At 56.1% G+C, this 115,725-nt stretch overlaps 8 protein-coding genes across 10 annotated transcripts; 4 read left to right on the forward strand and 4 right to left on the reverse strand.

Annotated features, from left to right (window-relative positions):
* Positions 1-5,131: 5,131 nt before the first annotated feature.
* Positions 5,132-24,200, forward strand: HELZ2 (helicase with zinc finger 2). Its single transcript, XM_062589387.1, has 19 exons — positions 5,132-5,460; positions 5,627-5,810; positions 6,196-6,303; positions 7,023-7,546; positions 7,923-8,555; positions 9,364-10,147; positions 10,640-10,715; positions 12,235-15,745; positions 16,571-16,656; positions 17,097-17,228; positions 17,523-17,690; positions 17,975-18,116; positions 18,808-18,924; positions 19,623-19,815; positions 20,587-20,721; positions 20,972-21,190; positions 21,624-21,780; positions 22,200-22,367; positions 22,855-24,200. Exons 1-19 carry the CDS (start codon positions 5,189-5,191, stop codon positions 22,977-22,979), a joined length of 7,734 nt encoding a protein of 2,577 aa, XP_062445371.1. The 5' UTR covers positions 5,132-5,188; the 3' UTR covers positions 22,980-24,200.
* Positions 24,201-26,934: 2,734 nt separating this feature from the next.
* FNDC11 (fibronectin type III domain containing 11) lies at positions 26,935-43,273 on the reverse strand. Its single transcript, XM_062589555.1, has 3 exons — positions 43,218-43,273; positions 43,054-43,127; positions 26,935-27,887 (listed from the first exon to the last, which is right to left on the reverse strand). The coding sequence occupies exons 1-3, from the start codon at positions 43,271-43,273 to the stop codon at positions 26,935-26,937; spliced, it is 1,083 nt and encodes a 360-aa protein (XP_062445539.1).
* Positions 42,670-57,987, reverse strand: STK35 (serine/threonine kinase 35). 2 transcript variants are annotated; one of them, XM_062589201.1, is made up of 3 exons: positions 57,537-57,987; positions 50,308-51,055; positions 42,670-43,127 (listed from the first exon to the last, which is right to left on the reverse strand). In XM_062589201.1, exons 1-2 carry the CDS (start codon positions 57,970-57,972, stop codon positions 50,343-50,345), a joined length of 1,149 nt encoding a protein of 382 aa, XP_062445185.1. In that variant the 5' UTR covers positions 57,973-57,987; the 3' UTR covers positions 42,670-43,127; positions 50,308-50,342. The 2 variants fall into 2 exon arrangements, with proteins under 2 accessions (XP_062445185.1, XP_062445184.1); XM_062589200.1 differs by lacking the exon at positions 42,670-43,127 and adding an exon at positions 46,705-46,788 and having other exon boundaries at positions 57,537-57,972.
* Positions 57,988-64,805: 6,818 nt separating this feature from the next.
* On the forward strand, positions 64,806-65,717 carry PDYN (prodynorphin). Its single transcript, XM_062589304.1, has 2 exons — positions 64,806-64,925; positions 65,082-65,717. The coding sequence occupies exons 1-2, from the start codon at positions 64,806-64,808 to the stop codon at positions 65,631-65,633; spliced, it is 672 nt and encodes a 223-aa protein (XP_062445288.1). The 3' UTR covers positions 65,634-65,717.
* A 2,116-nt stretch (positions 65,718-67,833) lies between these two features.
* Positions 67,834-82,624, reverse strand: LOC134147865 (tyrosine-protein phosphatase non-receptor type substrate 1-like). Of its 2 annotated transcripts, none has more exons than XM_062589393.1 (9): positions 82,220-82,624; positions 81,856-81,949; positions 74,881-75,216; positions 74,065-74,373; positions 73,562-73,915; positions 72,573-72,674; positions 71,516-71,537; positions 70,748-70,787; positions 67,834-69,929 (listed from the first exon to the last, which is right to left on the reverse strand). In XM_062589393.1, the coding sequence occupies exons 2-9, from the start codon at positions 81,935-81,937 to the stop codon at positions 69,675-69,677; spliced, it is 1,500 nt and encodes a 499-aa protein (XP_062445377.1). In that variant the 5' UTR covers positions 81,938-81,949; positions 82,220-82,624; the 3' UTR covers positions 67,834-69,674. The 2 variants fall into 2 exon arrangements, with proteins under 2 accessions (XP_062445377.1, XP_062445378.1); XM_062589394.1 differs by lacking the exon at positions 82,220-82,624 and adding an exon at positions 82,037-82,170.
* A 10,922-nt stretch (positions 82,625-93,546) lies between these two features.
* LOC134147957 (tyrosine-protein phosphatase non-receptor type substrate 1-like) lies at positions 93,547-95,466 on the reverse strand. The gene is made up of 6 exons (XM_062589556.1): positions 95,394-95,466; positions 94,517-94,861; positions 94,336-94,437; positions 94,232-94,253; positions 93,894-93,936; positions 93,547-93,757 (listed from the first exon to the last, which is right to left on the reverse strand). Exons 1-6 carry the CDS (start codon positions 95,464-95,466, stop codon positions 93,635-93,637), a joined length of 708 nt encoding a protein of 235 aa, XP_062445540.1. The 3' UTR covers positions 93,547-93,634.
* A 2,182-nt stretch (positions 95,467-97,648) lies between these two features.
* On the forward strand, positions 97,649-99,187 carry LOC134147959 (signal-regulatory protein delta-like). The gene is made up of 3 exons (XM_062589557.1): positions 97,649-97,685; positions 97,894-98,229; positions 99,084-99,187. Exons 1-3 carry the CDS (start codon positions 97,649-97,651, stop codon positions 99,185-99,187), a joined length of 477 nt encoding a protein of 158 aa, XP_062445541.1.
* Positions 99,188-100,053: 866 nt separating this feature from the next.
* NSFL1C (NSFL1 cofactor) lies at positions 100,054-107,571 on the forward strand. The gene is made up of 9 exons (XM_062589353.1): positions 100,054-100,187; positions 100,953-101,050; positions 102,325-102,399; positions 103,629-103,794; positions 104,123-104,215; positions 104,909-105,018; positions 105,495-105,632; positions 106,158-106,322; positions 107,188-107,571. The coding sequence occupies exons 1-9, from the start codon at positions 100,086-100,088 to the stop codon at positions 107,348-107,350; spliced, it is 1,110 nt and encodes a 369-aa protein (XP_062445337.1). The 5' UTR covers positions 100,054-100,085; the 3' UTR covers positions 107,351-107,571.
* Positions 107,572-115,725: the final 8,154 nt, after the last annotated feature.

Raw genomic sequence — 115,725 nt, forward strand, 5'->3', positions numbered from 1 at the left:
AGCGCAGGGCTCTACCTTCCCTAAGCAGGATTTTGCTGGAGTGCTGCCCGTGCTTGAAGGAAGTGTTTGCGTGCATCCCTCCCTCTGCAGGTGGTAGCGCCGCTCCGATAAACCTGCGCGCGGGGCCCTGGCCGAAGGGCAGCCCCTCTGCGGGGAGGGAGCTCGCCGCCGCGTCTGTGCCGCGCTTGCGAGGGGCTCTCCGCTCGGTGCAGGCTCCAGAGGTGCAGAGCATGTCCCGCACGCCTGGGCCATGTGGGTGTTGTAAAATTGCCAGGGCACGAGGTGGTCTTGAGAGTCAGCCCTGGAGCAGCTAATTTTTTGGCAGAGTAGATTTCTGGGTGATAAAAGAAAAGCCTAATTGAAGGCAGCGGTGTTTACTGCGTATTGACCTGCAGAGCAGCTCGGTGATGGCACCGTAAACCTTCTTCCACGCTGACCCCGTGCGAGCTGTTCCCAGCACCCGCGGGATGGGGTGCGCGGGAAACGTCCCTGCAGGCAGAGCTGCCCCGGCTGGTGCCGAGTGCTGTTAGGGCAGTGCTCTGGTCTGGACGCGTGGGGCAAAGGTGGTGGCCCCGACTCTCGTAACCAAGCCATTTCAGACTGAGAAGCTGCTTTGGCCTCCAGCTCCAAGTAACGTGGATGTGCCCCAAGGGAGACCGCAGCCGCGTTGCTAAGATGTCTTCTCTCACGCCACGCGATGGTGTGGTTTTCCCTTTCTCCTGGGGCAGGCTCTTAGTGATTCCTCACTGCCTGAACAAAACAAAGGCAGTAACACCAGCTCCAAAGGTTGCCCTTCGAGCAGCAGTGAGCGGCCTGCCCTTGCTGCAGCAGCTGGAATATTTGTCCCACTGAAAGGTCAAGTCGCCTTCCTTTCCCCAGCCCACCTTGGTGGTCCCAAGAAGCCACGCTCGGGTGCAGACCGTTTCTCTCGGAACAGCTGCGTTAGTTCCCTAAGGACAGGGAGTTTACCCCTCTTTAGAAGCGCGTGCGGGATGCCCTGTGGATGCCTGACGAGTGTGTGCAGCCCTGCAAAGCTCTTCAGGGATGGAGCTGTGGGATGCGGCGTGCAGCTGAGCAGCCCTGGCTGGAGAGAGCCCTGCTGTGCTGTACCGCGTACACCTTCCACTGCCAACGCTTGTGGAGATGAAGCGATTTGTTAAACAAAATAGTAGTTGGACATTGTGCGACCAGAGCCTTTGGCTGCAGATAAAATATGGAAAAAGAGCTAGCTTGCAGCTGATGCCAGAAAAGCAATAGCCTTGACGCACGTTTTGAAGACGCTGATAATTCTGTTGTGGTTTGGAGAGAGCAGCCCTCGGGTTCAGGGTCTCTGGCCCGCAGCAGTGTTGCGTTGCCTTTGCTTTGGGATCAGTGGAACATCCCACTGTGCCCTTAGATCATGCTTTTGGCTGTCTCCCTTGGCCTGGTGGTCTTCTGTATTCTTACTGTTTTCCAGCTTATTTCATGCCAGTATGAAACGCTTTCTGCATGTCGGTTGGCAAGCAGGTAGCACCAGAACCTCTGCCGTGTCCTTACCCCTCTAGCAGGTCACAGAGGCAGTGGTAAAGTTTGGTTAGTGTGAGGCTTGAAGGACATTTCAGCTTCTCCAGCCTAGACAGAAATCTCCACGCTTGGAGCACCAGTGAAATGGCCCAAACCTGCCACGATTACTGTTTCCCAAGGGCATCTCCTCCTGGTGGACTTGGGTGATGGGAGGCTGCTGTCACTGCAGAGCAGTTCAGAAGTGTGGGAACGAGTTTGCCAAAGGCCATGGGGGAAAAGTGGGGCTGGACCTGGCAACAGAGCATTTGTTACTGAAACTCTCTGATTCCTTGTCCAATCTGTGCCTGGGAGCCCCAGAGTAAATCCTAGTCCTCTCCCTACCCTGTGTGGGATGGTCTGAAGCATGAGCGCTCGCTCACCGTGGTTGGCCTCTGTCCTTGGCTACTGTGGTCCACCTGCGTCACCTCCATCTGCCTGGTGGCACCCCCAACTTCCCAGGGTGGGAACCCGGCAGTGCTGGTGGCAGTGTGGTCCCCATCTCAAAGCGCCTCTGTGATGCCCGGTTGGCTCCTCTGCATCCCTTTACTCCTTGGTACCCGTAGCAAGTCTCCTTGCTGAGCCTGGGCGAGGTGCTCGGTTATCTGCTGTGCCGGGCTGCTGCCCCTGCCTTGGGGAGCCCTCGCTGACTTGCTAGTCCGAGGTGGCTGGTCTGGCCCTGGCCTCCGGCATCTGGCAGGCTCTGTGGGTTTTGCAACAGCTGCTTGAGCATGTTGCGGAAGAATATGTCAAAATTGGCCAATATCTGCTTTTTGCCTGTTTGCAGCCGTGGGACAGGAAAGTTGCTTCTGGAGGAGACTTCCTCGGCTGAGGCTGCAGCGGGCTGCCTCTGGCCTGAGCAGATCCCTTCGGCTGCGGTGCTCCTCTCCGTGTCACAGCGTGGGAGACGCGCGCTCGTTTGCCAGAGGGGCTCTAAAGCTGTTTGCCAGCGGCTGGGAGCGCTCGGGGGGCCGGCGCTGTGGGAGAGGAGGGTCCCAGCCAAAGGTGCCTCTTCCCTGCAGCATCCAGCGGGGAGGATGGGGAGGGGGTTGCCGCAGCTGGAGGCCGTGCTGGGCTGGAGCGATTTGCTCTGGCCCATTTGGGGTGTTTGTGGCAGAACCGGAAGGCAAAGAAAGAGCCCTTGAATTCCGTGCAGTTGCTGGTTGCACAGATGCTCTTTTTTTTGAGGTCGGTGACTTAAGCAGCCCCTGCCAGTGGCCAGCCCAGGGGCTGCCGTCTTCCTTAGCGCTTGCACCTTGGTGGCCAACCGCTCGGTAGGAGCTTAGGCCCGGAGCTTAGGTACTTGCGTGACACGGTGCACGGGGTGATGCTGCATACGCAGGACCAAGACGGTCCCTGCTAGGTTCAGTAGGTTTGAACAACTTAGAGACCCAAGGCAAGAGGCCGGACAGGCCCAGCCGGCGCGTGCTCCCGGAGCAAGGGCTGCTGTTCCTGCTAACAGCCTCATGCAGCTCTTCCAAGCGAGGCCCCGCCGCCTGCATGCAAAATCTGCTGCGCTTTAAATGCGAGTCTGGAAATAAACAGGCAGGGATGAGTCAGGGGTGAGTTAGCTCTTGCTACAAAGACCTGAAGGCATGACACAGTGAACTGGATCTTCGGAGAGGAAAAACTAATGCTGCTGTGTGACTCTGCCGTGCAGCTTAGTGGCTTGCTGAAACGGAAAGCAGCAATGTTGCACAGAGCCAGGGTTCCTCCCAGACTTGAAATTAAGCATCTCCCCCGAGTGCGTGTTCAGCCTAAGGTGCTGCAGAGAGATGGGATTTGGTGCCTCCTCCCTTGCCCCGCTGCCTTGGCAGCAAGCGGGGGCTGTGGCGCGGGGATGGGACGCGAGTAGGTCATGACGTGCACCCTGGCCCAGCTGGTGGGTGCGAGGTGGGTGCTCGCCGCGTTGGCGGACCCCCCCCGTCATCGGGCGCCCCTCGCCCTGGGTCCGCGCCCGCGGCTTGGGCCGTGCAGAGCTGCCGGGCAGCGACTCCGGAGCCCCGAGCAGCTCTGCCGGGGGTGCTCCCCGGCCGCCGCTCGCGCGGGAAGCCGCTCGCAAGGCGCTCCTGACCCGTTGCGCCGTGCGCGCCGCAGCCGACCGCGCCGGCTGTTTGCCGAGCTGTCGCCGGCGCGAGGCGGGGGCCCGGCGGCTGGTCTCGCGTGCCCGGCCCCCGCTTTTAGCCGCCGCGCGCGGGGCTCTCGCGTTGTTAACCCCCGCGGGTCTCGCCCGGCGCGGGGCTGCAGCGGCGTTACGCCTGGGTTTCTCCTCCGCGCAGCGTGGGGCAGGGCCCAGGCGGGGAAGAGGAAGGGCTGGGAGGCGGGAGAGCAGGAAAAAGAAAGAGAAATTTGGCAGGAGCGAAAAGAGAAGGGGGGAGGCACCTGGAAGGGGAAGAGCAAATCGGGTTGTCAGGGCAGGGGCTGGGAGGAGGCTGCTGGCGCTCGGGTCGGGGACGTGCCCGGAGCCGCCGGGGCGGGCGACTCCGCGTTCGGCGATAAGCGCTCCGGGCCGAAGGTCTGCAGCCTGCGGCGCTCCGGGGACCGAGCCGAGCCGTCCCGCGTGCTCTCCTGGCTCGGCAGCCCGGCGCGGCTCCCGTGGTCCCGTGCAGCACGTCTTGCAGGACGCGCTCCCCGGCTGGTAGGCGGACGGAGGTGGCTGAGTAGCGGCAGACCCCAGATGGAGGTTCCTGGGTACTTGGAGGAAGCTGGGTTATTTTAATGTCTCGGAGCGCGTGCTAATTTTTCCTGCTAACTTGCTTGTTCGTTGTTTCTTCATCAGGCTTTGCGGACTCGCATCGACGGCCGGCAGGTACCTCGCGAGCTGGGACACGGCCTGCTCTGCGGCGCCTCCTGAGCCCGGGATCTACTTTTAGAAACTTTTCCACGTGAATTCCCTTTTGCCTGGCCACCACTGACAATGCCTATAGCGAACGGGCTCTCCGTGCCGCTGGACAGTCTCCAGCGGCAGCTGGAGCTGTGCCTGGTGTGCTCCAAATGCAGCGTGAAAGAAAATGAGATTACCTACCGGTTGAAAGAAGTGGAGCACAAATGCATGTATGAGATCCTCCTTGCCAGGTGCAGGAAAAAGAGGAACACAGCCTGGAGGAAGGTCTCCAGGCGGCCGGGCTTCCCCAACCCAGCCCGTTACGCAGTCTGCCGATACTATGTCATGGGCTTGGGCTGCAGCAAGCACAAGAACCTATGCACCTTTGCCTGGAGCCCGGAGGAGGCGATGGTGTGGAACTTCGAGCGGGAGCACGAGCTGGAGAGGCGCGTACTGAAAGCTGAGGTCCTGCGGACCCAACTGGCCGACTGCCCCAACGGCCTCCCCACACCAGACCTGACCAGTGCCACGGAGGACATCATAAATGAATTTGGGGGGCATTTCCAGGAGATCTGCAAACGCTGTTTTTATGGAAGCCCTCAGCAGATCTCCACAGGTGGCCAGGCGCGGCTCTGCGAGTACCACCGGACGTGGGACCCACTGTTAGTGCACGTGGTGTCTGACAGTCAGAGGAAGAAGCAGTACATTGCCATCCGGCTGTGCCCCGAGTCCATCCCAACCTTGAACTACTGCAGGTACGTCTCCAAGGGCGAGCCGTGCAGGCACAGCGCTCAGTGGTGCCGCTACGCGCACAGCGAAGTGGAGATGGCCGTGTGGCAGGCGGAGAGGAACCATGGCTTGGCTCGCTCCGACCTGCTCTCATCCTCAGAGACGTGCAGCGAGAGCAGCGAGCAGGTGACGCCTCCTCCGATTCACTTCTACTGTCGAGTCTGCCTGGTGACCTTCAGCTCTCAGGAAAGCTTTGAGAACCACTGCTCCTCCACGGAGCACATGCAGATGATCTCGGCTGACGCTACCGTCCAGTGGGTTCACCGCGCGCCGCCTTTCGGACTGACAAAATTCTCCCTGTGCAGCAGGTAAGATGTCAGCCTCGTGCAGCGAGTGAGCAGCCAAGCTCTGACAGCTCTCTGGTTGCTCCCTGCCCGTGGGTCCTGCAGCCTCAGGGTGCGTGGAGCTGGGGAGGAGGCGGTAGGCTGCTTCCTTCGGGCCTGGCTCAGACCCACAAGGCTTCTTTCCTTGCAGAGCGGAGGTGTGCGAACTCGGCAATAGCTGCACCAAGGCCCATTCCACCGAGGAGCTGCAGGAGTGGATTCAGAGGGTGAAGGCTGCTGTAAAGAAAAAGAAACAGGCCATGAAGGATGGGCTCTTATCCTACCAGGATCGGCTCATTGCTGAGTACCAGAAGTGCTCGAATGAGGTGTTCATTGTAAGTCCTGGGCGGAGGGTGGGAAGCCAGTTAGTTCTCTGGAGCAGAGTTTTTCTGCCGATGGTGTGAAGTCTCTTGTGTGAGAACTTGGGCATGAAACCGGGAGTTCACGTTTCTAATGATTTAATTGCCAGAGATGGACGAGATGCGTAAAGCTCTGGAAGGGCATGTTGCCATCGCTGTGACTTGCCGTTGCTGCTCTTTGGAAAAACTGAGCACCAGTGTTTGTTCCATTTGTCTGCTCTGAGCTGTGAGAATTTGCTGCCGGTCCTACCTGGGAAGGAGATAGCATAAAAGCGAAGGATGAAGATAGGCAGGTGGAAGGCTCTGTGGTTTGTCCTTGGAATACTGCCTTCAGCCCCCTCCTCTTGTGCCTCTCCTGTAGATGGCTGAGCACGTCGACGGTGTTACGGTTAGGTGTGAGCAGCCTCTGCATGTGCAGTCGGAGGACAGGAGGATGAAATACAGGTGGAAGTTCAGAGTTCACTCGCAGGTAAGCTTAATTCTGCATAAAGGGAGGTTAAGACCATGCTGGCTCTTGCTGAGAGCACCTGCTGCTGCGCACGGTCCCTGGTTTGGTTTCATCTGCTTGTTTTTTCTGTCTGTGAGGGGTCTTAGCACAAGTATAGGGATTTGGGGGATGTCCAAATGAGGACGTCAGGTATTCTGGAGTCTGCTGAGCAGAAGGTACTTTGCAGCCCTGAGCATGAGCTGTCATGGCCTGTGTTTGTGCTTGAGCTGTGGCCCTTCAGGGACACTGTGTGGGGTATGCAGTCATCTGTGTCTCTTGTCTCTTCTCATGTAGTGGGTCCCCAGTGTGCACTTAGCCGCTCTGAACGTGTCCTGGACATGATCAGAAAGAGCATGATTCAGGCACCTTCCTGCCCAGAATATTTTGGGTGTTGAGGGGCAAGAGGCTGAGTCTAACTGTTTTCTGCCAGCTTATGAGATTTACCATGGAAGACTATCTTAGCTGTTATACAGCTGAAACTTGAGGTTTTTAAAAGCTTAACATAATTGCTATGGGATTATGCGAGAAGTAAGTTCCTTTCTGGAGATTTTCAAGAACTCTGTGTAGCTTAAGTGTGGTGCTCTGGTCCTGCAACAGCTTTTTGTAGACAATGCTACTGGGAAGATCTCAGGTGCCATTGGGTCCATAGGGCTCTCCTTAAGGAAGTGGCCACAATGTTTTCTTGTCTCCTCAACTGGCAGGTGCCTCTGAAGCATGTGGCACTACTGAAGAGGGAACCTGGAGTCACCTTCTACCTCTCGGGGGATGGATTTTCACGAGGACTCCACTACATTAGAGGGGAGCGCTTGAACACTCTGCCCTCCTCCCCAAACACGTTCCTGGTGGAGGTTTGCATGGAGTGCTGTACACTGGGAGTCTTCGAGCAGTGGGTGGTGTTTGACTTCGGCAGTCGCCCTGTCCTCATCCAGAAAATCCAGGCCAGGATAGGCCGGCGGGAGCTTCCTTGTCAGATCCCAACCAACAGAGAGAGTAGCCGTCCTGTGAACTTTGCGCGATGGCACAGTGGTAACCGGGTCATCATTCCCAGCGTGCTAAGGACCAGTGATGAGGTGGATCTGCTGGCCAGATACAAACCACCTGCTCTTTCTCTGGACTTTCGGCACGGGGGCGGTGCAAATGTTCCCATCACCCGTCTCACCTACAAGGACAGGATGCATGACTTCCTGTTCCGGGAAGAAGAAGCCGAACAGGCTCTCATTGCCAAGTAAGTACGTGTTGTGTATCCAAATGGGTCCTCCTAGCTGTGGATCATAGACCCTGTTCTTGGGGCTGTGCAACTGTTGAAGATCTAGTCTCCATCTCTTCTGGGCTGGGTCCTTAGGCACCTGTTGGAGCTTCACAGAACAAATGGAAAGCTGCCAAGAAAGGTGTCTCCCTGGTTAGTGATAGGTGGGGAAGGACTGTGTCTTGCATTGTGGATGTGGTTTAGGTAGAAGCATGGTCCCTGTCTCCGTACTCAGATAGCCAGCAGGCACTCTCTGGGCGTAAGTGACAGTCACCCCTCTACAGTGGAGAGGGCAATTACTGATGAACTCATCAGCTAGTTCTCTGCTGTTAATTTGGATGTTTCTGCCTTTCAGACTCAACCTCCGGGTCTCCATCTTGCTGACTCCGATGCTGCAAAGCCTTTCTATGGGGATGAAGTTTGCCCTGCCTGGTGAGCTGTTTGCTGAAGTGCCTACTCCTTATAACCTCTCACCAGACACAGATGAGGGGTATCTGCTGAACAGATCTGTGCCCATTGCTTTCCTGGCACTTGACCCACCGACAGACAATCGGGTTTATGAGGTCCATGTGGAAAATAAAGCCACGACGGAGAAAACCATCTGGCTACAAATACCAAAGAGATGTTGCTCTGAGTTGAACTTCAAGCCAAACACCTTCCACAATGTGGAGATCCAGTTCCAAATTGACCGGCTGCTGTTCCGGCAGTGGCATCATGCTGTTGACCGCCTGTTGGATGAGAAGCTGGTCGTACCTGATGTTGCCAATTGTTCTATCCCATATTCTCCCGAGCTACCACAGAAAGGGAACAGCAAGCAGAAACTAGCCATCTCCTTCATCATGGGCAAAGCAATCAGCAGCCGGCAGGTCCCACCTCTTCTGATCTACGGGCCTTTTGGCACAGGGAAGACATTCACCTTGGCCATGGCCACCATGGAGATCCTCAGGCAGCCCAACACGCGAGTGCTGATCTGCACTCACACTAACAGGTTAGCAAGGAGGAAGTGAAGAGGTAACCAAAGTCAGAGGCCTGGTTCCTGTGTTGGGTCAGTGCATGTGTGAAGGGATAAAGAGGAGCTAGCGTGGAGCTCCACGAGATGGAGCTAAGCTGGCCTTTTCTTAATATATATTTCAATTAATAAATGAAAATGAACTATTTATTTAAATAAATTGTTCTAGCAATGTAGATCTGGTTTGACTGCTGTTGAATCTGCCTTGAGAGAATCCAGGCCAAGACTGTTAAAATTAGAACAATTATGCTCAGAAGAGTGTCCATATCCATTCCTGCAGGCTGTTACTGCCTTACTTTTTAATGTATAATAAATGGTAACTTCTAATCTTAGCCTATTCCAGGCTCTCTGATTGCGCTGAAGCTTGTTCTGTGCAGATCTTGCACTATCCACCTGGGTTGAGGATGCTGGGAAGGTGAGCTGTCAGAACAGGGGTGCACTGGACCACATTTGTATAGCTTGATCCTGCAGAGATGCAGGCCTAGATGTTTTGCTAGGCACACTGCGTTTTGAGTGTCATCTCCCTGTGAGCACTGAGGTGCCTTAGTCTCCAGTATCAATACATTTTTTAAACCATATTCTCAAAATATGCTTGGAATTGGTGGTTGTGTAAATGCAGGCAACTTTGCACATATGTGAATAGCTCTTTTGAAGAGGGTTGTCAGCTAAAGCTGGGGGTGATTTTGGCACCTTGTTGATGAATGATTAAAGAGTACATTGAGGTGAAGGTCCTGTATAAGAACAGCTCTTAAATTCCTTGATGGTTTCCCCTCTTCTTCTCATGCAGTGCTGCTGACATCTACATCCGGGAGTATTTCCATAGCTATGTAACCAAAGGGCGACCATGGGCCGTTCCCTTGAGGATTATATCTACTGACCGTCCCATCAACCTGACAGATGCCATCACTCAGATGTACTGCTGTCTCTCTGCAGATCAGCGCTCCTTCAGGCACCCCACACGGGAGGAGATTGACAGGCACCGCGTAATTATTACCACTTCTATGTTATCTAAGAACTTGAAGGTGGCTCCAGGTTACTTCACCCACATCATGATCGATGAAGCTGCTCAGATGCTGGAATGCGAAGCTTTGGTTCCACTCTCATATGCCACTTTTGAGACTCGGATTGTCCTAGCTGGGGACCACATGCAGATAACCCCGAAACTGTTCTGTGTTGGAGATGGACAATCCGCTGATCATACTCTGTTAAACCGACTCTTCCAGTTTTACCAGAAGGAGAAGCATGAAGTGGCCAAGAAGAGCAGGATCATCTTCAATGAGAATTATCGTTCTGCTGCAGCCATAATTGAATTTGTCTCCAAGCACTTCTACGTTGGCAAAGGCAATGCTATTGAAGCCAGTGGGAACATCCCACCCCACCCAGAAATCTATCCGCTCATGTTCTGCCATGTGCCTGGCGTGGCTGAAAGGGATATATCCATGATTTCCTGGCACAACACCTCAGAGATAATGCAAGTGATTGAGAAAGTGCAGGAGATATTTGAGAAGTGGCCAGATGAGTGGGGTGTCCAAAATCTGAAGAGGATCTGTGTGGTCTCCCATGGGACACAGGTGTGTAGGAGAACCACATGTTCCTTAGCTGAAGGGGATATGCATGCACCTCTCTGAACACACTCTAAACGCTCCCTAGTAGATGCTGGACTCTGTTTGTGGTAAACCTGTCTCTTTCATGCTAGCCAGCTAGGGAATTTGAGAGTCTTGCATGCCAACAGTGTGTTTTTCTAGGTACGGTCCTAGGTAGCCTGGAATGGGCAGTCAGAGCCGAGATGCCTCATAGTGGGATGGTTTAATTAAAGATTTCTTTTAGCATCCTCTGAGTAGGTTAACTGTAGCTCAGACTGGGAAAGCAGGCTGAAATCAGCACAAGACATGAAATTTGTTGTCAGGTAACTTTCTTGTGGAACCTATAGTTGGAAAGGACATGTCTGTAGTGCTGAGGGTGCAGAGAGCTTGGATTTGGGGGCGGGGGGGAGAGAGGTTGGGCTTGGGGTTGGGCTTGTGGCTGGAAACCGCCCTCAGATTTGTGACTCTCTTTCTTACTAGGTTTCTGCAACAAGGCAAGAGCTGAGGAAGAGGCACCTACAAGATGTGGTGGTAGAAAACTATGAAAACTTGCCAGGTGTGTGTTCTGTGCAGTGGTTATTAATGCCTGGAGGCATTTTGAGGTCTCTTGTGCTCTAGGGAGAGCTTTAAACCACCGTGCAAAGGGCAGAGGGAACATATACAGGGTCATTAGCCAAGGTCCTTCTGGCACCTTAATCATTGTCAGCTCTCCCTTCAACATTTTAGCAAGGATGATGGAGCAAATGGGTCCTGATATGCACTTCCTCGTGGCTAGCATGGTGGTTTCTTCTGGCTGCTTTCTTCACTGTGCCTGCTGTCCAGCTGCTGGCCATGTGCGTTTGTGCACAATTCTTATACTGGATACCTCAGCTTTTTAAAGCTCATCTAGCATGTATCCATACATGCATTTCCATGCAAAATATTCCCGTTGATCTCATGGCAAAATACCTCTTTGGAACAGTGTGTGTCATTCTGTTAGCAAAGCATCCCAATCCTTCCCCATTGCTCTCCCACTGCTCCAGATGCTGGCAGCAAGTGGCCATGTCCCACTTCATGTTGATTAGAAGTGAGTGTGTGGATCTCCTCTGGCTGATTTCCATCCTTATCTATTTGGTACCAGTAATTCTTTGATTTCATCCTTTTCTTAGTGAACAAGATTTCACACTGAATTAAATCTGTACCCAACTGTCAGCTTGTTAAAATTTATGGATGTTACTTTGTAGGAGGGTGAAAACCCTGCAAGTGGGAACTGATCAGTTTTAACCTTGGCTTCTGCTCACACCAGCAGCAAAGCACTGGCTTAAAGCATCCCAGAGACTTCAGCATGTGTGAATCATGTGAAGCTCCCAGTGTCAGTGGGGGAGGCTAGTAATAAAAATGAATTGAAACCAAGGTGGCCTGTGGGTACCAACTGCAGCATGTACTGCAGAACAGCTTAAAGGAGTCCACTGCACTTGATGATGAGAGGGGGATGGGATTGTTTTTGTCTTCAGTGACTTAGTTTATGACTCATCCATGTTTTTATTATTACTATTTTTTATTGTACAGCTGGGACTTCTCATGGTGAGAATAACTGACCCTTGGGGTGTGATTCTAATCTCCACACCCTTTCTTTACAGTCTCTTTTCAGCTCTGAAATCACTAGGGTGCTCTTGCTGTTTGTTAATTGTAATGTGATCAGCCAGCAGAGCTGTCCTTGAAGGGATGAGGGAGACTTGTGAATGGTCACTGTTCTTGTTCCTGCAAAATCCTCAGTTCCCCCAGGAATTGATTCAGAGAAGACTCCGCCCTTGCTTGTGAAGAGTGGATAGTGGGGGATGCTGGTGGCACTGTGAACTCGGTGCTGGTCCATGAGTGCTTAGTGCTGCACTAGTCCGCTGTCCTACCTCTTTCTGCACGCTTCCCTCCCCTCCCTGGTGTTTGCGCAGTGGTGCCCTCATGGTGTCTGTCCTGGCTTACACGTGAAAGCCCTCATGTAATGCAGTGTAGGTGTGTAGAGATACATACAGCAGCCAGACAAGGTCTTTCCCCTTGGGTTCCCAAGACTGACTTCTTGCTTGTCCCCTCCTGTGCAGGCCGAGAGTTCCGAGTCATCATCATCAGCACAGTCCACACCAGCGAGAGTCTGCGCAGCTCTGCCTCCCACCACTTGGAGTTCTTCAATGAAGCCAGAGTGCTCAACACCATCATGACCAGGGCTCAGTCATTGGTGGTTGTGGTGGGGGATGCTGTGGCCTTGTGTTCCCATGGCCAGTGCAGCAAGGTATGGAAACGCTTCATCCAGGAGTGCATTGAGAAGGGAAGCGTGACTCCGGAGAACCTGACAATGGCGCAGATCAAACAGGCTGCATGCGACAAGGATAGCTGGAGGAGAAGGAGCCCGGAGGGGGATGAGGAGGACAGCGACACGGATTCCTGGAGCTCTGAGGCTGATAGTATAAATCCTGATGATCCAATTCTCCAGGAACTCTTAGATGAGAGCAAGAATGTTTTGGTGACAGTGTCTGAAGAAGGGCTGCTGAATGTGAAGCATGAGGCTTCAAACCATTGGGAAAACAGACAGGAATATGTCAGCTTCTCCTCTCAGATGATGCAGGAGTATCTGCACATGCACCCCAAAATGTACAAGAGGTGCGAGTTGATCAAAGAGGGATTTGACAGAGCTTCTGCCTTCACCATCAATGACTTCCCAGGTATGACCATTCAGATCAAAGGCAGAGTTCACTGTGGGACGGCCTTCACAGGGGATGAAGTGCTTGTGGAAATCCTGCAGAGCAGCACGGCTGACAGTGGCTGCCTCCGCCCTCAAGGAAGGGTGGTGGGCATATTAAAACGTGCAGAGAGAGAACGGACTTTTATCTGCATGATGGATGAGTTCGATCCCCGGGTGATGATACCCATTGATCGCACTGTCACCAAAATATTTGTCCCAGGGCTGAAAGAAAAACCAAATGTCATTCCCATCCGAAGGCTTGTCAATGGGAAGTACAGAGTGGTCAGCTGCGAGAAGATCAGCCAGGAGACAAGGAGATGCCAGCTCTTCTGTGTTCAGATTATCTCCTGGCGGGAAGGGTTTTACTACCCTTTGGGGATAATAACTGAGATTCTGCATGTTGCGTTAACATTGGAAGAAGGCCTAAAGATCCTTGACATGGAGTATGGTTTGGAAAATAAATATCCAGCTGTCGTTAACAGGGAATTAGCCAAATACACCTCCAGCAAACCAAATTTCATCAAGGAAAACCTGAAGGATTGTCGGAGTTACCTGACCTTCACTGTTGACCCCGAAGGTGCTAAGGATTTAGATGATGCTGTTAGTGTTAGGGATCTTGGAGGCCATTATGAGATTGGGATCCACATTGCAGATGTGGCTGGCATCATTCCCAAAGGCAGTGCCTTGGACATGGAAGCAAAGAAACGGGGTGCCACATACTATGCTCCTGACCGGGAGCCACTCAGCATGTTCCCACCCCAAATTAGCCAGGGAATCTGTAGCCTCCTGCCGCAGGAAGATCGTCGTGTGATCTCATTGTTTGTCACTGTAGAAAAGACGACTGATGTGGTGATAGAGGGAATCTTCACCATGTCTGTGATCCGCTCAGACAGGCAGCTGTCCTATGAAGAAGCAGAGCTCTTCATTAAGAACCACTACAGGGGAGAGGCAGATGCCCTTCGCTTTAATACGCTGGAGGACTGCATAGCTGTGGCTTATCACTTCTCCAGGATCCACCGGAAGTTTCGGCTTCAGGAGGACTGTTTCTATGACCGAATGGATGAAGAAAGCTCTCCGGGTAACAGAAGTTCCCATCAGATGATAGAAGAGTTCATGATCATGTTCAACAGTTTTGTGGCTGAATTCCTAACCAACCAGGAGGACACCAGAAGCATCACTCCTCTCCGGTGTCAGAGTGAGCCAAACCCTCAACAAATATCACTCATGAAAAGCAAATACAGCCACATCATTCCTTTGTCCATCCATCTCTCACATCATCTGGGAGATGTGCTTCCCAGTCAAGTTTCACCAAAAGATGTGGAGTTCAGCCTCCTGGCCCCGCTTTGGGAGCACCTACAGTCAGCTGCTAATGTCTACGATTTCCACAAGATGCTAGACCTTATTGTCACTGATGACATCCACCCAAAGCTGGCCCCTGTGGCACTAGAGTTCAGGAGAATGCTCAGCCGCTCTTATTTCAGTCGCTCCAACTCCACTGCCCAGTCAAAAGCAGGCCATTACTCCTTGCATGTTGACTCGTACACCTGGGCTTCCTCTCCCATCCGCCGATACGTGGATGTAGTAGTCCAGCGGCACCTTCATTCTGTGCTCCGCAAGAAGCCGGTTGCCTATTCTTTGGAGGACATTGAGTTTCTCTGTCATGACTTCAACAGAAAGAATTCCAGGGCCATGATGTACAAGAAGAGGGCCCACTGCCTGCAGATGGCCACTCAGCTGAAATCGCAAGTCCTGCAGAAGTTTGCCTTTGTAGTGGATATCGAAGGGATGAACAAGTACTTTAAAGCCTTGTTTCCACTGAACAAAGAGACTCTTCCTGATCCTCAGTCAATTAACTACAGGGCTCTTCAGCTAATAGAGCAGCCCACGTTCAACAAGGAGCGGAACAGCATGAGGCTAATGTGGAAGAAGAGAGTGTATTCTGTGGTAACGAATAAGGAGCACAGCCTGAAGGAGGGGCCTCTCTATGACCGCAGTGTCACCCTCTTCAGAGCCCAAGTTTGGCAAAACGTGCTCTCAGCCATCAAAAGTGAGAAGTTTGAGAATGTGGCCCCTCTCCTTCAGAAGGGTGAGGATCACCGCAAGCGGCAAGTGGGGTGGATAAGTAAAAGCCCATGCTTGCACTATGTGGAGCTGTCTCTGGAGCTGAGCACTGGCGATGCTCTGCAGTTCCAGCTCACTACAGACGTGTACCGGGGATTCCTGGTGCCCTTTGTGCAGCTGTGGTGCGTAACGCCGGGTTTTGACATCTGTCTGCAGCACACAGAAAAGCCCATCGATTGCTTCTCTGCATATGCTACTCAGTCATCCAAAGACAAGTACAAAAACGCAGTGGAGTATAACAAAGTGTGGATGGCAATGAGCGCCATGGAATCTGCTTCATGTGCAGTGGCCGAAAATGACTCCATTGTCCTCCAAGATGTCAAAATTACCTGGGCAAAGCAAAGGACAAGCAAAGGGCAGCTGCAAGGGACCTTCTCTGTAACCAAAAGCTTTTTGGAAGAGTGTTCCGTTGAAGTGGACTTCAACCACTGTTACCTGTGCATTCGCTTAAGTGGGCTGGACCTTGGGAGCTTCAAAAGCGATGAGGATTGCCTTAGCTGCGGCCTCCAGGAGCTGACTTTGTTTAACAAGGGCAGATCAGAAAGCAAACTTGTGGTTGATCCAAATACGTACACGTGGGTGGCTCATGGGCTCACTGAAGAATTTGGTGACGATGAGAAGTCAGACAGGAATAGTCAGCAGACATTGAATTTTTACATCCACTCTATGTCTATGGAGAATATTCCCGTGGAAATCTCGCAGGACTCTGCCAGGTTCACAGTGGAGCTCATTCCAAAGATGTTGCCAGATGTGTAAGTGTGCCTAGCATTCATTCTCTAATTAACCTGTCAGTTCAAACAGAGTAACAGCTTCCCGTGAGACTCCTCTGCTAAACCAGATGAGTTTTGCTCGTTGGTATGGCTGAAAATTTGTCTTTATTTAGCGTCAACTGGCCGTTGACTTTCTGTGGGGGTTGCAGCATTTCTCCAGATGTTTTCATGCTCTCCAGATTGACCTTGAGAACGGGGTTGAGGAGATAGGGGAAGGTATCATACTAAAGTTGCCCTGGATGTCTGTTTCTTATGTTAGTGATTGCTTCAATATGCGTCAGAAAAGGCGGTGTGAAACACTGGCTCAGGATTTGTTTAGCAGACAGGTACTCCCTGATTTGCCATTCATTTTCCTTTGTTGTTGCTGTGAAGCATGATCTGCTAGTATTAGAGAAGAGCTGATGCCTATTTTGCCCTTCTTTGTACTCAGTATGGACTGATAATTGCACCTGAGTTACTGTAGCTTTCCTCAGGGCAGAATGTGTTTCCCTTTATGTCTTGAATTTTAGGAAAAAAATGGAAGTTAATCCAATAAAATGGATTGAAGACATAATAAAATGGAGGTGGGCTGTACTCCTTGCTCTCAACATCTTTGCCAGCTCAGTTCTTCAGACAGTTGAGAAATAGTCACGGCTACAAAATAGCAGAATAAGACTCATACACAAATTGTTTTAAGCCCTTTGTGGAAGGATTTAATGCAAGACTGAAGCAAAGAGAGAATAAATAAAACAATTGTACAAAGCTGTGTTATATTCTTCAATATTTTATGTCACACTTCATTCATTCTTGGTTTTTTTTGTCCATCAGACGGAAAGAAAATGCAATTTGGAAGCTAAAGTATGCCTCCAACCTTGCTAGAAGCATCGCACTAAACCATGAACCTCCTACGAAAGGTAGGTACTTTAATATTCATCTTTTTTAGGCTATGACTACTTGCTTTTGGCCAGGTAGGTGTCCTGGCAGTTTCTGTGGGTCATTGCCATAGGAATCACGCTTGCAGACCATCAAGCCTGCACAGCACACACCTCTCTTCTCTTTAGCTGGGAAGCTCCCCTGCCAAGGGCAGGAAAGGAGTTGTAACACTGCTAGAGTAAAAGTAATGTAGGTGCAGGCTGCCATAATGGAGAGTGATGCAGGTGATGTTTTAATCCCCTGGACTCACAGAGAAGGTTCATGGGCAGAATTTATTGGCATGAGACTAAGATTGTGTTTGGGAAGTCTTGTAACTGGGGCACGGTTGCTTGGTACCTGCTGTGTCCTTCCATTGAACTGCCTGTGTACTCCCTTCAGTAACTTGTTCTAAACTTGTTTACTTGTTGTCTTACCCTAACAGTGATAACATCCAAACTCCTGCTGCAAAAAACCTTTGATCTCCCTGGGAGTCAAAGGAAGCTCAACCAGAGTCAGAACCAGGCAATTCTAAATGCTCTAAAAAAATCCTTCACACTCATCCAAGGCCCACCAGGTAAGGGTGAGGGGACGTGCATGTATATGTCCTTTGCTGTTAAAGGCAGGTTAGAACTAGCCTGTTCTGGTCTGTTGCTTTGTGTTTTTTTTTTTTTTTTTTTTTTTGGGGGGGGGTGTGTAGTATTGATTTCCATAGGACCCTTGGTGAGACAAGGGAAGGTAGAGTGGGTTGGCATCACACACAATTGTTTAAGGCAATCCCCTGGTTCTAGTCTCAAGATTGATCATTTGGATGCCAAACTAGAGCAAGGGTGTAGTTATTAAAGTGTTCTCAACCTTCTTGCTTTTTTAGGCACAGGGAAAACCGTTGTTGGAACTCACATCGTCTACTGGTTCCATAAGCTGAACCAGGAGATCATTGAGAAGGAGCAACTAGAATCCTTGGATGAAGAAGAGGACAAAGCGAACAAGTGCATCTTGTACTGTGGCCCATCCAACAAGTCTGTTGACGTTGTTGCTGGTAATTATTTGTTCTAAGCCCCTAAAGGAGCTTATACTAGTGGGAGGGAGAACACGTGCCTGTGATTAGGAAGCTGGGAGACAGGAGTGGCAGAAAGCTTAGTCTGCTCCTTAGAGCAGACCCTTCGCGGAAGGGTGAGGACAAGTAACGTTGGGTTTGATGAGCAAAGGATGAGGAGGAAGGGCTAGTGTGTGGTGAATGCGGGACATCTAGAGCAAAGTGTGGGGTTTTTCATCAGCACCTGTGCCTGGCATCATCTGACCAGAGCTGTTCTCCTTCCCCAGAGATGCTACTGAAAATGAAGGACCTGAGACCTTTGAGGGTTTATGGTGAGGCAATTGAGACGATGGAATACCCGTACCCAGGGAGCAACCGGCACCTCTCCCGAAAAGCCTTGCGGGACGCAAAACCAAAGCATGAACTCAGGTAGGAGTATGGGGCACCACAGGCTCTGAAAGCTGTGGGCAGTGGTGTTTACTGCAGCTGGAAAGCTGAGCAAGCCAGAGCAAGCACGATTTCTGCTCTGCTGCTGCAGAGCAGCACTGGTGTCTCTCTGGGAGACTGTGGGAGGGAGGCTGCCAAAGTCCTCGTCCGGATGGTGGTGCCAGGCAGGAGTTGGCATGGGGAGCCCGAGGCTGTTGAAGGTTTATAGTGGCGTTGTCCCTGTGACCTCTGTAAGGAAGCAGCAGGCCTGTGGTTCAAAATATAAACTAGCTCTTCTGGTGGCACTCCCATTATTAGACTGTTTTGTACTTATTTTTTTTCATAAGAAAGTGTATAGTCTAATGTAGCACTTGATCACAACACCCAGATTGTTGAAAACTTCCTAGATCTTTTCATCTTTCTTTTAAACAGCTCTAAAAATCTCTTGACTTTGTTACAGCTTGTAACTGTTTTAAGAAAAAAAACATGTTACGTATTGTAACCTCAAGGATGAACTAAGTGTAAGGTCTATAAAAATGGAAATGTCGGGCTGTGACTTTTTTAGCTAAGCTAGTTTCTCCACGTAGACAAGTGTTGTATGCCTCAATGTAGAGGAGATCACTTGGGCCTGTGTGTGGAAAGTATGGAAAGTATTTCTGCAAAGTAAAAAGAAAAAAATTGACTCTTTATTTAGTGAAATAATCCTGCATCATCGAATCCGACGGCCATCCAACCCTTTTTGGCAGAAGATCTGTGAATTTGATGAACGAGTGAGGAGAAGAGAACAGATATCAGAAGAAGAGATAAAGAAGTGAGTAAAAAGAGACCCTGGTGAGAGATGGCTCTTTCTGGCCGTCTGCCGCTACTAAAGAAGTGCTGCCTAAAATAGCACAGTCCAACAGTCTTCCTCACCTGATAAGTAGTCTGGGCTATAGTTTCTAGGCCTCGGCTGCTAGAAGCTGGTAGAGCTCCATGAAAGTCATGTGATTTGTTCCGGTTCATTCAAGCCCAGGGAGCAGATGAAAACATGAAAACAGCAGGAAGCTGTGTATTTCCCTTAGGAGATTTAGAATGGCGATAAAAAGTGATCCTGTTTGAACGCAGCATAGCCCATGCTGCGCAGGTACTGTTAGCCTGGAGCCTCCTGGTACCTGGAAGTACCGTTAGCCACTTTCCCTTGTGAAGGGAGCACAGTGGCGCTTTGCTGAGGGCTTGTGCTACAGTACGGAGCCTCCAGAATCCTGTTTGGGTGCTGTTCTCTGTCTGGACCAAAAGTTACGTTACGAACGTGGCGCTTGCATCCCCATGAGTCGCTGGCCTGCTGGCTTCAGAACAAAGCATTCTCCTACTGGGTGTACCGAAAGCCTTTTACTGGGAACACTAGCTCACCCTGGGGAAGGAGGGGAGCCATAATCGTTTGAGAAAGTATAGCCTCTACCTGGTTCCTGTACTAGAAACCTGGAGGTGCTTCCCCTGTGCATAACCTGGTGTCTCTGCATTGGCTCTCAGGTACAAAAATCTGCTGACAGCTGCACGTGCCCGTGAACTAGCATGCCATGATGTGATCCTGTGCACGTGCTCTGCCGCATCTGCCCCCTGCCTGGAGAAGCTGAATGTTAAGCAGATCCTTATTGACGAGTGCGCCATGTCCACGGAGCCCGAGACTCTCATCCCCTTGGTCAGCCATAAGTACGCTGAAAAGGTGAGCACCTTGCAAAGATGCATCTCTAGGGCAGTTGCTCAGAGCTGTTGAGTCTACACACACGTTCCACCCCTTACCATCCTGCTCTTGCAAGTTTAGACTATGTTTTAAGGTTGTTCTGATAGTACCCATGATGATGTATCAGCGTTTGGTCTTCAGGCAGTCATTTTCTCAGAGGTATAACTCCATTAACTGTAAAGTCTTGAGGCACACACAGTACATAAGTAATCTTACTGGAAGCATGAGCTATACATTATCTGTCCTTATCATATAAAGCAGAGTCCTAAGACCTGCTGTAGACCTGAAAACTACAGCAGAGAACTATTGCCTTACTTGCCTCTTTGCTATGTGTCAGCTCAGCTCCCTGCCTCCTAGTTACACCCATACTGTCTCCCCTAAATTTGTACTTGGCTTTCTGTAGGAAAAAAATGGTGGCATGGATGTAGTTTTGGTCATCTTTGCAGGGTGAGCATCTCAGCCACCAGAAAATGTGCCGACCCAGGTACAAATTATCAACATAGCAAGAAGTATAGAGGAGATCTTGGTAAACTCTTACCACATGACAGCTCTCTCCTATCAGATGAGAGTTAGCTTCCGAGTCATCTGGGTCAGGTTCTTCTTTGTTTGTATAATGCCCAGAATGCTCCCAGATTGAGGTTGCAGGTTGATAATATAAGGAGCAATGAATACCTGAGTGTGAACAGCGAAAGAGCTGCTTACCTTCGCCTGTGCCACCACTCCCAGAGCTGAGGAGTCTACTCTCTATTTCAGGTTGTTTTGCTTGGAGATCATAAACAGCTGCGGCCTGTAGTCAACAATGACTTCTGCAAGAGTCTTGGCATGGAGATATCTCTTTTTGAGCGCTACCGGAACCAGGCTTGGATGCTGGACACACAGTACCGCATGGTGAGGCTTTTCTTGTGTAGATTGTCTTCTTTCCATCACAGTAAATGCTGCTATCAGGGCTTGCCTCAAGCCACTGAGAAATGTATTCTCCATTAGTGCTTTCGCTTCCTGGGGTAATGAATAATGCACGTGCGCGGTGCCAGGTATAGCACAGTGGCGTTGCAGGTGAAACCTGCCCAAAAAGCAGCTGAGAGTGGACGAGTTCCTTGGTTTTTTTGTTCATCTCAATTTCTCCCCTTTTCTCTGCCAGCACAAAGATATTTGCAAGTTCCCGTCCCAGGAGTTTTATGAAAGGCGGCTGAACACGTGCTCTCAGCTTTTTCGCAAACCCAGCGTCCTCTACCACAAGGACAACAAGTGCTGCCCAATCATCTTTGGGCACATAGAGGGGAAGGAGCAGAGCCTCATGATTTCTACTGAAGAGGGAAATGAGAACTCCAAAGCTAACCCAGAAGAAGTGGAACAGGCAGTAAGCAGAGGCTGGGAGAAGGATCTTGGGGTATCACTGGAGATGCAAAATTGAGGCTGGGAGAAGGATCTTGGGGTACCACTGGAGATGCAAAATTGAGGGTGTTATCCTAGGGTAATTTGCAGATCATAGAGGGAAGATGGGATTGTTATGGTGAGCAGGCATGTGGGATAAAGATCAGTGGGGAAACGGGCTCCTTGCATGCAGAACCTGCCTGGTGTTTTTCTGAGTCTGGAATATGCCGTGCCATGCTCCTCCCTGCCAGAGGCAGTTGCAGGGAAGCGTCACCCACAGCAGAAGGAATACTGTGGCTAGGCGCTATTGCCTCTTCTTGGGTATGGCTTTGGAGGGACCCATGTCTTTCGGCCCTCCAGTGGGGTGTCCTGGGTATAGGCTGCTGTTCCCCAGTCAGCAGGACCTTGCGTCTCTCCAGGTGAGGACAGCAAAGCAGCTGACGCTAGATGGCACCATCCGGCCGGAGAGCATCGCCATCCTGAGCCCCTACAACGCCCAGGTGTCCGAGATCAGCAAGCACCTCTTGAGGGAGGGCATCCGCGGAGTGACGGTGTGCACTATCATGAAAAGTCAAGGTGAGGCCCGCAGGAGAGGGAAGGGTTATTCCTCTTCCCTCCTGCCTTCCTCAGGATTAGAGCAACTTCTCACAAAGGGAAGAAAATCATTTCAGCCATGCAGGAGGCATCTCTGGGCCAGATTTCCAGGTGATTTCTGATTGTAAATGAATTCCTTGGAAGCCTTTGGAGTGCCCAGGCAGGGAGAAACTGGTGAAAATGGGAAGGTAGTTTTAATATGAAGGACATCTAAAGGAGGTATTAAAGAACTGCCATTGCAATGTATAGAGCAATGACCTGGAGACAAACAGCCTCCAAAGCTGGAGAAACCTGAATGGTGGCTTGCAGTTTTGTGGATGCTTGCAGTGGAGAAATTGAGTGTCTTGTGATGCAGTCAGACACTTTGTTCTGAAAAATCTTGTTCAATTCCTTCTTTGTAGGAAGTGAGTGGAGATACGTGATCCTGTCAACTGTACGCTCCTGTCCCCGATCAGAGATTGATAAGAAGCCCACAAAAAGCTGGCAGAAGAAGTACCTGGGGTTTGTTACTGACCCAAACCAGGTTAATGTCGGCATCACACGAGCTCAGGAAGGACTCTGCATTATAGGTGGGTAACGTGGGAGCATGCACAGGCCTGCAGGGGAAGAGGAAGCTTTCAGTAAGGCAGTGGAGATCCAGACTAGTAGAACCCATGGTCTTGCTTCACCCTTCTGTGCTTTAGGCTGTCTATGATTTTGAAATTGAGCTATTTGGGAAATCCACCCAAAGCTGAGATCAGGCGTGCGGCTCATGCGTGTCGCTGGCATATGTGCAGCATGTATAATTTCTCTCGCCCTCTGGTTCAGACTGTGTTGTTTCCATCATGTGCATGCCTGAGTTCTCTTTTAACCACATTTGACTTCTTATTTTCCTACTAATCGTGCAGGCAGAGGCTGTGATGTGTAGGGAAGCAGCTAGCAAGTGGCAGCACTAAAAAGGGAGTGTGCAAATTATCCAGCACCATTAGGCTTGAATTGCTAGCTGACCCATCTCTGAAGGAATCTTATCAGCCTTTTCTGGCCGTTAACCCTTGTCTCCCTTCCCTGTATCACCAGGAAACCGTTACCTCCTGGAGTGCAACCCTCTGTGGAAGAGACTGCTTCAGCATTACATGCAGCACAACTGCTATACCACAGCCCAAGGTATTTTTGTCAGGAAGACCTCAGCCCTCCGCCGATAAGGATGGATTATACCTCGATGAGCTCGTCTCTGCCTGAACCGTGCTATGTGTGCCTTGGGGAATGATGCGCTCTTTCCATTATTCAAACATTAAGCACTGAGCAAAATGCACTAAGAGAGCCTAGACCTTGGCTTGCACATTGAGAGCTCAAGCTTCAGTGTGTGCTTTGGGTTTCTGGGTTTTTTGTCAGTGCAACTTTGGACAGGAACTTTCAGCTCTAGCAAACCAAAAAGCAATGGAAATAGGTGGATGAACCTGTGACTTTATTGGTGATGATTTTATTTTTTTTTTAACTAGAAGATGCTCAGCAGAGCTGCCATCCTGTCTCTGTGTGCAGCTGTGCTTTGGGAACCAAATCCACATCCCATTCATCAAAAGCTGGATGACTGCACGCAACAGATCTGCAAGGCAAACTGTGATTTGCCATACAGGACTACAGGACCAAAGCTTCTGAGTTTTACCGCTCATTTTAAAACCTAGGCCATGGCATTTTAAAGGCTGCTTATTTCTCAAAGCGGAAAAGCTTTTTTTTTTCTTTTTAAGTGAAGGAAGAAAGCAAGAAGAGACCCTTGCAACATTCTTCATCTAGCCAAAATGTTGTTCTTGTAAATATCACGAGCCAAGGCCAAGTTGATTTTGTAAATAGATTTGCTTATTCTTTTTACAAAGGAGGTTATCCTCACCATATAAAGTTAATGAAAACTGAGAACCACTCTTACCAGGAAACTTTGAAAATTTTAAGTGTATTTTAAGCTGTTCCGGGTTTTATTTGAAATGTTCTCTTCCTCTAAGAAACCCTTTTCCTACCCCTTATTTTTTTAAAAAGCTGCTTCTAATTTATTAACTTTTAACTCTATGAACTTTGTCTCACAGTTGATGGCCTAAGCTTTTAAGAGCAGTGTTGGAAACTTGATAAATGTATCACGACATATGTGTGTATAATGTACTTTTTTTATTTTAAGTAACCAAACTGCTGTGAACTGGAAATTGTGATTCACTAGAGAAGGCTGCATTTGCCCATAAGCTGATACGGATGTGTAGTGGTGAAGTGGTGTTCCCTCCTGAATCACGAAGTTGCTTTTTGCAGCATGGTAGTTTCGGGGGAGTGCCTTTTATCTCGTTCCAGTTCTGAATGTATGAAGTGCCTGCTTCAGCTCTCCCCAAGACCAAATGTGCGACTGTCTCTGGATGTTCACATGGGATTGAGCCAAAATGCAATCACAGCGCTTTTTTTTTTTTTTTTTTTTTTTTTTTTTTTTTTTTTTTTTCACCAAATGTATATTGTGCTGGGGCAAGAATCATCCCTGGCATAAATGATGGGTCCCCATGACTTCACAGTGTAATGGCAGGGATGAATTTGGTCCTGTATTTGCACTAAAAATGCAGCAGGGCTCTTTTCCCAATGTGAAGGAATGTGCAATAAGAAAGCACTGTGTCTGGGAAAAACCCATTTGTAATGCTGTGTTCTTTCATGCTCTGATTCTGTGTTAAACTTGACTCAAGAACCTATGGAGAAAATTTGTTCCACTCTTCCTTATTTCAGACTGCCTTCCTGCATCTCTACGTTTGGTGGATTTGATCTGTTCACTAGAGGCTACCTAGGCTTGCTCCTATATTACTGAAGCATAGTAACTAGCGTATGGCTTGAAATTCCACGTAGGACAAAAGCTGCAGGCAGTAACTCCACTGGTTCTAAAGATGCTCGATAAAAGCTAGTAAGATATAAAGTCAGATGTTCATTGTTCCTCCCTGAAGCCATTGCACCCTGAATCTTAAGAATTTCACACTGGCCTTATTTCACAAATATTTTTGCAATTCCAAAATAAGCTTTTGTGGGAATCATTTTGTGGATTACTGAAGTGCAGTCATCTCAAAGGCTGTGTGGAGGATTGCAGAAGGTGCAGACATCCTTAGGTTAAATACTTCAGCCATTAGCAGGTAGTTTAGCAAACTCATCCCGCTCCCTTTAGAACCAGTGGGACCCATTTTCATCAACTGATGTAAATAAAGAGTCCCTCCCTTGTTTTTTCTGCTGGTTGTTTCATCACATCTAATACAAATGAGGAGACTCGCCTCGAGGTTAGTGGCTTAGTCCAATACTTGTGGGGGGGATTTGGCCATGTGTTTGTATTAGACCAAGAAACAGATCTCCCCAAAAGCCCTCCTGGAGAAAAAATTGTTTACTGCTGTTCCTTGGACGGTAAAGCCTAGAATGAAATGCTTTGTTCAGTCATTTTTGCATTGCAAGACAATACATTGATTTTTGTCTCTGAAGATGCATTTTATAATTTATGTTTAGAAAATGCTTCCCTAAACCCCACAAGAAGCAGTGACAGCCACTGATCTGGGTTGTTTGTGCTGTGTGCAGGTAATTGCAGAGAGTTGGTCATGTACCTGCAATAGTCAGGGCTAGCAGAAAGTGCAATTAATTGAACATTTTATAGACTGTTAATGATGACTGAATATTGTGTTATGGATATTGTGTTTCTGTCTTTATCATAGAATCATAGAAGTTAATACAGGAAAAAAGCTCAAAGTAGTCTGGTTTCATTTGCACACAGAGCTTTGAATTTACTTTTGAAAAGAATTTTATGTGAAAGCAAATATTCTTAAAATACTAAAACAAAACAAACCCCGCCAAAACAATAAAAAGATTTTTGTTGTAATTCCAGTAGGAGATCACTGGCAACACGGTTCACAGGCTTGTGTGATCATAGGCTCTACGCTTTTTGCAGTTCTGGGGACACACACGTGCATTCATCCAGCAAAATGACTTAAATTCCTCTGCGTTAGCTAGAGCTCGACCTTGAGTTAAGCAGGGACCTGCACACAGAGCAAACAGTGCTGCAGGCTCTGTCTGTGCTGCGACCAGTCTGTGATCGCAGAAATCGCCCTGCAACCTGCTCTGATTTGCAGTGAAATTACAGACGTACAGAACTAGGAAAAGTCTTTGGCTTCAGCTGGCAAAGGAAAAGCCCAAGGAATGGTTTTGGAGGATTTGGACAGATCTGTGTAAGATGATCAATTTATTGCAATAAACTGTTTTTTAAATAGAAATGAAATGTTAAGTGTCATGAAGTGTAATTTAAGGAACTTTAAATGTGGCAGGTTTTTATCTTTTGTATGTCTGTGACTTGCAGCAGACCTCAAACTGCATTTTGGATACAAATATTTTTACCTGCTTCTAGTGTTTGTAAGAATGAACCTCAACATTCCTTTTTGATATTTAAGCCATAATTGTAAAAATGATTTGAATTTATTTAAATAATAAAATTTATTACTAAAAGGTCTGCTTCTGTGACAGTGACTATTGTCTATGTGGGCACAACTGTGTTTGGACTGAACTAAATGGTAAAAGAGAAAATGAGCATTAACTGCAGTATGTGACGGAAAACATTGTCTTCCAGATATTGGTTTTGTGGACATATTGATAATTATAAAGCTTGTAGAGTGTACAGGGTGAGAGGAACCAGAGATGGAGTTAAGGTGGAGTGGCTGATTTCAGGAGCTTGGGATTCAGGTGATGTCCTCTGGAGGAAGGAGGTGGGCGAAATGACTTGGGGGGGGTATAAACAATCATTGCAAGAAGTCAGCATGGACCATCTTCTGGTGGTTGGGATGCACTGGATGACAGGGATGCTTTTTTTGCATCTGAGATGTTCTGATCGAGAAAACACGAACTGCCTGTTTGCTTCCAGCTGCTCCTGCCTGTGAGGGCTGGGCAGTGGGAAATGAGGGTCAAGTCCTGGTTGCTGCATAAGGATTGTTTTTTCCTACAAAACTTTGCAATAGGTTACTGTTAACCCAGAAAGGTTTGTGACAGGCACTTATAAAATTGCTGTTGAAAACAGAACAAGCTCAGTGTTATGCAAAATGCTTAAAAATAAGGTTTTCCTTTAATTTTTCTCATTCAACTTTTTCAAATGGCTAAAATGAGAAAACCTTGTCTGTCACCTCACCCTTCTGGTTCACAAAGGCTGCTGTCCATGTCTTGGTCAGGGTTAGTTTCTGTTTTCAATGTGATGCTGTCATGCCATTGTTCATAGACAAGCGAGTAAGTCTCTGCTCGTCTAATTGTGAATTTGTATGCTCTGTCAGAGAGGAGGTTCTGGATTTCGCACGTGTTAGAGGTGACTGTCAGAATCCCAGAGTGACCCCTCTCCTTCTGATTCCCATGATCCAGTAACCTAAAACACAATTCATACTGTTCATGCTGTGACTGCTGACTTGTACTAAACCACTTAAGAGTGGCCCAGTCCTTGTACGCGACCGATTCTTTTCGATCAAACACCACTGGCATCTTTGTACTGAGAACAAGCCTAATGTGGGGAAGTTTAGTAGCTCTAACATCTGGCACCAAACGGTGCTTGATGTAGAGCTTTCCCGGCACTAGTGTTGCAAGGAAACTGTCCATCAGCTCGGAGAGGTTTGACAGTCTCTGCTTAATCAAGTTCCACCTAGAGAGGAAAGCTATCATGTTGCAGGTCTCTAGGTAATAAACCAGCTCCTCCCGACCTCGTTCCAGCTGTTCTAACAGATCAGATAAAAGTAATAACTGGATTTTAGTCTGGGTGGTTCCCACCTTCTTCATCCTCTGGTATCTCCAGGGGTCAATTAGTTGGAACATGGTTGTGGGAAGCATCAGGTGGTTCTGGTCTCCTAGGGCCAAGTGCTTGGGCAGAATCTCAATGTAAAAGGAACTCTTCTTCAGAAGCTCGATTCTCTTCCGGTGGCGTTTGAGGAGGTGGAGGCTCAGGTTGGTGCGCAGGAATGCCAGAACGATGCTTCTCCTTTCCAGGTACATCTTCCAGGCAGCATCATTGTGTCTCTCCTGGCTGCACACAGCACTCTCCAAACTGGTTTCAAATCCATTCAAATATACATCCATGATTTCAAAACTCACTGTTGCTGCACAAAAAAAAAAAAAAAAAAAAAAAAAGCAACAGTCATAAGTTTAAGAACCAAAGGAAGAGCAGCTGTGAAGGAGTATAATCGTGGCTATGCCTCTCTTCTCCTCTTAATTAGAACTTCACTTATAAATTTAAAGATGGAAAAGGACTGTCAGACTAGAAGTAGCCCTGGTTAATATAGGGATGTTCCTTTATAACTGCCTGAGTTTTAATCTTTTGTACAGTCTAGTTTTATATATTCCAAGCAGCTGGGCTCCTGCTACCTCCCTTGAGAGATTATACCCGTGTAATAGATTCAACCTCCGTTTAATAGATTCACTGTCGTGAATTGGTCTCTGATGTACGCTGCCAAAATTTCCCCCTATCTTATTGCCCTCACTTTCGTTATAATTAGATGCCTTTGTACTCCCGCAAGCAATTTCTCTCCACTCATCTACATCTCTGGAGATGTCTATTTTTCTCTCTTTGTAACCTGCCAGGCTGTTGAGGTTTGAGGCTCAGCTTCCAAGCCAGTTCCTACAGCTGCATGCTCACCTTGGTGGTTCGGCTTAGCCCTCTGCCCCCCCGGCGAGCTGGCACGCGGCAAGCGGCGCCCTGCGACGCGCTGACTGCAGCCTCATCCCAGCTTTCCGGACGAGCGCCGGCGTTTTTCCTTGCACCTCGGCTTTCAACAGCGGGTTGACAGTTGCAGCCTGGCAACGTTTTCTGTGATGCACTGCTTTCCCTTTCTTTGGTTTCAGTATATGTCATCACCTTGGGCCGGGATATCTGCTTGCTTTCTCGTGTCTGAGCTGCAGTGTCTGTGGCGCGTGCATCCTGCGCGGAAATCAGCTTAAATTCCTGTGACCTTGTTGCCAGCGATACCGTCTTAACGAGACCTCAGCGCAGCTTCGTGAGCCCAGTTTTCAAAAAAACTGCAGCTACTTGGTTTGAAAAGTGAAGAAATCCGCAATTCTGCAAGCGAACGTGCGCGATCCCGGGCGCGCCGCAACGGTGCGACCTAGCCGCCACGCTCGGCCGCTTGCGTGCCTTGGGTGCTGCTAGCTAGCTGGCAATTTTTCTTAGCCTCGTTTTCTCCCAAGTGGCTGATGGAACTAATAATGCCTCCCCACGGCAGCCTCGGGAGTTTGCGAATCCTTCGGGTGTTTGGCCTACAGGAGCATTGCAGTTTACACCAATTCACTCACAGCAAATTTGTTTTTTTCCCCCCGACAAGCAAGTTATTGACTTAAAAACAGCACGCATTTCCTTTCCACCCTCTTCCCGCAAATGTAGTGCAGAAAGCAAACAAAACACCCCAAAACGGGGGTCGCCACATGGCATTGGCCAAGGAAGGCGGCTGCGAGGGGCTGTGTGCTGCTTGCGGGGGGATGCGGCGTGCTCGCAGGCGGGCGCGGGAGGCCGCTGTGCTGCTTTTCCTTTATTTTCACGCCTGTCCCCCCCCCCTTTTATTTTTGTCTGTGCCAGAACGGGCTGCTTTGCCCTGACACCGCCAGGCCTGCAGCCTCGCGGGGCTGCTGCGGGGATGGAGGGGTGGAGGGAGGGTTGCGGGCTCTCCGTGCCTGGCGCTGAGACCCTCCACCCTCGGTGCCGTCCCCGGGCCGAGGCCGGTCGTGGGGCCCGCGGGAGGCCGCGCAGGCTGCGGGAGGCTCCGGGAGGCCGTGCAGGCCGTGCCGGTTGCCATGGCGACGCGGTGCGCGGTGCGGGCCTGGCTGCGGCCTGCGCGCGCGCGCGGCTCCGGCTCCCGCCTCCCCTCTGCCGAGGGTCCCTCCGGCGGCCCGGGGCAGCGCGCACGCCCTCCTTCGCCGCCCGAACGCGGGCCCTCGCTCTCTGCGCCATGGGGGTCCATGGCTGTCGGGACACCGAGCACAGGAATACCAGGGCGCCGGGGCCCCGCGCGGGCCGCTCCGACGCGCCTCACCCGCCCGGCGCAGAGCGAGGCGGCGCCTTCCGCACTGCCCAGCTCCGCGTCCCGAGAGGCGAATCGAGCCGCCTCCCCCGCGGGCTCGGCTAAAGCTTCGTGCTCGCTGCAGCGCCCGGTCCTCGACGGCGACCTGCAGGGACGCGGCCTCGAGCCGGGGACCTCTGCGCCCGCGGCAGAAACGGCCGGTTGTTGGCCGCGTCCGCACCGCGCGCTAGGACATGGCCCACCAGCACCTCACTGCTGCTCTGCTCGGGACCCGCTCTGAGCCCGGAGCGGGGAAGAGCTGGGGTAGCCACTGGCAGGCTTGACGCTTGCTCTTTGCCACTTTCCAGGTGGTGGCGTTTCCCCCAGGAAAGCAGAGGTGATTCTGGAGTAGGAACAGGATCTACTGGGCTTTATGGCAAGCGGTGAGGTGGCCGAGCTATTCCCTTTTCAAGGGCAAAGCTTTGTGTTTCAGAGCTGAGGCCAGAAATACTCCAGTGCCTTATCTCTGCAGTGACACTGAGGCTGTGTCACAAGGTGTCTAGGAGTTTGTTAACTTAAACACATAATCCTTATTAAAGAGATGTGCTGCAATGGGATATAAACTGTTCCATTAAGTGAAGCAAATACCCTTTTGGATAGGAAGGGATTTGCTCGTCTTGCTCTGCTGAGGGCCCTGACTGGCCGGTCAGCTCTGTTTTATTGCGGAGGGGAGACGGGCTCGTCTGGCTCACGGCAGCGTGCAGAATTCAATGGCCTGTGCTTTCATCAGCAAACTGGACAGGTGTCCCGCATCTGAGGATGCTCTCATATGCTCTACGATTAAATCTTTGGGTCAGGGCTTAGCCTTAATGCTGTCTTCTCTGCTTAGCTGGTGCGTCTCTGCTAAGCTTTTTTAATTGAATGATAGTCAAGATCCACACCACCAGCCCTCTGCTTAAACATCAAGGGAGTAGGCAATCTGTCATTTTAAGAAATCAATGCATCTTCTCAAGGCAGCCGGAGCTTACCATTTCATTTCACAGCTGCCAAGAGATTAACTATACAGTTGTCAGGTATGATTCTGTAACAGACGTGGAAGATAACGTACGAGTGAAGGGAAGCTGATATCCTTGCCTGGGGAAGGGTCAGGGGAGAGCTCTATTCAGTAATAAGCACGCCAAGTTTCTGCAGGGGATGAATGTGCTGAGACACTCGTGTCAAAGATCCCAATCCTGGGATTTGGGCTGTGTTTGCTGGGAGTCAGACCTGGCCTTTCCTCCCAGGCTTGGTGGTCTGAGGACTTCAGGACCTAAGAAGAGCTGCATGGGGGTCCATCTAACCTTGCCCCCTGTTCCAGCTGTGGCCTGCACCAGATGCCCTGGGAAGAGCATAAAATGAGGCTGGCAGTTTGCAGTCATTTCCTTTGGCACCCTCCCATCCCACAGTGATTTCTGAACATGTGATGGTATCTTTGTATTTAACAGCTCTTGATGCATAGCATGTTTGTCTTTGAGCTGGAGAGGGCTGGGCTAGCTGGGGTGTTGCCGTGTCCTGGAACGGAGCTGGGAAAGACGAAGGTGTCAGGTGAAAGTATTGCACATCTGAGCTGAACCCAGTGGCTGACCTTTTTCCTGGCAAGCGTGAAGTCCTGGGCTTGTTAGGTTTCCCTCTTCGTTTTGGTGGGATGGGGATGTCACCTGCACCTGTCTACAAGCACAACACAGTGCAAATCTGAAATCTGCTGGAGTTGTGCAGAGACTTCTGTGCCAAGGTAAAAATCACAAATACTATACTTCACCCAGATTTAATATGGAAAAATGGAACCCCTTCAGCTAACCCTATCCTAAATAGTTGGCCAAACTTCTGCCTGGCTTTTAGGAATATAAGCATAAACCTACCTCTGGTTTGCAGCTGTGATTTTACTGTTTTCAGTAGCCTTGCATCAGACACCAATTTAACCATAGGATTTTATAGTACTCTGCAAATGTCTTTGAATTAATACAAATACAAATGTGTTCAAAGTAATCAAATACTATGTATTCCCCCCCCCACCAGCTAAGATACCTCTGTAGAGAGGCTGGCAGCTGCTGTCTGCTGCATTTGTCATTCTGCCCTGTCGTCTTGCCCACAGCAGCAAAATAAAGAACTTGTTAGTCCTGTCTTTGTGATCAAGATATAAGCAGCCAATTGATTTTTCTCCTTCTTCTCATTAGTGAGCTCTGACACTTAATAAAACATATATTTCCACTCTCAGAGTAAGCAAAATACTCAGATAGTGCCTGTCAGAGAGACCTGGGAGTTAGGATTCATCTTTATGGAAAATCGATAGCTGAAACAGAAAAATTGGCAGAACCCAGATTAAAAGTCACTGGCAATTTCTGTCTTCATATTTCATGTCTACTGCATTTATGAAATAGTAATTTGCTGCATAGGGAGAATGACAGACTTCATGATTTGTCTTCTACTCTTCATATGTGGGGTAACTAGGACTTCTTGGTGGATGTCAGGGAAGTGTCCTTCCTCTTGTCACACTTCCTCAGAAATAATTTTTAAGGGTGCTGGTGAGGAAACTGCTCTTCTGGGATGCACAAAGCCCCAGTTGGACCAGGGCAGGAAGGAGTTAATCGTGCATCCCAGAGACAGCAATTACCCCCAGCTTGTTACAGCTGCTGCTGGGATGGAGCCCTGCAACCCTGCGAAGGGGCAATGGGCTGTGCTGAAGTTTGGGGTGGTTGTTTACCTACAGCAAATTTTTGCACCTGGTAAAGATTGTGAACAAAAAAATCTCCCCTGGTCTGGACCAGTTGTGACTTGGGGCTCAGTTGTGGTATCTTCTTTGTGTGGGGCTGGTTGCTTGGGATTCCTTCAGGTAAGGGAAGCCTTGACCTATTTGCTTGTGTTTCCTGCAGTACTGAGCATTGGGTGGCTGGACAGGCTGAGTGGTTCTCTGACACTGAAGGCCATCCTGGGGAAGACCGGCCCTCCTTTCTCCAGCAGTGATGTTGACCTGGGTGCTTGGGCACTTGTGCTGGGTGGAAGAGATGAGAGCTGGCCAAAACTGCAGGCTGCGGCAAAGGTTGGTTTACAGCTGATCCAGCTTTGGAAGATGAAGCAGGGTCATAGAAGCTGAATTATCTTGCTGGAAGCCCATCAAAAGTCTGTTCTGATATCCTCATGCTGGCTGCAGTTTGCAAGACAGATGTCCTTGAGCATAAGTTCAAGGCAGGCTCTATCATGTCACCAGATCCCAAGAAATGGCTGTAAAAGTCTCAGAAGGCTTTGGGCTTGCTTAGGTGTAAGCCAAAGAGCGAAGTCTGGAAGTGGGAAACAGCCTGTGCGCTGCAGAGCGTGTGGGCATGCAGTGTCCTTGCAGGTCTGCGTCTCCTTGTCCCTGGTGGAAGGTGCCTGCTCTTTCCAAAGCACGAGGCACAAAAGCAGCTCTGAGGTTTGAGCATTCATCCCGCTGGGAACGAGATGACCAGGACGCTAATACCACTGGGCAGCGCTGGAGCCTGCTTTGAGTAATTTATCGCCGGCTGGGCTTGCTTGTTCTCTCTTCCATCTCCCGAGGCTGGCACGTTAATCTGCAGCGCCAACGTGCTGTATAAATCTGCCCAAAGCGTTCATTCCCACAGAGGCCTCCAAGCGACGGCAGAGCACTGCAAAGCCCCCAGGTCACCAGCCGTGCAGCAAGGGGGGGGGTGTATTTATGTGCTGTTCATTGAAGGTCCTGGCAATTTTTGGAACATTTGTCTGTTCCTTCTGAGGGCCCTCATCCGTATCAGGGCATTTCGGTGTTACAAGAAGGACCTGAAGCCCCCAGTAACATAACCACTGCTTGAGTTAGAAGAAGAGCGTAGAGCTGAACTGGGCTTTCAGCTTGGTGCCTCTCTGATTTCTGGAAGACTTCTGGGGCCCCAGAGCTGCGGCTGCCACGTGCAGTTGGGGTGCCTGGGGCTGGCGGGGGGCCGTGGGGCTGTGGCATGTGGGGCCTCAGGCCCCGTGGCCAGGCTGGGGAGGAGAAGTTGTGCCTGTGTTGCAGGCTGCTCCTGGGGGAAGCGCAGGTCTTGGCAGCGCTAAGTGGGGTTGGAGGTGGATGGGTTCTGGAGAACAAGATTCCCTTGCAAAACCTTTTTATTAAAAAAAAAAAAAAAAAAAAAAAAAAAAAAAAAAAAAAGTTAAACAAGCTTTTCATCCAAGAACTTTAAAGATCTCATCTCTGGCAGAGGAAATAAGGTCTTAATTTCCTCCCTTGCTGCTTGCCTCCCAGTGTGTCTCTTCACAAGTGCTCAATCCCCAGAGGAGAGCAGGCCATTAATTCTGCCAGGGAACGAACTGGAGACGAGAAGCATCTTTTGTTCACGGGGCTGAGATCGACCTGCCACGGGCTCGTGTGAAGTCAGTGCCTGTGAGAGCTGCAGCTGAGGGTGCTGGGCAGCGGCTGGCAGAGCATCGCTCGGGCACCCCCACCCCTTCGCAGACCTCCCTCTGCGCCTGACAGCACGCAAAAAACACGTTTATTTTTCTTGCTTGGCCGTGTTTCCCTTCTGAAGCCTTGCTTTGAACCAGAAAGCGCTTTGAGTGATGTTTCTCTCCCCTCTCCATCCCTGCTGGTGGCCCTGGGGCCGCTTTGCGGGCTGGATGCCGGGTGGCCATGGCCATCCCTGCTGCTTTAGGGCTGCACCGCTCCAGGCGAGATGCTAGCGGCTGGAGGAAGGGCAGTGGGTCTGGGGGGGTGTTTAACAAGCTTGATGCCGCATCCTCGGTGCCGCCGGCGCGCTGCCCCGTCTCCCTCGCGGTGGGGCGCGTGGCCCCCGCCCGCGAGCGTGCACGGGCTCGTGCCCGCGCGTTTCCCTGTCGCCTGCTCCAGCACAAAGAGCCTGGGCTGAGTCATCTCCCGGCTAAATGGGAGCGCGTGGGCTTGCCGCAGCTTTCGCCTGTTCATCCTCTGCCTTCCTGGAGCGTGGCGCTGGGTAAAATAGAGTTATTCATCAACGTGGAGAGGAGTGGAGATGAGTGTCCTGTACATGAAACGGGCCTTGCTCTCCTCCTACCTGCTGGATCAGCTCGTGCCTGGGGCCAGCGTGATGCAGCGAGGACGGCTTCAGCGGTTGCTGCTTGGGGAGCTCGAGGGAGAGAAAAGCTTAACGAAATACAGCCGTGCGCTTTGCGCGGAATGACTTAGTGCTCTAGCTGCAAAAAGCAACGTCGGAGCCTCTGCGAAGAGGGGGCTCTCGAAAACACTTGCGCTGGTCCAAGGCCGGGGGGAGTGAAGCCAGCGGCAGCATCTCACCACTGCTCCCCGGTGCCAAATCCTGCCGCGGGGGGAGGCTGGCGCCTGCGGCGCCGGCCCCGGGGACGATGCCTCGGCCCGTGTCCTGGGCAGCTCCCGCGGGGTTTGCTGCCGGCACCGGTCCCGCCAGCGCCCTGCTGGGCTCTGCCTGCCTGGGCTGTCCCCGGCGCCCGTGTCCTCTCACGGTCCCCAAGCGGCACGCGGTGGGCAAGGCGGCTGCTGGCGGCCCCGCTCCCGAAGCCGAGGGGGAAGCCGGGGTGTTTTTGTCAGCTATCAAGTCGTTGAAGTGCCGCTGTGCAGTTTAGCAGCCCTCTTTGTGCACAGAACTGGAGGTCTCCAGAGAGCAAACGCGGGGTGAAACGTTTCTCCCAGCAACTGGCTGACACCAAACTCGCTCTGCTAATGATCTTAAAAGCTTCGCAGTTCTCCATGTGCTCCGCGGTCACCTGCGCTTACCGGCTTCTTGCAGGCGAGCAACCCCGCAGCGTGGCAGCACGCGGGGGAGCTGGCCCGCGCTCCCGTCCCCGGCGCCGCCGGCTTCGTCTCGGCCGCGTCTGCAGGGAGCCGCCGGCAGTGGCCCGCGTTTGGGGAGGGCGAGCGGGATGCATCCCCGAGCCATGGTGTTACGCAGCATCGCTGCAAGCAAAGGCCAGAGCTACGTCCGTGGCAAAGCCTTCGCTGACCGGTCCCTGGCGGGATGCGAGAAACCTGCGGCCAGGCCGGGCAGCGCGGCCTTTTCGAGCGACCATTCTTGGAAGGAAAACAGCACCAAGCGCGAGTGCCCGTGAAGGCGGCAGGGAGGATGGGATGGGTTCACCAAGCTCAACTCTTCCCTCCACTTCTGCCCCCCAAAAATGCTGAATGGAGGCGGGGGAAAGGCACGGTTCGCGTTTGGAGCCTGAGTTATGGCTCCAAGCGATAGTCTCTCAGGCATATTTATTTCCGTGGCATTTCTGGGGAGAAGTGAGGCAAGACGTTACCCCCAAGGACTGTCCGGAGCAGAGCCTGAGGAACCCTGAAACTGCCTGATCAGACAGAAGAGACGCCCTCGGGTGGGCTTTGAGACGAAGCTGGGCTTTGGGTGCAAGAGTGCCGAGCCCTGCAAGTTATTCTCCAGAGATTACTGCTGTTTTGAGCTAAAATCTGCCAAAAACAATGCTTCAGAAGCAAATGTTTGTGCCAAAACGATGGAGGTGAGAATAAGGCTCCGTCCTGGGCGCGGGTGGTCTGCAGGGCACCCCGGGCTGGGGGCTGGCGCTGCGCCCTGCGTCCTCGCGGGGCTGGGAAGCTGCCTGCAGGGACGACTCGAGCAGCCGCGTCTGCCCGTGTGCAGGCGGCAGGATCAGCGAGCACGGGAGCTGCCGGCAGAGCTGGAAATAAAAAGTTGCCGACTCCCTGTGCGCAAACGTACGTCTTAATTTGCAAACGCGGGTTGGTAACCGAGGCGCAGGCGGTGAGAACGCGGCAGCGGGCGGCTCTCGGGGCGCCTGGCGCGCGGCAGAACGAAGGGCAGGGAGGGGCAGGGCCGGGCGCGCGGGCAGGAGGGTGCGATCGCCCTCTGCAAATATTTGGCAGAATGCGGGGCGACGGTGAGGACGGGCCGTGCCGGAGGGCGAGAGCAGGGCGAGGACGAGAGCGGGGTGGGGATGGCTCAGGCTCTCCCTGCTGCTCCGGTGCCCGCTGGCCTCGACCCCGGCCCCTTCCCTGCTGCGGCGAGAGGTGCGGTGGAGCGGGCGGCCGCCACACCAGGGGCTCGGGACGCCCCTCGCCCGGCAGCCGCGGGCACCGCACGTGGATGGTGCCCTCGGCCCCGGGGTAGGCAGGGGAGCACCGGCCCCTTGCACGGAGGCGCCGCGGGGCCGGATGGATCTGTTCGAGGTCCCTGTCGGGAACAATTAGGGAGCACAAAGGAGACGGGCGCCGTGGGGGGAGCGGGCGGGAGGACTCGCCGCCCGGCACGTCCGAGCCGGGGCCGTTACGCAAGGGCTGGCGCGCGGCGGCTGAGCCGCGTTGCCGCGGGCCCGCAGCGCCGGAGCCGGCCCCGGCTGCGGCTCTGCACCCCCCCGGGGAGCCCGGCGCTGGGCTGCCGCCTCTCCCTGCTCGCCCGACCCGCGGCAGGGTGGGAGAAAACGCTCGTGACCGTGAAGGCGGCTTCGCCAGCCGCCACCGCTGCCAGGACCTCGCACCGGCTGGGCGAGAGGCGGCTCGTCCCCTCTGCCCCCCCCCCTCGCCCCCGGGCTGCGGGAAAGGGGCGGCGGAGCAGCCCGGCAGCGTTTCGGGGGAGCAGTGTGCGCCGAGGGGGGGGGGGGGGGCCGTGGCTGCCTGGCCTCAGCTCCCCGCGACCCGGCCTGCTGGGGCTTTGCAGCCGGAGCGGAGCTTACCCTAATCCGGGCGAGGATCAGCAGCGGCGTGCTGGGGGGGGGGGCATGTTCCCGCTGCCGGCGGCTCCGGGGCTGCGGATAGCCAGGGCGGCAGAGGAGGTGCCCCGAGGCACGGTGGCATCCGGGGACGTCCGTTGGCCCCGGCTCCTTGCCGGTGCAGCCCAGCCAGCCGGGCTTTTGGGGCTGGAGCTGGTGACGCTTTAGGGCCGCTGCAGGGCCAAAGGTGCAGCCGTGCCTGGGGCTCAGGCTGGGCAGAGCGACCGCAGCGTCAAGGGGGACGCGCGAAGGTGGCTGGGACGGTGCAAGCGTTTTCCCGTCCTTCCTGGAAAAATCCAACATCTGCCCCCCCCGGCTGGGCTGTGCCGTCCCTCCCCAGGCTTTATTTAAGATCAAGCTGAGAAACATGTTTTGCGTTAATCCTGCCCTAGGAAAGCAAGAGGAGGATTACATTTTAGCCACTTTGCATTGCCTTTTCCTGCGGTAGCTAAACTGGCCCGGTTCGGGCGTCCGGGGAGCGCGGGGCCGCCGCTGGATTAGCTCCGCTGAGCCTCGAGCAGCCACTTTCTGCCGCGCGGCACAGAGCCGGCTGCCCCGGCAGGCGCAGCGCCGGCGCCCAGAGCTGCTCTCAGCGATGCCCCGCTTAGGCAGTGACTAGTCCCCGGCGTCCCCGCAGCTGCCCGACGGGGGATGATTAGGGCGAGAGGCACCCGCTCGCCCGAGCAGCCACAGCGGCGCTGCCGAGGGGCATTCGGGCTCCTGCGAGCCCCGGCTCAAAGCCTGCACCAAGAGGCTCTGGTTAAAGGGATGCAGGACGGAGCTGCGGGCCAGGGCCCGGCCGGCGGCAGGGCTGGGCGCCGCTGCGCCGCGCTTCGCTTCCCGCTGCTCCGCTGTCCCTGCCCCGGGAGCGCAGGAAAGGGGCGGCCGGGCCCCGGACCCGCGCGCGCCTTCGGCAGGCCGTGCAGCCCGAGAACAAACGCGCAAAACTCGTCTTTCAAATGGTGTGTGGCTTTTCAACCCCATCTCAAACAGCTTTATTCACACAAACGTCTCTTAATTTACAAAGCCTCTGCCACTCATACGCATCAGGGTATCCACAGTGTTCAAAGAACTTAAATAGAACGTCTCATACCAACCCGAGTAAACCAAGTACAAAAAATATTTATATAAAGTTGTTCACACATAGGTCCTAGATTACCAGCTTTGTGCAAAAAAAAAAAAAGGAAAGAAAAAAAAGAAAAATACAGATTTATTTACTAATATCATTACCTTTAGTTCAGAGTCTGGGTTTAAGCCTTCTGCTCTTGCTAGCGCAGCACGGGGGCTGCAGGGAGGCCGGGGAGCAGAGGCGGGGGCGCGCGGGGGCCGCAGGTGGCCCTGCTCCGCCGCGCCGCGAGCCCGAACGGCCCAGCAGAGCCGCTGCAGCGCCGGCGTGCGGGAGCCGGGGGCCGCGGCGGCCCGGGCGGCTGCTGGGGAGGGGGCAGGTGCCGGCGCGGGGAGGCCGAGCAGCGAGCGGTTACAGCACCTCTGCTGCGACGTCACCCTGGGCGATGAAAGCGCTGGGACGCAGCGCAGCGAAACGGGATTTGCCACATTGCCACGGGAAGCGACCAGTTGAGCGTGTTTTCCCTGCGGTGGAGACCCACAGGCTCTGGCTTCCGGGCGCTTCTGCTCTACCAACTCTTAAACCTGTATCGTGCGAGCAAAAGCCTGGGCGTTTGCAAGGAGCCTGCGTGCAGTGATGCCAGCTGCAGCCTGGGGCGAGCGTGGCAGGAGGCTCCTGCCTCAGAGCCTCCCTCCCCTCCGCTGCCAGCGCCCCGCGGCCTCCCTGCAGCAGCGGCTTGGAGAAGGGCTCAGAGCAAAGGGGGCAGCGGGGGTCCGCGGGCCCGGGCGCCCCACTCGCCTGCGGGAGCTGTAGTGTCTGGGGGAAACATGACAAAGCAGCAGTGCATTTCCCTGCGCTCGGGCCCCGCGGACAGGAACAGTGAATCGTGTCCCGGTTTGGGCCCTGAAGCAGTTGCCCCATGGCGCTGACCAGGCTTAAACCCAGACTCGGTACTGCATACGGCGGAGACATACGACGCACACGACGGAGGAATTCCACAACGATGGTAACGCTCGGTTTTAAGTCTTATTGCTCCAGAAAGGCTCCAAGAGCCTCTGATATGTGAAGGAGCCGGGTCCTGAGGAGTAAAGGAAGACCACGGGGGTAACTCCTATCTGTCACTAGCACCGCTGAACCTCAAACACAGCAGCAAGGGGCCAAAGGGGAGCTAGCCTAACCCCGCTAGGCGACAGCCATCTCTGCTCTCTCCTCCGTGCAGACCAAAGCTGGCTGGGAGATCCCCGCGACACCTGCGAGCTGCTGGAGCTGTTGGACTCGCTGCAGGCTGGTGCAGATAACCTTTCCCAACCCTCCTGAGGCTTGGCTTGTCCCCCCCCACCCCCCCACCCCCACTTCCCTCTTGTAAACAGCATAGTCAGAAGTAAACAGTTTCACACAATCACTCCTACGGCGCGGCAGACCGGGGTGCCGGCTGCAGCACAACCTCGGGCTTCACGCCAGCCTCGAGGGCGGCAGGGTGTTCTCCTCTCACCACGGCCCCTTTGGCATCTGGATGTTCAGCATCGGTGCTGCAGACAGACAGTCCGGCACAGGGCTGCGCAGCAAGCTGCAGGCTGGAGGCTGCTTTCCTTTAGCTTGAATTTTCCCAGCTGCACATCCGAATGCCAAAAACTTCTACTGCCAGGGGTGGGGAGAAGTTTAACCTGCAGGATCTGGGTGGAAGATGCTTGATAGACCCAGCCCAGAAGAGATGTCTAAACACCTCTCGCATAACATCACATGCAGGTTTGAGTTGTTCCCCATTGCCACCTTGTTCTAAAGGGAACGCTGGGCCAAAATAACTGGAAGAGAGACATTAGGAGCTTGTAAACACTAAGCAGCTTCCTTAATAGTCCGAGGAGCCGAGCACAAACAGCAGCAAAGTCATCAGGGAGAAATGCTTTCAAAAGGACAAACTAAACAGGGGAACATCCACATTGGCCAAAGGCTAGCAGCCCTAGGACTCTTCCTTGGAAGTGTTTGCTAAATCCTAAGTAAGGCACTACGGTCTAGTTCACTAACATCAAGCTGCTTTAAAAACACAAATGCAACGCAAAAGCTGAGGTGGAGCCGTGTGGTTTGAAGATGGCTTGAAACCATGATGGGCTAAGAGGGCGACCGACCCTCGTGAGGCTGGAGTCCCGGTGAGGGGCCCATTCATCTTCCACCTGCATGTCCTGCACTTCAGGCTTGGTTTCTACATATACAGGCACGGAGAGATACTCAGTGCCCAGGAACAAATGCGAGGACTGGCTGCAAGCTCTGTGTATCACAGGCCAGAGCAAGCACGCTTCACAGGCAGTTCTGCAAGGCATCTCCTCCATCCAGGACAGCTCTCCTGCCAGGAAGCTCCCTTCTCCAAGGGCATAATGCCCAGGGAAGGGCCCTTCTGGCACAGAAAGCCTGTGTGAACAGCTTCAGGCGTGTAAAGCCCTCTTACTCCACCAGTTCAAGCCAGGGTAAGGTTTTAACAGTCAGTAGCAAAGGCTCTAGTAGGTGGGAGAATGATGGTTTGGTGATTTGGGCACTAATGCTGGAGTTGCAAAACACAGGGTTCAGTCCTCGCTTCACTGCAGCCCTCCTGGGGATGCTGGGCCAGGCGCAGGGGCTCCGCAAGCCGTCACGGGAGCAGGGAGGGCAGCCCGCCCTTGATTCCCAGGAGGGGCCTCGGCATGGCTGCTGCAGGGATCTGCTGCTAGCTGGAGAGAAAGCAGACCAGCCAAACCGCACTTCAAAGGCCCCCGAGAGAGCTCTGTGGCCAAGGCTGAGCGCACAGCCCGCTAACCAACCCTGAACTGCCTAACTCCCAGTAACTGTCCGGGAAGGAGTTCTTACAGCTCTCGTCTGGCTGTGGCTGGCCACAACCCACAGAGGCACCCCTAGGAACAAACACAAGAACCGAGTGGGAACAGTGGGAACAGCCGCACAATTTGTGCTGGCCAAACAATCACAAAAGACCCACGGCCTCGAGCCTCACGGCGTCATCTTCCCGAGGAGGACCCGGCCCTCCCGCAGCGACAGCCTTAGCCTTGCGTCCTGGAACAGACGGAGAGAGGAGGAAAAACCCAACTCCTTCCCTCCCCGCCTCCCAACTTTAGCTCTGCCTTAGCCCACATAAATTTACTGCATTTCCATACATTCCCATGAGGTCAGTAAAGTAAACTAGAGTAGATAGAAGGAGCTGCTGTCAGTTTAGGAGCCTTTTGGTGATGATAAATGGAAAACCAGAGCCTGAATACAGGCCGGGGACAGTTCCTACTGCCAGAAACAGGGAAAGCAGGGGGACCCTGTTCTGCCTGTGAACTTGGCCAGCTCCTGGTAAGCACTGAACACCTGGTTGCTTGCAAGTAATGCTTGATCAGAACAGCCTATTCCCCAACTGGTGCCAGTTGACTTAACCTGGTGGGAAGTGTTTCAGCTGCTTCAGAATCTGCAGGACAGAGAAGAGGTGGTGCTTTACACTGCATTTACAGTGAGCTAAGTCTAAAGACATCACATGGGGTAAGCCCCAGAGTATCAGTGTTGCTCTAAATATAGGTAAGGAAATGGCGTATTAACTGCTCAGCCTGAGGTTCCAATCTCCTTACTTGAGCGTCCTGCTGAACTGTAACCAAGTAAGCAAACCTAAACAGCAGCATTGCCTTTTGCTTCCTGGAGAGAGCTATCTAGCAAGGAAAAGTGTTTTGCAGGAGGCAAGAAGCCAGCCTGTGAGCCATTTAGGCCAAACCTCCTCCCCTCCCTAGTGCTGTTCCTAACAGCTGCAGTTTGGCATAAGTGAGCTCAGATTAGTGGATGGCGATCTGCTTTTCTTGTATGTAGACAACATGTGTCTGAAAACGTACCTACTTGGCCCTCACTGCCCTCTGTATTGCAAGACTGTCCATAACAAATTTCACTAATGAAAACAAGGAAGAATAAAGGTCTGTCAATCCCAGAGGCAGACCTGCCTTGCAGAATGGCTTTCCAGCTTGTTTGCACTACTCTAACCTAACATCAACTGCTTATAACCTGAGCAGCATTTGCCTAGACAGAAGTTACCTGGCTATGAAATCATTAACATGCAGTCTCCAAGACTCACTTCTACTAAAGCCTTGCACTCCGAATGCAAACCCAGCAACCACTTCATCCCCTTTCCCCTGGGGGAAGAAATAGCTTTAACCCTAAAGTTGTGCCCAGCTGGACTCAGACATGGGGCCTGGCAGCATATCATGCTACCAGAAGCTATCCTGCTTCCCACCTGTTTATGGGCTCAGATCTTCTCTAGAAATATTCACGGAGTCAAACAGCAGCACCAGGGGAGGCAGGGATGGCTGGGAAGTGGCAGCTCTTCTATCTGGATCTTAGTCAAGGATAGCTTCATGAGCATGAAAGCTGCTTGGCTTGTGCTCTTCTGTAGGCCCATGAAGCCCCCATCCCATAACCCCAAAACATCTCTTCCCAACAAAACAACACCCAAAGATTTCACACTGCAAAATCCTGCAGGCCAGGCATCTTCTGTACCATCTTCTTCCCTTGTCTTCAAGATCCCTAGTTGCACGTAAGTAATGGAGATTATGGGTCCCTGGTAAATAAACCTGCAAAAAGAATCAAAAAAAGAAATAGGTATCAATCATATCCGTAGGTTTGTTCCAGTCACTAAGTCATGACCGAGGAGAACGTAGTACCCCATCAAACCCTCCTGTCCCACCTCAGACTGCGGGCAGGTAGAGTTGAAGCGCATGTAGACTGTATTTGCTGTGTCTCCATTTTTCATTTCAACTCTTAATTAAAGCAGTACTTGAGAGACTAGGAGAACTTGAGATGAATGCATACTTTCTTATTACATGGTTAAAGTCAATGACCTTTAAATAATGCCTGTGAACAACTGCACTAAGTAGAAGGTGAAAGGAAGCATCGCTGGAGTCATTTATCCGCCTCGATAGAAGTTCTGCAGGAGACTGCTGTGGAGAAGGTGTCCTTGCCCAAGGCTTTCCTGCCAGTCCCAGTACGTCTGAGGGGAGCTTTGCACAGCTCCTTACTTAGCAGTGCTCTTGTTACTGGGCCAGGCCTGTCTGTTATGGGGCTGGACTCCCTTTAGAGTTATTGCTTATGAGAAAGTGCTTCAGACAGTTTTGTACAAAGAGCATGTAGCTGCGTAAATACATATCCAGCCATCTCAGCACATACGTCTGGATTAGTCTCACAGCTAAACACAGCATTGCCTTTCCACAACACAGCGCCATCCTACAGGATATGCGGTGTTAGCCCAGTTGAAACTAGGGTGAACACCCTCTTGTCCTTTTAGCTCAGTGTCACAGAAATACCTACCTAACTGCCCTGCACATGAGTCACCTATGTTTTTGTCCTGGTTTGTAACTGGACAAATTCTCTGTCAGTACTGAACACTAAGTCTGGTTCCAAACAAACCAGTAGCAATGTGTGTGCATGCAACATCTCTTCTCTTGGGAATCATTATATGCATTTAACTGTGTATAGACAAACCTCAAACACAGCATGAAGGGGATGCTCGTGGTCTTAATTATGCCTGGTCTACGGAAGCGTAAACTGTGTGCCCTTCCAATGGCTGTTATTTCTATATAGAAAACGCATCATTCAGGATGTCAAAGTCTTCACAAGGAAGGCTTAGCAGAGCTGCAATCAGGGCCAGGCATGTCTGTCGATGGAGGTCCCCTTCTCACCAATATTTGCTCTGCCTGGTGGCACCTCAAAGACTTCCTATGGTGCTGGACCTGGCTAGGCATAGTCCTGGAAGTCACTTCAGCCCCGGGGGTAAAACCCTGCTTTGCTTCGGAACTCCTCCTATTACAGACTTATGGTAATTTTATAGCAGTTAATAGCAATTTAATTTTTCCCCTAAACTTCAGCTCTGAGCTCAGAGACAGTTGCATGGAAAAATGGAGGGGGACAGGAAGAGGAAGCTTCTGCTTTATCAGGGGCAGATCAGCTCTGGGGGGGCTCTGCCAGCCCCTCTCCCACCTGGATTGAGCAAGCGGCTCTTCAGATAAACCAACTGATACTGCCTGAACAGTGGGAAAGATCTGCTGAAGAAAAACTGCTCCTGTCCAGCAAATTATTCAAATCCCTTAGCCCTAGGAAACTCATTAAAGAAATATATGCCAAAAGAATACATTTCTTAAAGAAAGCAGCTCAGCTGCTCAGAGTAGAAACCAGGACCACATGCGCACTGCTTCACAGGGGAGTTGGACTGGGAAACACTGCCTTTGTAGGCTGCAGATCAGAAAAGCACCTTTCCGCTTTACAAGGGAGACTTGTGAGAGGCTGCCAGGTCGGGGGGACTGATGCAACGAATTTTCTGGAACATTTCTCCTGTGCTGCAGCTTCATTAGCAAGTAGGACAGTGTTTCTGTTCACGTCTCCCTGGAGTAGGAGCATCTTCAGGAAAGATGCCTTGTTTGAGCAATTTCAAGCTCTCACCTCTGAGACAGGAGAGCTCGCTACACTGACGCATGTTGTTTCAGGGGCTTGTTCAAGAGCTTTTAATCCCTCCACTGATGCCACTTATAGTTTTAATCAGCTCAAATGTTCATTTGGCATCAGCAGGATATGAGCCAGCAGCCTATGAAGTCCTCATCCAGCACCTAATACAGGTAACACCAATGCTAAGGTCACAGGGAGCTAGTCGGAGGTGGCAACACAGTACTTGTAATAGATGGCCCTAACACAGGGGAGGCAGATAACCTAGCACCTTTCCCTGTTAACCATATCATCCGCCCTGCACAGGAACACAGGATGCAGGGGCAGGGTTGAGAGCATCCTTTATTTCCCAGCTTCGTCATGCTCTTTACATATGTACGTGTGCGAAACACTCCTTTGAGAGCTCCCTAAAATCCAACTGCAGTGCCTTCCCCCAGGGTAGGAAGAGTGGGGGAGACAGTGAGCAAACAAGAATACATCTGGTCAGATGTGGTGGGATCCAGGTCATCTGGAGGGCTCCACTGCTCTCCAGGTAGGAGCTACATTGCCCAGGAATGTGTCACTACTCAGCGCAGAGGCCCTGGGGATGCTGCTAGCTGCATCTGCTGCTGCTGCCAAGAAGTGGAAGTGATCTTGTTTTTATACTATTCCAGGGCTTGTTTTGTCCATGCCAAGATTCACAAATCACACTGAAAACAGTCTGAAGTCAAAATCAACACTGATTCAGAAACGAAACTACTATACTTTTCTTCAGCTTTCTCACATGTTCCTGTCCAGCAGCGTCAGGGCCTCTTTACTACAGAGGAACTGAGGGGTGCTACTGGACCAGACCTAGTACCATGCAAGAGCCTTGCTCCCTGACAGCTTGTAGTCAGAGACATGTCTTATATGTGTCTGATTCCTGCCCTCCAGATCTAAAGAGCTGTACAGCAGCAATTTATTACCTGTGCTCAGCAGCAGCCCAGCAACGCTGGCTGCTCTTCGGCAGAGCACTGGAGCATTCCTGCAGATGTGCTAATTGAGGAGAAATGCCATCATGCAGGGTGGGTGAGCAGATGAGTTTTTCCAGCATCAGCTCAGTTGCATTTTGAAAACACAAACAGGAGAACAAAGCAAATGTAAACAGTTACTTTCAGCTGCAACTGAAATGATCAAAACCCACAGCAGGAAGAAAAGTACCGGAGCAAACAAGAGGCAGCTCCAGCTGTCAGCCATTTCCCTGCCGAAGGCAGTACCTGAGAGACCGCACGTCTGAATCGACGCTGCGCCCACTCCTGCCGTTCAGTGTCCACTCCAAACCAGACCAGCTATTTTATCAACAGTGATCAACTGTCATGGAATATGATCTACCAGAACAAGCTGCCCCCCGCACTGAGCAAAACCATTGCTGTTTGATGTCCTACAGGAATTACAGCTAGGAATTTTTGTAAATATTCAATCATTCAGATACTTGACCAAACTTAAAAACAAGGCAGTTGCATCTGCACCGTGTGCTAACAAAGCACTGGTAGGCGTGATGGTAATGGGATCACTAACTTTCCTGTGACTTCACCTTACGCTGGCTGCAAAGCGTGCACTGAAATGGTGGACGACGCTGCCACTTGCTCCTCTCGTGATCCGCCCGTCTTTGTGGCGACGATCACAGTCAGCCATTTGCTTTCACTGCACCTCGCTCCTTAGCGAGGATAAAAGTGGACAATCCACGCTGCACAAATCCGTAACGTCAGACACTCTCCCACTGACAGTGCGGTACACAAGGGGAGGGAACACGTGTCCCTTGGGGAGCTCAAAGTACAACGACTGGAAAGATAAGAGAAGGAAGACAGATGTTCACATAGTGATGGGGGGGGGGGAGATGTGAGCAGCCCCAGCACTGTGAAACCAACCCCAGGACTGTGACTGGGTGCAAAAATCCTCCACTGCCGTGGAGATCAGGAAGACACTGATAGGAAAGGCAGCTCGCAGCTCCTCCGAGAACAAGGCACATGGCTGGAGGTTTGGAAGTCTTCCTGCATCACTAAGTAGGGGTGAAATAGCCCTTAGTGCAAACTGCAGTCACAGTACTGGGCTATCACACAGCAATCAAGAGATTAACAGCAGGTACCCAACACAGCCCAACCACTTGCTAATTGTACCAGAATGGCTTTTGTCCTCTGTGCCTAGAAGGCATGCTTGTGGTAATCAGGCCTTACATAATCCTGTGCTCCAGAAGATGTGGGAGCTCACTGTTCAGAAAAGAAAGAGGAGACCCTCATTTCCCCCAGGGAGTGCACAGCTTGCTGCCCGCCTGCACAGAACCCAAAGCCCTGGGAGGACAAGAGTGTGGCAGATGCCAAGCCAAAAACACTTTCCTGGCTGAGAACCGATATTTAACGTCTGCATTTTGGAGGGATGAAGTCTGCTGACGGGCAGGTTCTTGCAGCAGGACTGCCAGGACATGAAGCAAAATCAGAACAGGTCAATGACGAACCAAGGAATAAGTGAAAATCTGATTGCCATGATCAGGGAGGGTTAGTTTTACAGGTTCTGCCATGAACTAAGCCCACCTAGGGTCTGAAACTGTTCAGGAAAAGAGTAACTCATTGTGCTGCCTGACACCTATATAAGCTACACACAAGTGCTGCAACTATGTTGGAGAGGTTACTTGAGTTTCATGGTCAACCTAAACTACCTGAGAGTTCGGGAGCTGCTCTCAAGCCCATTTTAAGCTTCCTTCTCAAGCATGCATCCCGTTTAAGATTTACATTCAGTAACAGCCCAGCAATAGCGAGCAGCAGGCCGATTCAAACGCACAAGCATACAATTCATAAAAGCCCCCGTAGGGAAGCGTAGCAATCGCATCCTGCTGCCCCTGCAAACAAAACACAGCAACACTTCCCCCCTACGCAGCATAATGCACAGCGTCTGCAGTGACCATATGGCTGGTGCTCCGCTCCTATCTGGGCCACGCAGAGCCCAGCCACGGCACGCTGGCCGGATTGTGTTATATAAGTGCAGCCATCTCCCCTGCAGCTGTGTCGCTAGCGGGAACGATTGGTGCAGACTCACGGCTGGCTCCATCCATGGATGGAGGGGAGTTCAAAAGGCAGCTGGGTTTTAAGCAAACAGCCGCGGGGTAGGACTGTCCCCTCGCTGTTTGTTATCCCTGCGTGTGCTGTTCGGCGGTTATGCGCAGGATGAATCTTCCCCAGAGGGCACAGGCCTGTTGCATAACTCAGCAGCATCATGTTAGCACAGCACGAGTGATCACAGATGGCAACAGCGGAGGCAAACCCTGACCCTCCGCCACACAGCACTTGAAAACCCCAGCTCCCAGCCCCACAAGATGAGAAATGTCTCCTTCCCCATTGCTGCGCCCTGGAGCACAAGGCAGGGTGTCCTGTTCTTGCCCTAGGGCTTCATCACACCCACGTGAAGAGCCCTGCAGATTCAGTCCACCTCCCCGAGCCCCAGCCCCCACCTGCACCGAGACCAGTACCAAGCCCCAGCCTCAGGCAGAAGCAGTCACATCAATTACTTGCACTGAAGATCTTAAGGGCGTTAAAATATTTTGTGCCTTGTGATGCAGAGGAAATGGTTTGTGGACCCTTCCGAGCAGACCAGCAGTGGCAGGACTAGACCCACCCAAAGGGCCTTTCCATGACTATATTCCTATTCCTCTGGGCTTCTCTTCTGGGGACACACCAGACACTTTCTATTCACACCTTGCTCCGCACACACGTAGAAGGCTAGGCAACACCCCCCAGGAATTCTTGTCTCTTGAGGTTAAATCTTAAGAGTTTGGCTTTTGGAGCACTGCTGTCTCAGGTAGGACAGGCAGCTGCCAAGGGTGCTGAGAACAGCACAAAGCTTATCTGGGCACATTCCGGCGGTTTGTCCGGACAGGGCACGGAGAGCAGATCCGTCTTACGTAAGCCCAGGAGTGCTTGGCTTAATTGAGCAGTGAGGAGGTTTAAGCCCTACCTGCCAAACTGCCTTTACGCTCCCCATCGTACTCTGCACGTTACTGCAGAAGGCTCTCCATCGGGAGCAGGGTGGGTGCAGAGCGACCGACTGCAAAGCCCCAGGCTTGCTGTTTGCTGGCTCCAGCAGCCCCGTCAGCTCTCTCCACTTTGTGTCTGTGATTTGCTTTGATCCAGTAGGATCTTTTTGATTTGTGGATCTGGAAAGGACTGGGAGGTCCAAGCTGCAAATCTAACATTTGTTATTTGCAGACTTCTCAAAGGTCTTCTATAATCAGCAACATGAAAGGTAGCTCTGCCATTGCTTGTGAAAGAGTGGGGCTCAGAACGCAGCCTGGCCTCTTGTAATCTGTAATTTTTCAATTTCATTGAAGTATTTGTCTGCCAGAGGAATCCCTAGTAACAGCTCTTGTTTATAGACATCTATGCCATGAAGGCAACACCTCTCATTCCTATGGTGTCACTGGTTACTCACACCGCCAGCTACCCCCACCTCCCTCGGGCAGTCCTTCCAGACCATATGTGACCCCCAAGGCCTCAGGCCTCAGGATTCAGCAGAGACTGAGCTTTGAACTATTTAGGAACTGAGCTGGGGGGGGGGGGGTGGTACAAACTCTGCCTAAACTGAACTGAGAGCAATCTGAGTGCAACTGTTTTGTAAGCTTCCTTCCTGCACAGACTTCTGTCTCTGAACTCAGATGCTGAGCACCAAAGCATCTTACTGGGGCTTATGCAACTGCAGTTCACACCAAAAGGATGAAAACAAAGCGAGACACATCACAGCCTTTCCAGGTGAGAGCAAGGGAAATGCCTTATCTGTGCCGAGAGCCCACCTGCTGCTCTGCTCAGCGCAGCCCCAGCAAGCCAGCCTAGCGCAGAGCTGTAGAGTCTGGGCACGCGTCGGGAGGAAGGACTGTGCAAGGCAATGAGGTGCTCTCGGCGCTGACTACTGAAATTAGACGAGGGAGCAGGGGAGACAGAACTGGCAGCTCCCTCCCTGCCTCTTGGAGGGACAGTCATACCCAGGGCTGATGTCAAAGGTTGCTCCCGGGTTTCTCCGCTGCACACCAGCCTCTTTGTCAGCTAGCGGCCAGGACTGCTGCGGAGCAGGGCTGCTGTTCAGCCCTCTCGCCTGCACTCAGGCTTTGGGCAGCAGTGTGAAGTGCGGCTGCTAATACTGTTTTCCACCTCTATTTTATTTTTGCAGTAGAATAGGTGGATAAAATCTCAGAAACAGTGCTCTGATGAGTCACTATAGAAATTGCTCTGGGAGCATAAAAGACTCCATTGTATCATTAGAGTGCATAAGCGGGCTGGTAAAGAAGACAGTATTATATAAAAACTGCAGATCACTTACCCAGCTGCAAAGCACAGCAGTGCTCTGCCCTGAATTTAAGCAGCACATGTAACCTGGTCCATTCTAGTTTCAAGCTCAAAGGCATCAGGTCGATCCTGTGGGTTAGCAGCCAACATATCTTTCAATAGTTGCTTGATCCCCTCAGACATGGAAGTCCTGCGTTTCTGAGGGATGTGCAGCTCCATCTTTGGGTTTTCTAGCAGCGCTTCCCCAACGGGCACAATCTCTGTCCCCTGCTTGATGTAGGTCCCCAGCAGCTCTTTCTTGGTCTCTGCATCGATGAAAGTTATCCTCTCAATCATGGCCCAGATGATGATGCCAAGGGCAAAAATGTCAGCCTTGGCTGTGTAGTGTCCCTCCCAGACCTCAGGGGCCATGTAGAAGTCAGAGCCACAAGCTGAAGACAGCCAGTACTTGTTCACATTCACATTTTTGTTATTGTTCCCACCCTCCTTGCCCCGAGCAGTCAGGCCAGCACAGACCTTGCTGAGTCCAAAGTCAGCCACCTTGAGAACTGGGGTGCCAGATTTCTCAGTTATCAAGATGTTGTCTGGTTTCAAGTCCCGATGAACAATATGGTTCTTGTGCAGGAAGGCAATGGCGCTGGTCAGCTGTAGCATGAAGCTCTTGTTTGTTGCCGGGTCTGGTCTTCGTGAAAGCACGTACTGGTTGAGATCTCCCCCTTCGCAGAACTCCATGACAAACCAGAGATAGCACGGCTCCTCCGCGTAGCCCAGGATCCTCTCACCTTACCAAGAGACAAAAGCAAGAGTGTTTTTCAAACATGGTAAAAAAGCATCCACACTATAACTCAGCAGGGATAAGGAACAGGCCTGTTTCATGGATATATCGAATGCCTCAGGGGTTTAACTAGGACCTATCGCACCACAAGGTATCAGTAATCACTGTTATTAAATGTGATTCATGTGCCCTGCAGATGATACACACTGCCTGGCTGATGCTTTCATTGCTGTGGCTTCAAATGCTTTAGGCTTCTGTCAAATGAGATGCACCAGTACCATGTTTATATAAGCTTATTGCCTGGGAATGAGCTCAGGGAAGTGTTTACACCAAAATGCAGGTGTGAGTGGCACTGAGCAAGCATAGATGATTTCAGGTACTTGGAGGGAACTTGGAAATCAAAGGTATTTTCCTGAGCTACCATCAGGTGATTCTCACTGGGATCTGAAAGCCAAGTGAGATCTTCAGCCTAAGATGAAGAGCACATAATTAGCAGTGAATCTACAGGAAAGTCCACTCCACACAAATCCCAGCTCTCCCATCTGAACGAGCTGTGCTGCAGAAACTGCAGTCAAAGGCTGGTTTATACCTTAAGCTTTACTAGCATAATTGCTGGGGAGAGGAAAGTAAATCACACCGCTAATATTGTGCCAATAAAGCTTTACTGAAAGCACTTACACCAGTGTCAGAGCCTTACAGCACGCTGGCTGGTCTTAAACTGAAATAGATTGGTGCAGTTTAAGTGTTGTATTTGTGCTAGGGCAGCTTTGCCACTTCATACAGCCTTAGTTAAGTATCAACAAGTTTTTAAACAGAGAAAACTGGAGGCCCAAGTAACAAGAAATGTTTGATTCCTGCCATGCTTATGAATGCTACTCATGCTAGTGTTACTGCCTAGTATGAGCAGAATATTGTGCTCCAAACGGCTTCTTCCTTTACCAGACGCCTCATTTAGCTCTCCAAGCTACTTTGTCCCTCAGCTCAAAGCACCTCAGGTCCAATCTACTGTACATAGATCTCACCTCACATCCAGCTCCACAAACCTCCTGCCCCTCTGCCTGTAAACCAGATACAGAGAAGCGCAAGAGTAACATACCACGTGTCTGCTGCTGCTCAGCAAAGCAAAGGCAGGAGTAGCCCTGGGACTTTGGGATGCAAACCTTGCCTCCACCCCAGGTCACCCACTCGGAGCATCCAGGTGACAGGCAGACTCTACAAGCACATCCAGGGAACTGTTTTGCTCTAGGAATTAGTCTTTGCTCAAACACCACAAGGGAAAAAGCTGGAAGACGCCACTCACCTCTGCCATAGTTTACAAACCACGCAGATAAATCTGAGCCTTCTGAAATCAGCTAACGACTACCAGGGACACCAAGCCCTGGGCTCCTTGGCATCAGTGCCTATAGTGGTCATCAATGGGTGTGGGTGGGAATATTGGTTATTTGCATAAACAGTCTGTAACCATGGCTACTGCAATGGAAATTAAAGTCTGTACAACAGAAAGATTTGGCTGCACCTCCTCGCCCTCAGCAAAAGATGAGGGGCAGGTCTGGGGGATGGGAGGAACCACAGACAGACTGGAGACACAGGGCATGGGAGTGTTTTAAGGGGCCAAATGAGACCCCAGAAGGGCGGGGAGGGGAACCCAGCACCTGAGCCTGCATGGCTGAGGGCTGGCTCTGGAGACCAAAACACCAACCAGGAAAAAAGCAGCTTCTCCGGTGTGAGCCACTCGTTGGTGAGAAAGTGAGAAAAAGGCATGACAGAATGGAAAACTGAAGTGAGACGGCCACTTGTCTGGGGAACAGCGACTTCTGCACAGCCAGAAGAGCCCCAGCCAGGTCCAGCTCACACTGCTACCGATTCGGATTTGCTGAAACCCAGCAACACCTCCGTAGGGCCCAAAGGCTTTGGTGTTGTCCTGCCCCCAGTGCCCACTAAGGAGCTGCAGGGGAAAGCTCTTCCCAGGCAGGAGCCACTCCAAGACGGGAGCGTGGTCGTTCCCACCACGCTTGGGGGCAGCAGCTGTGCAGAGGCCACGATGGCCGCGCCACGCTCCCTGCATACGTCAGGACACGACACGCTGGTGGGAAGGAGACAGCGTTTACACAGATCCTTCCTGGAGGGAAGCGGCTCAAACGCTGGCTCGCCAGCAGCAGGAGCCTGCTGGCTCTGAGAAGCTGAGGTTTGTTTTTAGCATAATGCAAGTGCCAATTTAAAACCTAGCCGCTGAACCTGTGCAAGTGCAGGGAGGACACAGCTGACCCCCCAGTAGCTGCAAGTACCATGCACTTCACGTTGGGTGGAGTGCTGCTAGGAGAGGTTTAAGCCAAGAGCAATATTTCCTCATTTTCTTTCTATAATCTGAAAGTGTTTTAGTTGTTAAATCATCTTCCTGCCTTCAAAACAAACAGTTTTAAACATAAAGAGCTGGCAGACAACTTGTGAAAGATGGGGTTTTTAGCAAACTGATGTCAAGCAGCCAAGAACTGAAGAGATGCAGACAACAGGCCAGACCTACCCTTACAAAGTCCTTCCCAGAGCAGGCAGCCCTTCGCGTTTCCTGCCCAGGCACAGGACCCGTGCGTTAACCTCTCCACCCCTGCCGCAGCCCTCCCACAACCTATCCTGGGATCTCATTAGCAACTTGCTAATTTGCTTGCAGTCACTGGGAAAAATTTAACGACAACAGAACCGACATCCCACTCCCCACTGCCGCATGTAACCTTTAACTCCCTCTGTGCAAAGAGGCCGCGCTGGGGCGAGAAGGGACCCGGCGTGGCCAAGGCCGGGCACCTGCTCCGAGGGGCGACGCGCGCAGGCGATGCCTGGGCAGCCGGGGAGCGCAGCCGAGCGCCGGTGACCTGCGAGCAACACCCTATACATGTTCACTTTATCTCTAATAAGCCAGCTTTGTATATCGACACTATGGGCTGGGAACAGCACACGGGGCACGTGGCTGAGCACAAGCCCTGAATGCATGCCTGCACCAAGGGGACCGAGCACGTTGCTCAGCTACGTGCCTCTCCCGACGGCCCCTCGCTGCAGGCTCAGTGCGAGGCTTTCAGCTTCCTCCTTGCACTCTGCCCTTAAGATGTGCATTTTAAAAACTATGAACACGCAGGCTCTGCTACGTAGCTGAACCCCTGCATTGCCTTACACCCCAAGGGTTGTGCTCCCAGTTCAGAAAGAGTCTCCGATTAATCCCCCCGCCGTGTTCTGAACCTTGGCATGTCGGCACAGCATCTGTGCATGCCTGTAAACAGCCCAGCTGCGGTCGTGCAGAATGGCACGGCAGCAAGGCTACGTGCCGCGCACCTCGGCGGGAGCGACGCGAAGCACAGCAGCTGCTGAGAGCGGAGCACCAAGCGCTGCAGGCAGGGAGGGACAGTAAGCAAACACTGGAGGTTCTCCTAGTTGCAGCATTAATTTTAAAATTTGTTTATTGATACTGTATCAGACCCAAAGCTCAGGAAGGCAGCAAGCACTGCCTCTGCCAGAGCCTGTGGCTGGCAGATAACACAGGCTGGACAGTAGTCAGGAGGAAAACTGATGGAGTAGAGAAAGTGCTCCTGTCTGTGGAGCAAAATGGTGTCCTGCACTGAAGACTCCAACTATCAGGCATAGCCTCAGCTACTGCAGGTGCAGCAGCAAGAAGAACCCTCTCTCAAAGTCAGCCCTTACCACACCCCAGGGCACAACAGGGAAGCTCGCCTGGGAGCAGAGGGACAAGCAGGGCTTCTGACAAGAGCCTGCTAAGCAAGAGCCATCTCGGGGCTTCCCCCAGGGATGCTGCAGGGCCTCTCACGCATGGCCCCTGCAGGGGCTCAGGACAGGTCAGGCTGGAAACACCTTTCAGCAATGTCTCCTTGAGCAGAGGCCACGGCTCCTGTGGCTGCCTGGCCCCGCTTCCTTCTTCAGAGGAGACAAAGCTCTCCCCACAGCAGGGAAGTGGCCCTGTGAGAGGAGCACAGGGAGCCTTCTCCTGTCTAAGGAATGGGGCACCTGTGGTTACCCAAGAACCTTCCTGTGGGCCATGCTGCTTCATCTCAGGCTGCACAGCCTGGCGGAGGGTTGCAGCGAATGGCTCTACCTGCCAGGAAGGGCTTTACTAGCTATAGCTGGACACACGCTCCAGCAAAGGGAAAAGCCAGCTCTGCTCCCCAGAGTCACCATCAGTCCTGTGAGGATACATAAGGGGTTCTCCCAAGCTTACAGAAAATCAGACACTGCCCTTTTGGGGGACATCTCCACCAGCTCAAGTTACTGCTTGCTTGGATGGTTGTGCACGGTGTGTAAAGGGAGATCAGGATCAGGGCTGTGCTGGGGAAAGCCAGGCAGGCCCAGGAGCATGGAGGGGAGAGCCGTGGCAACTGGGAAGTTTTGAGAGCCACAGGCTCACTCTGAGGACGGATGTTGCAGCTCCCCATGAAGTCTTTGCATGATACAGGTTTGGAGACTGCTGACATGGGGTGTCCATGGCACAGGCTCAGCTGGGTGGGGGCACAGCTAATACTGAGCTCTCCAAGGAGCACAAGGAGCCTCCAGCAGAAGTTTCTAGGAAGGAGCGTAAGTTGGCCCTGGCTGAGGCAGGCTGGGGGTGGGGTGCAGGGGCATCAAGGATACAGAGCTCTGGTATTTTTCCAGGTCTCCACTGCACATCAGCAGAGCTAGGTCTGACAAGCAGCCAAGGGAGCAGGGGGGTGGCCTATTTTAGAGATGTCACCAACTGTGTCAGGAAAAAGTGACCCCAGACAGCCTAGGATGTTGCTGAGGGACCCCAAGGGGAGATGAGGGTTATAGGGAATCACACAGCTCAGGTACAGGCACCGGTACTTCCAGAACCGTCCCCATGGAGCCAGCTGGTATTGTACTAGGGAAAACGGGGACAGGAGAGCACAAGGAACAGTCCCCAAGCTGTAAGAGCTCAAGAGAGCACTCCAGACACCATAGCTGACTAGAGGGGAATAGCAGCCTCAGGGCACTCAGAAGAGATGGGATCGCATGTAGGGACAGAGGGGGAGACCAGGCAAGGTCCCCAAGGGGTGCGCACAAGCTGCATAGCAAAGAGCAGGGTAACAAAAGGGTTCTCCGAGGACCGAGCCCAGGAAGGGAGGAAGAGAAGGTACTGGAACAGGAACCCCGGTAGGAGGGCAGGCGGAGGACCTGAAGGCAGCGCGCAGAGCAGGGATGTCCCCCAGAGCATCCAGCGGGGACAGTAATGGGGTCACTTCAGAACAGGGCACAGGGCTGAGATACTGCAGCAGGGCAGAGACTCTACAAGCAGTGCACAGGGCTGCAGAGGTGCTGGAAACAGTTGCAGCAAAGGGGCACTGAGGCAGGACCCAGGGTGGGGGGCACGCAGGGAGCAAGGCAAAGCCCAAGGGCACAGGACAGGACCTGGGGGAAGGTGACACTAAGCAGGGCCTGCATGGGGAGAGGTGCCAGGGCTGGGGCCAGGCATAGGGAGGGTGATGCTGGGGTCCCAGAGAGGTGCTCAGAGTGGGTGATAGTGAAGAGGGTGCTGGTGGCAGGCGAACAATGTAGGTGGGTGATGGGAGCAGTGCTGGGGATGGCTGGGGCAGGTCATGCTGGGGTGCAGAGGGACCCCAGGGCGAGCAGGGGTGATGCTAGAGATGAGACTCAGGGCACCAGGGGTGCAGCAGAGGGTCCAAGGGTGCTTACACTGGAAGAGGGGTGCTAAGCAACAGCAAGGGGAGGTGATGACAAGGGTGGGGGGCATAGGGGGTCCCCCAAGAGGATACCAAGGAGGAGGACAAGCAAGGGGCAATGCTGGGTGAAGCCAGCTTGGCAGTGCATGGGGGTGGGCAATGCCAGGAAAGGGGGGATGAGGGAGCCCTGGAAGAAGGGGGGACAACATCCAGGAGTTCTGCACATGTATCCCAGAGATTACCTGGGGCTGTCCCCACGGGATGTGAGGGAGATGGCAGTGCCAGGGGGGTGGACAGCCTGGGGGAGGAGGGCGGTGGTGTACCAGGGAGGGCGCAGGGTGCTCCAGAGTGGACGGCAGAGTGCCCCGAGATGGGTATCTGGGGAAAGTGATGTCGGAGAGGGGACCAAGGTGCCCACGGGAGAGGAACCTGGGGTTCCCCGGGGGAAGAGGAGCACCCCAGGTAGTGCCAGAGGGCTGGGGTGGGGGGAAGGCTAGTGTGGGGTGACAGCAGGGCACTGGGGGGAGGGAGTGAAGGGGAGGTCCAGAGTGCCATGGGGGGGGGGGGGAATCTCTGGGGCGAGAGTAGTGCTGGGGAGGAGGAAAAGGGAGGGGGGGCGAGGTGAGGGCAGCCCGGCGGGGCCGTGGGAGGGCGGTGCGCCTTGGGGAGCGGGGCGCTAGCAAGGACCCTCCCGGGGGGCCCCGGGGGGGGGGGGCAGATCACCCCCTCGGGGGGGGGAGGAGGGGGATGTTTGAGGGGGCCACCCCGCCGGGGGATCCCTTGGGGGGGGGGGGTGGGGTCCCCCCCCCCGGGTACCTTTGAGCGAGGTCTCCACGAGGCGCAGGTAGAGCTGGCTGCGCTTGTTGCCGTGGCTCATGCGCTGGCCCAGGCCGTGCCGCTGCAGGACGCACTCCTCGAAGCGCACCACGTTGGGGTGCTGCCGCCGCAGGCTCGTCAGCGCCCAGAACTCGGCCAGCGCCAGCTCCACGTTCTCGGGCGCGTCGCAGCGGATCCGCTTCACGGCGAGGCGCGCGCCGCTGCGCCCGGACACCGCCTCGTACACCACGCCGTAGGCGCCGCGGCCGATCTCCGCCAGCAGGCTGTACCGCGGCGGCGCCCCGCCGCCACCGCCGCCGCCGCCGCCGCGGGGGCCGCCCGCCGCCGCCGCCGCCGCCATGGGGGCCCGCCGCGCCGCCCGCCGCCGCCGCTCCGCCCTTTGTGTCCCGCGGCGGCCGCCGTCCGCCGTCTCCATGGCGCCGCGGGCGCGGGGGGGCCGCGCGCCTGCCGCTGCCGCCGCGCCCTGCGCATGCCCCCGCGCCCGCGCCGGCCGGGGAGCCCGCGCCGCCGCGTCGGAGGGCGGAAAAGCGCGCCCTGCCTGCCCCTTTAAGCGCTCGGCCAATGGCGGCGCGGCGGGCGCGACCACGCCGCGCGCGGGGGGGGGAGGGTGGGGGGCGGCGCTCGCGGCGGCGGCGCTCGCGGGGGCGGCGGCGGCCCCCGGCGGGGGAGGGCGGCGGGGGGCGGGGGAGAGTCTCGGCCTTCGCCGCAGCCGCCGCCGCGGGGCCTGCGGGCCGCGGGGAGCCGGGCGGGCCGCCGGCCCCGCGCGCCGCTACCCCCCCCCCCCCACTCCGCGCGGTGGTGCGGCCCGCCGGGGCGGGGCGGGGACAGGCCGCCGCCGCGCCCCCCCGCCGCGCCGCGCCCCCCCCCCCCCCCCCCGCCGCCCCCGGTCACCTGCGCGGGGCGCTGCGGCGTGGAGCGGGCGGCGGCGGCGATGAGCGGGGCCCGCGCGCCCTGACGTAACCCCTTATGTAACGGCGGCGGGGAGGGGGGGCGGCCGCGCGTGGGCGGGGCGCCGCGGCCGCGGGGGGCAAAGGGGGGGGGGGGGGCACCGGGACCGTGCGGTGCGGTGCGGGGGAGGGGGGCACCGGGACTGCAGTGCAAAGGAAGGGGTGCATTGGGGCTGCACAGTGCAAAGGGGGGGCACCGGGACGGTGCGGTGCAAAGGGGGGGGTGCATTGGGGGCTGCGCAGTGCAAAGGGGGGTACCGGGACGGTGCGGTGCAAAGGGGGGGGGTGCATTGGGGGCTGCGCAGTGCAAAGGGGGGGCACCGGGACGGTGCGGTGCAAAGGGGGGGGTGCATTGGGGGCTGCGCAGTGCAAAGGGGGGGCACCGGGACGGTGCGGTGCAAAGGGGGGGGGTGCATTGGGGGCTGCACAGTGCAAAGGGGGGGGCACTGGTGCTGTGCAATGCAAAGGGGGGGTGCATTAGGGCTATGTGGTGCAAAGGGGGGTGCATTGGGGCCGTGCAGTGCAAAGGGGGGTACCGGGACGTGCGGTGCCAAGGGGGGGCGCACTGGAGTCATGCAGTGCAAAGAGGGGTGCACTGGGGCGGTGCGGTGCCAAGGGGGGGGATCAGGGCTGTGCAGTGCGAAGGGGAGGGGGCCCCGGGGCCGGGCAATGCCGTGGGGGTGCATTGGGGCTGCACTGTGCGGTGTGGGGGGGTGCACTGGAGCTGTGTAATGCAAAGGGGGGGGCTGTGCTGTATTGGTCGGTGCGCAGTGTCGGCGCACTGGCAATGGGGGGTGCTGGTGCCCAGGGAGAAGGGGCGTGCAGGGCAGCGGTGGGGGGAGCTGTGCAGTGGTGGTGCGCCGCAGGGGGTGCACTGGGAGCCCGAGCAGTTTGGGGGGGGTCAGTGCACTGGCAGGGAGACCGTGCAGTGCTAGGAGGGTTGCTGCACTGGCGGGCAGTGTAAGGAGGTGGTGGTGAGTGCACGGGGGAGAGGGGGAGCAGTGCAAGGGGACACTGGCGCGCCGGGGGAGCGTGCAGTGGGGGGGGGGGGGGGCCGGTGCGTTGCAAAGGAGGGTCGGGGCAGCGCACGGGGGATTGATGCAGTGCAAGGGGGGTGCAGTGTAGGGGGACCTGCAGCGCCAGGAGGGAGCGCGGCGGTTTGTGCAGTGCACAAGTTGTGCGGCGTTGGGTCGCGCGGTGGGGGGGGCCGCGCCGTTGCAGCGCAGCGGGCAGCGCGCTGGCACAGCTGCGTATTTGCACGGGCGCAGGCAGGTGGCACGGGACGGCCCCGGGATCCCCGTGCCCGGCTGGAGCCGTGGCACTCTGCTCCTCCCGGCCGTGCAGGGCTTCCCGAGCATCCGCCCGCGCCGGCTGGCCGGTCCCGGCAGCGGGGCCGCGCCGTGGCTCCGCTCCAGCCGCAGCTCCGGCTGCGTGCCGGGATGCCCGCCGGCCGCGGCACCGTGGCTCCCGTTCCGCCTGGCGGTTTGCACCTCCAGGCGTCCCCCGGATGGAGCAGCGCGGGGTGGCGGGGGGGATTTTCCCGGCTCCCCTGTGCATTGCACGGCACCGGACCGGGGCTCTGCGGCACCGGCGCTGCCCGGACCCCTTCCTGCCCTGCAGCCCCTGTGCCGCCCCGGCGGAAACGGTGCTTGTGGCCCGTTGTGACGAGCAGCGCGGCAGCGTTGGGACCCGCGGGGCGTCTCGCGTTGGCGTGGCGGCCGCAAGCACGTGCGGCTCCGCATGTGCAGCACCAGCGCTGACCCATCGCCGCGTCCCTGCCGCGCTCGCCACCGCCGCTCCGGAAGGCCACTCGCTCGGAAGGACACGCGCCTGTTCCCACGGGGTCACGGCTCCGGCTGTTTTGTTCCAGCTGTTTTTTTTTTTTTCTTTTTTTGAGCCGCTTCTCTGCCCGCTTTGCTTCCCTCCGCGCGGGTGACGCTGGTGGCACTTTGCAGGGGAGCAGCTGCAGAGCGCGTTTGCAGAGGAGCTCTAAAAATCGCTCTGTGCTTGCCTCGCCTCTGAGGTGCCCGCTGCGAGCGCGCAGCCCGGCGGCAGCCGTGGCCTCTCCCGCGTGCCGGCGGGCACGGGACCCCCGCGCCGGCGGGGACGGAGGCACTGCGAGGCCGCCTGGGCCCTGCCGTGGGGCTGACACGCAGGACGGCGAACGAGGGGCCCCGCGCGCCGCTGCACGCGTGCCGCGAGAAGCCTCTCCTCCACCTGGCATTCGGGAAATAAAGTTTATTTTCTCTCCCTCTGACGCAGCCTGTTCCATCCCCGCGGACTGCCAGGGAGCCCGCAACGCCTGGTCCTACCCGAAAGCCCGTTTGCACGGCGGGCGCTGCCCGGCCCCTGCCTGCAGCCGGCCCCGGCGGGGAGCACTGCTGCCGGCGGCCGGTGCCAGCGTGGGCTGCCGGAGAGCCATGTCCTGCAGGTTCTTTAAGCTCAGTTTGCTTTTCAGTGGAGCCACTTTGCCGCCTGGGCCGGGGGGAGCGGGGGCGCTCGGCCCCGGGAGCAGCCCCGTGCGTCGCCGCGGGACGCCCACTCCTCGCTCGGGCGCCGCTTTCCGCGCCGGCGTCGAGTGGCCGCTTGTGCATCCTGCCCACGTCCTCGTGCCAGGAGAGGGCACCGGCCCGCGCGCCTGCTCGTGCTCCCCGCGGCCGCGGCGGGGAGGGCGAGCGACGTGCTGCAGCCCGTTCTGCAAAAACGCTCCGCGGCTCCGTGGGACCGAGCCGACGGGCCGCGGCAGTGATCGCTCCGCGGGATTCATCCAGCGCGCCCCCGCGGCGGCGGGTGCCGAGCCGTTCCCGAACACCCGGCTCTGCTGGGGTGGGACTCCCCGACCCACTGCCACGAGGGCGTTTGCACCCCTGGAGCGGGTCCCTGCTGTGGGCCGGGAGAGGCTGGCGGCTCCGGGGGGCTGGGGGGGGGTCCCAGGGCTCCGGGCAGCCTCCGCTGCCGTGACAGGCGCTGCCTGACGTTGTCTGCCATTAACTCCCACCTGCTTTTGCACCAGCCCCACACTCGCGCTAGTCCCCCTCCTCTCCTCCTCAGCTCTTAACTGATGCAGTTAAGAAAACTTAACTTTTCTATTACCGCGCGTTTGTCTCTCACCCAGGTGCTTAATTACCATTGTCCCAGGGAAATGTCAGCGTGACTCAGAGACAGTTTCCCATTAGGAAGCGGCAGATGAATATTAAATGACTATATTAAAGCAGGTGGTGGGTGGGCTCCCTTGGAGCTTCTTTCCCGAGGGGACCCTGGCACCCCCCCCCACGCCCGCCCGGCCCCAGCCGAGGACCCTCTCGCCTGCTTCGGGGAGCCGGCGGTGGAAATAGAAACTAGTAAGACGCCTCTGCTCCGGGGCCGGGAGGAATCCGAGCAACGCGAAGCGGCTCTTACTAAGGAGCCTTGTTAGCAGCTGCCCTTCTCGCCGCGAGGGTGGGCGCTCCCGAGCAGCCCCCGCGGGGCTCGGGGCGGCCGGGCCGGGGGCCGTCGGGGGGGGGGGCGGGGAGGGCTCCTCGGCGGGGGGCTCGTCCCCGGCAGCGCAGGGGGACGGCGAGGGAGCCGCCGCCGCCCCCCACCGCGGCCCCCGCGAGGGCTTCGGCGCCGCCGGGCACGGGCTGCGGCGGCGAGAGGGGCCGGATGCCCCGTCCCGTCCGGTCCCGTCCAGTCCCGTTCGGTCCCGCCCCGCTTGATCCCGTCCCGACCCGCCCCGTCCCATCCCATCCCATTCGGTCCCGTCCCGCCTGATCCCGTCCCGTTCCGTCCGGTTCCGTCCCGTCCGGTCCGTCCTGTTCCGTTAGGTCCCGCTGCGCCCGACATCGTCCCGCACCGTCCCGTCCCTTCCGGTCCCATCCAATCTCGGCCCGTCCCGTCCCGCATAGTCCCATCCTGTCCCGCCCGGTCCCGTCCCGCCCGGTCCCGCCCGGTCCCTGCCCGCCCCGTCCGGTCCCGCCGGGCGCGGGGGCCGCGGCGCGGGGCGCCCGCAGCTCCGCTCCTTCCCAGCCTCCCGCGCCCCGATTGGCTCCGCGGCGCGGGGCTGCGCCGGGGCCCCGCGGCGGGAGGAGACTCCGCGGCCATAAAAGCGGGGCGGGAGGCGGAGGGCGGCGAGTCCGCCGGGGGCCCCGACGGCGGCGGCGGCGGCGGCAGCAACAGCAGCAGCGGCAGCAGCCGCCGCGCTCGCCGCCTCCGGCCGCCCTCCCCGGGCCGCGCTCCGCCGCCGTCGAGCACCGGCAGGTAGGGCCGCGCCGCCCTCGCCCGCGGGTCCCCGCCGCCGCCCTCGCTCCTGCCGCCGCGGCTCCGTCCGTTTGGAAACAGCCCCGCGCCGGGCGCATCCCGCGGCGGCGGCGGTTGCGGGAGGGCGAGGGGAGGCAGCGCGGCTGGGGCCGCCCGGGCCCCGCCGCCCCCTCGGGCGGCTTCGCAGCCGCCGGAGCCCCGTAAACGGCTCCGTCGCGGAGCCGCTGCTGCGTCTCCCTGCCCGTACCGGGGGCGGGGCGGGGGGAGGCGTTAGCGTGAACCGCACCGAGCTCGGAGAGCGACGGGAGGGGAGCGGGCGATGAGCGACGGCGAGGATGCTTCTGCCCTCCCGCGCTCGTGCGGGCCGGCGCCGGCGCTGCCGGTGTTTGCTGCGGTCCTGTTCAAAAAGTCATTGGCTTTTTTTTTTTTTTTTTTTTTTTTATTATTTTTTTTTTTTTGAGCAAACGTTGCCCTGGACGCGTTTGCAGGTCGCTCCTAAGGAGAAGAAAAGAACTGCTGGAAGGTGCCGCTCTTCCCCAGCAGAAACGCCCGTAGGGTCCCCAAATCGTCTCTGTTAGACCTCGACGGGAGGAGAAGCGTGTAGGGCCCGGGGTGCAGCGCGCGCTGGCATCGGGACTAACCGCCGCTCCGGCGGGAGCCAGCCCAGAGCCCTCCCGGGCGGCGGCCGGCGGCGGCAGCGGGGCCGGGACCCGCCGGGGGCGGCCGGCGGACACCCAGCCTCGCCGCTGTCGTTCCCAGGAGCTGCTACAGCCGCGCCCGAGCGCTTCTGCCGGGACGGACCGCGGCGGGACGCGCGCCTGAGCCGGCCGCTCGGCCTCCGGCTTCCTGCAGGTAACGCCGTGCCGCGCCGCAGCTCCGTTTCCCTTCTTCCTTCCTTTTCCCAGTCCTTTTTGCCCCCCTTCATCTCACACCTGTTGTTTTCCTCCCTTCTTCCTGCCCTGTTTTCCCGGGTCTCCTCCGCGGCGCGGTGCAGGAGGGCGGCAGAGCTCTGCGGCGGAGCTGCCACCGCGCCTGGGCCAGGTAGGTGCGCGGTGGGACACCCCGGCACAGTCCCCTCCGCGCGGGGCGCCTGGCTGCCGCCTCCTCCTCTATCTGATCCCGGCCTCGGCCACCAGCGCCTCGGAAAAGGGCGCGGAGCCCGCTGGTTGCCCTCGGGGAGCTGCGTTTCCCGTGGCCCCGTGGCACGCGGGGGCCTGGGCGCCTGGCGAGCCCGCGCCGGCGGATATCGGGGAGGCACCGGGCTGCGCGCCCCGGGAACGCCGCTGGCGCGGCGCACGACGGTGCGGATAATTCAAATTACATTTTAATTTAGCATGAATTAAAACTGTGGCATTAACGTTTCCTCATCAGCACCAATTACCATACATTAGCAGATACAGCCGGAGAATACAACAGTCTCCAGAGTGCGTCACTACCGCGCGGCAGCTCCCTCCGCGTCGGGCCTCTGCGCCCGAGGCAGCGGCAGGTGGCTGCCGGCGGCCAGCTCCCGCGGGGCCTCGCAGGGAGCGCTCGGCTCTGGCACCGGCTCTGGCACCAGCTCCGGGAGCGCTGCCGGACCCGGCGGCTGCCGGCATCCCCAGCCCTCGGCCAGCGCGGCGAGCCGGGGGCCGCGGTTTTCTTCTCCAAGGCCGCGCGGGGGGAGAGCTGTGATTCATCCTTGCCGCAGCGCGCACGGCGCGGCCGTCGCGACATCGCTCGGCAACGCGGCGCTAGGGAAAACCCAAAGGGCGCACGAGAGGTGCCGACGGGGCGTCCCCGGGAGCCGGCTCGGGGCGCAGGTGCCGTGCAGCCCCCGGGGGTTTCGACAGCCCTGGAGGGTGCAAAGAGCCGGGCTCCTCCCCGCGGAGGAGCCGCGTCTCCGGGCGTCCCGGCAGGGCCGATTCCTGCCGGCCGCGGCTCCAGCAGCCGCCGCCGCGCGCCTTTGCCGGTGGGAGGTGTTGGCGCTGCGGTTCGGGGCAGTCATGCCATCACCCGGCAGCGGCGGGAGGCGACGGTGATGGGCTGCGCATGCTGTCTCCCTCCCCAGGAAGCGTCGCGGCGCGGGATGGAGCGGCAGGTGCTGGCGCTGGCTCTCTGGCTGGCGCTGGCCACGGCGGCCGCGGCGGACTGCGCGGCCCGGTGCTCCGCGTGCGCCCAGGACTCGGCGGAGAGCATCCGGCCCCTGGTGAGTGCCAGCGCCCAGCAGGCACCGGGCGTTTCACGGAGTGGGGAAAAATAGTGGCGGGTGCACGGGTTCCCCCGTGGCCGGCGCGGCTGCCCCGCTCCGAGCCGCGTGCTAACGCTGCGGGCGCCGCGGCGCGCGCCGGCCGCTGTGTTGCAGATGTGCCTGCTGGAGTGCCGCGGCTCCTGGCCGCCCGGCACCGGCCGGGAGCCGTGCGGGAAGGCGCCGGCGCTCCCGGCCCCGCTGGCGGCGCTGGCCGACGGGACGGAGCCGGCCCCGGCGGAGGCGGCGGGCGAGGACGAGGCGCCGGCGGAGCTCGGCTCGGAGAAGCTGGCGCGGGACGAGCTGCTCTTGCTGCTGCGCGCCGGCGCCGCGAGCACGACACACGGCGGCGGCAAGGCGGGCGAGCGGGCGGCCTCCGCGGAGGTGCGGGACCTCCCCGCGCCGGAGGGTCCCGGCGGCCCGGCCACGTGCCACGGGGGCTTTCTGCACACCTACCCAAAACGGAGCTGGGCGCCGGGGGCCGCGGGCGCCGCGCCGGTGCCGGCGGAGCTGCACAAGCGCTACGGCGGCTTCATGCGCAGGATCCGGCCCAAGCTCAAGTGGGACAATCAGAAGCGCTACGGGGGGGCCCTGCGGCGGCAGTTCAAGGTGGCCACACGGGCCGACGAGGACCCCAGCGCCTACTCGGGGGAGGTCCTGGACCTATAGAGCCCGGCGCGGGGCTCCCGGCCCCCACGGCATCGTTCCCCCCGACCCCATCCCAGCGCTCAGCCCAGCGCCGCGGCCCCGGCTCTGCCCGCTTGCGCGCCGCCCGCCCGCGCTGCCGGGGTCCCCGCACGCGGCGGGGACGGCGTCTCCCACCCGGCGGCTGCGCTCCGCGGGCGTCTCGCCCAGGCCACCGCGGGGGCCGCTTTGGGGCCGGCTGCTGCAGGGCGGGCTCGCACGGAGCACCCCGCTCCTGCGGAGACGCAGCGGGAGCCGTGCACGGGGCAGCGGCCTCCCTGCGCCGGGAGGGATGAGCCGGAGCAGGATCAGGCCCTCCCGGCCAGGAGACGGTCCGTGCAGCCGGCGGCTCCTGCCCGCATCCGCGTCGGGGCAGTGGCATGGCCGGGGGACAACAGCCGCCGCCGGGGGACACGGCGCTGGGCTGAGCACAAACCCACCTCCCGCTGCCCCGGGCTGCTCTCCGTGTCCCCAGCGTCCGTGTGTCCCCCCAGGTCACTGCCATCATGGCAATCGTGTCTCGAGGGAGGGCCAGTCCCGCCGCCCCCCCCCTTCCCTTCCGTCCCGCGAATAAAAGGAAGCTGCCGATGAAGCCGAGCGGGTGGCGAGCGTCTGCTTCGGCCCCGGCCGGGCGCAGCGGAGCCGGGTCCCAGTCCCCAGCGCATCCTGTCCTCGGGGCTGAGCGCGAGGGAGGAGGAGGACGGTGGATGATGTGTGACGTGTCGGCAATGCTGGTCATGCCGGGGACCCCGTGGCCGGTGCTCCCGGGCGGGCTGCAGCGTCCCTGGGGGGGCCTGGCTCCAGAAGGGGACAGGCTGGGCGGCGCATGTCCCCGGTCGCAGGTGTCCCCTGCAAGGCCTGCAGGCAGCACTTGGTGGCACTCTGCGCGCGGCGTGGTGTGCTGCAGGCAAGGGGAGCAACGCTGCAGCCTGTTCCCCCCCCCCCCTTTCCCGCCCGGAGCACCCTGGGTTCTGGGGTTGGAGGGCTGGAGGGGCTCCCGCAGGGCCCCCGTGGCCGGGCGGGCGCGGGACGGCCTCACCGCCCGCTGGCTGCTTGCAGGGGGCCCTGCTACCCCGCGCCGTGAGCGGCGCCCGGCGGGGAGGCGAGGGCTGGGTGCTGCGCCGGGGCAGGGTTTGCATCGGGAAACCCGGCTGCCGCAGATGCCGGCCTCCGTTCTCCGCGGGCCGGGAAGGGGAAGGTCTTAGCAGGCCACGTGCAGCCCCGGCACATCCGTAAGCTCTTCCCGACCCTGGCCGAGGCGGGGAGAAGGCTCTGCAAGAGCCCCCGCGGGTCCTCTGCTCTGACCGCTGAACGAGCTGGACGGTGCCCAAACAGCCGCGGCCAAGGTGGGACAAATCCCCGGGCTGCCGCAGGGGGTCCCAGGCTGCGGCTCTGGCCGGAGCCGAGCGGGAAGGGGCAGCCGGGCAGAGCACGAGGGCCAAGCCGGCCCGGCCCTGCTTGCGCTTTAAGGGCAGCGTGACCCGGATTGCAGCAGCTCTATGCAGAGAAAGCCGAAGCTGGGCACCACGTTCCCTTCCGAACTTCTCCTTTCCAGCCTCAGGCTACGCATCCCATGCGGCTACGGGAAGTCTCCCGCCCACCTTCCCCAGCCCCGCGGGGTGACGCTGACTCACGCTCTGCTCCGCCGGCCCTGTGGGTGGGAGAGGCCCCAGGCAGAGCTCACTGCCGAGCACCGAGCACCGGTGCGGAGCGGGGCTGCAGCCAGCTCACAGCCTGCCTGGCCCGGGGGGAGGGCAGAGCCCGCTCCGGTTCCCTTTCCAGGGAAGGGGATCACCTAAAGAGACGGGGAGAGGGGTTGTGTGCGGAGCCAGCCCCGACACGCAGCCCGAGCGCCGGCCTAGGCTGAGCAGGGCTTGCCCTGGGCTCTTCCCTCCCCTGCTGCCGTTTGGGCAAGGCCAGCAGCGCTAGCCCCCTCCCCGCCTTGTCCTAGCCCATACACCGCTCACCTCCTCCTCCAGCCGCAGCGCGGACGCAGCGCTGCTCCCGGGAGATGCTACGAGGCTGTGCTGGATGCGGCCTTCCCACCGCGCTGGAGGAGGCCCGGCGGCGAGGCTGGCCGGCCCGCTCCCAGCCCGCGGCCGCGCCACGCGCAGTTGGGAAGGGCGGGCGACGATCCAACAGCCCCGAGTATGTGCAGGGGGATGCTCTGATGCACAGGAGCAGCACAGGTCTTTTCACTTTTATTACAAAAATATCTTGCAAGCAAAAAAAAAAAAAGTTGTGAGTCACATAGCTCTCAAAGCATCACCATGTCTCTGGCTGGGACTCCTCCCTTGCTCCCTGCCCCAACAAGCATGTTGGGGGGGTGACACCCTGCCTGCTGCCAGCACCAAGGGCACAAGGACACTGCAGGGAGCTGGCACAGCCCCTGAGACACAGTCTGGCCAGCGCAGGATTGCGGCCCTAAGTTCTCGCTCTGCATCCTCAGGGAAGGAGGGCCGAGCCAGGGCAGGGACGTTCACCTGTGAGGCGTAGAAGGTGCCTCGTGCCACACGCTGCAAGTCTTGTTGGCTGGACCCTGCTAGGCCCTCTCTGCCCCAGCCTGCAGCCACTCCAGCAGGTCAGAGAGGGCTGTGTTAAGACTCTGAAACTCTATGGGGGTTAGGGGGGTCTTTACTGAGGCCTTGGTCTTATTTCTGCACATTTTATCCTAGTGCTAAGTACACAGCAGTACACCCACATACAACACACAAAACAGTGGTTTTTAGCTCTAGAAATTAACAGTTACACGTCAAACAGTCAAAACATGTTATATGTTACTCGTGGGGAACTCTTCCCTTTCAGGATCCCTTCTGTTCCCATATGCTCTCCTCATGAACAAGAGCAAGATGGCAGCAGGGGACATGGGGCTGGCTAAAAGGAGGTGCTGAAGGCACCCAAATCCCAGTTCAGCTGGTGTTCAGAAGCAGAGGGGAGGCTGGACCCTTCATACAAGCCCAGCAGAAGGCTGGTTTGTCCCAGAGGGAGGGGGTTGCTCTGTGCCAGAGATGTGAGCCTGGGAGCCGCAGTCCTTGTCTGGGTGCTGTTCAGCCTGGGACTCTGGCAGCATAGGAGGGATTGTGCTCCTCAGGAGCCTTCTTGGATGAGGTGACAGGAAAGCCAGCAGAACTGCTGCTTTCCTGCGAGCCTTCCCAGGCTAAGGGTTTTATCTGCCTTAGTGAGACAGAGATCCCAAAGAAGAGACACTTCGGAAGATAGATAGGTGGACACTTACGTCCTTTCTTTAAAGCCATAGTTACTGCCTTCCACACACTGCTTCCCCAGAGCAAGCAGCAGGAGAGCCCCAGGAGATGGTAGAGCTGGCTCCCCCACAGGTCTCTGCTAGAGACAGGATCGCTGTGGGAAGTCACAAGCCTGTCCAAGCAGCAACATCTCCTGCCAGACAGGTCACTATCACCCAGGCAGCTAGTCACTCTGCAGCCTCAAACCGTACCACAGAGCACTCTGCCATGGCTCAGGTCCCACAGTAGCCCCTTTTCCTTCAGAGGGCTGGTTTGAAGCAGAGTGCCCAGGTCCCCTCAGCACAGCTCAAGCTTCCTGACAAGTTGCAAAGAGCTCTGCTTCTCCCAGAAGATGTGGCCCTTGGTCAGGAGACGGGATAGCTGGAAAGATGCTCCAAGCAACTTAACACATTCGCAATCAAATCCAGTGCACTGAGGCTGAGCAGCCTCCTCAGCCACATGAGGGATCACAGAGAGAAACGGTTAGTAGTCCAGTGACTGAGGTGCCCACCAAGTGGCAGGTCAAAGTCAGGGTCTCTGTGGAAGGGGTGCAAGCTCCCAGTTGATGATGCATCTGCAATGGACTGCAGTAGCCTCCCAGTACCACAGACAGCATTTCCATTCCAAAACACGGGTACCATAGCTCAACACACATCTCCACAATGTTCTCGTTCAGTGCCTCTTAAAATCCACCCACGGGGGACCAGGGCTGCTCCCCCAAGGCAGAGGGCTTCACTGCATATCACCAACCCCTGCCATGAGCCCCAGCCAGCTGCAGCCCTGCTCACTTCCTCTGGATCTGGACACTGGCATACTCAGAGCTGGCTTCCTCTGGGCGAGGGGCAGGCCTCTTGGGTGCCTTGCTGAGATGAACCATGTCCAAGTCAGCATAGGTGAGGTTGTCATCAGTGGCAGGGGCTTGGTTGGTCTGGATGCAGGCATACTCGGATTGCTGACTCATCTCAATGATCCGGCGGACACTCTTCTTTTCTTTGTCAAAGTTCAGGTCCGCATAGGTCAGGTTGTTGGGATCAGACTCCTGCACAAGATAAGAGTTTCTCTTCTGACAGGGCCAAGGGAAATGGAAGTTTCCTCATCCTTGCCATACATGCCAACCCAAACCACCAGAAGAGCTGATTCCACTTTGGCTTGACCTGGGACAACTTGGTTTCTCTACTTGTAGAATGAGGAGGAGGCCAGCAGCAGACTAGAACGATCTGGATGCAATGCCTTCTCCCATTCTACATCTTCAGCAAATTACCCGGTCCAGTAGCAGCAATGGCTAGTTTGAAGCTAACAAGAATCACTGGCCAGGATCTTACAGAGATGCCTCCTGCAGATGAGGCTCAGAGGAGGACACCAGATTCTGCAGTTCGTTGTGCTGTGAGGGCCCCACGGCTGCCACCACCGTTACCCTGTGGGTGTCCTTGAGGTTGCCAAAGGTATCACAGTCTGGGCCACTCAGGAATGGGAGAAGCCTGCCCAGCAAGAGCAGCTGCATGCCACTTACATGGGAGCCAGCAGAGGCTGGATGGGATGGACAGATTGCTGCTGATCGCGACATTGCTCATAATTGCGTCACCAAATGCAAAACAACTCCACAAATGCTTCCTTGGCTATTGCAGAGCTGGTTTTAGTCATAACAAACCCAGACTTCTCTGGGAGAAAGGGGAGAGGAGACAAAGGCAGAAAAGATAGTGGGATCTAGCTATCCCCAGCCCAGGCGTGTTTTTTCCTTCTCAGCCACAGCTGAGTGACCCTTAAATGTTTCATGCAAGAATCACCAGGCTCTGCTCCAGCATCTGGTATTTTTCTGGTTATTCTCCCCTCCCTAGTTCCAAGAGATAAGCTACACACCTGGGTAGCTGTTCCACTACTCTTCTCTGGCTCATGTAACCTGGAAAGGGAAAACAAATCAGATCAATTAAGTGCCCTGTTGCCTCTTTATAGTGGCAGAGCAGCCAGCGGACAGCTCCCAGACCTGATTCAGACAGGAAACAAGGTCCTTCCAACAGTGCCACTCAGTTGAGTGGTTTGTGTCCTCACTGGAGAGGATTTGCTCACTCAGCTGGTCTCCTTCCTTACAGCCACATTTCTGCAGGCTGGGGACTTAGCTCCCATCTATTTGTTCAGCCTTACCAAAAGCTAAGCATTTGGGTGCGAGGTCACCTAGTGAGCAGGGAAGATGGAGGCTCAGTCATTGGTCTTGCAGAGTTCAACAGTTCTGTGGCAGAGCAGCTTCCTGGGAGACCAGCCGCCAGACTAGAAGCTGCATGGCTCCTAGTGTGAGATGTCTCCCACATGCTGCTTCTTCCAGGAACCTGGGCTCCCACCTGTTCTTTCACAAAAACTTTGGGGATCTAGCTCTGCTAGCCATGAGAAAACACCCTCTTCTCATACCTGTAACCTTGTCCAAGCACAAGAAGTGACTTCAAGAAGCAAGTACTTGGGAGAGATGCCTGGGGAGCAGACCACACTGCCAACGAAGCAGTCACATGGTGACATTAGCTGGGCTCCTTGCAAAGTTGTGATCCCAAAGCACCCTCATGTCCAGACTGAAAACGTCCGGTTCATAGCACCCTCAGATAATTCAGTGATTTGGTGAATAGAGAAATCAGCACTTACCTAACAGATGGGGAGCTTTTACCTGCCAAAAGATAAATATTTTAGGAAACAAAGTAACCCCCAAGTACCCTCAAGGCATGTGAACACATGTGCACAGACTGCTGCAAAAGCAGTTACACATTTTTTTCCAGGGGCATTTTTCTGAAATTTTACTTCATCACTGCAGAACTTTTCATGGTAGAGGACAGATCATCTAGGGCGGCATTAGATGTTTTACATAGATTTCATGCAAAAGGAATAAAGAACATATATGACACTGCTACTGAAAGCCTAGTTGAACAAGTCGAACAAGTGCAGTAGCAGGCCAGGAGGCTGGTCCTGGCAGTATCAAAACTCCAAGACATCTTATCAGAAGTCCTCAATAAGATTAAAATTAATGACTTCCTTCCTACCCTTCTTGAACATATCCAGGCCTGAGAGGCTCTAGGATAAGGCAGAGGGAGGAAAGACTCATTCCTGGCATCCCTCCTGCTCTTTCCAACTACTTCACTTCCTTCTCCTCAGCTTCCCCTCAGGATTAGGTATCAGGCAACCTGGAGACCCTGACTGTTGCAGGAGAAAGCAGTAGCTCTGGTTGCAGGAACCCAGTATGCAGCCAGCCAGGACCTTCTAGAAGCCCTGGGAAGCCCATCATAGTGAATGGCACCACACTGAGCTTAATGAGAAAGTCTTGCTGCATCTGAGGGTGCTGGCAAGAGCAGCACAGCTTGGGGCACAGTTAGAGATCAGGTCTGGTAGAGCAACACAGGTAATAGCAGAAAACGTCAGTCCTGAAGACCATGAATGCTGTTCTGCTCTGCAAAGCCAATCTGAACTTGTGGCTCTAGTCAGGTTTCTCAGGCATCAGATCTCCACAAAGCACTGCATTTGGCAGGTGGCAGCACTAGGCAGAGGTTCCCCCAGCAGCGTGCAAACAATCTGTTCAACTCTGCTCTGCCATCCCCTTTCTCCAGGAGCTGCACTACTACTGCCATGAGTTTTAGAGTCAAAGCACTGACACTTGAGGAAGAACAGGGTGGAAAGCAGCTGCTTTTCCTGCCATGCTTGATTTCCTTACCTTTGCTCTGTTTTGCTCGGATGAGGTAGAGAATAGCAACCACCAGCAGTGCCAGCACAGTGCAGATCACTCCCACTGCGATGTATATGAGGATTAAATTGTCTGAAATGAGAATAATACAATACAGATGCCACCATAGGTCTGCAAATGCTGGCACTGGCATGACTGTCTGCATCTTTACAGCTGGTGAGAATGAACTTCCCTGTTTCCTTGCTATGTCTCGCAGCATAAAGGGGCTCAAAAGCTGCACCGTTCCTGGGACAGACAGCTCCTTGGCTTTTCAGGGCCTGAAAACTAGCCCCTGACATGGGGCCATGCAGAACTGGGTGGAAGGCTCAGCTGGACACAGCAGGTACAGGAGCCATTCTGGCAAATTTGGTGCCAGGCCACCACTACAGTGCTGTGCCTAATAGGAGAAGACCTTTGCGGGGTAGGGGGTGACACCTTGCCTGCTAGGGATGAGAATTCTGGTCCCAGCAGCATCCACCCCCATACGGAAACAGGTTTTACGTCCTTAAATCTGCTGGCGGTGGGTGGGATGGGCTGGTCCTGCCAGGTTAGAGCCACGGCGCCCAGGCCCAGGACTCAGCACTCACAAGGCCTGGTTGCCACCTCTTGAATTCAACAAGCCTGCGGGCCCTGAGGAGCCAGGCCTTAGTGAGCACGGGGCGGGCTCTGTGCTGCTCTTAGGACAGCAGGATGAAGGGCACGCTTGGGAGAAGGGCTCAGCCTGGTGGGAGCTCTGCTCCCGACGGCTGCATCCTGCACGGGTGCCAGATCTTGCCTAGCCTGCGTCGTAACGGGAGCAGGGCAAGGAGCAGCTCAGGATGAGGCTGAGAGAGCAGGAAGCGGGGCACGTTTGAAGCTGGGCAGGCTCTTATCGTCCCGTGCAGGGTTCTGGTGGGACTGAGCTTTCTCAGGAGGACAAGAGCAAACAACCGCCTCCTCAGGGACCGCGCCTCCACGGCCAGCGGCAGGCTCACGCTCACCCTTGTTCGCGGTGGACTGGTTACTCGGTCCCCCGTCAGCAGCCGGCAGGACGATCTGCAGGGTCACAGTGCTGCTGGCGGGGCTCTGGGAGTCGTGCACCACCTGGCACGTGAACACAGACTGATTCTTCTCCTCCGTCGCTTGCACTTCCAGGAGGCTCTGTAGCTCAAACGTCCCCTGCGAGGTCTCTGTTGGGCGCGGGGGGCTGCCCACGTTTGCCTCCGTCCCGTTTTCCAGCCAGGTGAGGGTCAGCACATCTGGATAAAACCCTTCCACACAGCAGGTGAAGTTCACGGTCTTGTTCAGCTCCACGGGGTTTGGCGGGTCAGCGAGCACGCGCACAGTCGGGGACACTGCAAAAGGAAGAAGCGCTCAGCGCCCAGCGTCCGCCCGGCTCCGCAACCCGACGCCGGTGTCTGCCCAGGCCCCCTGCCCACAACGAGTCCTGCCCCTCGCCCTGGGAGTGCGATGCTCCGAGCAACGGTGCTCGCCGAGCCCTCACCTCGCACAGCGTCGCTGAGGTTGTACGTCTTCACCAGCGGGGCTGTCAGAGTGGAGTGCTCGACCACACAGGAGAGCCAGGAGCGGATGTCAGCAGCCTCCAGGGTCACCTCCGCCGTGCTGCTCATGTTGTAGTTTGTCTGCCCAGCGGTGACCTGGGGCTGCGGGGCTGTCAGCGGGGCCCCGTTTTTGAGCCATTTCACAGTGATATCTTTGGGGAAGAAGCCTGCGGCTGTGCAGGTGAAACGCACCGAGCTCCCTGGCGCCACTCTGTGCTCAGGCCCAGACATAGCCATTGACGCAGGGCTGGCTGTGGGGAGAGGCATTGACCCATCGGGGCAGGCTCTCTACTCCCCACAGCGCCCTGACCCCTGGGGCCACAGAGCTCTGGGGCAAGAGGGAAGCAGGGTCTCCCGCAGCAGGTGGAGTGCTCTATGCTGGGGGGGACAGACACTGCCATGAGCACAGCTGGGGAAGGGCCCTGCATGACATCCCCCTCCCAGTGGGCCATTCACGGAGCAGAACCAGGCAGCAGCAGCAGCTTCGGACTGGATTGGGGAAAGCGGCTTTGCACAGCCTGTGCCCCTGGCTGCCAGGCAGCTCTCCGGGGGGATCCCCTGATCTGCCCGGGGCACCTGCTTGCTCCTGTTGTCAGCAGGGAACGTGGCCTGGGCAGGGGAGGGGTACGCAGGGGCCCGCCCCTGGCCCCCGCTCATCCTGGGACCACAGCTGGCCACGACAGGGCAGCTGTGCTCGGCAGGGCTGGTTCCCAGGTGGGAGCTGCTCAGGGAGCGACAGGGCTGAGAGCGCCACTCACCATGCACAAGCACGTTCGTGCCCTGTCCCGACATATACACCTTATCCTGCTCTCCTTTCTGAAACTTCACACAGTAATAGGTCCCAGCATCCTCGATTTGAACATTGCTGATGCGGATGCTGTAATCTGTGTTGGACTGATTCACCACCCTCGTTACGCGGGAGAAGGAGCCTTTATCTTCATAAACGGTCCGATTCACCTTGTCCTCAGCCTTCAGCCACTTCACAGGTCCTACTACAGTGGCTTCAGACACGGTGCAGTTCAGGGTGAGCGTCTGCCCCACGGATACTGTCACCTCCCGCTGGGGCTGCTGCAGCTCGTTCTGAGCATCGGCACCTGGAGCAAAACCAAAACCCGTTACGTACCCCCCAAACGCAGGAGGGGCTCTGTGGCCCTGATCTCAGTAGAATTCTCCCTCAGTAATTGCCCACCCAAGTGTCAGGCTCTTCGCTTGCCTTCAGAGCCCTCTCCAGCATAGAACCAGCAAGGTTGGAAGGGACCTCTGGAGATCATCTAGGCCAACCCCCCTGCTCAGCAGGGTCACCTGGAGGATCAGAGCCCTGCAAAGCTCCCACTGCCATGCTCGGGCCTACTGCAGTGCAGCGGGGCCAAATTTACAGGCATGCACAAGGTTGTTAGCAGGGATTGCGGGCAGCAGGACTGGCCCAAAGTCCCGGGCCAGCACTCCAAAGCAGGTGAGCCTGTGGTAGAGGTTCAGCTTATATGAGCAGGCACAGAGCTCAGTTCGACTGCAGGCCTCAGCAGCGAGGTTGAGACAGCTGCATCTTTACTGAATGACAGCGCCTAGTACTCCGTACAGCCAAAACATCAAACAAATCCCAGCTGCTGAATCGTACTGGCATGCCCTGCTATGTCCCATGTCATGGGCCATCCTTCTTGATCAATCAGGAGGGAACAAGGTTATAAAACACAAAACTCTCCTAAAGCAAGCTCTCTTCACAGATGTGGCTATAATACCACATTTTCTGCACTTAATCGCTCTAATTTCCTTTGAACTCCAGGGCTGATTTGCTCTATCAGAGCACAGTTAGAAGCTGAAGCCTACACCAGTTAAGCAAAAGTTATTGCTACTTGTCACCAGTAGAGGAAAGTGGTTCCCTTTGAAGCATCTCAATAACATAGCTTCCAAATCCAGCCAACTGTGTTGTCCTTTGCAGTGCAAATAGAAACACATAGTGCCTGGCCAGCTAGTGTGCCCGAATGTCCCCTTGCCTATGCAAACAAGTGTACAAACACACCTTTGTACGTGTATAGTCAGGAAAGGAGAATTTCCTCTGAGGTCTCCGTAAAAATTGCAGTTGCTCTAGTTTCCATTCTGGTACTCAATAATAAAAGCAAGCTCGGATTAAATTACAGCTGGAGCCAGCAGGGATGGCATGACAGAACTCCCTGCAATCCAGGTAAGATCTGCCTTGCAAAAGCTAGGCAAAAGGAGCAGGCAGGCTGGCTCAGCCCACCCAAAATCATAAGCAATGCCACGTTCCAGGCTTCACAGAAACAGCTGCAATATCACAGACAGACACTCTGTAGCCTACACATACAGCTCCTTGATGTATTAATTTTGGCAACACTTGTCATACCAATATAGTTATTGCAACTTAATTGAATAAGATTTCAATACATGTCATCGCTTAAGGGAACATTTTTAAGCCATGCAAGAGAGAAATAGGAGAGAGTTGTGTAAATTGCCCTGCCAGTAACAGGAGCCCTAGCAAGGGCCAGACATTGCAGACCACCACATTCCCAGAGCTGACAAGCAGCACACAAATGGTGTCACTGGTCACACAAAGACTGTCATATCTGAACTTATAATTCCCATTGCAGTTGATTGGTGTTAGGAGCATATGGATCAGGGCTGTTGGACACGAGAAGTGGCTTTATAGTGCAGCTGTATCAGGAAGCCTTGGTTTCCAGTATTTTGAGGTGGAAGGCTGGCAGCTGTACCCGAGATCTTTCACACCATAAAACGAAGGATAGCAGCTCCTGCAAAGGCTCCCCTTGGAACCACTTCAGCCCTGCTGAGGTTCCTCCTCTAGCAGAAGGTCAGCTTCATGCCAAGAAACCTTGCCCTGTCTGTGTGAGACTGTAGCCATCAGCTCGATAAAAAAAACAAAATCCTTAACAGGACCCTTGCAGAATGACCCACTGTAAGAAAAGCTTCTCCGCTCCTTTCAGTCAGCAGTTGGCTCCCACACTGAGACTTGAGAGGATTGGGGGGAGTTGTCAAGTCCTTGTGATTTTCAACATCATTTTATGTACCCACAAACATTTTCATTACCCGTATCCTTGATCTGGCCAAAGAGTTAAAGGATGAGATTTCTTCTGTCATTGACTTCTCCAGATTTAACCTTTTTGCATAGCATTAAGTCTGTGGCGCCTCATCCCTTTCACAGACCAGTGCCCACAGCTGAAAGCTTCAGGCCATTGACATTTCCCCTCAAACCCACAGCAGGGCTAGTGCAGCCAGGGCGCCGAGACAAGCTCGTCCCAAAAGACGAGCCGGGAAAGGTGGAAACCTGGTCTCCATCACATTTGAGCACGCACCGTTCAGGCTGAGCCTCCATTTTCTGCCTGAGCAGCAACAGCCTGGGCTTTGGCAAGACGAACTGCTCCCTCGCGCCTGCGTTTCTTGGCTAATATCTGCTGCCTGCCGCGCGGGGCCGAGCCGCGCTCACGCCCGTCCCCGCACCTCTGTCGCCGGCTGCCCTTTCGCAAGCCGCAGTTGAGCAACGCAGAGGGGAAGTCTGAAAGCTCAGAAATACCCGCTGCCCCTCTCTCTGGCTTGCAGCCTCGCCCCCAACCCAGAGCCATGTGAGCAGCCCTGCGGGCTGCACGGCCCAGGCAGGGCTGCTCCGGCGCGGGGCCCTCCATCCCTCTGCAGGCCTCACGGCCCTGGCAGCCGCCTTCCTCCCAGAGACACGCTCGCTGTTAATTATTCACCCAGCTCCATTAGGCAAGGAAAGCTTGTGCCACCCCACAGCCCATCCACTGCTCAGAGGGGGCTTTGCTTCGCCACAGCGGCCCCCGCGGCCTCTGCCAAGATGGCGGCCCAGACGGCACCCAAGATGGCGGCGCCCGGCCCAGGCGGGTTGCCATGGTGACAGGGCCTGCACCCAGGGCAGAGGCAGCCTCCACGCGGGGCCCTGGGGCCGGCCCACGGCCGCTGGGGAGAAAAACCCCGCCGCCGGGAAGGGAGCCAGCGCCTTCCCAGCACGTAGGCTCGACGGAGCCGCCGGTGCTTCCCTCTGCAGCCTCCCTCTCTCCATCTGTCGAGCCGCACGCGGCGCCCAGGCAGCCGGAGCGCGGCCGAGGCGAGCAGCATGGGCACAGTCCAGCCACGCGGAGCTGGGGCAAAGGAGGCAAACACCGCTGCCTTCCCCACGATGGGGGAACACATAGATATAATCATCCACCACGCTGCTGCCTGGCTCGGCTGCCATCGTCCCCCAGAGAGTGGCCATGAACCTGCCGAGGGGCTTCACGCTGCCAGCGGCCAGGAGGCTTTGCAGGTCGCTTTTCACTTCCCCAGTCACCTCAGAAACACCGCACAGCTCTAAATAGCCTCTCAGTTAGGAGTAAAAGGCAACTTCTGCCTGTTTCTGCCGCGAGCCGCCTGGCCCCAGTTTAGCAGATTTCGGCACTCGCAAAGGGGAAGCTGCTCTGAAACCCCGGAACACGCAAGCTACAAAATGCAAAGTTTCCACCCAAGCTCCAGCTTCCCCCTGCCCCCAGGCGGCTTCCCCTCGCAGCCGGGCACGAGGTTGCGCCTTCCTTTTCCCAGGCGCTCGCCGTACCCTTCTCCAGGGGCTCTTCCCGGCGGCGCGGGCGATCCCGGCGCTTCCCCGCGGGAGATCATCGTGCCGCGAACGCGTAGCGCGAGCTCCTGACCTCTTCCCGCTGCCTCTCGCTCCACAAATGCGAAACACGAGTGCAAGAATTGCTTCCTACCCACCACGTTAGACAGCTTCACCCCACGGAGCCACTTTCTCAGAGGACCATTCTGACCGCTTACGAGGCACAAAACCCTCCTGCTACGGAGACCGCGGGGGAGTTTAGACGCTTTGACCCTCTAATCTGCTCTATCCTACGCTCCAGAATTAGCGAAGCCTTTAAGAGCCCTGAAACGGCCATTGCCCCGCCGGCATCCTCGTGCCGCGGACCCAGAGCACAGGCACGAGCGCAGGGCCGACGGGGCACAGCTCGCCCCAAATAATCCCGTTATTCGGTTCAGTCGGAGAGCAAAACGGTGCCTCGCTCTCCCACCACGCTGGAAGTTTTCCATCTCAGCAGCACATTTTTTTCTCCCCTCCCTCCCTCCCCTGTGTTGCACCTTTTGAAGTATTTGATACTGAACAGATTGCAAGAGGCTGTGGTTTAATTCAGGAGAGCGCTTAAATAGTTCCTGGTAAAAATAGATTTTCTTCTGAAGTAGCTGGGTAAAGAGTTTTAGGGCCGCGAAAGCAGTGCCACATGCTCGAGAGGAAACGTGCAGCTGGCCGCTAGCATTTGGGAGCTGCATCGCCCAACGAGCGTCCCGACGCGCAAAGCGGCCCCAAAATAATTCGCCGGGACCGATGCCTGGGATTTCACCTGCAGCGGGGCTCCCCGTTAGGGAAAATTAGCAGGTGCCGACTATAAAAAGAGCCTGGAATTTGCAGCTCAGAGGAAGCCAAGGAAAGATGCAGAGACAGTTACGCAGTGGTATGCAGATTCCAGGCAGGCTCGGCGAGGCTTGTAGTAAAGGCCTTATTTTATATACGTGGTATCAGAGGAGGAATCAGGTCACACACAGCCACCATTTGAGCTTCCTTCCTACAACATTAGAAGAAATTTAGCTTTAAAGCCAAAAACCAAACAGGCTTCCTCCTCTTTGGAGTCTCCAGGAGATGTAGCTGAAGTCGCTCTGTTCAAAAACCTACATGGAAGTGCTGTTTTTTTCCCTCATATTTTTGCAAGGGGACTTTGCAATTCTGCTTTTTTTTGGCCTTAGAGAAAAATATTCCACTGGATTTTCCCCTTTCCCCTTGCTTCCCCAGGAAGCCTGCTGGAGTAGCCTTCCTCCAGTGGCAGGAGGCTGTGCCAGGTCCTCCAGAGTTCAGCAAACAGTTTGACAGTGGCCCCGGGAGGGATCACTGCAGTATTTGAACCAGATACCTATGTGGTAAGAAGTCTGCATACTTGCATCTGAAATCATTGGTACAAATTACTTCTAACGCAGTGTCTTTGCCCCGCCAGGGAGCCAGGATGGTCTTTTTCTATGGCTCTGGCTTGGAAACGCCTTTTTTTCTTTTTTAAAAAAAAAAAAAAAAAAAAAAAAAAAAAAAAAAAAAACAACTCTGGGGCCACATTTGATTAAATGGAACAGCTTTTTTTTAGCTATTCATTTCTGGTAGGAAATCGTAATGGTTTATTGAGAAGCTGGAAGTCACAGCCAAAGCCTTCTTGGCTTTCAGCAGCTCAGAGTTTTCAGCTTGGGGCCAACATTTCTCAGTTGTGATCAAGCAACTCAGAAAGGAAGGAGTGTTGTGCTGAAAGCATTTGCTTTCTGTTCAAGTTTCTGTGGAGTCAGGCTGAAGTCTCTGTCGAAATAAAGCTTTGACAGTAAACATTTCCAATCAGCCTGCAAGACAGTGACTTTCATCCACTCGCCATGTGGAATGGCTGGGAAGAGCACACGATGGGAAAGAGGTTTGGTCGTGATCCCAGAGGAAGGCAGAGATCATCAGAAGAGACTGGTTTTATAGTAGACCTAGGCTGTGAATTTACAGAGGGTTTCAGCTGGAAAAAATGCAAGATTTTGAAAGACTAGGCAAAATTCCCAGTGGCAAGATGCTCCTGAACTCAGTATATTGCTCTTGGCCCACAAGATTATCTCAAAAAAAGCACGGCCCCTCCACATGGGTATAGGTAGCACAGGGCAGGAAGGAGAAATTTCTTGACAATATCACGCAAGATTAGCAGCACTAAAAATGAAACATCCTGGAAAGCAGCAGCCACCACAGGACTCAGTTCCTGGTGGGTCAATAAACTTCTCATTCCCACTGAGGGAAGGGAAACAAGCCAGGGAGAGCACTAAGCCTTAATTCTCCCCTTTCATTCCGAACCTCTGCGCCCTTGCAAAGGGCTGGAAGAGCCACAAGCCTTGGAAAGAGCTTTGGCACCTGAGAGGCTGACAGCAGGACCTCTGAGGTGGCCCGGGCCAGGTTGAGCTTGGAGCTGGAGGCAGCAGCCCCACTGCATGGGCTGGGTGGTAAAGCCAGCACGCCAGCAGGATGATGGCATGGTACAAGCCACACTGCTTTGGCACTCGACAGTTGGGTAGAGCAGCAAGAGTGAGAAGCCAACAGAAGCTAAAACAGGGTCATTAGCAGGAAAACAACAACAACAAACCCCAGCTTCAAAGGCCAGCAGAGGAAGGCAGGCACCCCGTTTCCTCACCAGCTCTGCCTTCCTCTCCTTTTCTGGGCAGCAGCTGGGCAGGAATCTGTTACTTGCAGAGATCTACCTCTCACATAGCTGGCAGAGGGTGCTCAGCAAATGGGTGGAAATTACATGCCTCTTCTTGTTCCTGCCTAATTCACTCCTCTACCTAGAAAGGGGAATGTCTCCCTTCAAGTTTGCTTCTAGCAGAGCAACCAAGCAGAGCTACGCTGCAGAGCGCAGCCACCACCACAGCCCGGAGTGGGGGCAGAGCTGGCTCGGCCCCGCAGTTCTCCAGGAGATTCCCTATCCCACAGATCCCCCTCTCCCGTCGACACGCTGGAGGTCATCTAATGAAAAGGTCATCGTACAAAATGCCTGTGTAGGGACAGCGTAATGCAACGTACAGGAGGCATGCAGCAGGAGAGCGGAGGGGCAGCAGAGAGGAGGGACAAGGACCAAGAAGGAAAAAAAAAAAAAAATCATTCTGGAAAGAGCACGCGAATATGTCAGCAGGTCGGAGCCATTGCTTACCTGGCCAGCCATGCAGGGAGATGAGAAACAGGCAGGTCAGGGGCAAGACGGAAGATCCGGAGGCGCTGGAAAGGAGCTCCATCGCTTGCTATTTCTGAGAACAGAAATGAGAGTAGCTTCAGAAAGCAACTTGAAGCTTTTTTTTGCTGTTTAGAATTGCAGATTAAAAGAAGGAAATTACCCTTCTCGGCCCCAAAATGAGGAAGGAGGGCTGGGCTGCCTCCCCCCGCCGCCGGCCTGCAGGCGCAGAGCTTGCACACACAGCTGGCTTTGAGCAAAACGGGAATCGAGCCGCTGCCGCCGCGCGCCCGGTCCTGCCCCGGTGCCAGGGCAGCGCGCGAAGCAAAGCCCAGGTTCTCCTTACCTGGCGCCGGCGGGGGGATCGCCAGCCTCACGCGGTCAGCGGCTCGCCATCCCGCCCCAGCGCCGGGGTGCGGGGGCCCGCGGGAAGGCTGAGCACCCGCGCGCGGCCGGCGGGCGAGCGCATGCCCTTGCTCCGGCCTCAAGGGCCGACGGCTTCACCTTCGCCGTCCGGCTCCCGGGGCTCGGCGGCGTGCGTCTGCCTCGCCGCAGTCCCGTCTCCCCCTCCGGTTTTCTGGCGCTGATGATGTCTCTGCGCGCCGCCTCCCCATCCCCGTTGCCTAGCACTCAGGACTTGATGGGGCTCTGTTTTCAACAATGTACCAGTTCAGCACAGAGATCCCCCCAGCCGGCTTTGGAAGGGCTCCGCATCAGCCCTGATTTAAGGTAGCTTTCCTGCCGGCTGGGGAGAAGCCAGGGCACTGCCTGGCTCCCAGCAAACTTGTTTTTGTAAGGTCATTTCTGCATGCCCGATGCGGCGCACAGTGTTTTCTTAAGGTGGGCCGGCGGAGTTCCCGCTGCCGGGGGGCTCCTGGCTTTTGCTGGTTTCGGGTCTCAAGGCTGCAAAAATCCCTGCAGGTCCTGCATGTGCGCGCCTCCCACAGCGGCCACCGGCATGGCCGGTGCCCCCGTGGCGTCCCCGCGGCCGTGGGGTGAGCCAGGAAGCACGTACGCTGGGGAGCCCCAGGGAAGACGCAGGAAGTGGCCGGGCCACAGGAAGGGATGGTTCAGTGCCTCAAGCGCTCACCCGGGGTTGGAGTCCCGCCACATGCCACAGGCTTCCTGGGTGACCACAAACACAGCCATGGCCTCGGCACCGCGCAGCCCGGGGCTCTCCGTGGAATTCGCCTTGGGAGGCTCACCACCACGGCGAAGTGTTTCTGCACCATCCGAGGGATGGCACGGGGCCACCGGCCAAGCCAGGAGAGCCCACACTGCTTCCAGCCCAGAGCGTGGGGCAGCAAGATAGTGCCGTGCACAAGCAGGTGTCTTGGAGCACCGTGCCAGGTGGACAGGCCAGCTTGGCCCACCAAGGTCACACGAAGCAAGGAGGAGCCGCCAGCGCGGACGCTTGGAGGCTCGATGGGGAGGCAGAGGCACTGCAGCCCCCTCTCTGCGAGGGGCCGCTGCAGACGTGCCCGGGGAGCGAGCCCAGCGCGGATTTGGGCATCCCCGGGACGTCCCCTCCGTCTCCGCCAAGGAGGATCCGGGGGCAGAACAAAGCTGCTTCTCAGGGCGGCGCGGGGAGGCCCGCTCCCCGGCGCACGCGGGAGCGCCGCGCGAGACACACGCCGCTCTGTGCCGCGGGGCGCCCGTGCTGCGGCACTGCCTGCTCCGCCAGCGCATTAATGGGAGCTTGTTCTCCGAGCATCCCCGGCTCCCTCCGCGGCTCGGGGGAGGCGAGAGCCTGCTCTCGCAGGCAGGGGAGAAGGGGTGCAAGGGAGGAAGAGGTCTAGACATAAGCACCCGCGTGACACATCGTTGCGCTGTCCCACAGCCTCCCCACTTCTCCCCAGTGCAAAGGTCCCTCCCAGGGACCGTGCAGAGACACTTCCTCCGGGGCCTGCCCCGCCACAGGCCTGCCCCGTGGGCTCAGCAGCGGGACCAAACCCAAGCCTGTCCCCAGCACCCCAGGTGGGTGCGCAGGTCTGCAGCAGCTTTGGGTTAGATGCAACACTGGGAGCTCCCAAAACCTCCCTGCTTCCCCCTCTGCCTGCCCAGGGACGGGTGAGCCAGCCTCGCTCGCAGGAGCGCGCATCCCGGCCGGCCGCCCTGCCGCACCGGCCCCGGGGACCCGCCGCCAGCAGCTCGGCTCCCCTCCCTCCCGAGGCAGCCGCCGGCGCTGTCGGCTTTATTTAGGGCTTCGGATAAACAAACAGCAAAGATATCTTAAGTGACTTGGCACCGGCAATCTGCGCCCGTTGTCAGCCTGTGCACGCTCGCGCCGCCGCGAGCCGCCCCAGCCCCGGCGCGTGCTACGCCCATGCGCTGCATCCAGCCTTAATTTAGCTCACGCCACATTCGGAGGCAGGACTGGCCGCGCTGTGTCTCCTTCCCCGAGCCCCATCAGGGCAGCTGGAGCTGCCCTAAAATAATCTGCGGCGAGTGCTGCTCCCAGGGAGCCCAGGGCAGCCGTTGCTTCCGTCTCCCCTTTAAGCAGCCGGGAGCACCCGGCCGGGAAGGCTGCGCCGAGGAGCCGCTTGCTTTGGCGAGGGGATCCGCTCGCGGCCTTCGGCACAGGAGCGTGGCTCAGAGACAAAACCACCCCGGCGCCAGGAGCGGGCCTGGGATTAGCCCTGGTCTGCAGAAGCCCTGCACCCCCCCAGCTAGCAGGCAGCGCATCCCACCCAGGCTGGACGGGGCAGCAGGTCCCCCAGCCAGGGGACAAGGCACCGGCAGGATGCTACAGCCCTTTCCAACAGCTCTGCCGGTTATTTTTAAATGGAAGCACAACTCCTGGAGGCCTGGCTGACTTCAGCCTGTCTGGGCTGCTCTCCCGCTCCGTGCTGAAGGTTGAGACAACCTTTTTGGAGGCAATTACAAAGCGGAGACAGCCCCTGCGCAAGCAGCCGCCGCACGCTTGGGAAGGAAAGTTAGAGCTTAAAAAAAGCTCTGCAGGAGAAGGTACCGAGGCAGAGCAGATGGTGTGGCGGGAGCTTCCCGGGAGGAGCTGCTATCGCGCCCCATTATGGGAGCACACGGGCAGCAGGCTCGGCCGCCCCCCGCCCGCCCGGGGCCCCGCGCCCTGGCGAACGCGGGCGGCTCGGGGAGCCGGCAGCCCGGGGCTGGCAGCCCGGTCCCGCGCGGGGCTGCGGGTCGGCGCCGGCTCCGGGGCAGACGGGCGCTCCACTCCTCGCGCGCGCCGAGCCGGAGCGAGAGCTCAGCCGGCAAAACGCCGTAATTAGTAGTTTCCTTCAGCATCAAACACCCACAGCGAGCAGGTGGCTGGCGGTGCCGCTCGCCAGGGTGGGCTCGCGCTGCCAGGCTTTCTGCGCCGCTATCGGGCGGCCGGGCTGCGCTCGCTCTCGCTGCCGCTTCTCGCTTCAGCCGAAACCCGCCGCTCCAGCGCGGAGGGCGGTTTCGGAGCCGGCGTTCCCGCGGCCCCTCCGGCCCCCGTGCGGGGCGGCTCGGGGCCGAGGAGCCGCTGCAGCGGCCTGCCGGAGACCTCGCAGCCGGCCGGCCGGAGAAGCGCTCCGGGAGCGTTTCCAGAATAGATTCGTTTCCACAGCTTTGCGGCAGGGGAGGATCTCACACCGCGTTCCCAGCACCCTCCTCGGGAGGGCACAGGCAGGCCAGGCTCGCGCCCGGCCCCCCCCAGCCCCGCTGCGCTCGGTGCTGGGCCGTAGCAGACTCTCTCCAAGAGCCAAGCGGGGCTCAGCTCCCCTTCCCGAGCCAAAGGCTCTGGCCAGAGCTGTCACCGCTCCAGGAGGAGCCTGGGGCCCAGCACGCTTTTGCATTTCCCTACTTCCAGGTGCACGGCTCTGTGCGGGCAGTGGGATCGCCCACACCGAGCTGCTTCCTCCCCGGCACGAGCCCGGAGGCAGATCCTTCCCCGGAGCAGGAGCCACGGCACGGGAAAGCAGCATCCCGGGGCCGCGCTGAAAGTCCCGCAGCGCTGCTTCGACCCCCACGGCGCTTCCACCCCCGTGACCACCGGCCTCCGCCATCCCCTCCCTGCGCCCAGCGGAAACGGCTCGCTCGGCCGAGAGGGGGATTCAGAGCTAACCGAGACGCGAGGGCTCAGTTCCCGCCCAGCAAGGCCCAGTCTGGGCCCGAGCAAAGCTTTGCTGGTGAGGGAGATGCCTGCGGTCCCTTCGGCCTCACAAAACCCAGGCAGCCGGGAAGCCTTAGAGATGAGCTGCAGAAACCCAGTACGGGAAGAACACCAGTGCTTTGCCACCAGCCTAGAAAGCACCGTAAATCCTGCGGCTCCGGGAGCCGAGATAACCCGTCTCCCTTTTCCACACCGCCCGCAGATGGCCACTCCGATTTGCGGGGACGCGCTGCCCCGCGCAGCTCTGCGGCCGCCCCGTTGCGTCCCCGGCCAAGCCCAGCCCGGGCACCGCCGGATCCCATCCCGTCCCCTCCGCGGGACGCCGCTTTCGTAGCGTGCCACCACAAAAAGCGAGGTGCACGACCACATCAGAGAGCGAGCGCGGCTCGCGAGCCTGCGCGAGCGAACGCCCGGGGCATCCTCCTCCTCCTTTTTCATTTTAGGAGGAAGAAAAAAACCACGGAAATATCTTCTAGAATAAGTAACTGCTATTGCACTGCTGATATTTAGGGCTTCCAGCATAACAAATGGAGCTTCAGCTTCATTAGGTACCATGCCAACTTAATCCAAGACATCCAGTACAGAAAGAGCTTAAATTAGTTTAGCTGATGTTAACTTGTAACAAACAACACGCTAACGCACGGACGGGAAAAGCGACCTTCGGCCAGCCGGCGAGGAGCAGCAGCGGGAGCAGCCGAGCGGGACGTGCCCCGGGAAGAGGGGACGGGGCAGCCGCCCGTGTCGGGCGGCAGCTCCCCGCGGCGCGGCATGGCACGGCACGGCACGGCCCTGCAAACACCCGCGCGGGAACCCGGCGCTCGCTCGCGTCTTACCTGCCCGCTCGCCCCGGGCGCTGCTGTTGCTGTAGCCACCGCGGCGGCACCGCGAGCACCTTGTAGCCAGGCAGGAGGCGGCGCCCAGCCGCGTCCTGATGGGGAGAGGCCCCCGGCTGCAACGAGCCGCAGGTGCTTCGTTAAGGCCCCGGCGAACACGCTGTGACGGGCAGAGCAGGGACGAGCTGCGGGGAGGCCGCCGTCGCGCCAGCCGGGGCCGGCTCACGCCCCTGACGCCCCTCGAAGGGCTTTCGCGGGGTGCTGCAGCCCCGACTGCTTCGTGGCGCCCTCCGGGCGAGGGAGGGCGGCCGCCCCGGCGCGGGCGGGCGGGGGGGAGCGCGGGGGCACCCGACCGGCGCCGAAAACGGGGCAACTCGGCCGGGCTTCCTTAACGCCGTGTGCACGTTCCCCGACGGGGGAATTCCTAGCAGGCTGTGTCAGAGCAGGAAAGGTGGTTTATATCCTGTGCCGAGGCCGGGGCCCGACCTGGAGGCGGTGGGAATTCGGGGGCGGACGGAGGGACTGCGGGATTCGGGACGAAACCGCTGACGCGGTGAGAAAAGCAGGCCGGGGAGGGCTGGGAGGCGACGGGCGCTGGCAGGGCGCCGCGGCGCTGGCGCCCGCAGCCCGGGCCCCTGCTCGGGAGGGCGTTTGCTCAGGTGCCGCCGGGGCTCGGGAGCCGGCGCTGACGGCTCGGCCCTCCTGGGAACCGGGTTAATTAAGAGGAGAAGCCGGAGCGGGACGATGCTGCGGAAGCCCTCGGAGCCCCCTCTGCAGCCCTGCGAGGACCACGCCGGGCGAGGAGTGACACCAGCTTGATTTTCTTTTGCTGCTTTCTTTTTTGTTTCTTTTTTTATAATCCCCTCAAAGTTCTTTGCTGATAGCAAATTGTTATCATGAAAGCGCATCCAGCGTTGCGACGGCAGATAACGCTCCGCTCGCTCCCGGGCCCGGCCGCTCCAGCTCGCCGCTGCCTGATAAACTCGCACGGCAGCTGCAGATGAAAACACAAGCGCCAGCGCTCAGGGATTTATCACGTTAAGCTATCTCAGCCCATCGCTTCCTGCTCGTCAGCGCTCTCGCTGCGGGCGCTGGCACCGCCGCGGGACGCTGAAGTCCAGCCTGCGCGGGGGCAGCTGCTCCGCGGGACGTGTTCTCGCCGCAGAGGCGGCAGCAGCAGGCGCCGGGGCCGGCGGAGCCGCCCCAGCCCCGCGCGGGGCCGGCCGCGGGGCCGGGCTCGGGCGCGAGCGCCGCCGCCACCGCGCTCGATCGCCCGCTGTTAGCAAAAGTGCCGAAAGATAGCAGCGTTGCTGGCAGCGGCGGCTTCGATAGAGGTTGTTTGTGAAAGCGCCGGGTGCGAGGCGGCGCGGCGGGAACGGAAAGCGTGCCGCGGCCGGGCTGCCGCGGGCGAGCTCGGCCCAGGCGGGCTCCGCGCGCTCCCGGCCTCGGGGCGCCCCGCGCGTGCCCGCCCGGGGGGCCGCGCACGTCCCCGCCGCCTGCCTCGGCGCTCGCTGCCCTCCGGGGACTGACCGCGCTGGCCCTGCCGCCGGGAACTCTTGCAAAATTGCTTCGGCGAGGCTTTTGCAATGTTTTATCATCAGTTTTTTTTTTTTTTTTTTTTTAAACAGTCCAAAGGGCAACAAAAAGCACAAGGATTCATTCCCGCCCCCGACACCGTGCCCACGGTGCCCGCGTTGGTCCCCGGGTCTCTCCGCGCCGCGAAGCGCTGCCGCTCCGGGGCTCGGCCTCGCGGGCCGCGGGGCTGGCGCGGGGCTGGCGCGGGGCGGGGGCCGGGGCCGGGGGCCGCGCGGCGGTGCCGGGGCGCCCGAGGGGCCGGGCGGGGCGTGCGAGGCCGAGGAAGCATTGCCGGGGAGCATCTGTGCGCGGTGGGGACCTGCGGCGCCTGAGCTGAGATGCGTGGCGGTGCCAGCAGATACCTGCTAAGCGGAGGAGCGTGCACTAGCGTGCGGGAAGCCCATTTTGCAAGTGCAAGCACCCGTGTGTGCATACGTGAGTGTGCATGTGTGTGCAGGCACCTGTGTGTGCATACATGTGTGTGCAGGCACCTGTGCATGTGTACATGTGTGCATGTGCATATGTGCAGTCACCTGCATGTGCATACATGTATGTGCATGTGTGTGCATGCTCCTGCGCATGGGTGCATGTACATGTGTGTGCATGCACCTGAGTGTGCATACATGTGTGTGCGTGTGTCTATGCATGTGTGTGCATGCACCTGTATGTGCATACACATGTGTGTGCATGCATGTGTGTGCACATACTTGTGTGTGCATACATGTGTGTGTGCACGCGTGTGCAGCAGCATTCAGCCCCCCGAGCCAGAGCTCTGGGCCCAAACGGGGCCGCTGGCCCGGGCCGCCATGGGACCCGCAGGGCCCTCGCCGCCGCCGCCGGGTGCTTGGCGAGGAGATCGCCCTGCGTCTCGGGCTGCTGTGCCCGGATAAAAAGCGTTTTTGTCCCTTGGCCCGCGCACAAGTGCCGCTGGCTGGCATGTGCGCTGGGGCGCAGCGAGAGCCTCCCCGGGGCTCGCTCGGCGGCTCGCTGCGCCCGTCGCGCCGGGGAGGCGGCAGGGAGGCCGCGGGGGCCGGTGGCAAAGCGATTGCCCCGCAGCGCGCGCGACGGAGACAAATTCAATCGTCTCTTGCTCGGATGAAACGCTCGAGCGAGCCTCATGCTGCAGCCCTCCAGCAGCAGCTCCTGACCGCGAGCGCTAACGACATCCACCCAATTAGCTGCTGCGAACTCCGCGTCGCCCGGAGGATTGGCAGATGAAACCATCATCGCGAGGCGCGAGCAGTTAATGCTGCTAATTAGCCGTCCCGCGAATCCTCACCCAAACGCTACCCCTTCCCCACGCGCAGGCGCCGGAGCCGTGCCGGGCTCCCGCGGCGGCGGCGGCGGCGGTTTCCCACGCGGCCGGGGTGGGGGGGTCCCCGTTCCCCGCGGCCGCCCGCTCGCCGGCCCCTTCCCGGCGCGGCGCTCGCCCCGCTCCTCCGCGCTCCTCCGGCCGGGGCCGCCCGCGGCCTCGCTCCTCCGCTCCTGGAAACCAGAGATGTTTACCGAGAATTCGCCTGGCCCGGGGATATGTTATTTTTACGCGTTGCTATAGTTACCGATACCATTATAAAATTAAGCCTGAACCTCGTGGAAGAAATGGATCTGTCAGAAGCAATTATTTAAAGGAGCGAGCTGTTTATCCGGCGGCCGGCGCGGGGAGCCCCCGGAGCCGCCGGCGGCAGCCGCGGGGCCGCGCCAGCCGGCCGGGCTGAGGCGGCGCTTTCAGCCCTCTCCTCGGCTTCCTCCCGCAGCTTCTGGTTTTCCCATTCACCCGGCTCGCGAAATATTTTTTCCTTTCCCTCGCACTTCTCGTCAGAGGGGCAGTTGTGCCGGGCTCGGCGCGGCTGCCAGCTCCCGGGGCCGGCGGCCAAGCGGAGCGCGGCGTTAAGGTCGCGCCGCGCGCCCGGCGGGCAGCGCGCCCGGCTCGGCGCCCCGGCGCGGCTCGGCGCCCCGCGGGAAGCAGAGCCGGCGGCGTTCCCACGGGCCGGCCTCAGCTCCCGCCTCGTCCCGGGCCGCTGCCGAAAGCCCCTTTGCACCCGGCGGGGCGGGGGGGGGGAAACCAAAGTGAAGTAAAAGTTTCCAAAACTGGTGCGAGTTTGGTTTCGCCTCCCTCGTCCTGCTGACGCCGGGGGTTTCGTGCGAGCGGGGCCGGCCAGCGGGCAGGAGTCGCGGCGGCGGAGCTGCAGCGCCCTCGGCGCAGCCTCCCGGGAGCCGCCCGAGAAGCCGCGGGCAGGTGCCGCAGGAGCGGAGCCCCTCGCGCCGCCTCCCGCGCCGCGGCGCCTCGCTCCCCACGCGTGGCTTTTCGCTCAAGCTGTGCTTGCGGGGCTGGAAAAATATCTGTTGGGCTGGAAAGAGCTGAGCCCTCGCTACGTCGGGAAACCAGGGGGAATAATAACGCCGCAAGCGAGGCCACAGCACAAAAGCAGTTCCTATGACAACCCCAAATCCCCAAACTGTTTATCCTCTTTAATAAAAATCTACAATAACCGTGAAGCCGGGGAATAAGATTCAATAAATACAACATGAAATAAATCAGTAACAGCACAAAGCGCGTAAGCGTTTTGCTTCCGCTCCGTCCCTTGCCTCCCGGAGAAAACGCCGCCCTGGTAAAGGGGCCCGCTCCCGGCCGGCGGCGACCTCGGGACGGCCCGCGGGACGCCAGCGCGGGCCCGGGTGATGCCACGCGGCCCGGCGTGGGGCCTGCAGGGCTTCTCCTGGGGGCAGCGGAAGGGTCCCTGGGACCCTCTCTGCCCCCCCGCAGAGCATCGCCGCCGTTCCTCCAGCGCCCGCGCGGAGCCTTGCCGGTGCCTCCGGACACCGGTGCTGCTCCCCGTCAGTGCCCTGGCACCGGGAACCCTGTGGCACTGCGGGGTCCCCATGGTGTTGCAGGGCCCCTCTGGCATCTCAGAGTCCCTGTGGCATTGCAGGGTCCCCGTGGCACCGCAGGGTCCCGATGGCACTGCAGGGTCCCTGTGGCACAGCAGGATGTTTGTAGCATTGCAGGGTCCCTGTGGCATGACAGGGTCCCCGGAGCACTGCAGGGTCCCTGTGGCATGGCAGGATGTTTGTGGCATTGCAGGGTCCCCATGGCACCACAGGGTCCCGATGGCACTGCAGGGTTCCCGTGGCATTGCAGGGTCCCTGTGGCACCACAGGATCCCCGGAGCACTGCAGGGTCCCTGTGGCACAGCAGGATGTTTGTAGCATTGCAGGGTCCCTGCGGCACTGCAGGGTCCCTGGAGCACTGCAGGGTCCCTGTGGCATGGCAGGATGTTTGTGGCATTGCAGGGTCCCCGTTGCACCGCAGGGTCCCCGTTGCACCGCAGGGTCCCTGTGGCATGGCAGGATGTTTGTGGCATTGCAGGGTCCCCGTGGCACCGCAGGGTTCCTGAGGCTCTCCAGGGTGCCAGGGCACTGCACGGTCCCCTGGCACTGCAGGTTACCCGTGGCACCGCAGGGTCCCCACGGCATGACAGGGTCCCTGTGGCATGACAGGGTCCCTGCAGCAGTGCAGGGTCCCCATGGCACCGCAGGGTCCCCGTGGCATCTCAGTGTCCCTGTGGCACCGCAGGGTCCCCGTGGCACCGCAGGGTCCCCGTGGCATCTCAGTGTCCCCGTGGCACCGCAGGGTCCGAATGGCACCGCAGGGTCCTGTTGCTCCAGCCAGCACAAGGCCGGTGGCCACGTGGATGGTGCCGAGGCGCGGAGGGACCCGCCGGCGCGCGCGGAGCCGCCTCCCGGGGCCGGGCTCCCGGCTGCCTCGGGAGCTGCCGCGGCGAGGGGGACGGGGATGGGGATGGGGGGCAGCACGGGTGCGGCCCGGGGGGGGGGGATCCGAGCGTGGGGGCATCCCAGACAGACACCAGCGCCCGAGGACGGAGGCGGCCGCCAGAGCAGGCTGGAGCAGCGCGGCGCCCCGGCCGGCGGGCTGGCCGCTCCGCTCGCTCTGCCTCGGCTCCGGCACGAGCTCCGGCTCCTCGGCCCCTGCCCGGCGCGTGCTGCCGGCCGTGCCGCCCCCCCCCCCTTTTCCGGGGAAGTTTCCCGCCCGCAGGGGTTGCGAAGGGTAAATTGGGCTGCCCCGGGCCCGGCCGCGTCCCCCCCGCTCGCAGTGCCGCGCGGAGCCGCGCTCGCCCGCACCCCCCGGCCGCGCTCCTACCTGCCGGCCGCGCTCGGCGCTCGCTCGGGCTTTCCCCGCCGGCGCGGCCCGGGCTGCCGGCTTAAAGGATTTTCCCACAATAACCACCAAATCCCTCTCCTGGGCGGTAAGCCGCGGACCTGGCCCTTCCCTAGGTGCACGGCGCTCCCGGCGCTCCGCGGCCGCTCGCTCGCTCGCCACCTCGCATATGCTTTTCTCAAAGTGGATTTTCCCCCTCCCAGCCCAGCCCGATGCTTAAAAAGCCCTGAAATCCCTTCAAATCTGATTTCATTCCCCCTCGCCCGCGAGGTCTCTCTCCCCGCTCCGGGTCTCACCCACGTGTTTTACGTACGCTGCTCGCCGTCCCCGCGCGGGCTCCTCGCGCCGCGGCTGTCCCGGCGTCCTCGGCTCCCGCGTCCCGCCGGCGGGGACGGGGCCGCCGGCGCCGCCCGCGGCCGGGGCGCTGGGTGCTGCGCGCCGGGCCCTGAGCCGCTGCCGAAAAGGAAATGTCCCCAAACTGTCCCCAAGCCTTGAGCCGCGTCCCCCGGGGCGGCTCATGCAAACGCGTTTCCGAAGCGGCTCCCCCCCGCCCCAGCAGCGAGGTGCCCGCGCGGAGGAGCGCGGCCCCGCGCCCCACGCACGGGCGCGGATGTTGCGTGCTACCTTGTTTCACTTCTCTATTTCGATTTCGCAGAAAAAAAGAAAAAGCCCCAGATAAAGGAAATTGGAGGCTGGCATCTGCAAACAGCCTTCAAGGGCTCCGGCGGCGGCCGAAGCGCGAGGTTCCTCCGCCGGGACGCGCGCGCTCAGCTGACGCCTTCGGCGGGCGCGCGGTGCCGGGCGCTGCGGGGGCCCGCGAGCGCTCGGAGCTGCCCGGCGGCTCCGGCGGCCGCTCCCGGCGGCGCGGGTGCCCAGACCTCCGCGTGCTTTACGGGCCGCGAAGCGCGCGCCGGCGGGCCGCTGAGCGCGGCGGGCCGGGAGCGTGGCGGGCTGCGCCCCGCTAGCGCCTCTGCTTCTTCTTTCCCACGCCTCGCAGGAAGAGCCCCGCTTCCGCCCCCAGGACGGGGCTGGCGGCCGGGTCCGCGGCGGTGCCCCGCTTTACCGGGCCGCTCCGCGGATGCTGGCGTACTCGGAGGCGCCGGGGCCGGGAGCCCGGCGCGGGGCCGCGGGCAGGGGCTGCAGGACAGCGTAGTGAAGGTCCGCGTCGGCCGCGCCGTGCCGCTGCGAGGGCGAGAGCCGGAGCCGCGCGTGGGCCAGGGCGCCAGGAGGACGGCGCCGGCGCGGCCGCCCCTCTCCCGCGAGCCCCCCCGGGAGCCTCGCGAAACGCCCGCCGGCGCCCGCCGCCCCGCGCTCCTACCTGCTCGGGCGCAGCGGAGGCCTCCGGGTCCGGCCCGCCGGGGCTGGGGGAGAAGAAGCGTCGTTAGAGCGGCCAGGAGCAGATCCCGCTCGCCGGGCGGCACGGTGCCGCGCGGACGCGCCCCGGCTTTCCGCCCTGCAGCGGCGCTGGGCTCGGCGGCGCCGCGCCGCCCGGCCCTGCCCGCGTGCGAACTCCCCGGCTCGGCAGCCCGTGCCGGAGGCGACGCAGCCCCCGACCGAAAGCTCTGTCTTTCCCTGGGGGAAAAGCTCCGGCTTTTCCAGAGCGGGCGGGAGGGCGGACAAGGCTCGCGGCGGGGAGCGGAGGCGGCGGGTACCCACCTGGGGCTGCTGGCGCTGCCACCTGCAAAGCGGAGGAGAGCAGGGTGAGCGGGGCGCGCGCGGCCCCCCGCGCCCGCCCGCCCGCCCGCCGGCGCCCTGCTCACCTCCCCTCGTCCGCCGGTAGACGCAGAGGGTGACGAAGGCGACGAGGAGGAGGACGGCGAGCACGGCGGCCGGCACGGCCACGCCGGCAAACGGGGCGCTCTCTGCGGGGACGCGGGGCTCAGCGCCGGCGCGCGGCGCCCGCGGGGCCGGGCCGGCGCGCCGCCCGCTGCCCCGACTCACCGTGCACCGACACGGTCGTGCCGGGGCCCCGCTGGTAAACCTGCTCGCCGGAGCCCGCCTGGAGCTTCACGCAGTAATAGGTGCCGGCGTCCTCGGGGCGGGCGTCGCTGATGCGGATGGTGAAGTCCGTGTTGGAGCCGTTCGCCGCCCGCCTGACCCGGGGGAAGCGGCCTTTCTGATCGTAGACGGTCTGATTGCCGCCGCCCGAGAGCTTCAGCCACTTGACGGGTCCCGCCGGAGCATCCGCGGAGACCTCGCAGCGCAGCGTGAGCGCCTGCCCCACGGACACGGCCGCCGCCGCCGGCTGCCACAGCTGGAAGCGCCCGTCCGCCCCGGCGCCGGCACCTGTGGGCGACGCCGGGTGACGGGCCCAAGGCCGGCGCCGCCCGGGGGCCCTGCGGCACCGTGCCCGCGCGGGGCCGCCGGACCCCGAGGACGACCCGCCGGCAGCCAGGCCCAAAGCGGGGAAGGGTTCAGGCGGGAGCTGCCCGCCGCCGCGGGGTCCCCGAGGCTGCAGCGGTGCAGAAAGAGGCCAGTTCCCGGGAGGAAAAGCCCGTAAGCGTTAGCAGGACTCTCGCAGCGCACCAGGCGTTCCCCGCGGCGGGGGCCAGGCTCCCCGGCTGCTCCGAGCCCCGGCCGCCCCCCCGGCCCCGGGGCGTCGCGGCGCCTGCACGCCGAGCACCGCTTCCCGGCACGGCGCGGAGATGCTGCAGCCGGGGATCGCCAGGACGCCGGGGAAAAAAGAAATCCCGCGCTTGCCACGGCCCTGGGGACCGCGCGCAGCCCCCGGCGGCGGCTCGGGCCGCGGCCGCGGGAGCAGGAGCGGTCCGTCGGGACGGACGGGGCCGAGCCGCGGCGCCGCCGCCGCCCTACTCACCGGCGAGCGGGGCCAGGCAGAGGCTGAGCAGCCGGACGAGGAGCGGAGCGGCGGCGGCCGCCGGCAGAGCCATCGGCGCCGCCGAAAGTTTGAGCTCCGACTTCGGGAGAAGGAAAACGAGAAGCTGCGCAGGAAGCGGAGGCGAGCGGCCGCGGTGCTGTTAACGCTTGTGGCGCCCGCCCGGCCGCGCGCCGGGGCTTAACCCCCGCGACGCAGCGCCCGGGGCCGCAGCGCCGAGCTGCCCGCCCGGGGCTGGCTGCCGGGGCCGGGCTGCGCCTCCGCTGCGGGCGCTGGGGCCCGCAGGCGCGGCGGGGCGCGAGCAAGGCGCGCGCTCTGGGGAAGGCTGCGCGTTTCGGAGCTGCGCGCGAGGTTCTCCAGCCTGCGGGGAGGGGCGGCGCGGGGAGGCGAAGCTCGGACGCCGCCGCCGCCGCCGCCGCCGCGCAGGCCCCGGGCACGGGGCCAGGGGGCTGGGAACGCCGCGCTGCGCCTCCCTTCCCGCTCTGAACGACGGGGACGGTCCCGTGCGGCTGGGGCGCAGCGTGCTGGGCTGGCGGCGCAGGGTTCGTGCTCCCGCTGCCCGTGGCGGTGCAGACATCGGGAGCAGCGGGCATAGGACAGCCCGTGGGGCTGCAAACCCTCCGCGGGGCTGTGAACCCTCCATGGGGCTGCAAACCCTCCGCAGGGCTGCAAACCCTCCGCGGGGCTGTGAACCCTCCATGGGGCTGCAAACCCTCCGCAGGGCTGCAAACCCTCCGCGGGGCTGTGAACCCTCCATGGGGCTGCAAACCCTCCGCAGGGCTGCAAACCCTCCGCGGGGCTGTGAACCCTCCATGGGGCTGCAAACCCTCCGCGGGGCTGTGAACCCTCCGCGGGGCTGTGAACCTGCTGTTGGGCTGCAAACCCTCTACAGGGCTGTAAACCCTCCACGGGGCTGCAAACCTGCCGTGGAGCTGCAAACGTGTCGCAGGGCTGCAAACCCGCCGCAGCACCACCTCGCAGGACAGCAGCTCAGCGGCCTTCAGGGCCGGCAAGGATATGGTCCCGTGATGCACCGTGGCAGAAATGGTTTGGAAATCCTCTGGGCTTATGTGCATGAGAGAGGAACTTGTCCAGCTGCCGTGCCTTTCCTTCCCCATTTGCAACGAGTCCACCTCAGAGCCGTGCCGTGCCGTGCCGTGCCATGCCGTGCCGTGCCGGTGGGCAGCGGGACGCAGCTCTCAGCATGGCTCCGGCAGCGCGGGCGCCGGCTCTCGCCTGCCTGCTGCTGCTGCTGCTCGGCGGAGCCCCAGGTGAGTGCAGGGCACGGGGCCGCCCGGGCGCCGCGCTCTCCCGCGCCCTTCCCTCGCTGCTGCCAGGACCGTCCTGCCCCCAGCCTGAGCACACGCCGGGCTCTTCCCTCCCCTTCTCTTCTTGCTCCCTGCTTCCATCCCCGGTGGGAGAGTTGGCTTCACTCCGGCCGGCCCCGGGGAGCCCCTATCCCCGCGGGCCGTGCAGCCCCGGGGGTCCCCGCGCGGGTGGTGCCCGTGCCGCGGGACCCTCGCAGCCCCCCTGCTCTCGCTGTGCAGGCGCCGGTGCTCAGGGGACCTGGAGCTTGTTTGCACAGGCAAGGGGACATTCGGGCACACTAGCCGGCCAGGCACTGCGTGTTTCTATTTCCACTGCAGAGCACAACACAGTCGGCTGGATTTGGAAGCTATGTTATTGAGATGCTTCAAAGGGAACCACTTTCCTCTACTGGTGACAAGTAGCAATAACTTTTGCTTAACTGGTGTAGGCTTCAGCTTCTAACTGTGCTCTGATAGAGCAAATCAGCCCTGGAGTTCAAAGGAAATTAGAGCGATTAAGTGCAGAAAATGTGGTATTATATCCTCATCTGTGAAGAGAGCTTGCTTTAGGAGAGTTTTGTGTTTTATAACCTTGTTCCCTCCTGATTGATCAAGAAGGATGGCCCATGACATGGGACATAGCAGGGCATGCCAGTACGATTCAGCAGCTGGGATTTGTTTGATGTTTTGGCTGTACGGAGTACTAGGCGCTGTCATTCAGTAAAGATGCAGCTGTCTCAACCTCGCTGCTGAGGCCTGCAGTCGAACTGAGCTCTGTGCCTGCTCATATAAGCTGAACCTCTACCACAGGCTCACCTGCTTTGGAGTGCTGGCCCGGGACTTTGGGCCAGTCCTGCTGCCCGCAATCCCTGCTAACAACCTTGTGCATGCCTGTAAATTTGGCCCCGCTGCACTGCAGTAGGCCCGAGCATGGCAGTGGGAGCTTTGCAGGGCTCTGATCCTCCAGGTGACCCTGCTGAGCAGGGGGGTTGGCCTAGATGATCTCCAGAGGTCCCTTCCAACCTTGCTGGTTCTATGCTGGAGAGGGCTCTGAAGGCAAGCGAAGAGCCTGACACTTGGGTGGGCAATTACTGAGGGAGAATTCTACTGAGATCAGGGCCACAGAGCCCCTCCTGCGTTTGGGGGGTACGTAACGGGTTTTGGTTTTGCTCCAGGTGCCGATGCTCAGAACGAGCTGCAGCAGCCCCAGCGGGAGGTGACAGTATCCGTGGGGCAGACGCTCACCCTGAACTGCACCGTGTCTGGAGCCACTGTAGTAGGACCTGTGAAGTGGCTGAAGGCTGAGGACAAGGTGAATCGGACCGTTTATGAAGATAAAGGCTCCTTCTCCCGCGTAACGAGGGTGGTGAATCCGTCCAACACGGATTACAGCATCCGCATCAGCAACGTTCAAATCGAGGATGCTGGGACCTATTACTGTGTGAAGTTTCAGAAAGGAGAGCAGGATAAGGTGTATATGTCGGGACAGGGCACGAACGTGCTTGTGCATGGTGAGTGGCGCTCTCAGCCCTGTCGCTCCCTGAGCAGCTCCCACCTGGGAACCAGCCCTGCCGAGCACAGCTGCCCCGTCGTGGCCAGCTGTGGTCCTGGGATGAGCGGGGGCCAGGGGCGGGCCCCTGCGTACCCCTCCCCTGCCCAGGCCACGTTCCCTGCTGACAACAGGAGCAAGCAGGTGCCCCAGGCAGATCAGGGGATCCCCCCGGAGAGCTGCCTGGCAGCCAGGGGCACAGGCTGTGCAAAGCCGAGTAACCAGTCCACCGCGAACAAGGGTGAGCGTGAGCTTGCCGCTGGCCGTGGAGGCGCGGTCCCTGAGGAGGCGGTTGTTTGCTCTTGTCCTCCTGAGAAAGCTCAGTCCCACCAGAACCCTGCACGGGACGATAAGAGCCTGCCCAGCTTCAAACGTGCCCCGCTTCCTGCTCTCTCAGCCTCATCCTGAGCTGCTCCTTGCCCTGCTCCCGTTACGACGCAGGCTAGGCAAGATCTGGCACCCGTGCAGGATGCAGCCGTCGGGAGCAGAGCTCCCACCAGGCTGAGCCCTTCTCCCAAGCGTGCCCTTCATCCTGCTGTCCTAAGAGCAGCACAGAGCCCGCCCCGTGCTCACTAAGGCCTGGCTCCTCAGGGCCCGCAGGCTTGTTGAATTCAAGAGGTGGCAACCAGGCCTTGTGAGTGCTGAGTCCTGGGCCTGGGCGCCGTGGCTCTAACCTGGCAGGACCAGCCCATCCCACCCACCGCCAGCAGATTTAAGGACGTAAAACCTGTTTCCGTATGGGGGTGGATGCTGCTGGGACCAGAATTCCCATCCCTAGCAGGCAAGGTGTCACACACCCCCCTCTCCCCACCGCAGATCAGCACCTCTCGTCCCTCCTCGGCCTCCTGATCGGGCTCCTGCTGGAGAAGGGGGTCATCGGCCTCGTCCTCTTCTACCTCTTCAAGCGCAGGATGGTGTGAGCAGGTGAAGGCCGCCGTGTGGCGGGAGCCCCCCGGCCGGTCAGAGCAGCGTCCCCGCCTCCAGAGAACCTTCCCGGGGCGGGGGCTCTGCCTTTGCAGGGCCCCGGAGCTGTTTCCAGGCTTCTTCACATCCTCGCATCGTCCCGCCCGGCCCTCCCGCAGCGGGAGGCGACGCTCGCGCGGCCGCGGCCCCCCGGACGGACATCGGCCCGCGCGCGGCCCCCGGGCCGGGCGTGCCGGCGGGAAGGGCCGCGCTCCGTGGTCTTTGCTGTTTCTCCCTGGAAATAAACGGCACGGAAACGCACGCGGCGGCTCGGGGTGCTCGGCTGCGGCCCGCGCCGTCGGCCCCCAGCCCTTCCCGGCTCCCTCCGCCGCGCTGGGCGGCCCTGGGCGGGAAGGGGGACGCTGCGTTCCCCGGGCAGGGCGGCTCCCGCACGGATCTGCCCGGCATGGACCGGGACGGCAGGTCCGGGACCTATCCAGACGGGCGGGCGCCGCCGGATTCGGCTGCCATCCGAGGCGGGAAACGCCGGCTCCCTTCGGAGCCGCGGGCTCCGCTCCTCGGCCCGCGCGCGAGGCCGAAGCCGCGAGGATGCTGGTGCCGGGGGCGGGGGGGAGCTGCCTCGGGGGCCGCAGGCCTTAGGGCGCCTCCCGTCCCCGCTCCGCCGCCGCCGCCGCCGCGCCGCTTCGCCCCGCACCCACCCCCGCGGCGGTGCTCGGCGCTGCGCACCACGCTGCGCACGCGCGCCGCCAAGCCGCCAGGGGCCGCTGTGGCGCAGCGCCGCTGTTTCCGCCCGGCGCGGTTTGTGCGGGCGCGCGGGGCGGGGCCAGGCGGGGCGGGGCGGGGCCAGGCGGGGCGGGGGCACCCGGCGGGCTTTGGGCGCTGCACCGCGGCAAGATGGCGGACAGGGAGGAGGCGCTGAGGGAGTTCGTGGCCGTGACCGGCGTCGAGGAGGAGCGAGCGCGCTTCTTCCTCGAGTCCGCCGGCTGGGACCTGCAGGTACCCCGCGCCGCCGCGGGACCCACCGCCGGCCCCGCCGCCCGGGCCGGCCCCGCCGCCCGCAGGCCCCAGGCCCGACCCGGCTCGGCCCGGCCGGGCCCCGCCGCCGCCGCCCCCTTCGCTGGGCTGCGAGCGTCGGGGCCAGCTGCAGCCGTGGTGATTTGGGCTATAACCTGCCCTGTTTATCGCATCGATCCGGAAACGGTTCAATTCTCGGTGCCAGACACGGAATTCGGAGTTTGCCGGATTTACATTGTTTTTTCCCTAAAAGCCGGTGGGGTGTGTGGGGGGGTGAGATCGCTGTTGATCGTAGCAGTGGTCAGAATGCCCCCAAATCAGGTGAGCTGTCAGGCACCTGGTGTCTTCCCCTACTCAAGTATTCTGGGCTTGCCTAATTAATTACTGGCCGCTACCCTTGGGTGTCACAGATGCAGCTGTTTCAGAATATGAATTTTAGTGTAACCCCTGCAAAAATGATGTGGTATAAGGGTCTCTGTTCAGGGAGGTCATTCAGGAATAACTATTCTGGTAAATGTCCTGCATAAAAAAGCCAAGCACTAAAAACTGGCATTAGGAGCTTGGCTTTACTAGGGCTTCTGTAGGGAAGGAGAAATCATGTAAAATATCTTTCATGTTGGTGTGGTTCAGGAGTTCTAATGTGGTAAAAACTTTAGATATATCATTACTGTTTGCTTGTTTTTTTTTTTATTTTTTGTGGGGCTGCTTGCTCTCACCCTGAAAAGACGCTGTGGTGTCTCTTTTCAGATTGCCCTTGCCAGTTTCTATGAGGACGGAGGTGATGACGACATCCTGACTCTTCCCCAGCCGACACCCAGCTCTATATCCAGAGGCACTGCGCCCAGGTGCGGTGAGAGCATCATAGAATCAGTAAGGTTGGAAGGGACCCCTGGAGATCATCTGGTCCAACCACCCTGCTCAAGCAGGGTCACCTAGAGCATGTTAGACAGGGTTGCATCCAGGTGGGCCTTGGATATCTCCAGAGAAGGAGACTCCACAACCTCTCTGGGCAACCTGGTCCAGTGCTCCGTCACTCTCACGATGAAGAAATTCCCCCTCACGCTCAGGCAGAACTTCCTGTGCTTCAATTTCTGCCCATTGCCTCTTGTCCTGTTGATCTGCTTGTCAAGAGTTTGTAAACCTGCAAGTGGAAATTACTTATTTAAAAGTACATGCTAAATCTAAAGTATTGATGTATGATATTTATTAGAGTAGACATCTTTGCATTTTGATCTGCTTCACCTTATATGACTCTTGAGAAATTGTGGAAACGTCAGCATTTATACATCTTGGACTCTGATGTTGTTGCACAACTCATCTAACGATCAGTTAGGATAACTTGTCTCATTGCTCAGGAAAAACTTGATTTGTGTTTTGAGGCTAGAAGACAATCAATAGGTAACTGTCTTAGTTTTTATAGGCAGCCCTTTCATTTAAGCAGATTAGATCTCCCCAGGAAAAATATCTTGTAATTCTGTATGATGCCTTATCTGATCAGGGTCTAGCATTTTACAAGAAGTTGATTTGGCCTTAACAAATCCCTGTGCAGTCAGGAAGTACTATCCCATTTTAAGGAGGAAAGAGTATGGAGAAGAGGCTTACTGACTGTATAGCGAAGGATCTGTGTGGAAAAGTGGTCTCAGTTGAATAAATTCCATATTGCAGAAATACCCTTCATCTCAGTTTAGATCGCAGGTAACAGCCTCAGCAGAAATAACAAGAGTGAAAGGAAGTAGGGGCTGGACTTGCTTGGGGCCTGGAAGGGTGACCTGAGTTTGTGTGGATTCGATAATGGCTGTTCTCTGAAAAAGGGAACAAAATTTAGTATGTTAACAGAAGATGACTGAGGATTTACTGCTTTTGCTGTACTTGCAACCACCTTCTGAGTCTCCTCCTGTGCATCTGCTATTCTTTTTTATTGATATAATTGGAACAGATGTCTCAGGAGCTCAGTTCACCGCTCAGTTACCCCAGTGCTGACCTATGATTTCATAGAAAAAGGAATTGGACCCTGAAAGTAGAAAAGAGACAAACTAGCATGTTATGTATGTTCAGGAGCTTTTTTTTTATGCGGTTGAAATGTGTCCTGAGGCTGATGTGCTTTGACTCTGATTTGCAGTGACCATCGGGTAACATCGTTCAGAGACCTTGTTCATGCACAGGAGGATGATGAGGAAGAGGAAGAGGGACAGCGGTAAGTTTTCAGTTAAAGACTTAGGCTTGTGGTTTTGCCTCTGTCCTCATGCAATGATTTGCCACTTGTATACATTTTTTTTAAAAAAAAAAAGACAGTGTAAGTGGATATGAAACTCCTGTCCTTGAAATCTCAGATTTGACACAGAAAAGTTGGTCAGTGCAAAGTCTGTGTGCAAGCATGTGCTCAGCACTTCTGTATGAACACCAGTGTTCATCACTGAACTGCCTTGAAAGAGGGGAAAATCTGAGGTAGCATGTGGAAGCCCTAGATTTGGAAAAAGGTTATGAGTAACATTTCTCTCTGTAGAGAACACAAGTGTGGGAACATTAGAGGGATTGATTGTTCTTTTTGCTTGTTTGTTTTCCTTTGAAGTGCGGTTTAAGGGGAATGTAATGGCTAAGGAGATGGAAAGGAAAAATGTAGGTCCCTTTTCAACAGGGTCTTTCCCTCTAAGGAATACTAGTGGGGAAGTTTTCTACAGTATCAGCTGCAAGTAGTTAAATACACTCAAGGTTAACATACAAGGTAAATTGAATGAAGCTGATGCACCTTAAGGTGGCTGAGATAGGTGGGCTGCATGGTCTCCTGCAATGAGATGTGAGCTTGCTCGTGTTACAAGCCAGCTGGAAAGTATGAAGTGCTCCTGAAAAAAGACTGGGTTTAATTGCGCTGTGTTGGCTGTGGATTTATTGCTTTCAGTTCAGTCCTGTGCGTGGTGATCTTTAAGTGTAGAATGAATGTGTGTCTTCCTTCAAAATACTGTTTGGATGTGGCCTATATTCTTTCATCTCAGAGAAGAGCTAAAAAAGGTATCAGACAAGTCAGACCTGCTGAAATTCATGTTAGGAGTTAGCAATGCAGCTGGTGCTAGAATTTGAAACTGAGCTCTGTCAGTCTAGACTCTCTCTCTTGCTCAACCTGAGGGAGTTGAAGGTCTGGGATTACTTCATGATTATTGATCAGTGGATAACTTTACAAATTCATGCACTGTTGGGACTGTTTCCCAAAATTCTGTAATTGCCACCTACTATAAGTGGCTGCAGTAGAAGATACACTAGTAATAGCTGATATTTGTGCATCTAAGCTGTTTCATTAAGCTTTACAAAAATGAACAACCAAGTCCTGGTATAAATCTGCTGGGTCCTCTCACATGCATCTCCTGGAGAAGCACAAGTCCATGTGAAGGAACTGCAGTCTTAGCCAGAAGATGTGCACTTTCTGTCTAGGTTTTATGCTGGAGGCTCCGAGAGAAGTGGACAGCAGATCGTTGGCCCTCCAAGGAAGAAGAGTCCCAATGAGCTGGTGGAAGATCTATTCAAAGGAGCAAAGGAACATGGAGCAGTGGCGGTGGACCGGACAGCCAAGAGCAGTGGCGAGACTAGCAAGCCTAAAGTGAGGAGCAATGAGTTCTTTCTTCCTTTCCCTGTTTCAGTTTTTCTCTGCTGACAGAATCTGCTCATCATTGCCACTATGATGGCTCTGTAGTGCTTCTGAGCCCTTGAATTTTCTTAAAACAGCTGTGTCTCGGTTCCTCTGTTAGTGCAGCTCTAGCTTATGTGTCACAGTGGCAAGAAAAGCCACTTCGCTGTGTCAACTTGTTCAAGCTGGTCACTGTATTTGTGGGATAATACATGAAATTGCCACTTATTCAGAGTGGTATTGGGGAAAGGGTTCCCTGGGTGTATGTTCTATAAACTCTTTGCCTGCCTCTCTCTCGCAGCCTTTTGCAGGAGGAGGGTATCGGCTTGGGGCTACTCCAGAGGAGGAGTCTGCATATGTGGCAGGAGAGAGGAGACAGAACTCTGCTCAGGATGTGAGTATCTCTGGCTGTTCTGTTTGGTAAGTGTCACCTGAGGGATTTCTGTATTACAGCTGCAAAGCTTGAGAGCACAGAGAGCTATAAAGCCTGACGGGTGCATCTTGCTTCCTGTAGGATTTCTGATGAGAAAATAATAGGTGCTTGGGCCTTAAATAGTTTTCTGATGAATTTCTAATGAAGAACCTGGGTGCTCCTTAGGAGTGCAGGAATCTTTACTCTTTGCACACTATTTGCATGATCAATATAGTCAGACTAAAGAAGCTGAGAAAAGTCCTCAGCTGTTGAAGACTCATGGAGCTTAGAGCACCACTGCAAGATGCTCTCTTGCTTGGCTTGTGAGCAAATGTCCACCTTGACCTTGGTGGGAGCTTGGCTTAAGCTTCTAGCCTAATACACTTTTGACTCTTCAACTATATTTATCAAAAAGGGGACAGTGGTGCTGTCTGCGATGTCACCTTCTAGGAATTGATGTGATAGCCAATGCCTGGGTGTTTTGGGTTTTTTTTGTTTTTTGTTTTTTTTTTTCCCTGTTGATTATACCAGCTCAGAGGAATCTTGCTGGAACTTTGTCTGCAGCTTGAAACCCCTCTGTTGGTCATCAGCTTTTCACTTTGCTTCTGGTTATTGTTCTTACTAAGATGTTTCAGTGGAGCTGATTTTTTTTTTTTTGGGTGGGGGCAATTGCAGGTGCATGTTGTACTGAAGCTGTGGAAGAGTGGGTTCAGTCTGGACAGTGGAGAACTGAGGAGCTACCAAGATCCATCCAATGCCCAGTTTCTTGACGATATCCGTAGAGGGTAAGAGGGGAGAGAAAGAATTGACTGCATGGTGAAACGCAGGTGTTTGTGAAACCAGGAGCACTGAACCAGTAGCATGTTTCACTTGCTCTTTCTTAAGAGGGCTGAGCTCTTAATATTGAAACTGCTGGGGGGAAAATGTGGATATTTATTTTAGATGAATGGGGAAGCAGCCTTGGTTTGTGTGGGGCCTTGAGCATTCAAAATGAGCAAACGGACTGTCAAATTTGGGGTGACAATTTCTGATGCATCACAGAAAGGCATGCTCTAGCTCTAAGCTAGAGCATGGGAAAAGTAGCCTTTAATTTGTTTCTGGGGAGGTACGTGTCTACCTTGTTAATTAAGCAAGAATATCCTGTGATTCCTGAAAGTCCAGAGGTCTGTGTTTGCACCAGATTCTGTGGATGGCACTTCTTCACTATCCAGACTTGTTTCTTCTTCAGGCAGACTTCTTAGAATACCCTCTGTCTTTGCAGGGAGGTCCCAGCAGAGCTGCGCAGGTTAGCACGGGGTGGTCAAGTGAACTTGGATATGGAGGATCACCGTGATGAGGATTATGTGAAACCTAAAAGTGTCTTCAGAGCCTTTACTGGAGAAGGACAGAAGCTGGGCAGGTGAGGAGGACTGGTGTGTCAGTGATCTGTGAAAATCGCTTGAGAGTTTTAGTGGGATGATTGATTCACCTTTCTGAGGAGAAGATGCTTAGTGTGTGTGGTATGTGAGGTGTTCCTCCGAGAGAGGAAATGGGGCTCGCTGTTGTATACTGTGGGATGGCTCAGCCTTTTAGTGGCAAGAGGCAGATCTCTGGTTTGAAACCATCGCATTAGGTAATGTAGAAGCAGTTTTTCATAGTCATAAGACCCTGTTCCTATTGGTGTATGAAGACCCATGATGAGGTACTCTAATGGGAGATGGTAGAATTGAAGTTTATGGACAGGTGCCTACTTACCTGTGAGCTTACTAGCTGGTTCCTGAAATCTTATTCTTGGACCTTTCCAGTTTGCATTGGTGTCTCTTGCCTAGGAACCCTCGTAGCCAGGCCCAGTAGGCAATAAGTTTGTATGCGTGACTCCTGGCATCTTGCAGCCTGGTGATTCAGTTGGTTTATAACAGCTCTCCTTGTGTCTTTCTGTTCTCAGCACTGTCCCCCAGGTGATGGGCACCAGTTCACCAGCCCAGCAGGCAGAGAATGAAGCCAAAGCCAGTTCTGCCATCAGTATTGATGAGTCGGAGCCCATCACCAACATTCAAATCCGGCTCGCTGACGGCGGGCGACTGGTCCAGAAATTTAACCACAATCACAGGTACAAAGGCAGCAGGAAACACAGGTTACTAACTGGGAAGGCCTGAATGACACTGCGAACTGTGCACAGCTGGAGCAGATGTTAAAATCCTGGCTAGCCTGCTAAAGGGAGCTCTGGGGATCCTTCTGTATAGGTGAATAGGAATAAACTTATTGTGGGGTTTTAAGGCAGTCATTAACTGTTCAAAGGATAGAATTTGCTTTCCAGACAGTGATGGATCATAGTTGGTGATAACTGTATCTGAGAGGTTCAATATTATTAGCGTAGCTTTTTTTAATGTCAACTATAGAAAAAGAAGCTGTCAGGTAATTAGGAGCTTGGTTCAGTTGTTATGACTTTCAACTGAATCTTTTCTACTGGGCTATTCCCTGAGCTGATTGGAGCACAGTTTAAAATAGTTCAGTTCCCTTGGCTGAGCAAAGCTGGCTGTATAATCCATTGCTTCGTTAGACTTCTGTCCTGAAGTTCTTCTCATCTAGCTGATCTTAGAGAGCCTGAGCATGCTCCAGTTCTTATAGGAGAATAAAGCATGCTACAGAGTTACAAAAACATTCTTCCAGGCTCAGGTGCAGGAAATAGATCCAATGTTGCTGTTGGACAGTGAAAGGAATATTTAGTTGAAAAAAAATAAGTTGGAAATTCTTAAACTAATAAAGCAGCCTGCGTTATTTCACTGAGCAGGAGCCCATGGAGGAGCAGCTGAAACTGTAGATTTGTCTGGCTGTGGCCTCTGCTGTTAGTTGGGAAGCAAGTGCAGCAACTGTAGGATTGCATGCTCTGGGAAGGGTGAATTTAGGCTGTTGCCATGGACTTCTGCAGGGTGTGAAACAACAATGTCACCCTTGTGTTTGATCCCTTTGGACAGGATCCGTGACATCCGGCTCTTCATAGTAGATGCCCGGCCAGCAATGGCTGCCACCAGTTTCATCCTCATGACCACCTTCCCAAATAAAGAGCTGACTGATGAGAACCAAACCCTGAAGGAAGCCAACCTGCTCAACGCTGTCATTGTTCAGCGGTTAATATAAAGGAACTCATCTCTCGCCACACGCCTGCCTGCAGTGCGCATGTGCCGTCTCGTCCTGTGCGTGCACCTGTGCCGTGCAGCACAGGCTCACATCTACTCGTAGCGCTGGGTTCTTAGGTCTTGGTTGGACTTTTTTCTCTTTAGTTGCATTTCCCATGTTTTTTTTTTTTTTTTGTGATGATCAGTGGACTTTAAAATAAATAAAATGAACCAGTTTTGAAAGGAGCTGCAGCCTATTGTGCCACATTCTCCCATGGGAATGTAGCTACCTTTGTGGATTACATTACTGCACCCTTTAGAGGGGAGGAAGGTAAAGATGAAGGGAACTCCCAGGGAGCCGTTTCTGTCCATGCTAACTAACTGCTTATACCAATCTATTACTTTTTCCTCTTCTCCAAGGACTGCTACAAAATACTCTTTATTTTTGCACATTAAGTATAGACTACACCAGAACGGGTGATCTGATTGCCAGACTAATAATGACACTATCGTACGGGCATTGTGGGGGGAAATCTTTGTGAAACAGCTGTTGTTTTTTAGAGTGTGGGGAGAGCTTGGATGTGTCTTGCTAGCCTTTTCTGGAGAGAAAGTTTTGACTCTCCTTCCCTCTGCAGAACTTGTATGGGCTTCATTGCAGTATCCACCTACTCTCTCTGCACTTTCTCCGGTAGTCCAGATGGACTGTTTGCAGTTTTAACTTGCTGTATTGCTTTTCTTTGAGAAATACAACTTGCTGTTGACTTGTTCTCTCCAAGAAGGCACAAAGCTGAATCAGTGAGAAGTGATTAAAAGGCAAGCAGTGTATCTTACTGGAAAGCTAAAGGTTTTATTTTAAAAGATGAACTACCAAGATGTTGGGAACAGCTCAGGTTTAAAAACTCAAGGTTGTAGTACCCATTGACTTATTTCCTCTCCTCTGCTGAGTACCAGCATAGCTGGACACCTGGAATTTCCCAGCTTTGGTCTGTTGCACTGTTCCTGTTTTGAGCTCAGGTCTCCATTTCTTTGAACATAACCCTGTGGGTGAATTCATTGCTCCTAGGCATGAGGGACTGTTGGCACTGGCTTGGTTCCGGCATGGTGTAGCGCGTGCTAGTTGCCACCTAGTGTTGTGCCACGGCACTTTGCGCTGACCCGCGGCGTGCTTGCTGTTCTAGCCCTGGGCTCCGGAGCGGAACTTCCGAGCTGTGCTGAACTCTAAGGTTCCAGACTTCAGCTAAGTAGGAGCTGCGCTAAGACCAGCAAATGCCTCTTTGAAAGAAGCTGGATTGTGGCTATGCAAAGTGTTAGAGCATGCACCATGTTTCCTGTGTTACAGGACCCAGGGCTGTAAGGTGACTAAGTTTACCCCCCTCAGTGCTCTGGAGCTTTCAGATCCTCGCCTTGGTATGAGCAGAGAACAAACTAGATAGGTGTAGTCTGGGGGAGGACCAGCAGGTTGGACAGGTTCAGCATGAGGAACTCGCTTGGCTGGATGTATTAATGCAAAAGTGCAGGCGTAGATACTGGACCTAAGTTAGGGCATTTTTTATAGCAGTTTCTCTACAGAGAGTTGAATTAACTCACATTTTTCATTGCTAACTGGATATATAATGTGCATAACAGCGAATTTGTAAATTGTGAAAACAATCATTAAAAACGGGCGAAATAGGAACATGGCGTTTGACCATTTCTAATAGTGGCTGCCATCTATTGTATTTTGGGTGATATGTATCTCAATGTCTACTGTTACCGCTTTGGAGTGCGGTGCTTGCAGGCTTCCGAAAGATAAACTGTCTTCAGCTAAATGAGATCAAAAATCTTGGCAGCATTTTTAAAGATTTGTTCTGATGGGTGAACTTGGGGTTTGCCTGCATCATTTGACGTTCTAGGTTGTGACCGCTTAGTTGTCTCTGTGAACCAGTACACAGAGAATCCAGAAAAGGAATTTCCCTCAAAGCTAAGAATAGTCACAACTGCCGTGTGGGAGGACACTTATTTTAAGTTTGCTCATTAGAGGAGGTTTTGCATCCTTGTTTCCTGACTTTGCTCTCCTCACATGCCATTTTGGGGGCCTGGGAGAACATCTTCCAGAGTGCTGGACAGGATGTGGCCCTAGAGCCAGAAAGAAAGTGTATCTAACGGACAAGAAATCGTTTGTCTCTTGTTTTTGCCTTGGTTAGTTGGTGGTATCAGAGGATCGAGGAGGTGTCTAGTTGGCATTTGTGATCTTTGGCTGGATGAGCTGGCTGCATCGGTGCCCCCACATTAAATGGGAATTGGCTGCTAAGCAGGCAACAGCCCCATTGAGGATTTTGTTGCACAGACGCTGCTCTCTGATGGGAAGTTTCACAGCCAGGTTTTCTATCAGATAGCTCCTTGGGAGTGGGATGGAAAGGTGGTAGCTCAGGACCAGGAGTCCTTCTGAAGTTGTTTCTCTGCCATGAAAAGTGAATTTTACCCCCTAAGCCGGAGGGTGGCAGTGCTGCAGAGAAGCCACTCTTCGCAGGGAGGTTCCTGCTGGGAAGTTTGCTGCAAGCTCCGAGCTGTCTGCAGGGAGCTGCACCTTGTGCTCATGTGCCTTTCCGAGCTGGCTGGGATGCTGCTGCTGGTTCCTTCTTCCTCTGATTCTTCCCTTGTTTTTTGTTTTTGTAAGTAATGAGAAGTCCTTATCTCCTGGCGAGCAGGATCAGCTCCGTCCTGCCGCCAAGCTATCTAAAGTTTATCTGAGTGAAGCACTGAAGTGGTATCAGTAACCGAGATAGGCATATCTTCTTCCAAAGCTGACAAAAGAGCCTGTGGTGCCAACTGAAATTAATACACATGGAATCTGCTGTATTAAGTTTGTCTCCTTTCATACAAAATAAGCTGTAAAGCAAAAAACCCACCTAGGCTTACTATTTGGGAAAAATAAATACACTAGACCACACAAAAGGAAGGGCTGGAACGAGACACACTGCTTCTATAAAGGCTATGAGCAGCCTCGCTTGTGCAGCTCCTGGATGTTTCTTTCTAACTTGCCCTGGCAGGAAGGTAAATGTGCATTTCTGACTCTCCTATAGTTTGTAATTGTTGTTAGTGAGTTTATTTGGCTTTCTCTATAGTTAAGATCTCCCCCCCCTTTTTTTTTTATCATTTTCTGTGTTCTAGCAGTCATAGTATGAGATTGGGCTCTTCTAAAACTGACATGTACACGCTGTTCAGCCTACAGAGAAGTGCCCTTTCCTCCTCCTGTGCCTGGGAAACTGTCTTTCTTTGGAATTTTTCTTTTTTGATCATTCTCTTACAGTGGTATTCTGCCCGTCTTTCTGTTCTTTCATACCCTCTCGTGTTATGGCAGTGCTTGAGGTCTCAAGCAAAAACTCGTTTTTTTTTTTTAATTTCTGCATGCCAAGATGCAGCTCGAAGTTTTACTACTGAGCTGTTTTGTCTGTGGCTGATGTCTTTCACTGCATGTGAGTGTTTTTCTTTGAATATTGTACTTCAGCAGTTTTCCTTCTCCCAAACTGCCAGTTGCAGGGCTGCTTCAGCTTTCTTTCACTCATATATAGTTCATTGTTTCCTCCTCTTCCTTTTTGTGTGTTCTCCTTGCTAAAATTTAGCTCCTGTGTTTTCTGATAGCGTTTCCTCAAAAAGGTTGGTTTGTACCGTTTCCTGTGAACTTTTCCTCCCCTCTGTAATGCTGCTTTTGCTGTTGGTTGTTTCCTGGTTCAGTATCTCCTGCAGTGTGAGGGGTCTGTCTGCCTCAGGAGTCCTGCTCTTCCAGTAGCTTTGGTCAAATAGTTTTTCAGTGATCCTGGTACAGGTACATCCCTTTCCAGGCACAGCTATACCTTCAGCTGCTTGTCCTTCCTCCTCCTGTTTGCCACTGGAGTTGCCACCGGAGCTGCTCACGTAACACCCCTGCATACGCGCGTGCATCCTGCTCCATTTGGGTCAAACAAGGTTAACAGCAGAGATCAGCTAGCTGGTTGCCTTGTTCTGGCACAGAGCACAGCTAGCTCAGCTGGCAGATGAAGCTGTGACAAGAAACAGAGAGCAAGTAATCTCAGTGAGCACACCTGCAGCTAGGAGAGGATGACTGTTAATTTTGGCCTAATTCTTTTTTTTATTGTTTATAAAATAACATGGTGGTTTTTGTTGTCTTTTGTTATAATCAGTCATATTTGACTTGGCCATTGCTTCTTAGCACTGGATGACAATAAATTGTTCAAGAACTAGAAAGTGACCTTGGTGCTGTGGCTTATTCTTGGGTGGGTCTTCGGCTTCCCTGATGTATTTAGTCAGAGAAATGACTAAATGACTGATGTCAGTCTGCTCCTGGGATGCTTTTCTGAAGTTCAGTGAGTTACTCAGTTTTATTTCAAAAGCAGCTCTGCTTCACAGACCCTTTGTCCCTTCTTATCAAGGTAAAGGACCTTGAGTCGATGTCTCTCTTGACTCTGTAGTTACAGAGGAAAGCCGGCTTGAGGGATGGGTGTCATAGCCACGTAACACAAGATGCTTATGGTCTTCTTCAGAGCCTCCCTCCCTGTGAAGGGAGGATCTACGGTACCTACACTGAAGCCTCGGACAAGGACTGGCATCTGTTTCGGAGTTTGTTTCTCTGTGTAGCCCTATATGAAGAACTGCTGTAGTCTGAAAGCAAGACGGTGCTACCCCCTTACAGTTTCTAAATGGTCTTGTTTCTGTTGGTGAACCAGAATGTTTACAGATGGAGACTGGTAGTTTAAAATGACAGATTAATTAAAACAACAAAGTTGTTTTTCTTACCAGGTTGTGGTTTTCCATTGGTGCTTTTATCATAAACACTTGGCATCATCCAAGGAAAGCTGACGGAGTCATTCGAGGCAAAGCTGGGAGGCAGGAGCCCTCAGTTCTCAGCAGTGCGTGTTGCCAGGTGCAGTGTCCTGGCGACCGAGCAGCACCCCAATGAACGAAAAGCCTTTCAGCTCCTCTCACACGTGGAGGCTCGAACCAGGCTTCTCAGAACCGTGCACTTCTGTACCTGTCCTCCCGGCACAGTGGTGACAAATGGGTGCACCAGTTCTCTGCTTGGTGGGAAGGGAATTAACCACTGTACAGGCTCATTTGCTGAATCATATAGAGCTGCATCTTCTCATCTACAGTCCTTATTGATGAGGTATGATCTCCCTACCAGCTTTTTGGTTTGTTTTAGATAGTTTCAGTTTACTTGAGGAAGAAGAAAAGCTTAAAGTTAGTTGACTTTTGCTGACGAACCAGCTGCAAGTCCTGTTCTTGCTCTGGTAAATAACGCATATGCTGTACCATAACGTACACAGCAGGCGTAACAACTCTGGGAGCTGGGATGTGTTTCTCCAAAAGCTGCTTATGGACTTATATATGTAGTTGCTGCTGTCGAAGTGCTAACCAGGCTCCTTCTGCAATACTGATCGGACAAGTAAGCAAATGTACACTGCATCTAGACCAAGGTAGCTGCTTATTGCAGTTGCTGGCCAGGTAATCAGTGTAGCTGTCAGCAGGAATCATGCATGCTTAAACAGAAATAGGAATAGAAATCCTTTCTAAATACTTATTAGTAGAAGTTTTTCCGAATGAATCCCATATTTTCCAATTATACACTTCTGCAGCCAGTTGTGTACTACTGATTATGCAATAGGCCTATATCTTTGGCAGCTGAACAGTTCCTGTGTCAAGCACCTCCAGATTCACTAATTTATCATTTTCTGACTTACTTGCTACATTCCTAAATGTTTATCTGATTTGCTGTTCTGTCATGTCTGCACTGAACCTGTCTGTCCCAGTGCTGTGAGTTCCTGAATAGATTCCAGATGCTCTTATTTACTCAGGTACATTTCACTACTCTCCATTAGATTTAGCTCTTTATTGGCTACGGGGGCTACAGCAGCAACTGCCCTTCCTCCCCCTCCTCATCTGTCACGATAGCTAGCATAGTCCTGTTCTGCCAAGAGAAGGCAGCTGTGGTAAGGGGAGAATGGGAGCTGCTGGCCATGTCTAGAGCAGTCGAGGAGCAGTAACCCTTCAGGGGACTTGCTAGTAGAACGTATCCAAATGGGTTTGGTGCCAAAAAATTCCGCTCTGTGGGTTTTAAACATTTTCCTCAGTGGGGCTCCCTTGCGTGAATATCCCCTCTTCAGGCCATAGTACCCCGAGAAAAGCTGTTTAATTAGTGCAGCTTGGATTGGAATTGGTTGAATCATGCATTCCTGGACCCAGGGTGTCTTGAGAGATAAGATCTCGCTCTCCACTGAGAGTGCACTAGATCTTGGGGAAGGGACTTTTTTTGGCAGTGAGTAATTTCCAGCATGACCTTGTTTCTTAAACTGCAGCGCTTTGGCTTTGCTGGCCCTTTTGCTGAGTATTTGTGCAACAGAAAAATGGGTGTAGCTGCAGCATTACTGTGACTTCTTTTCCTGCTCAAAACCTACTTCTAAGCAACCAACAGAGAAAGGTCAGTGTAGAGAAGGAAAAGGCAACGTCCCTTGGCTCTGGGACCCTTGGTGCGTGCAGTGTATGATGACTTGCTTTGGTTAGATTTCAGACTCGGGCACGAGGCGTTATTAGAAAGTTCGTTGCCTGTGACAGTAGTCCAGTGTATATTAATGGCAAGCAGCTGGGTGAGAGCGGTGCTCTGCACTGAAATCCATCTCTGGCACGAAGCTGAGCCACGCTGTCATGCAGAGGCAGCTTGCAAGTTCCCCGTGCTGCGCTGGCAGTCGTGACATCCTGTCTAGACCTGGTGGGTAACGCGGTTTGCGTAAGGCACTGAGAAACATGACCAAAGGTTTCAGGAGAATCTGAGCAGAGTAAAAATAAAGCTTTCCTCTGTTGAAGGGAATTGCCCTGAACTAGCCAGGCAGCAATAGGCACAGCTGCCCTGGGAGGTATCTCTTGGTCATCTGTTAGCTCTCTGCTACATGTGCAGAAAATGCAGCTATCTGCACCTGGAGAGTAAATGAGTGCCAAAGCTGCAGAGGATTAAGTGCTGAGTACTGTTTCAAAAAGTACCATGTGTCTGTCCAAACATTGTAGTTACATGCAGTGAGTCAGTACAAAATAGCATATAAAAATTAAAAATCAGGTTTTTTGTTTTCTTCTGAGTTCTCCTTTCCCCTTGGGTAGGTAGAGATGTATTTTGCTTTCTTACAGAAATATATGCTTCAATATGCTGGAGGGAGACAGCAATTCGGCTCCTAATGCACTGGCTGTGGTCCAGCATGAATGATATTTGTTATCTGAGATGTCAGTAAAATAGCAGTGAAAAGAGATGCCACTGACTCAGTTGCACTGTGGCTTATTAAATAAGTTCTGACTCAGCCTGTGATTTTTTTTTTTTTTTAGATTAACCCCTGCTGAGCAAGACTGAGCTGAAGATAACACATTTTTAACAATGTTGTGATCAGCTTTGCAGGTGGTGGTGCAGAGACAGTAACGCAGATTTGATGCTCCCAGGAGCTGCTGGTAAGCTGGGAGAAGAGCACGGAGAGGCTGCTGTTTTCAGCAGTGCTGCTCTGTGTCAGGTCAGACTTGGAGACCGTGTTTGGTACGACTAGAGAGGCTTGTCTGAGAACAGCCGAGTGATTAGAGGCCACGTAAAAACGAACGGTTAGTGGGAAGAGTGGCCATGACATCCCTTTTCTGACAGCCTTTCGCTGTGCGCTTCTGCCCGCGGAAGCAGATTTCTCTGTCTGCATTTGCTTGCCAAGTGCTTTTAGCTGTGCCTGGCTGCGTGTGGTGTGTACCACTACCTCGGGAGCTGCACCATTCCCACACAGCCAGCAGTGAGTAACTGAGCTCCTACTGCTGTTAATGTGGGAGTAATTTTTGATTTGTGATCCCAAGACTGCTGGGATCTATGGGCTATAAAGGGTCTGTGAAAGGTGACTAAGAAAAGCAAGTTTCTTGTCACAAGGCTAAAACATGGCGTGTGGGCTTTGCATTACCACGAGAGAGCTCTCAGGAGTCCACAGGCCAGAAGAAGCTGATAATTACTGATCTTGCCTAATAGCAAAAGGGAAAATGTCTCTGCCCATTTCCTATCCTAAGTGCCACGGCCAGGTCAGCACCAGCCTCTTGAGCCCGCTAAGGAGAGGGCAAAGCAAAGGGATGGCGTTTTGCGCAGCCCCCAACAAGGTGCCAGGGCTGGGCACCTGGTGTACCCGAACTGCCTTGTGGAGGAAGGGCCTTTGCCGGAGGTGACCCAGGGCGGACATCTCCCCGGCCCTGCTGCCCTCTCCCCGGCTGCTCCGGCTGCCGCTGTGGCCCTCTCTGGGCTTTGCACTTTTGTTCTGTGCAGTTCGTGGCTGTGCTACCAAGACACAAGTCCCGGCTTGGCTCAGGAGTGCTCCTGGGGTAGTTTAGAGCTCGGGTGAACGTGTTCTCCTCCGTACCCCT

This window comes from Rhea pennata, chromosome 16, assembly GCF_028389875.1.
Source record: "Rhea pennata isolate bPtePen1 chromosome 16, bPtePen1.pri, whole genome shotgun sequence".
Classification (NCBI taxonomy): domain Eukaryota; kingdom Metazoa; phylum Chordata; class Aves; order Rheiformes; family Rheidae; genus Rhea; species Rhea pennata.

Excerpts from the sequence above, each read along its gene's own strand:
- HELZ2 (XM_062589387.1), top strand. The coding sequence starts at position 5,189 with ATGGCCGTGTGGCAGGCGGAGAGGAACCATGGCTTGGCTCGCTCCGAC. Across the intron at positions 18,117-18,807 it reads AAACCAAAGCATGAACTCAG|TGAAATAATCCTGCATCATC; the intron begins GTAGGAGTATGG and ends CTCTTTATTTAG. Across the intron at positions 21,191-21,623 it reads CAGAAGAAGTGGAACAGGCA|GTGAGGACAGCAAAGCAGCT; the intron begins GTAAGCAGAGGC and ends GCGTCTCTCCAG.
- FNDC11 (XM_062589555.1), bottom strand. The coding sequence starts at position 43,273 with ATGCGCTTCAACTCTACCTGCCCGCAGTCTGAGGTGGGACAGGAGGGT. Across the intron at positions 43,128-43,217 it reads GGACAGGAGGGTTTGATGGG|GTTTATTTACCAGGGACCCA; the intron begins GTACTACGTTCT and ends TTCTTTTTGCAG. Across the intron at positions 27,888-43,053 it reads GAAGACAAGGGAAGAAGATG|CAACAGTGAGTTTTGAAATC; the intron begins GTACAGAAGATG and ends TTTTTTGTGCAG.
- STK35 (XM_062589201.1), bottom strand. The coding sequence starts at position 57,972 with ATGGAGACGGCGGACGGCGGCCGCCGCGGGACACAAAGGGCGGAGCGG. Across the intron at positions 51,056-57,536 it reads CGTGGAGACCTCGCTCAAAG|GTGAGAGGATCCTGGGCTAC; the intron begins GTACCCGGGGGG and ends TCTCTTGGTAAG.
- PDYN (XM_062589304.1), top strand. The coding sequence starts at position 64,806 with ATGGAGCGGCAGGTGCTGGCGCTGGCTCTCTGGCTGGCGCTGGCCACG. Across the intron at positions 64,926-65,081 it reads CGGAGAGCATCCGGCCCCTG|ATGTGCCTGCTGGAGTGCCG; the intron begins GTGAGTGCCAGC and ends GCTGTGTTGCAG.
- LOC134147865 (XM_062589393.1), bottom strand. The coding sequence starts at position 81,937 with ATGGAGCTCCTTTCCAGCGCCTCCGGATCTTCCGTCTTGCCCCTGACC. Across the intron at positions 71,538-72,572 it reads CCGAGCAAAACAGAGCAAAG|GTAAAAGCTCCCCATCTGTT; the intron begins GTAAGGAAATCA and ends ATCTTTTGGCAG. Across the intron at positions 69,930-70,747 it reads GTAGTGGAACAGCTACCCAG|GAGTCTGATCCCAACAACCT; the intron begins GTGTGTAGCTTA and ends TATCTTGTGCAG.
- LOC134147957 (XM_062589556.1), bottom strand. The coding sequence starts at position 95,466 with ATGGCTCTGCCGGCGGCCGCCGCCGCTCCGCTCCTCGTCCGGCTGCTC. Across the intron at positions 94,438-94,516 it reads CACGACCGTGTCGGTGCACG|AGAGCGCCCCGTTTGCCGGC; the intron begins GTGAGTCGGGGC and ends GCGTCCCCGCAG. Across the intron at positions 93,758-93,893 it reads CCTCCGCTGCGCCCGAGCAG|CGGCACGGCGCGGCCGACGC; the intron begins GTAGGAGCGCGG and ends TCGCCCTCGCAG.
- LOC134147959 (XM_062589557.1), top strand. The coding sequence starts at position 97,649 with ATGGCAGTGGGAGCTTTGCAGGGCTCTGATCCTCCAG. Across the intron at positions 97,686-97,893 it reads GCAGGGCTCTGATCCTCCAG|GTGCCGATGCTCAGAACGAG; the intron begins GTGACCCTGCTG and ends GTTTTGCTCCAG. Across the intron at positions 98,230-99,083 it reads CACGAACGTGCTTGTGCATG|ATCAGCACCTCTCGTCCCTC; the intron begins GTGAGTGGCGCT and ends TCCCCACCGCAG.
- NSFL1C (XM_062589353.1), top strand. The coding sequence starts at position 100,086 with ATGGCGGACAGGGAGGAGGCGCTGAGGGAGTTCGTGGCCGTGACCGGC. Across the intron at positions 102,400-103,628 it reads GAAGAGGAAGAGGGACAGCG|GTTTTATGCTGGAGGCTCCG; the intron begins GTAAGTTTTCAG and ends CTTTCTGTCTAG. Across the intron at positions 105,633-106,157 it reads GAAGGACAGAAGCTGGGCAG|CACTGTCCCCCAGGTGATGG; the intron begins GTGAGGAGGACT and ends TTCTGTTCTCAG.